The sequence below is a fragment of the Manis javanica genome, chromosome 9 (assembly GCF_040802235.1).
Source record: "Manis javanica isolate MJ-LG chromosome 9, MJ_LKY, whole genome shotgun sequence".
NCBI classification, from domain to species: domain Eukaryota; kingdom Metazoa; phylum Chordata; class Mammalia; order Pholidota; family Manidae; genus Manis; species Manis javanica.
Window position 1 is genome coordinate 120,383,730 of NC_133164.1, and position 144,179 is coordinate 120,527,908.

The window sequence follows — 144,179 nt, forward strand, 5'->3', positions numbered from 1 at the left end:
TTCCTTCCCACTTATTAAAACTAGTAAGTAAGTAAACAATGAGCAGCAGTAGGATGCATGATTAAGACTATAGATTCTGTGTCCAAACTTTCAAAATTGCAGTCCAGACCTTGTAATTTATGAGTCACATGATCTTGGGGATGATATTTAACTTCTTAGGACCTCACTTTCTCACCTGTAAAATACAGTTAATAATAACTACCTTACAAGGTGGTTGTGAGGCCTAACTGGGTAAATGCCTGAAAAATACTTAGATCAGTGTCTCACACAAACTGAATTTGCAACAATGGTTACTTGTTTTAACACCAGTGCAGAGCCATGATTTTGCTGGTTTTCTTGTGAGATGAAACCCATTCCTTTTGTCCCTTCAGCAATGGCTGAATTTTCTAGATTAACTAAGAAAACAGAAAAACATACATGTGAGTGTTCTGGTAAAAATGCAAATTTAAGTAATGACAAGAGTAGTTTTGTGTATGAATTGAGTTTATCACAACAAGATATGGTTTCATCTCATTAAGCCAGAAAAATGGAACTTTCTCCTGTTTAATCACAAACTGCAGGAAATCACAATTTAAACAGACCACAGAGTCTAAATGACTCCATTAGCCTATCAGCTACATTTAGTTGTCTCCTGTTCCCTGGAGATGAGAGTTTGATGGTGGGTGACTTAAGAAAGATTAAAATTCTTATCACCAGTTGATTAGGTTTGAAATTATTCCCTGTAAAAAAAATGAAGTTATAAAATTTTAATTTTCCAAGCTCTGTGACTGATTAATTAGAATTTAAGTTATTAGCTCATACAGGAAAAATCTGAAACTTCTAATAGACCAGGGCAGCATCTGTTGATCTATCTAGTATGTTCCCTGTATTTACTAATCAGGAGGCTATGATGGATTTTAACTAGAATTGTTTCCTTGTTAAGGACAATTAACATTGTACCCTGGAGATATAAGGAGACCCATGTTGGCCAACCATTTTGAAAAGGACTTTATCTTCCTAGAGAAAAAAGTAACATTTAGAGATCCACAAGAATCGATTATGGCCCATGTAATTGAATTAAAAAATTAGAGTTGGCTAGGTCAGGAATATAAATTAGAAAGAGGCCCCCTGATGCTTCATTTCAATGTCATTTCAGTCTAAATCATAGTCCCTCTTTTAAGTCCCATGAGAATTGAGAAATACCCACCCTGTGAAAGGCAATTCTTGCTCTTTCTAACATGATGTATTCTAGGCATAAAACACTATCCCTGTAGAAGGAATGTTCCAGAAATAACTTAGCCAAATACTTCTTTGTCGTGTGAAATTTCATTAGGCAAAGTTTCACAAGCAGAAGAATCTAAGGGAAGAATGTTAATTGTCCTTAACAAGGAAACAATTCCAGTTAAAATCCATCATAGCCTAGTGATCAGTAATACAGGGAACATACTAGATAGATCAACCGAGGGATTGTGGTAAAAGGGAATCTACACAGGCTAGAACAACACAAAGAGAACAGGGAGGTAACACACAGGTAATAAACCAGGCAGCCCTGAGGAAACGAGGGGATTAATGGGGTTTTCAGAATCTAGGACCCAGAAGGCATCCTGCCGAGATGGGGGAGGGCAGGCTGGCTGGTGTCGACACCTCTGAGGGGCGCTGGGGCGCTAGGTCTCAATGGGCCGAAAGAAGCTGGAGGCAGCCCTTGAATCCAAGGGCCCTTTCTTGGGCGATGCTGACAGGAACAGGGCACAAAAATGCAATTCTGTTATGTTGTCTTGCCGTCTTCCCCTACAGCCCATTAGATCTGACGGTCAGCCGGCAAAGGAAACGTTGGTGTCCAGATGCCTGGTGAGGTGGCTCAGAGCACAGGCCATACCAAGGGAAGGGGTACCACCTGGCCAACTAACATCATCCTTACAAAGAATAAGCATCTGGCCAGAAAATACCTACATATTTTATAAAAGTCTCAGTGTAATTGGGAGAAAACTCCTGGTGTAGAAAAGAAGTAAAGGGAGAAAACATTTTCTCCAAGGGCACAAACATTGTATACAATAATTTAATACTATCAGTTAATGAGTTAATTAACCTTTTTTAACAGATTAAGATTGTCCTTTCAGAAAATTGGGCAAATACATAAAAATGTCATAGGACACATCTGAATAATAATGAACCACCTGGAAAAGCTAGAGTGCTACTTAGAAAAAGGCACTTATATTCATAAAGTTAGCATATGTGAGAAGTAAAAGTTTTTTAGTTTAAAATTTAAATGGTTTCTAAGTATACTGAACTGATAATATACTTCAAGCAATTATATTTCAATGTTATTCTAAGATTTTGGACTTTAAAACTTACCATGTTTTTCTCTTTTGAGTTTGTTTGAAAATACATCCTGTAGATTAAATTTTTTAAAAAAGGAGAAAGATAGTGTGCCCATAACAATAGTTATTAAATAGTACTCCTGTATGCTTACTCTAGAATTTGGCTTTGTTCTGTATCTTCTAGAAGGAAGGGCCAATAAATAAAAGCTAAGGATCAGGTCAGGGCGGTGCTTCTGAGAAAAAGGAATTATTAACTTATTTAAATGTAATTTCTCTACTCATTTGCTCATGCAGCAGACACATGTCTGACTATGCACTGAACAGTTATTTGGCAGGAAAGCCACACTGCTAAGATGGATGCTTGCCATCAAATACTTACATTCTAGAAATGAGCAACCCTCAATTACCCATTAGTAATGTCTGTGTTGGTGTCTCGTTCAGTATCATTCCCACTTACGCCAAGTGGGGGCACATTAGGAGCTAATGGGCAATGTCTGACCCTTGTTCTTTCCCACCTGACTAACTCCTGTGCTCCTTCTATTTGGCGCCATTGTAATAATCCCTCAGAAACTGATGTCAGCTGATCAGTGCCTTTGAAGGGTGAGATCTTTCCCTGAGTCACCTAATTTCATGGAGATACAGACACGGAGCGCTCTGTGTTTGCCCACACTGCCTGGTTCACAGACTCATAAAAGGACTGCATGTATCTCTCCCACTCTGGAGCACAAATAGGTTAGACACACATGTAAAAGCTGCACCCCCACGCTGGTATCACCAATTTCGAGTTCAGGCACCCATTTCACTGGGGACACGTGGAGGCTGGAAGTCATTCTTCACGACCTCGCTTCACAGATGATGCATTCGTGCCGTGTCAATTATAGAATGAATTGTATGGAGAGAACAGCCAATGGCTCTGTGACATCTTCCTGGGCAGGCAGAGAGTAATGGCACTAGTTGGGGTGAGGATTTAGTAATATGTGTAACTGCTGAAGCACTAGTTGGGGTGAGGATTTAGTAATGTGTGTAACTGCTGAATCACTGTGTTGTACACTTGAAACCAATATTGTATATCAACTATATTTCAATAGAAAAAAAATTAAAAATTAAAAAAAAAATTGCACACATGACTTGGAAAAATGATTTATTTGTCATGTATTATAATGTATAAAAATATCTTTCAACACACTGTCATTTCATCCTCAAATGCTGTGGGGTAAAGCTACTATTACACATATTTTTACAGATAAAGAGACACAAATCTATGGGGTTACCATGAATAAGATCAGCTTCTTTCAGTGAAACATCAAAGCTGAACATTAAAGGTTCATATCGCACATCGGTGAGGACTGCTGGCTGAGCAGCCTGGGTTTACAGTAATCACCTCCTGTTGTGCAATCTTTGAAAAATCACTCAAAGGCTCTTCTGTTTCCTCAGCTGCACAATGGAAAAACGACTACTGTAACAACGAGCATTATTGTCATTAGTTGTAGAATTGCTGAGCTAAGGGAGTAGTTACATGGAAGACACTCGGAACAGTGTCCAGCACACAGCACTCAATATGTGGGCTAGTGAACCAACCACGATCTCGAAAAAAGAAACAGAGTAGAAAATAAATGGAAAAGCAAGATGAACATCTAACAACACCAGTGATTCTTTTTTAACGTGTTGTTTCTATATTGGTTTGATTTTCTTTACTCCCGTCACATTCAATTTGCAAACACACTGCTGTCAAAGCATTCTATTTAAAGTACAGTTCTTAAGCCAAATTATGCTAAGAAACACTAAAATATTCTCCTTTGAATAAAATGTGAACTCCTTTGGATGGCATCATATGAACTCTCAAAAATCACGATGCACATGTCAACCTATTCTTGCAACTGTATCTGCTATCACTCCTGTGTCTTCTCCTGGGCTCCAGCCAATTCAAACACATGGCTTCCAAGACTACTCCCTGCTCGTTTCTCTAGGTGGAAATCGCTCCCTGATCCACGATTTGACAATGGTCTCCATCCTTCAAGACCCGCTTAGAAAGATAACTATTCACTCAGCCTCTCTTGACCCCCTTGAGAAGGTATCTGTATCCCCGTAGCTGTGCTACAACTTCTTCATTATAAAACATCACCTTCGTCGTATTCTCTTGACAGTTGAATATATTTTTACCTCCCGTACAAGATGACTAAGGAGGTAACTAATTAGTTTTTCAAGATGAAAACCTAGCAAATCACTTTAGGCTTCTTTTTCCTTATCTAGCTTCTCTAAGAGCTCTCCCTTGTATAAGACAGCATAATTCTGTTCCCCACGAGATAGTTGCCTTTTTCCCACCATTCCCAAAACACTTAGGAAAAAGCCTGCATTGCAGAGGCTCAAAGAAGGCTGGCTATGCTGATGTTAAATTTAATGCATGAGAAAGTGAATAAAGAGTATAAATTTTATAGTGTGATATAATAGAAATGTTTTCTTTTAAATAATTTGTACATTAGGTTTTCTGGACACTTTATATTTTGTACCTGTATCTGTGACTATTAAAAGGAGGGCAAATAAATAACTTTTCAAAGAATGAATCAATGTAAAACAACGTGCCTCAGGGTTTGGAGAGGTGCTAGAGGTTAGGGACAAGCAAGAACATGTGCCCTACACAACTGTCACAGATACAACAATGTGGCTCAACTATATGATCACACTGGTGCAGGAATAAGAACCTCCTGGAAACCAATCTCAGTGAATGCTTGAAGGCTGAAGCAGGCTGAGTTTATTATTCCTCTGAGGAATTAAGGGCGTATTAAGAGGGCATTTACTTCTTGAAGGACACATAAGGAAGTGTAGAACCAGATGACAGGATAAAATATGATGAATGTTATGAGTGGCTGACATCAGCCACCTATATTTGTTATTTTTATTAAGCTATTGGATTTATTTGAATAATATCATTCAGTTAAAGAACTTTGTAGTAGCCTTTAAACAAGCTCATTAATACAATTTATCAGCATAATTCTACACTAACTGAAGGCCTCAGATCTACTGAACAGATCATTCAACAGGCTATTTTAACAGTGTATTTTTTTTGGTATCATTAATCTATAATTACATGAGGAACATTATGTTTACTAGACTCCCCCCTTCACTTAACAGTGTGTTTTATTTTGCTACTTTATTCAACCCTTAAGGGAGAAATGGGAAGTATTGATTAAATAAATGGCTAAGAGATTAATAATTAATTCAAATCCTATTTCTTTTATTCTTTTGTGTGTTTAACAATTTTTCGTCAGGATCTTCTGTGTCAGGAGCATGATAGGCAGAAATGAGCAAATGGAGGGAAAAATGCACAGGTCAACGTGCTAAAGGAGCGGAGCTGGACAAAATGGAAACTCGCTTTTCAAACCATGTACATTTAGGGTTCAGACAACTTTAAAGGTTTTTATTTATTTAACCTCCCTTCAGAGCTGGAAGCTGACAGGACTCATCTTCATCACTTAAATATACAAACTGCAAAGTAAGATAAAATGGTATTATTTATTTTTCCACCAAAACATTAGTAAATTATGCGCCATTACTTTAATTAAGGTAACAGGAACCAGTATTCTATTTTGCAGTTTATTATGATTTTCTGAAGTCGAAAGAAATCCATTCATGGAGTTTTTTAAGAAGCTACCAAATTTAAGGAAAATTTGAATTCCTAAGGGAAAAATATTGAAAAGGTGAATGCAAGAGCTTCAGTGAGTAGGCAGGTAATGTCAAAGACCTACTTTTATTAAACAACAAGAATAAGTTTGTGGTGTCAGACCCGTTGAAATATCTTTAGTGGAAAAAAGAAAAAACACAACCACATGAAACAAAACCCAGAATCGCCACCATGTGGGTTGTTCTCCTTTAAAAGTCCAAAGCCACTGATCCCCAAATATGCTTATCACCACACTTTAATTGTCTAATCAACTGGGAGTTAATTATGGCAAACCAAACATTACATAGGTCTACTTTGCAATATGATGCATAAAAATGCCATGTCTATAAAAGTAGGTACAAAAAGATGGTATTTCCAAACTGGCACACCAACCTTAAACAATGAATATGCTCTTGGGAAAAAAGAAAACCCTGAATTCAGGGCTTCATAGGTCGCACAGACTCATGACAGGCCGCCCAGGTTGTGGAAGTGCACTCACACAGAGGCAGAAAATGAAAAGAGCTATTTCCAGGTAACTAATGTAGTGTATAAGTAGGCGATTGGAAAACATTTTATTGATTTAAAAAAACCACTTGTGAAGGTAATAGTTGAATTCATGTTATCAAAAAATTATCTGTTGAAACAGCTTGAAAGCCTTGAAACATCTCATTCCTTACCTGCATATGTCTCCCCATAAATGTAAATCCATGATTGATATTCAGAGCATATGGTCTGGTATCACCAGGACACTAGAGTTTTTAATACATTGACAGATTTCAATACTGGCTTTAAGAGCCTCCTTTTTCATGGAAGCCACTCTCTGAAGACCCAGTACCTCGAGTTATTACTAGGAAACAACCTGGATGCCTCCAGGTGCCTGACCCAGCTTTATCTCCACCTCTTTTCTGATTAGTCAATTCCTACTGTTAAATATTTTTAGTATTACTGTGGAGGAGGCCCATTCTTCATTTGGAATAGTTCTGTTTTCTCATGGAGCTGTTATGGATTAAGCATGTGCAAGCGGTCCATCTTTATCATTAAACTCAGAATAGTTTGATTTTCAAAAAATGTCTCTATTAGTGGATTCGTGATGCTGATCTGGGGTGAACCAGCAGATCAGAAACATTCTGTGTATTTAGGAAGAACTGGAGGGAATGCCTATGGGCAGCTGCAAGATAAGTAAATGGTAAATGGTTCACCTAATTTATTTTCCTGTCTCTTTTGGTTTATAAGTAAAAAGTCTTGACATGCATATCATACTTTTTTGAGATTATACGTTCAAAGTGTAAAGGACCTATAAGGATTTCTTAATAGAGAAAAAATACAAAATATGGCTAGTCACCTCAAAAAATAATCCCTGGATGCATTAACTTTGAATTAAAGGGCATAAACATTGACCTGAAAATAAATAAATCAGTCAAAACAAATAAAAAAGGCTAAATTCTAACATAAGCCATGTGTATAAAAATATGTATAAAACAATAAAAAATAATCTTTCTTTGTCATGTTCAATGTACATTTTTCCTATTCCCCAGTTTATGAAATTCATGATAGCAATTACTTCTGTATATTGACGTTTTTTCACTATAGGCTGTTCAGAATGGCCATGATAATTCTTTAATTTTTCTGTCAGAAAATTTTATTTTCTTTCCCATTTATTTGTTGTTGTAGCATATATGAATTTGAACCCCTAATAGAGATGTATGCAAGTAATTCATATGCTGGATTTGTAAAGCTTTCTTGAGTTGCAAGGTTTGAATTGTGATAGACCAGACTGCTTTGTTATTTGAAGGACAGGATTCCATAGAATTCAGCAGTTTTGGAAATGTTGGTAAGCAGATGTATAGTAATTCTGCTTTTTAAATTTTATTTTCTAAGAATACATAATAAATATTTAGAAAGTGAACCACTCACTAAATCAAACTTTATAGTATATGTAATTCAAAAGCAATTAAATATATGATTTCCTTTATTTATATTAAACACATCATAATTAGTAAGCGTTCAGGTATCATATGTGTGTCTACTTAGAACAACTCCGAATGGTGTAATCTGGGTCATCAAAGTGTCTGTGATTTTAAGAGCATTTTTAAAAGATTTTCCTATTCTAAAAGGAGAACATATTCCATAAAAGAAATCAAATTTTAGAGAAGTAAGCCTTGATACTAAAAGACATTGTATAGCCAAACAAGTGGAAAGAATTGATATAAAGCATGTACTTACGTAAGTCAGTTTTTTACCACTCTGATAGAAGAAAACATTTCTCTTAACTCAAGATAGGAAATTATTATACAATTTTATGTATCTTTATGTAAAAAGTTAACAAGTAGCAAGCATATGACATAAAGAAATGGAAGAGTGACAGCAGTACTCCAGAATGCATGCTTTTTACAATGTGTCTAATACAAAAGATATTTTTCCAACTCAAATATCCAGGACTGACATGCAGGGTATTTTCTCAAACTGTCAATTCAGTCATATTGCTAAGTGCTTAATCAAAACACATTTCTATTGAAGGGTGTAAATGGTAAAATACCCGATTTCAAAAACTATTTCTGAAACTTGGTATTTTCCTTTAATATAAAACACAAAAGATATTGGAGGTATAGGGGGAAGACCAAAAAATGAGATTTGTCTTATTGCAATCTAATAATTTTACTGCATTTAATCATGATACAACAACAGATGTTTATAGTCCATAAAATCTCTAACTGGTGTTTCCATGGTCCATGTTTTCACTTTCCACTGTAGCATGTTCAAAATCACTCAGGAACCCACTATTCTCAAGCAGTCTATATAATGAAAACAATGTACATGTAACACAAAATTCATCCAAAATCATGTTTTTCTTTTCACATATCACACAACGTATAATTATATAACAAAGACATAAAACAACACAGAAACAAGGTCAAACCAACAGTAAAAGTAAAAGTTGGGACAGTCTTAAACAGGAACTAATTTCTTCTTCAAGTTTCCAGTAAATCTCAAAATGTATTTAAAAACTAAGGAGCACTTGGTGGCCAGCAACCAAATTACGAAATGAACATATCATTGTGCAGCAGGGATGTCTTGCTGAAGGAGTGACAAATGTCTGTAATTCTTAAGTTTGGATAAAGGCAGTGGAATGAATTTAGAAATATGTCCACTTTTCACAATTCACTATAGAATTTTCTTTTCAAAGTCCCCATGTTTGTATAAATAGTTCTTCTCTGAAAATAAAACACAGTTAAAACATTTTCTCCCAATGAAAAATGCATACAAATACACCAATATATCAAGGTCATATACAACATGGAAATGCATTCACCTAATTCAAGAATAGTTGATAGGCGTGGAGAATTTGAAGAGTTTAGCTGTCAAGCAAATTTAATTGGAGACGAATTAGTCTAATATAGACATAGACTATCAGTGCTAAAAGTAAAGCCATTGTATCTGATGACAAAGTAGATTCACACATGGACAACTAGCATTTATGGAACATTTTACATTGTCAAACATTCAAATTTTATACTGTAAAATTTGACAGAACATGCTACATTTAATTTTGATGAACTAAGCTACATATTCATGCAAAAATAAAAGTGCAAAAATTATCTAAGTATCACCAAATACTTCTGTATTAGTTTTGAGTAGAATATTGCCAAATGAAATCAATAAAATAATTACCAATTTTATATATATTGACTTCAGTTATACTGTGACAATATTCTAGTTTTTTAATTACAAAAAAACTTGGATTTCTTCTGGTATTTTTTTGAAGAGTTCACTAATTTTTGTATCCTAACCTTAAAATATGTAAAATTTAACTAATTAATTTAATGTCCTTCTTAATAGCGTAGTACAATGCTTGAGGGTAAGAATATTAACATTGGTTTTAAAGATATATACTGAGACTCATCTCCCCCACCAGCACTGGAGCCATTATATTCATTAATTATGAAATGTTACGAAACACATATTCTCGAGAAGTAATAAATAGCACATTGCCTAGAAAACTACAAGACAATTGTAACAAAACAAAACAAAACAGGATTCAACAAAGTGGGAAAAGGAACCAAGGGCATTTGCTTACCTTGACTTTTCTTTTTAGACCCTAGTTGTGTTGTATTCAGATTCATGTTTGCTTAGAGACCCAATGAGGCAGAACCTGGAATGTTACGGCTATTTCACTCAACAAAGTAATGTTTGCACAAAAATAAATATGCACACAAATATTCACTTAAAAGCATTCCTAAAAATTCATAAAACTGTGGAAATAGATTCCTTTTCCATCAGCATGCAAAAATATTAAATCGCCTAAAAATATTTTTGGTTTTGAAGATGTATAATGAATTGAGAAAGTATGTAAATTTAAAAAACAATCTAAATGCTATGATATACATGCAAAACAGAATGTAAATAGATTGGACGTGGGGCTTTACATTTTTCTAAATTTAAATTTTCTTTCCTCAAAACTTTTACTATTTTTAAGGCTAATAATAATAATACATATTTAATAACATTCAACGGAAAATGAATCAAATGTTTCTACTAATCCTTGCTACATTTAAATATAAATGTTCAGTATTTTAGCATACCATACTAACATATGCAACTTGTAAAATAAGTAGGTGATATGTGGAAAAAAGTATTTTAATTTTTATACCAAAAATATAATGCATTTCAAAATGTGTTATTTTTACATTAAAATTATTCAACAAGATGGGCTAGCCACCTTGGTAAGGCATTTATTTCCAATATCGTTTCATATCTTAAAATGTTTAAATATCGATGGGAGCAACATTCACGACCATGTGGAAGCAAACTAGCCATATACCTTGTAATATAAATAAAACCATAATTTTTGCAGAACTAAATATGATGTACGTGTAGAAATAATGGAATGTCTTTGGTCTGCGTGTGCACGCGCACATACGCATGTAGATGGGACCTAGGAAGAGTCGGGATAGCTCCGAAAAGGGAAAACGTTGAGACACTAGGGTTTAAATCATTAATAAAAAGAGGAACTGAAATGTGAAGACAAAAAGAGAACACAACATTCTGGCAGCATTTCGGTCCTCAGGTTATAGCTGTCATCAAAAAATCGATTGATACTGACCGCTGGACGGCTTTCTCGTGTCGGGACAGCCTGTGGCTCGTGGTCGGCAGCTCCTCGATCTCGTCGATGTCACAGGCTTCGGCGGCGTCCCGGGAGTAGCTGTGTTTCATGACGAGGATGTTCCTCCTGTTCGTGGGCGGGGCGAGGGGTTTGCCAGGCTGCGGGGGCATCTCCGCCAGGGCCGAGGCCTCTCTCGCGCTGAGGTTGCTGCGGCTGCCTTTCGCGCTGGACAGCTGGGATCCACAGTGATGGTCGTGAACGCACTTGGAAGAGGACCTCCGCAGTTTATGGTAGTTCTCAAAGTCATCGGCCACGTCCGCGAAGTCCGCGGTGGCTCCTGTCCCTCTGAGGGTGCATAACTCATAGTGAGGAGGCTCAAAGACCTCCTGGAAAACTGTCTGGTCAAAGTCCGATTTCCTTTGGACATACTTTTTACGAGGCTGTTTGATCTGCACAATGACAGAAATGATAATAAGGATGATCACAATGCAGGAAGTCACGCCGATGACAGTCCCGCTGGTGTTGGTCAGCTGGTCCAGCAGGCTGGCTTTCCGCTTCTCTACAGGTCGAGGAGGGTGAAGACAAAAAACAGACAAAAAAAAAAAAAAAAAAAGCCCACCACGCATTAATATGGTCGTCAAGGTAGATTTCTTAATCTTTAAAATGAAACACGTTGAGCACAGACTCCTTACAGGCCTAAGGTAGCATCAACAGATCTTCAAATATAAGTTTCACTTCTCACAAGGGCCCTATGTTTCCAGCCTTAGAAGCAGCTTTTCCACTGCCCAACGTCCCTACTTTAAGGGTAAATAGAGGCTTGGAGAAGGTCTTACAAGGCTTCAGCATGGCAGGGCATTCTTTGTCTTCTCATAGGTGTAAGCAAACCTCCAAACTCCACTATTGGAAACGTGCATCTATATTGTTCTAAATTTATTCCTGATGTGGATAACTCCAGTCAAAGTAACAACAATACTCTGATACCAAAAGGTGATGAAACTTCATCTTCTAGGGGTCTTTTCCTCAACGAAAGAACCAAAACTGGTAAAAACTATTTTTAAAAGAATCCAACCATTTAAAGGTTTTGGAAATTGTCTTAATGGCACACAGCCAACATAAGTGCATTAACCCAAAGTATTAAATTTCTTTAAGAAGAGGGGCATCTGGCCGTTGAGCTCCCAGCCCCAGTGCCTGATGACGGAACTGTACTCGGGGAAGTTCCAGACCATACATGGCTCCCTCTCTTCTGCAGCTCCCAGGCTAGCGCTGTAGCACTTTCCCAAGAGGAGCAAACCACTAGCATTTCTCATCCCCGACCCCAGATCCATGATGCAGGTGCTCTCCTCCAGGCAGGAGGGGCTGAGATGGGGACTCCTTTCCTCCTCCAGGCTCTCTCCGGCGAGACAGAAGCGCTCGGGAGGGGCAGCAGACTGGACTGAGAAGGTGTGGCCCCAGGCACACTCGGCCCAGCTTACTCTTAGAGTGGGAGCCTGGGGAGGCAAGCTGAGACAGCCAGAAGTTAACCATCATCACCCATCCTCTACTCATAAAGCAGGGGCGCTACTCTGAGAGAAGGAGGTCCCTGTCCCTGAGGCCCCCTCATCCAGAGCAGTAATGCAGAAATTCTACTTACGAAGAGAGGCAGGCTACAAGAACAGAGAACATGAGCTTTCCTTTAAAAAAGTTATATATATATATATTTTTTGAACAGAGTAAAGAGAAATTCAAGCCTAGGGAAATCTCTAAAACAATGGAAATGTTCTGGTAAGCAATTAAGAGGAGGCTGCTAGCTCCTCAGCAGCAACAAGCTAAACATTTTAATATAACATTTAATATAACATTTTAATATAAAAAACCAGGAGAGTAACTGCTCAGCGCCCTCCTGGTCTGGAACAAACCTCAAAGGCTTGACTCAAGGTCTAGTCCTGCAGTGGAACTGAATATAGTTGGATCAGACCTTGGGACAATTTATGCTCCTGGGCATTGTCAAAAATGATAGAACAATCATCTGACAATTAGTGGAGACTGAAAGCTAGGTGTGATAGCAGCAGAGGCAGACAGACAGACAGGGACAAGAAGAAAGGACAGTCAGGAGAGCCTTGCTAGCCTACGGTCATCTGAGGCTGGGGTACGCATGCCCAGGGCTTCAGTCCCCAGGGAACCTTGCCAGGGATGAACTCCCTGAAACAGGGCGTCAAGCCTACACTTACAAACGAGGGAACAACGAATCACAGGACCAGCCCTGGGGAGGAGGATCCTGTATCCAGAGTTGCTACAAAATATAATCTTAACGTAGTTTTCGACAAAATACCACAAGGTTTGTAAAAAAAAGACAGGAAAATGCAATTCATACAGAGAAAAGAAAAAAAGAGGCAAAGAAAATGCCTTTGAGAGACCAGATATCACACTTAACAAAGATTTCAAAACAGCCATTATAAATATATCAACAAAACTAAAATAAATGATTAAAGAAGTAAAGGAATATACGAGGATAATACATTATCAGGTAGACAATATCCATAAACAGAAATTGGAAAAAAGGAAAAAATCGAAAACTGAAATGATATAGTCACTGAAATGAAAACTTCACTCGAGTGAGTAGGCAGTGCCTCTCAGCTAGAAGTGACAGCAAACCTGAAGACAGAGGAAGGAAACGAAGTCATCTGGAAAAGCCTAAGAATGCAGAAAAATGACCAGAGCCTCAGAAAAATGAGGCAAACCTTCCAATGCACCAACATAATGTAATGAGACTCTAAGGAAGGAGAGAAAGGGACAGGACAAATACTTCTGTAAAAGAAACAAGTAAATACGAGGTGAAAATGTCCCAAATTTGAGGAGCAAATTCACATCCAAGAATTTCAGCAAACTCCCTGTAAATGCAATGGGATTCACACTCTGACATATAATATTAAAAGTGTTGAAATGCAAAGAGAAAACCCTGAAACAGCAAGGGAAAAATCGCTCATCACAAAGAAGGAAAGCCCAGTGAGATAAACAGCTGATTTATTGTCATAAATCACGGAGGCTCTCAGGCAGAGAAGGACATATTCAAAATGCTGCAGGCAAAAACGGAACCTTGAAAACCAAACATCTTGCACTGCTACTTTCAAAAGTGACGATGAGAAAAAGACATTTCCAGATAAACAAAAACAAAGGGAATTTAGTGCTGAAAGATCTACCTTAATACTGAAGGAAATTCTTAGGATTGAAAGCAAGTGACCCCAGACAGTAATTCAAATCCATACAAACAATTAAACAGGCAAGTAAATATTGCCAATAAAGGCAATTATTAAATAATTATGAGAATACAGTTACAGGTTTCTTCTGCATGTTTCCCTTAACTTTTTTAAAGCGCAATATTATATGTATAAAACTATATTGTTGGGCCTGTAATTTGCAGAAATGTAATCTTTTTGTTATTAACCGTACAAAGGAGATGGATGGGAGCAGAACTCCTGGAGAAAGGAAGTGACATCAGATGGTAATGGGAATCCACAAACACAAATGAGGAGAACAGAATGATAGATAAGAGGGTTACAGTAATGAACTACATTATTATATGCTTGCTTTAGAATTATGGAAAGTAGCAATTATAACAATGTGTTCTTGCATCTGTAACATGCACAGATGTGATATGTATGAAATAGGTACAAAGGAAGACAGAAGGAGAGCTATGTAGGGATAATGTTTCTGTATTTCACTGGAATTAAATTGGTAAACATCTGAAATATATTTTGAGAAGTTAGGCTGTATATTGTAAGCCGTAAAGCAACCACTAAGAAAATAATTCAGAAGAATACACTGAAAGCAACTAAACAAATTAACATGTGTGCTAGGATGTGTTTATCCAAAGCAGCAGAGTCCAATAAAATGAAGAGGGACGAGACATACAAGAGCCACATAGGAAACAAAAGGTAAAATGGCAGATGTAAATCCAACTACATAGCAACGCCAGCATTAAATATGAATGAAATCCAGTGAAAAGGCAGAGACTGTCAGATTGGTTCAAAAAAAAATAAGCAGCAGCTCTATCCTGTTATAGAAGAGATGCTCTACAGTCAAAGATACAGATAGTGTAAAAAGGATGAAAAAGATAGAGCACACAACCCACAATCATAAGAAATCTGGGGTGGATATGCTGACGTCAGACAGAATACTTAATGGCAAAAAAAAAGTTAGTAAAAATAAGAGCATAGTTTTATTAAGGTCAATAAAAGGATTGATCCATCAGGGAACTACAATTTTAAATATATATGGACCTAACAACCAAGCTCAAAAATACATGAAACAAAAGCTTACAGAACCAGACAAGTTAACAATTCAACCATAATAGTAGAGAATTCAATAGGCACTTTTTAGTAATGGATAAAACATGGTAGAAAATTAAAAAACAGAAATAAAAGACTTGGAACAATGGTCTAAGCCTACTTCTATACAACAATCCAATTAACAACAGCAAAATGCATTTGTTTTAAGGGCACGTGGAATATTTTTTAAGACACACCGTATGTTACGCCATGAAACTAACTCCAAAATAATTGTAGGCACACCTCATTTTATTGCACTTCACTTTATTGTGCTTCAGAGGTACTGAGTTTTTTACTAATTGAAGATTTGTGGCAACCCTGCATTGAACAAGTCTATCAGTGCCATTCTTCCAACAGTATTTGCTCACTTTTTAATAGATAATATTGGACTTGAAGCCTGAAAGAGTTAATTGCCTGTTTCTTTTCCTTTGCAAATTGGTTATTATTGGATCTGAATAAAAGGTTGTATCTGGCACTTTCAACTTAACTAAAACACACAGCATTCATTATCAAGCCAAGGATTGCTGTCTATGCAAACCACCCTTTGTGCACGAGCTAGAAAAGGGAGTGGGGCATTAGATGCTATTTTCATTAGGAAGTAAAGCATTTTTAGCAAAATGGAAGTCAAGTTGAGTCGCTGGGAGTACTTGAAAGCACATATGGTCCTTAACTACACTGTGGGGCATGCGCCCCAAGTCCAGGGAAGACAAACCGAAATAAGTGAGCAGTGCAGCCACCGAGTGAGGGGCACGAGGTCTGATGAGAAAGGACGCCTGCATTCAGAGCTCCGGTCCCCTTCCGGGAGCTCTGCAGGCCCTCACAGGGGGACGGGCATTCAAGTGCTACGGACAGTCCGCTGTGCATTCGTGGACGAGGAAACTTCCAGTTATACCACAAGTAAAAGTTAAAAAAAAAAATCTTACAAATCGATTACAAAACTACCTGTTCATAAAAGTCACTATACAGTATGTCTTTTTAAAACTGTCTGATATATATAAACATTGGAATAAACTTCTTCCCACTCTATAGGAAGAGAGATTTTGCAAGCTTCAAGGACTAATCATTACCTTTACAGTGACTTTCGTCCCAAGGATACACACAATTCTGGAGTCCATTGCAGACCAATGTGTTGTTAATACACATGTTGCTGTGGCAGAAGAATGTATTGCCTTCACAGGGGGCTAAAAACAAGAAGAAAAAGACAACAAAAAAAGTTGTAACTTTTTATAGTAGTAAATCACTCACATTACCAATCTAAAAACAAAAAGATGAGAATAATAATTTGCCATCAGACTGAGATGAATGATCTGACATTCCGTTCTCAGATGTGTGGCTGTGCTGGAAATTATTTCTTGTGTTACTAACAGAGCAGAATTCCTCTAGATGTGCTGTTTACAAAATGGGCACGAGGATTTTCTGTCCTAAAAATGAAAGTACATCATCTATACAGGTTTTTTTTTTTACTTGGCTCATTCATTTAGCAAAACTTAAGTGCCTACAACATGCATAAAATAATGCTCTGCACTGCAATTCTGTATATTTAAATTTAGTTGTACTGCGCAAAAGAATCAAACAGTAAAATTATTTTGAAAAGTATATGCTTCTAGAATGCTAAGCATTCTGCATTTTAAGCATATAAAAAATAACAGTGAATGTCATGGAAATTCAGAACAGGGAAAAATTAATCCAGCATAATATAAAACTATTATTCTCATCATTTAACATATATATATGGTGATGAAATTAGCCTCCTCTGTATGCATTTTACACATTCTAGTAACTTCGGAGACATGGTCCATGATCTCCAGATGACAATGCACATTTTGGGCACTGGGAGGTAAAATAAGAACTCTAAGAAGGTATACAGTTTGGCTATGTAAATATGAGAAATAGTGAAGAGTTATAGCAAAGTATAATGTTGGATATGAATTCAGTATTAGGCAAAATACATTTTTTTCTTTATCAGTGATAGGATATTGAAAATAATCAGTCTCTAGACTAGTGCAGACTTAGGGGTTCCAGCTCACAGACAGCGCTTCGAAGCTGACTTTTGCTTCTAGTTTGCAACCATCTAACATATCCCTTAACATGTCCCGTAATGTAGTGTTCACTGCCAGTAATAGTCCTGTGGCCCTTTAAAGGATAGGTGCTCTGGAAACATATTCGGAACAAAACACACAATTTAAAGTGGTTAAATCAGGAAAGATTTATTAATGATCAACATTATCTAAATACTGCAGTCACATCATAATGAATTTTGCACCTTCAAAACTGTATACTGCAGATAGTTTGGAAAGCTATATTTGCTATATTAATCAAAAGTTTCAGGAAAATGCTTTGCATATGGTGACTTAGTATATTTTAACACTCTTAGAGGAATCCTTAAAAAACAAACACTAAAACACTTTAGACTTGCAAATAAAAAATAGAGCAAAGATAATAGAGCAAAAAAAAAATAGAGCAAAAATAATAATGATTTAACTTTCTGACACTTAAGATACTCTCCAAAGTCCATCACTTTCTTTGCCTGAGAGATGGAAATAAAGCTGTTATTTATTATAAATATATAAATGAATTCATATTGATATTATATATTTAGGTACGAATCATAATGAAGAGCAAATTCAAGCAAAGTGATTCCTACCGACTCCTGAATAGAGTTTCTTCTTCCCTGTACTTGGTTTGATTTTAGGTTCCCAGTTAAAGAGTAAACAAAAGATGTAAATTTCATTAAAAAGAAAAAAAAGGTCTTAAAGAGTAGAAAATACATAGCTGTTGTTTGAAAAATATCGTACCCAATATTTTATTGTCAGTGACTTGTTAAACATCATATAAACCTTTGATCATGTAAAATTTAATGATCTGATATATTATTGCACAAATCTGCAGGTCTGGTTTTGGAAGGTTAAGGCAGGCAGTGTGTAGAAGAGAAAAGGTTTTGGTGTTCGGGTTCCAATATAAAGTCCAGGAGTGTCTCTCTGAAGTTTTTAGTGAGCCTATAAAATGGAGGTTTGTTTCCCAAAACAACATTGTCTTACAACGGTAGGAGCAGCATTATGAGAACACAGAAGCACAGGACACAGATGCAGATTTTGAGATTAGTTACACACTCGAAGTCCAATTTTCAGATTCCAATTTAAAATATGTTCAGTGTTAAGTAAAATATTTCACAACACGTGTTTTAGAAACATTAAGATCTAATGCAACATTTTGCTTTAGCAACGAAGAGGTGTACTATGGACTCTAAGGCGGAGAAATACGGCATGCTCCTGGGCCCGCACCCTCTTCGTGAGTCTCAATGACGTGTTCAGGGAAGTCACGTGCCAAAGAAGCTTGTTTAACTTTGTTCGATCCAAACACCTCTGCTTTCATGAGTTCACCACTTAGAGAACATAACATCAAAAATAAAAGCTTGGGAAATGTTGCCTCAGGGTTTAAGAATCATTACAGCAGTAGAATACTTAATTTGGATGGGTTTATAGAGTAGTATGAGAAATTACTAAGGTGTAAAGTCAGGTGAAAACGGAGAATGCAAATAGTTTTAAACTATAAGCCTTACACAAAAGTACACATGTGGAAAACCTCACTAGAAACACTGAACCAAAATGTTAGAAATGACTATTTCTAGGACATTCAAAAGTTATATTTAGCTTTTATTGAGAATTTTTCCATGTGTACATATAAAAGTATGTATATATACCTCTGTGTGCATATACATATATATATATATGTATATGCACACATATATATATATATATATATACATACATACCTATGGCTACTTTTTATAATTGGGGGAAATTGGTAACTTTTCATGAAATAAATGCCAGATAGTAATATAAAAGGTGTATTTCTCTTTCACATTTTAGCTAGTAGAATAATTTTTACATAACATTTATACTTTACTATATTCAAAGATAATCAGTGAACTTAATATTTCACTGAACTCCATCCACTCTGCTGGGTTCTATTTTTAAAATCCTTGAATATTCCCACGCTGACCACTAGGTGGTGAGCTTGTACCATACTTTGTGCAAGAGGCAGTATGATGCTCACACCATGGACGCATCCGGGATAAACAACCCTTATGACGACATATTGCTGATGTAAGAAAATAAAAACTTTAGGAGATAAACAAAATAATTGTTAGCATTATTTAAGTTACGGAATGGCAGGCAAGAGAAAGAAGAGTAGCCACAACACTAAACATGAAGTTTCATTTAAAGTTTTAATAGAGAATTGTAAAACATACGTGCTACAATGTTAAAGGTTTAATGTTGGATGTATCATTGCTTTTTAGTATTGTGTCATGTTTTTATATTTGCTCAACGTTGTAATTAAAAGGTTTTAAATTTATACTTTCTATTTTAATGTAAAACCACTAATGTTCGTTCTATCAGAGTTCCTTGCCACCCCCCACCCCACCCCCACCTTTCTTTTTAAATCCGGAAATCCACTAGAAACTACTAGGGAGATACCAAGACAAAATGGAAATGAAAACTGACATTTTCTTTCTGGAACACTGATATTTCAAATAACATATGCTTTATGGTTAATAAAACTATCAGTGGTAGATTAGTTCACACAACACCATACTTCATGAAAATTTGGGAATAGAAGTGAAGCTTGATCCTAGCCATTTCCCTTTAAAAATCATTGTATCCCCTAAATAACAGGTGGGGCTGAAAGGCAGGTGCTCTGCCCAAGTCACCCACCCCACACACCTGAATTTCTTCTCTCTTCACACATTCTTCTTGCTTCTTACTCCCCTCAAATTCTTTTCTTTCAACTTGTTTAATTTGAGGTTTGTCAAAAGCTCATCCCCACTGCGCTGGCCTGTGCGGCTGCACACAAGGGCGCACACACACACACACACACACACATAGACACACACTCCCATGTTTGAGTCTTTTCTGCTTTTGCTGTTTATTCTTCATTATTTCCCCAGTCTTACATAGGAAAGGAACTGGGCACAGAAATGTGTGCGGAAGCAGCGGGCGGAGGAAATGGATTGCACGTACACGCCCTTGTTTCATTTCTTGAATTCAGCCTCTCTCAGCCCTGAAGACATTGATTTATTAACTTTCTGACACTTAAGATACTCTCTAAAGTCCATCACTTTCTTTGCCTGAGAGATGGAAATAAAGCTGTTATTTATTATAAATATATAAATGAATTCATATTGATATTATATATTTAGGTACGAATCATAATGAAGAGCAAAATCTAGCATACTTGAAAATTCAATTAGTTTTATTCAGTAATAACTTTGAACAATTCAGGGAAGAAAGATACTTTTCTTCCTGCCTTTCCCAGACCCCCCCAGTCAGGCCCCCAGGGCCAGACGCAGTGCCTTTACACTGTTTTCTCCCAGGCTTATGCTTCCAGCTCTGACTCGTGAGGCTCATGTTTATACACCTTCAAATTCTGACACAACATTTCCACTTGGAGTTCAAATCAAGCGGGACATGGGCTTACAGAGAACGGCTGCACTCTACTCTGAAACCATCCCCTCTTCCTCACCCCGTGCTGCCCCCACTCTGCCCCCTGACATCACCTGGCGCGTGACCAACCCCCATCCCCGCCGCTAGTCAGGCTAAAGGCTCAAGGTCATCCCTGAGCCCTTCGTTCCGACACTCACGTCAAACTGGACTTTAGTTGTATCCACTTTATCTATCAGTTGTCTGTCTGTCTACTAATTATCTATCTACCTATCATCTCTCTCTCTCTTCTTATCTGTCATCTATCTATCATCTATCTATCATGTATCTATCATCTTTATCTATCTATATCTATCATCTGTCATCTATTTATCATCTATCATCTATCAATCATATCTATCATCTATGTGATCTATCACATCTATCAATCATATCTATCATCTATCTATCATATCTATCTATCATCTATCATCTATCTATCATCTATCTATCTATCATCTATCATTCTACCATCTATCATCTATCATATCTATCTATCATCTATCTATCATCTATTCTATCAATCATCTATCTCTATCTGTCTATCATCTAGCTATCATCTATCATCTATCATCTATCTATCATCTATCATCTATCTATCTATCATCTATCTATCATCTATCATTTATCTATATCTATCATCTATCTATCTATATCTATCTATCTATCTATCATCTATCTATCATCTATCATCTATCTATATCTATCATCTATCTATCTATATCTATCTATCTGTCTATCTATCATCTATCTATCTATCATCTATCTATCTATATCTATCTATCTATCTATCTATCATCTATCTATCTATCATCTATCTATCTATCATCTATTATCTATCTATCTATCTGTCATCTATCTACCCACCTACCTACCTAAAGTTATTGTGATGGTCTCCACTGATACACGTGAGCCATGCCACCTTCCACTGACTGGTCTCCTACATCAGAACCATGTACATGGCAGCCAGAGGAACTGTGTTCATTTCAAAGTATAAATCAGACCACTTTTACCCCTCTTAAAAGCACTCGAAAACCACCCCAATAAAACTAGATTGAACCCCAAACTCCTTTGTACCCCTTCTGCTTTCTCAAAATTCTGACACAGCTTCCTCCTGAACTCCAGGGTCACCCACTCAGAGCAGCACACTCACGTCCTCATCCTTCCACACGACGTTACCCCATGTGGGGTTTTGCCCCACAACCCTCATTAGGACTTGAGTTTATCTTCTTTATTCACCCTCCTGTGCATCACCTACCGCCTCTTATAACAACCTAAGCTTAGCGAGAGAGTTGTTTTGTCTCCTGCTTTATCGCTGGGGTCGAGAGCAGCGATGCCGTTTTGGAGAGGCGTAAGAAACACTTGTCCACCAACAGGATCAGAACAAAAATTCTTGAGGCAGTAACATGGATATACATGGATATGAGGTGTCATTTTCTCATTCAATACTGGCAGTGATTAATTTCTAAGGAGTAGCTAATCTTTTCTTAATGAACTTGATGGAAGAAAGTATCTAAAATCAGAGATATTGATTATGAGTAAACATCTGAATAAGTATCCAAAGATTTCAAAACTGGGTTCAAAAATGTATAGCTTGTTGTGAAGCATCACTTTTAATGATGGCATTCTAATTACAGATAAAGAAAATGTATAAAAAATAAATACTTTGGCCATCAGAATTGCCCCCAAAACATATGTTTTGTTTTTTCCAAAATACATGGAAAAACTTTCCCTGCCACCATACTTTAAAGTTAAAATGGCCCTCGGGTTAAGCAATTAGAGAAAATGACATTTATTTGAAAAATGCTGAGAAGATTTGAGCCCAGAAATAGATTTGTGCCTCTTCTCGTCATCTCCTTTATCATCTTAATATATTTTATCAAAAGATCAATATCTGTTTCCAAAACTTTATGCTCTGCTGTGACTTAGTTATTGTTCAAAATACCCAGTATTATTAGGATATATTTTCATCTTTTTTAACACAAGAAATCCTATTTGCAAGCTTCCATTTAATCTCACTCATGTTTATTAGATTTCCCATCTTTCTACTAGAATTGCATATCCCTACAGTTCCAAAATATTATAATAAGAAAAGAGAAATATCTTAGTGAAAAAAGCATTTTTCATAGGCAGAGACCAAGTCTTTCCTCACATAGGGCATGAACTTCGCTGTGTTCTATCCATTCTACTTGATTCTAATAAATTACTATACATTTTTATACTATGATTGTGTGTGCCTTAGGTCAGCTACATGATTATTTATTTATCACGTGCAATTAGACATGCTACAATTACAATAAAGAGGACATTATATTTCTTTGGGGTTTGCACTCTGATTATTATTAGGACTTGGCCATGTGGCCCCGGGTTTGTTTTCATGACTGGTGTCTGCATATCGGAATGGTTGGTTAATTTAGACAAGCTGTTGCATGAAAATTACTATATTTGGTTTCATGGTTGAACATGCCAAGTTCCAAAAAGGGACTTGTAGTAAGTAAAGATTAGAATCCAGAATAAATGGAACAACAACCTCAAATTTGTGACTCAGTAGTTCAAAGGCTAACAGTTCAGAATAATAATTTTATGTCCCCATACAGCAAGTATAGGCTCTTTTCAGTGACAGATTAAAAAAAGTAGCCATAAAGGCAGAATCAAAGTGATCAATATATATTATCCCCAAGGATCCTACCAAAAAGTACAAGGAATTTTCTGCCGTTATTTTTGTCCACAGGATTCCTGGCAGACCCACACTTTAACTCTAGACAATGTTGATCTAAAAAGTTCAGTGAAAGTTCTGCAACCTTTTCTAAGTGATTCAAAAAACCCACATGGAAGCCAAAATTAAAGAGAATTGTTTTAGTGAAGAAAACTACTTGAAATGAATTCTAAATTTTAACTATTCCCCTAAACTGTGTATCTGTATGCATAAAGTTTTTTCAATGATTTGAATTAAATGTCCAAACCAGCAATAAATGTCTTTCACTGATTAAAATATTAAGATATTTTTGACAGCTGTTTTCTTTATGGCACAACTGGACTCAACCACATGTTTAAGAAGAAAGGAAGGAAGGGTGAGTCCTTGGAATATTACACAATTTTATGTCATTGTTTTTTGCTCAAAGCCTCAGTATATTCAAAAGTAAGAAACTACTGACTGTAAAAGTTTCCGTGTGTTAGTGTTCCGTTAATGGACACAATAGGAGCTACCACCCATTTGTCATTTGCACTGTTGGAACACATACATTTAAAACTTACAGCTAGAGTGTAATGTTTCCTTCATTTTCTAGAAAAGAAACAGACAAAGTCAAGGTGTTACAGGTAAGCTAGAAGCAGAATTAACCGAATGGCACCAAATACATCATCTTACACATTTTCTTATCCTACTAATGATTTCTTTTTGCCAGTGAAACAATGCTTTTCAAAAGGGCTGATGTATGATTTTTGTTTCTGAAAATGTCTAACATTAATTTAAGAAGTCTAAACACAAATATACTTGCCAAAAACTATATATTTACAGTTTTGTGATACATCTTCTTTGTTTTTTCATAGTAAGACAATATTTAATTTTAAATACTTCTTTTATGTAGAATACTTATTCAATAGTAGGATATGGAAAGGACATGTATTTAGATACACCGTTACCACTTGGCATTATATGCCTTTGATCTTCTAGTCAGCTAAGTTATTTGTTCATAATTTCAGATGCAGAGTTTATGTTTAATAAAAACCAACAAGAAAAAAAACCAAAGAAGAAATATTAAAGCTATGGTAAACTGAATCATAGTTCCCCAAGATTCCCATGCCCAATTCCCAGAGGTAGTGAATATTACCTTATATGGCAAAACAGGTTTCACAGATGGGCTTAAAGTAAGCATTTCAAGATGGGGAGATTATTCTGGATTATCCAGGAGGTGCCAGTGGAGTCACAGGTGCACTTAGAAGCGAAAAGTAGAAGGTCCAAGGGACAGGATGGGATACACAGTGAAGCAGAGGAAGGTGAGATGGCTCCTTGCTGGCCCGGAAGGAGGAGCTCTGAGCCAAGGAACGCAGCTCTAGCTACCGGGACAGGTGAGGGACGCATTCTCCCCTAGAGCCTCTCACAGGCGATCAGCCCCGGGGACACCATGGCTGCAGCCCAGGGACCCCTACTTCAGATGAGCATGTGTGCTGCTTGAAGGACTGAGTCACAGGAGCAACACGAGACTAATACATTTACTTACACCTACAGTTGATTTCGCAGAGTGATCAGTACCTTAGCCCACGAGGCTCTGCACGTGTAGCTTTGGGACTCACCTGCTTTGGTTTATTGAGGTGATATGACAATTTTACTTCAAAATGAGGAGTTTTCACTATCTAGTACAGAATCCAAATTGTATACACAAGAGGCAGCAGGCCAAACCACATTCTAGGCAAGAAAGTAATAAAACTGAAAGTGCAAGCAATCAATCAATCACTAATAATCAATCACTGTGGCAGAAGAGTAAGAATGGTACCAATATAAAAATGCTAGAGAAAAATATCTACAAGAAGAAAATTAGCCTTTTTAGAACACAGTGTTTCTGTGGATAATTTACTAAAGTAAAAGGGAAAGTATGTGGTGGGAGTGTGGAACAGCACAAATACAAATGAGCATTTTCTGAAGTGAGTCACACACTCAAATTTAATTTGAATGAATGTGGAAGCACCTTAAAAGGAGCAACCATCTCATTCATTGTTGTGCCATCAATGAGTGGGCACTGGCATGTCTCCTGAAGGAGCAAAAGGGTGAATGGAGGATTGTAAATAAGTATCAAAATGGAAACATTCTGGTAATGAGGTTAATTAAACAGCAGTAGTTGCTCAACTTTTGGAGTCAACCTGAGGTTGGTGATGTTTGTGAATGATTTTTTTTTATATTGCCTGTAATTATTTCTTGTCATATCTCTTGAACTACCAAATTTAGGAATAGTAATAAATAATCAATGAATAGTATTATATTTGTTAATACATTTAAGAAATACATTAAGCAACATATACACATTGACATTTGGATTATCCATTGTGCTAAAAATTGTACATCTTAACAATAAAGATATGCTTCCATTTTCTACGGATGAGTCACAAATTACTATAAACTTACTGGTTTAAAACAACAGCATTTATTATCTCATAGTTGTATAGGTCAGAAGTCTGGGTCAGGTGGGGTCTTCCTTAGGGTCTCACAAGGCTAAAAACAAGGAGGCAGCTGGTTGGGCTCTCACTTGGAGCATGGAGGTCTCTTCTACTTTTTCAGTTTGTTGGAACAATTCAAGTGCCTGGGGTTGGAGGACTGAGGTTTCTGCTTTCTTGCTGGCTGTCAACTGGGGGACATTCTCAGCTCCTAAAGAGCACCCACCTTTCTCTGCACATGCCCCTCTCTCTAACATGGCAGAGTGTTCCTTCAGGGCCAGCAGGAGTATTTGCCAGTTTAGAATGTCTCCAATTTCTTCCATCCCTGACCTTTAGACTTTCTTTCAAAACAGCATAAAGATTTGTGTGTGTGTGTGTGTGTGTGTGTGTGTGTATGTGTACAGTCAGACCTACCAGGAAAGTCTCCCTTTTGAAATTCAAAGTCAGCTGATTAAGGACTTTAACTACTTTTGCAGAATCCCTTTTAACATACAATGTAACACGATATCCCATGATATTTTCAGATTCTTTCTCTGCTCAAGGGGAGGGGTACATACAAGGTTTCTACACCAGAAAGAGGCAATACTGGGATCATCACAAAATTCTGCCTACCACAGTCCACTCTCTGGTCTATTTGCAGATGCAAAACACATTTCTCTTTCCTAAGGCTCCCAAGCCTATCATCCCATCTCAGCTTTGACTCAGAGCCCAAAACCTCACAATCTAAATCATGTAAATGTGCTGCAGATAAGGTCCTGAGTGACACCCTTGAAGGAGTCTGAACTAAGTCCCGGGAGTACAGTCCCTATGAATGTGTAGACCCCCTGAAACCAAAAAGACAAGCTGCCTGCCCATAGCTTCCAACCCAACAGCCAGGTAGGCATAAGTTAGTATTTACAGAGATTCTGATACAGAACGGAGAAAACAGAGTGAATAAGAGTGACTGGTCCATAACAGTTTTGAAATCCAGCAGTGTGACCATTGGATTTTTCTTGACCATGTTTTCATTCTGGGGTAATCCCCTGTAGCTGTGGGCTTTACCCCCAGGCTCTGGTTCTTCCCCAAGTCATCCTTTCCCAGGAAAGGTGACATACATTTGCAGCTGAGTAGTTTTATCTGATTGCTTCATGCCACAGGCCTTGGAGTTCTGAGGACCTCTTTTCATTGGAGCTCTATCCTTCTCAGGCCCAGCTCACAGTGCTTCCTCTGAAATGATTTTCTCAATAACGTCGTAACCTTTGCTTAAAATTCACGGGGTTTCTCCCTCTTAGACAAATGCTCACCCGTAAGTCTCTTTGCGATAATCCTTCCTCCCTGGCTCCTCCTGAGATGACTGAGGGTCCTGGAGACTCTCCGGTTTGACTCAGTGGATCTTTGAGGCACAAGTTTAATCTCGGGAAAGGGCCTTTTAGTTCCTGTCACTGGTGATCTTTCTGTTTGATGGCTTAGCAATGATTGTACAGTCATACATCAGCCTTTTTTCTGCCACAATTTTGGCCATCATTTCTGACTTTTAACATCTTTTTCACCTGGAGAACCTGGAAGTTTTCAAACTAATCTGGCCCTAAATTTTTTTTTTATGCCCTCCTCAAATTATCTCCCCCTCTCACATGTCACTGTGAGCAAGGAGAGACACAGCAGCCCTCCACGCCCAGACTTAGTCTAATCATCCTTCTAAGGCAATTTAGGCTTTTTCCTAGATTCTCAAAATTCAGTCAACCTATGACCACTGCCAGGCCCCAAAGCTGCTTCCACATTCCAGCCATTTGTTACAGCAACATCTCCCGTTCACTACCAAATGCACAGCACAGTCTAAAAAACTACCACCCATTTAGTATCTTACATCGACACCCATTTCTAATCACCTGACTTCAGAAGCGGGGGGTACTGGATCCTCTGCCAGGGTCTCACAGGCACAGCAAGGTTTTGGCCAGGCCTGTGGTCCACACCTTGTTCTCAAGATTCTCCTAGCAGCTCCCTTAGGCTCTTGGCAGAATTCACTCCCTTGCAGTTGCACAACTGCGGTTCCCATTTCCCTGTGAGCTGTTAGCCAGGGATGCTCTGAGCTCCTGGAATCCGCCATCTAACAGGCGGGCAGTTGAGAACATACTAATTTGCCCTAGGCCAGCAGTCTTTCTGCCTCTTGCATCACCTTATTTTAGAGAGCTCACCTGATTAGGTCAGGTCTCTCTTCCGATGAAGTCAAAGGCAATTGATCAAGGACCTATTTACATCTGCAAAAAAACTTTTGCCATAAGATGAAACTTAATCACCAAATAACACCCCAAATCATTTGCAGGTTCTGTGTATCTGAATGAGAGGGGGACATAAGGGGCTTCTACACCAAGAGGTGTGAACCTTTGGCTCACATCAGAACACTGCCTTCCACAGAGTCCTTCAGCTCTACTCCTCTTTGCATTTAAGTGTTAGCATATGTATATGTCTTTGTGAATAAATCTATAGTTTACAATTGACAGTCTTTGTCACCAATGAATGACACTAAATAGATGATCTTGTTTTAGCAAATTATTATACATAATATCTCATAATACTGTAAATAATAAAGTGGACAATTTGCTTTTCATCTCTTTTTAGTTACATGTCTGTTTTTAGCAGAAACATGCTACTCATAGTCAAGTGTTAAGTGATTGAGATTTTATCATGTAAGAGCTCCAGATGAAAGCAGAGGAGCCGCTGAAAGTGGAATTTGAAAAGTCAAAACTAGATATTGCTTATGTTTTTCATTCATTCTAGTTACTGCAGATTCATGTCACACAGAAAGAGACTGGCTCGGAAGGTTTGGCACGTCACTCAATTTGAAGAGTCACATTCACTAATCTCTCCGTTATGTATGTTCCACACCTAAATACAGAGCCCCATCATGACTGGCTATGAATTTTCCTATTTATGTAGACTCAAAATTGAAACTATACTAACTATAGTCAAATGATTTAAAGTTGGTGATTCTCTAGAGCAAAATCAATGACTTTATAAAATGCTATGCATATATGTAAAAACATTACAGTAAGCACTCTTAAATTGAGTAGTTAAAATAAAATATAGCTCACATTCAATAATCAATGGTAAGAATTATTCAACATATTGCCTATTTATCTCAAACTAGATTTACTCTTCTATATCCACAAGTATGTTTAGAACCCGAGTCTCCATAATATTTGCTGATTTTTGACCTAAGAAAGCAAATGAGTTGTAGTTGTTAATAAATTTTGCTATTTGTTTCAGAATACATTTAAATATTAAATAAGTCGTTTTTCTTAAGGAATATAAGCCAAAATTAATATGTAAAATTTTTGAGGTCTTTCTTTGGGTGCCTATATATGTGCTCATCCCCACTGGATACCTCACCTGAGAGTAGACTGAGCATTTTGAGTAATAAAAGTGCAAAGTGCATTGAAGTGCTTTTAGGGTATTGAAAGCATTATAACAAACTTTTTTCAGCAGCTGCCACCAGCAGGGCGATGCCATTAATGAGGCAGCAATCTCTGGCGGAGCTCAAAACAGATAGAAGTGAGGAGTTAGTGAGGTGGCAGAGGCACAGGTATGATATTTGTGGGAAAAATCCAGGGAGGAGGTATTTCTCCAGCCTCAGTTGAAGACAGACATTTCTTCTATTCAGTGGTCTTACATGCTCATTACGAACATTAGAAAATACCTTTTGTTTCTGCAAACGTTGGCATTTAACTCAGACTTTATAAAATGCTTCCAATGTTCCTATGAAACCTAAGTTTGATGACTTTTGTAATAAGTATTCTTCAGCCTCTGTGTTACACAGACTCTTCCCTTTTTCTATAATTTATCATATACAAATGTAAAAATATGATGATCTGAAAATATATTCCTATGTGCATCCATCAGTCCCCAGAGGCGGAAGCCTCTCATTGTAATTTTACTTTAGTCTAATGCTTATAGTTATGTGAAAATGGTGTACTGTGAGTATAGCGTGTAAGTGTAATATGTAGATATCATGTGCAATAGATTAGAGGAGTCACATTCAGTTTGTAAAGCACGTAAAACAGGGCAGACCAGTATGAGCTATATAAGGGATGCATAAATCGTCATTTTTACCACCACCACCATCTTTAGAAAATTGGAGATTTGTCCATCCCCTAAAAGTGGCAGAGAATCCATAAGAGGATTTGTGACATTCTCTAACAGAGCTGTTAAATCACTGGCACGGGGATGAGGGTGTATAGGGAGAGCCAGTTATTCTGCTTGAATTCCCAAAAGGTGGACTGAAATAATACATGGTCTAAATTTACTCTCCTTTAACCCCTAAAAATACCCTATGGTCTTCACCTAAGACACTTGACTGATATCAGAATATTGTTGAATATGCTCTAAGCACTCTCTCAACATTGGGCTGGGAATACCATCTTACAAATGTAGGAACCAAGAAAAATACCAAGTTGGTCTCATTATTTGACTAAGACAAAGCTGGTCATTGATTTCACATTTCTTATCTTTACTCCATTTGAGTTTGGTGTTCATGGAGTAGAGACTGGAGAAATTAATATAACATAACATAATATAACATACATAACATAACATAACATAATATATAACACAGCAATATAATTTGATTATCTATTGCCTTCAAAAACAACAGAAATATAATGCAAAAACTCTCTTAGCCAGTAATATCAACTAAAACAATACAATGTAGGGAACCTGAAACTCCCTGAATATAGTCCCCTTATTTCCTCATTGAAGCCTCATAAGATGATCAGAACCACCCATTTCTGAGTAGCAGCATTGATGAAGTCTACTCCCTATTGTTTTGAAACTTCAATCTCTTATCCAGAAAACATTAATTTCAATATAAAAAGCCTTAGTCTGTACGCACACATTCCATCTGTCTATGACTTTCATCTTAGGCATATAATAGAAGAATTCTGTATAGTTTCCACCAAAGCAGAAAAAATGAAACATCATAACAAAACTACATAGGCAACATGGCACAGGGTAAATTTGCTCCAACCGAAGCTTTGGTACACGTCATGACAGAAGCCATTGAAACATACTCGTCATGCAAATGAAAGTGGTCATCCACCCTCCCTGTAGGTGAGATGCTTCCTAGCTATGGAGGAAGAATGCCCTGACTGTTCTGATTAGTCACTGAAAAGCCCGCCCACTCGAATGATTTCCGGAGATCATTTACATGCACGAAAACTTTTATCTCAAATAGAAATGTTTCTAATGATATATGCATGTTATCATCTACTTCACCATTTCCTGCATGAGCAGAATTTTAAAGACTCATAAAACTCAATCAACCTTAAAATCAAAAGGGACTTCAGAGTCGCCAGCCCTCTCCCCTGCAAAAACATAGACCTCTCCCCTACACCATTCATACCGGGTGATTATCCATTTTCAGACTGAATCACCCTCTGTCCGGAGTCTATATCCTCTATGGGAATCCACTCAGTTTTGGAATATCACAGTTCCTATGAGCTAGACATTCTTTCCTGAATAACATGCAAATGTTTCTCTACAATTAATTTGATGACCATTAATCTTACTTTTCAGATATTAATCCGTATCATCCAACGTAAGTCTCAAGTAGTTACCACATTGTGAGCCACAACAAATCTCTAAGGCAAACATTTCTTCTCCCTTGGCCCTTTCTCATGATTCTAGCTGCTTTTGCATCCTGGGCAGCCTCTTGAAATTGATTAATCTCCTCGTCAGTACCACCCAGAAAGGTCAGGCTGTGCAACCTGTATTGCACCAGAGTACATCCTGTGAGACTGCCTTCTTTGAGCTGTTTACTGCATTTTCCTTTAAAAAAAATCTAATAGTGCTTAAAAGAGTTTTTGTCAATTACTTTAAAAAAAAGTATTAGCTCATTTAAATGAAATAACACCCCAGTCAGGGTTGTCTTATACTATTGTGTAATTGATATTTAAATCATAAGAGCATCGTATTTTCATTTACCCCATTACATTGTACGGTACGGTTTGGATAAAAGTCAGAGCCTTTTTGTGATTTTTTAAAAAATAACTAGATCCGAGCATCTAACATTAGCTAGCCCTTCCATGTATGTGTCATTTTAATCAGATAGGAGTTCTTACGGTGCTACCATGACGCACAAGAACTCCGAACAAAGCGCTCTTCCACCAAAGGCACCATCTACTGGACGTGGTACAGAAATCAGCAGTGAAGACAACAAATGGGTTCCCTTGTAGCCTGAATTTCTTCATATTCTGTCAGGAAAATGACAAGAACTTTAAGGGAGCCAAAATAAATATCTTGCTGAAGTGAAGACCCACGACTTCTAACATTTTGATCAGCTACTGAAATGAAGACATAGCAAAGCCTGCTGTTTCAGCCCGCCGAAATGCTGGGAGAGATTTTTCATGTGCCCTCTGATGGTATCAAGACTTAGAAAGACTTGAGGGGCATTCAGCACTTCTGATAATATCCAACTGGGTAATTACAGGGGATTTTAAAGCCCAAACTATTTATTCACTATTTAAAGAATTGTCCAATGAATTTAGAATGCATGCATTTTTAGAAAATTGGCGGCTGTGCCTATCATTAAGAAATCCTTGACATTTCAAAAAATGTTTTATTATCTTTCTTTTAAGAATGGATAGTTTCAAAACACAAGGTGCTGATGTTTAAAGCTGAATTTTTCAGGATTATTTTTCTTTTGTATAAATGTATTAAACATGAATTATTCAGGGTTTCTAAAGAACATTCCAAATATATCTATTAATATGACTCATTACTTGTTAGAACATCGTTTTCTGAAATTGCTGTGCTTTGCACGAAGCTCCGGGTATCACCCATTGTTCCATTTTAAATAGTTTCTAAAACTTTTTCTATTTACTCTCTTCCCAAGCACTTCTCTCTCTCTTTGCCTGCTTTCACTGGGACTCTGCAGTCTTGGACCTATTTGCAAAAAATGGGACTTCAAGAGAAGCTTACTAAAGCGAACCTACCAAATGTTTTTATGCAGGTTTTTAAGATTTAAACTCAAACTTCATGAGAAGCTGCTGCACCAGGTCCATACGCTCCGTAAGAGCTAAACCAAAGACAGACAATATCCATCATTTCCCAGTTGAGTAGCATGAACTGTCTTAAGCAAGGCTGTCATCCACATGTAATGTGTAGCTCTCTCCTGTCACAGGGTCAAAACGAAGGGAAGCGGGTCTCAGGGACTGTAATACCTTGTTCAGGCAAGCCCGGCTGTGCTCAAATGGCATGAACTAAACACCATCAACAGCTTATGAGACTCGCATCATATGACACATTAGACGGACAAGTCAAGTGCAGAGAATCTTACGTTCTTGAAAGGATGTGAAGAGCATCTGAAATCGGCTGTTCCGACTGCCCTCGTCGGCCCACATGCGGATCACCCCGAGACCTGTGCGGAGCATGACATCGTTCGCCACTGTGCTACAGAACTTAGCTTTCAGATCCTCCACGGAACTGCTTCCATCATACACGGCCACAAAGTTCCTTTTGCATTCATTTGAATTCTGCATCTCGTAGTCCAAGAATCTTAAGTAGATCTATAAAACAACAACAAAGATACAATCATTTCCCTGAATCAAAATATGAAAGTGTCCAGTAAGGACCAGAACTTTCTCTTTCTCAGTCTGGAAAGAGAGGCTTGACTGCAATCAGTCTTATGATTTCTCCCCTGTACACAGAGACCAGGGAGTAAAGGTACATGGCTAAGATAAAATTGCGTTGAATATTTTTCTCAAATATTACTATCCTTTCTTTACATAAATGTACCATGTCCCATGGCTGAGTATTTTTATCTAAGTGATCCTCATTTCTTTTCATAACTTATCTGGAATCTGTTATTAGTTTTCATACTTATACATTGTTTTATTTTCATCAACACAAATGTGTTTTAAATATTCTTGATATAGTCCTGTTAAGGTTCCATGGCTTTCATTTACTTCTAAAATTTATGGAAATAAATACTGTGAATTAACATCAAAGGAAAACAGAAATGGTATCAAAAGATAGACTCTGATTTCATTTTGTTTAAATTATTTCACATAACACAGTGCTTCATTTTTGAGGGAGAGTATGTTTTCTTAAAAATGCAGCTAATTTAGGATTATTTTCACCTTAACAATGAGTCGAACTATTTAGTTGAGTCCACATGCGTAAAAATTAAGTTAAGGTTTAATGAGTGGAAACTTCTCTGCAATCTACTTACTAGGTTATTCTTAAATACCCCCAACAACTCTATAAAGTTTTATTGTCATACTCGGATGATGAAACTCAGATGGGGATGGTAGAAATCAGAAACGAGACACAAGGCCCCTCTAACTCCCAGACCATGATCCTTCCAAGTTATGAAGTTGCTTCAGACCTACTGTTTTATGATCAGCAGATATTATTTGACTCTGTTCCAATGTGCATTAAAAAATCACATGCAATTAATTCAACCAAAGATAAGTCTGAGAAGAAGTCATGTGTCCACTCATCCATCAGTTCAGCAGTATCTACACTGTAGCCTTAACCTTTGTCCCAGCCACGATTAAAGGTGCTGGATGGAGGTACAATGGCAAACCAAACCCTGAGGACCAGTGCTGGAAATGTGTCCTGTAAAATCAGGGCACAAAGATGCCATGCTCAACTGTGAGGGGTGATACAGAGAAAGAATCCATGCACTCTGAAGGATTATCTGGAATGTTTCTGGAGTAAAGAAGGCATTCTTGACACAGATCTCTCCTGTTTATATTTTTTTTAACACGAGTGCCTGTAGGTGATTTCCTCTTAAACACCTTTCTACTAACATAGCACGAATAGTAACTAAAGACATGACATGCATTCAATTAAAAATCCATCTCTTTCTTCATTCTATATTCATTTTTTTATCTGTTTCATAATATCCAGGATGCCTGCCCTAAATTTAAAACTTTTCCTATTTCAAATTAAAATAAATTTCTCTTTTGCCTTCACTGATTTTAGTGAATGGGGCACTGGTCCTTGTTAAATTTCACCTTCACCCAGTTGGCTGTGTGTCTCCACTGACACCTCCGCAGTATTGCAACACTTTCCCAGCTGGCCCGGCTGTTCCCAAGATGCTAATGTTCCAGCCCAGGTCAGTCAAAGTTACTATTTCTAAGAAACAAATCTGATAATCATACTGAAATCTTTAACTAGCTTCCAAATGGTTACAGTAAAAAATGTTTAAAACCCATAAACTGGCAAATTTTCCTTCTTACCCAAACATTACACCCTTATTTTTAAAGATAGCATCCTTTACATACATGACATTAATTCTACATGAAGTGTCCAGTCTGCATTTTCTGCCTACTGACTTCCTGATTTTTCAAGGTCTAGTTAAATGTTACCTACCCAGGGAAGAATGCTCACAGCCCTACCCCCAACCATGGCAGAATTATTCTCTACAACCTCTATACTACTATACTATTTTGAGTATATGTTAAGCTTTAGTTACAGCTTATATATACCTTTTGCTAAGTTATATGCATGCATTTTTGTATTCTAAGCATTAAGCCATGTGTTGCATATATTAAGCACTCCATACAAGTTTGTGAGTGGATGTACCTGTGAATGAGTGACAGACTGGAAAATTCTATTTTCTTTATTGATTTCATTTGTTCAGTACCCATCAAATATTGATTGGGCCCCTATAATATGCTGGGCTTTGTGTTAAGTGCCATAAATAATCATGATACAGAATAAATGACATTGTATTATTTTTAGTGGGAAATCTTATACAATAATTCCCAAAACAATGTGCTCATGATATAATCCTAAACCATGATGTAAAACCATTAAGACAGTATGTTTCAGACTTAAAAGGAACTGACTGAAAATAAAATGGGAGCCCTACGTCAGATAATCCTCATATTTTGAGGACAAACAAAAACAGACAAAACATGGGAAATGGAACCAAACTGAGAAACAGTAGGAAGCACGTGAGTTTATTATTAAGCTTTGCTCGGTGAGAAGGTTGTCATATTAGGCAAACTCTCCCATTACAGTTGGCAAATATCCCCAACTTTCCAACTACTTTCATGCTGACTTTAACTGCATTGCTACAGCCTATAAAACACGTGCCTTGAGAAAGCCGGCATGGTCTTCATTTCCAGTGCTTTACTTGAACGTAACAGACGTCCAATATCACTCACCTACTCCATCTGGAATCTACTCTTCCCAACCAAATATTACATTCCTGAAAAATATCCAGAAAATTCCCAAAATGTCCACTTCAAGAAGGCATAGATAAAAATGTTCAAACTTTCAAGTTTTTACCAAATAGTATTGTTTTCCAAATTTTCACATGGAGTTATAAAAAGGGGTGGAATATTTCAGATGATGACCTTTACCAAGAAGCTAGAGCAAAGGAGAAAAAATAGCTTCTTAAGGAGAATCATCCAATCAAATAAGGGAGCCTCAACTAGAATGAAAATCCCTAATTCTTGTTTTAAAGCTCTTTTGACTATACCACATTGCCCCATCCTAAAAGTAAACAACCTGAAAATATGATAAAAATATAAATCTCTATAAAATCTAGGCATTCTTATAAGGTCATAAACTTGTTAAATGCGACAAAAATAAAATATATATTTATATTCCCAAATACTATAAATAAATCCAACATAGTTTATTAACCATCAAAAGAATATGTAAATATGCATGGTTGTCAACAGGAGAGATCACTGAGTAGAGGACATGGAAAGATGCCTCGAGTGTGATGCAAAGTAGGTCCTCCTTTCCAACGTTCTCAGAGTCATAGAAACCAATACTATGCCCACAGGAAAGGAAATAATTGATTCTTTGGCTAATTCGAGAAAGAAGATAATTCATAGCCCGATGTTTCCAGGTTGAGTGATTCATTGTCCTACTATGTCTGAACAATTACTGCAAGTTTCTGTCTTACACTGCATGTACAAACACAAGTTAATATGCTAATTTATTATTGGCATTGTCTTTTGGTAATAACTTCAGACATTATGCTAATGTTATTTCACTCTAATCTCTCAAGCCCAAGACACTTGTTATAACCATTTAAAAATGAAAAGAACTAAGGCCTAGAAAAACTAAGTAATGTTCTCCAAGTGCCTTGATCCCTTAAGTAATGGATAACAGAACTCAGACCTTCCTGACAGCTTGCTGTGCGGTATCCAGCAGACTGCACAGCTTCGTATAATTTGTTTTAATGCCTACAGAATTATAGCCCAGGAAGAACATTATAGTCTTAGAGAAATTAAATGACAACAAAATAAATAAATAAGCAAGCAAAGTTAAATTATTTCCATTTTCCTAAAGAGTTGGCAAACACATTGAAAATCCAGATATAAATGAGATATTAGAAAATAAACATGTATTGCTGAAATAAAAGGCCATTTTAAGTTTTCTTAAAAAAAGATTATTTTGAAGAAGAGTATTGCTATAGCTAGAAAGGCAACTGGCAGGTTGGGCCCTTATCTTCTCATTTGACAGGTCTAGGAAGTGCCCCTATTTCCGTGGGATGAGACTGATCGGCGGTTTTACATGAAGTCTAAGTACCTTCTATATTTAAAGGCCATTCTTAAAATAATATTTATAGAGGAAGTGAACAACTACAGTCACTAGATTTTTACATATTCATTTCAGAAGCATTCAATTATTTTTATCTTCTTTTTTATCATTTCAGAAAAGAAATAAAACATACTAAAGCATATTAGCTTTATTGGGTGCAGAGCTGTGAATGCAAAAGCCAAATGCCATTAGCTAGGAAAGTGACCAAGCCTCCCTATAGTAGCTCTCATATATGTCATATAAAAGGTCCTTTCTATATTATGATTTCAATGATTTCTAGTCAGCTTAAAGCTTGCGCCATAAAAATCACCAAGGGGAAGATGCCATATATATGACAATGTTTTTATTTAAGGCAGAAAACTACAGAAAGCTCTTCAGTCTCTCTGCTGAAGAGAAAAGAAAATGATAAACAGAATCATATATAACTCCAGCAAAATAGTCAGATTACAATCTCCTCTCTGTGAATCATTTTGATGCATTCTTTTTTCTTATCAATCACCAAAGAGTTTGAGCTGACAGAGTGATTTATTGAACAGGACGTGGGAAGCTTCAGAACATATAAGCAATTTCAAGTAATATCTGTCTTCCAAATCAGACTAATATGGAAAGCAGGATCCCTTTTGTATACTTATAAGCAAGTAAATCTAGCTAACACTTTATTAAATAACATATTTACAAACAAACATTTAATACCAGCATTCAACCTGGCCTCTCTCCTCGTGTCACAATGATATGCAGAAAAACAGACATTGTTTGGAGCAATTATTTGAGACGTGCCAGACAGTTTTCTCCATGATAAATACAAATTAAAAACACCACACAGTCTGAGAAACGTGTTTGTGGTTTCAATGCTACACTACCCTTGATAAATACAGGCACATTCTAAAAAGTAGGTAGCCCTCGACTTCTGGGGTTGCCATTTTATTCCTGCCTGGGCACGGCAGGCCTTACAATTTCAGGTACCTCATCCCATGAATCTGGAGGTAGCAGCATCTCCTGCATTTGGAGAACACCAGAGCATCACACTCTCTCTCTTTCTGACATGTTGGAAAAACACACAACCTACAACGAGCCCTGATGTAACAATATTAAAATGACTTTCTGGAATGCATAGACAAGGACCAAAATATTTCAAGTCCAAACTCTGATAGTACACAACTGATTTCATTTAAAAACAAAGCCGAACCCTAACATTTTCACTGGTAGTTATTCAGAGTTAAGATTTTCATTTTTCTATCCCAGTTTTTATTTTTATTTATTTATTTATTCATTCATTCATTTTTGGAGCTATTAAGGGCAGACTCCATCTTTAGATCCCTAAAATGAATTGTTGTAATCAATGATAGTTGCTGCCCTTCCTCTATGGCATTAGTTTTCTCCTTGCTCTGAACAAATTACCACACACTGAGCAGCTTTAAACAATGGCCAAGTACTGTCTCTGAGTTCTGCAGGTCGGAAGTGTGCGTGGGCTGGACTGTGTTTTCTGCAGACATATGAGACGTACCTCTACATCCTTTTGTTAACCCATTCAGAGCTTCACTATCCTGACTCAACTTACTCATCTGTGAAATGTGCTCATCAGTAACTGATTGCCAGTGTTCATTCTAGCTCTTGTATTCCAAATTCTAAGACGTCTGGACTAATCACATTTCAATTAAAGGTGACGTCTGTATTACTATTCCCAAAGGAGATATCAGATACTTTTCTATTTGCTAAAAGGCTGAGAAGCTATATATCCTTAATATACATCTTTATGGACCTCAAGTAAGCTATTAAGCATTTTCATTGTGCAATATGTCTCAATCACCAGTTATCATTCAAATATTCTTCAGGAGCCCTTTCAAGTTTAACTTGGGCTTTGATAGTCTATTGTCATAAGCTGCTATGAGCTCCAGAAAAATAGAAAGCCCACATAAGGCAGTCACCTCCGGTTCAGGCTTTTCTCCAGTCATTCAAAGCCACTCTCTATCTTCTAACCTTTAATTTAACAGAGGAAGCCTGTCACAATAGAGCCTGCTTTGTCCAGCTCTGCAGGTGGCTTCCCCTTTGGATCACAGAATGCCAAATTCTGTAACAGACAGAATGGTACAAAAGACAGCCTATTTCCCAGCTGGAAGACAACGGTGTGTGTTTATACTGCTGCAAAACCCTCTTAAACGCTGTGGCAAGAAAGACGCTCGTACGGCAGTGAGGTGTGACTGGAATGTTTCCTGTCGAAAAAAATCTAAAAAAGACTTTCATTCATGGAGTTTAAGGAAAATGAACAGCACTTGCAGGTGAAGCCACAGATTATGTAAGAGAGCCTAATAAACTGCAGTTAGGCTCGGTGTCATCTGTGTGCTGGCTGGGATTTATGTCGCCAATAGTCTTTTTTTTTTTTTTTAAAGAGGGGATCATTGCCTTTCTTCATAATGCAATTAATTTTTCCAAAAATCTATTCAGATGCAAGGAGACCTCCACTTAGCAAAGCTGGAGCCTTGACCACAGCCTCCGAATCCCATGACCGGAAGTCTGGGGCCAGTGGGGCACACTTCCAAACAGTATGCAGTGCCGGGCATGGTCTTGGGAAAATCAAGTGAAGAAAGGCAAAAATATTTCCCGAAATACCAACTCCTCAAATATGACTCTTATTTTTCCCTCATTCTGAATATCCAGCCACCAAATTCCACTGTATCTACTTAAGTATTCCCTCCATCCATCTCCCACCACAAATCGGTGTCAGCCACTGGGATTATTGGGACAGCTTCCCACTGAGTCTTCTGCTTTACTGTTAACCCCTCTATGCTTACGTCACAGGGAAAAACAGTTTTCCCGAATGCAAAACTGATCACGTCACTTACCTGCCTCCCACTCTTCCGGGTGTGAATTAATTACCTCAGGATGAATCCCTGCTCCTCCCCTACAGAGCCCTTTCACTTAATGACTGACCTTTACTCCATCCTCCTGCTTTATTTGGTCACAAGCAATTTCTTTACTTCTTGAAGGAGCATCTCTGTTATGAGGTCACTCTACCTGGAGCCCCCCATCCATCGTGACTACCTGACACCCACCATTTCTCATTAAGCTCCCGGGGACGCTCTGGCTGCTGTCTTATCCCACCGTTGACTTACGTTACCAGGTATAAGGCTGTCTCCCTCACTCTACTGTACCTTTTAAGCACCCCAATCATCTTGGCTTGTACCTTGGGTTGCTCTCTTACATTTTTGTCTAAGAATTAAACTGAAAACATGAGGACAGGACTGGCATGTTTTTCTCATTTCTCCAGCATGATGCTTAAGACTTCATAGCGTCGCTAAATCAATTAATTGAACAACGAACTATTTCAACTTCAATAGTCAACTACAAATCTAATAAGTCAGTAATGTTTGGTTGTAATTATACTTTATAACTGAGGGATGACCGTAAGGGAAGCAGATGAGCAAATAATTGGCATTCTATCCCTGTGATAGCCACTGGCACAAAACTATCCATCCCAGTATTTCTTACAATATATCCATAACAGGAGAATATGCTTGTTCTAAAGAACTGTTTCCAAAATCATATTCTGGGTCTGATTTTTGGTCGATAATATACTTAATTTAATATATATAGTATTTTCAGGTTGTAAAATTCATGGCTAGCATTGAAAAATCAAGGTAATCAACAAAATCTAGATTTCTGGCATGTTATGGACAAAAATGGAGGGCTTGGTGATGCTGGACTGATACCTTCTCGTAACGACAGTCAGGGAGCTTGACAGGCAGTTGAGTACCATATTCCCCACTGTCCCCCTGCCCACTCACAGGTGCATTTATGCCAGAGATAAACGATCTCTCCAGTCCTGGGCAATTTCCCCCACAGATAGGGGGCTGCGTGAGTTTGGTCGCTCTTAGAACCACAGCTTACGTGTACCAAGCCAATGCATCTTTCAGAGGGGCAGTTACATCAAAGCCTCTTGTTCCGGTTTATCAAATGGTCTCTTTGGCAGCCTCTCTATATTATTTATGACACTGAGAGTTACACAGGAGCAGGGAATACATGTTGCACTTCAGAACCAAAATAGAAAGACAGCTTAGGATGGCACTCTGAAACGTACTAAGCAGGTCCAGCTGGTTCAAGGCGATGGACTACAGACACTTCTCAGGTCAACCCACAAGTCTGTGTTTCACCTTAAGACTGACCTTGGATCGTGGGGGTGCTCGGATGTACCACTTGCAGTCAACGGCCTCGCTAGCAGAAGCTTTGCCTTCCTTCATAATCTGTATAGACTCCACGATTCCTTCAGGACCGCCCATCTCAAACTCACATGCTAAATAAAATGCCAACAAACATACAAAAATGGAGCTTGAATAATAAACCAAAAGTATATTTCACAGCAGAAAACAAAGGCTTCTGAACATTACTAAATTTCTATTTTACCAACCTGGTAATGGCTTCAAAACACCAAGGTCCTTAAAGTCAGGATCTTAAAAATTGAGAAAAAAAGACAATTAGCTGTATTCTTCATTTCTTACTGAAAATGAGGTTGAGTAATAGACCATTAAATTATTCACGAATCTGCCTTAAAAAACACATTAAGAAAAATTAAGTTGTTAAATAAAAACTGCATGATAAATGTTCAGGCTGAAATGTTAATTTATGAAACATAGTATTATGACTATAGGGTTTTATCAGTACAGAAGCCTCCATTTCTGAAAACCTCCCAAATGCTATTCTTTTGTCTAATCCTCAAACATAAATCTTGCTCATCTCTAACTCCACAGCTGAATTTGAGATGTTTTTATAAAATGTATCCATAGGTAATTCCAGGTTTGGGTGAACTTCCATCCATTCTAAATATAACAATTTGTCTGATTTAACAGATTCTGTAGTTGTTGGAATTTAAAATTCTTTTCATTTTGAAATAATTTCAAACCTACAGAAGAATCATAAGATGAAGAACTTTCATATGCCCTTCACCCAGATCCACCAATCGTCACACACTGTGGAAACGCAAATTTTCAATGGAAATCCCGGAAGCACGAAGATGTGAAACCTTGGCCGTTCTGAGCCAGCTTCCAGAGGATTCCTCAGTGCGCTGTGGGTCTTCCTCTCGACCCAGGTCCAGACGTCTCTGTCCTCCACTCACATGTGCACCTCAGGGGGTGCTTGACCAACCATGAGCCTCAGAAGTGTCCTAATAGTTCTAAGCCAAAAATAGGATTTTGTTTCCACTTTCTGGAACTGATTGTGAGGTGGGTGTGAAGCCAGGGACCATGCAGGTGAGGCTGGTGGAGGGCTTCTGAGAAAGTTTCCCTTGGTGATACACACTAACAAGGCCTGGGCAGCTTCCCAGCTCGTGGTGTGGTTGTGTTTGTGTCGGGCCCTTTGGGGTTGTGCACAGTGGCCCGTCTGTGATGATGACAGGTGCTCATCTGAGAAAATACTGCCTTACCATGAGCAGCGGGAACACAGAGAGCCACGAATCCCTACAGAGAGAGCTGGGGCGCTCCTTGACTCTCCGGGACTCCCACTTCTCTTGGCTTCTTGCTTTTTGAAAAAAGCATATGTCCCTACAGGCTCAGTTACTTTGAATTGGGTTTTCTTTTATTTATGGGTGAAGGCATCAATAGCTATGATTTATACTTGGAGACACACTGTTTCCAATTTAAAAGATGACTGTGAAATTCAGTTTCTTTTTCCTACTATGGAATTGGCTATAAATTAAAAATAAAGTTAGAAATATTTTGTGAGCTATACTGCTCAACAACGATCTAAGACTGAAATAGGAAAGGGCCGTGTTCTTTCTGGAGCAAGTAGTTCTGGATATTAAGACTGTGTGTGCTTATGTCCGTGTGAGTATCCATGTGCTTAATATATAAGGTGACTCTAAGCATGCATCTTTCTGTGTCTGCTTGCTTGGTCACACTAGCCCACATGTGCAAGCTATTGGGTCAGTGTACCTATCATCATTACGTTTGTTTCCGTTTTAATTCTATTCAACAGGGATGTGTCCTTCTGTTGAAACTGAAAGGCCTGGGTCACCCTGTTGCAATGCAATGATACCAGCTACTTACACTCACTTTATTACAGGACATGATTAGAATGTGCTAATACATTTTGAATCTAGATGCACATTCATTTGCATAATTGTTTTGTAACCAGTTTTACCTTCTTGGAAAAAGAAAGAGGTGCCTATGTGCAATTTCCATGAAAAAAGCAGAGACGAAGGCAACAGAGTTAATTTGGATCCAGATACCATTGGAAAGGGTACTTTCCTTCATCTAAATCACTGGCTATATTGAATACTAGTGCATATGAGGAAGGATGTATGTTCTGTGCAGATGTGCTCAGATCGGTTTCCGCACATAAGCAGTTTTATTGGGACCCAAGAGACCTGTCTGTGGTTCTCCTTGCTTTCATCAAGCTTGCCCACCTTGGTTATCCAGATTCTTTACTATCCATTCATTATATCCTCTTCACTATTTTGCATGATGCTTTAGTAACAGTCATTATTACTACTCACTATCTCCTTTGTGATTAGAATGTTGCAGCCTTGTGTAGCTGTTCCTATGACTCTTGTGGAAATGTAGTCGGTATTCTATTTTCTAGTTTGAAGGCTAACATTTATCATTTTTATAGCTCATGCCAGACAACCCTGAAAGAAATGCCAGTTCTTGGAATTGAAAATTTATTTTTGTCTTTGTATTAATGCTGAAAGCACTGATGGTTTAAAAAAAAAAAAACTTCAGGAAAAAACTGTTTCTCTAATTCCAGTTGAATTAGACATCAGTTATACCACAATCCCAATAATAGATGGCCCCTATGACTTGCAAAAACAGAAAATAAACCCAATAATTCAAAAACAAGACATCGAATTTAAGAATATTAAGATTGATTGCCATCCCGGGTTGTCTGGGGCAATGCCATAAATCATTACGCAGAGGCACAATGAACTTAATAAGCTGTCTCCCACTTAGATCTCCCCACTCTGTCCCCCACTAAGCAACCTGGATACACTGTTGAAATATAAATCAAATCATGATACTCACCTGCCTTCCCACTGCCCTTGGGATAAAAACAGGCCTTTTTAATGGATGGCAATGCCCTCCGTGTCCCTGCCCTGACCACATGGCCTGAAATACCCACGCTGGTGGTCTCTGCTCTCCTCTCAAGTCCCAGGGACCCTTTCTGTCCCCACAGCGCTCCTGTCTGCAGACTCTGAACTTGCTCTGCTGTCTGGGTCTTAGGCCTCATCTCTCCCGTTCTTCAGCTCAGGGCTCGGTCGTCTTCTCCGAAAGGCCTTCCTGGTGACCGTCTCCATCGGAGGAGCATCGTCTCCCACTGTCTCCCTTTCCAGTTTCTTTCCTTGCAATTCATGACTGGGTTGCTACTGTTTACCTTTGACTGGCCACGCCTCCTGCTAGACTGTAACAAAGCCCGCTCTGTAAGGGACCGGATGTCTGCTGCTCCTCTCTCCCCAGGACCCAGGATCCTGCGGGCACATAGTGGGTCCAAGCCCACTATCACCATCAGTCGTACTGGATTTAACATATTTCTCTGTATATGTAAGAAACACAGTTGTACACCAAGTTGATTTTCCTGTATTGTTGGTGTATTTACAATACTTTATACCTACAGACCTTTCCGATGCAGACGTTCTCACAGGAAATTACCTAATGAGGTGCGCCGTTTACCACAGGAGGGCTTCCTCCGCAGGGGTGCATGGCGGACTGTTGCCCACTGCCCCCTGTGACTGTGGACAGCCGTGTAACTGCGTTCTGCCCAGTGTAATGTGGACAAAATGGGTGAACTTCATTTGAAGCCTGAGTTCATAGAAACTTCTTGAAGAATACTCCACTCCCTCATTCCCTCCTGGGGTCAGCCTGGGGGGCACACAGTGATAATGTGGAATTCCATCGGTTTGGGTTCCCAAATGAATCCCTGTCTCACACAGCTCTCCCTTGACACTGATTAGACTCCACAAGCAAGAAACAAACTTCCATTGTGCAAAATTACTTAGGTTTAATTTTTTTTTTAATGTTACTACAACTATCATTGCTCCAACCCAGAGGTGTTCACAGTTCAAGGTAGTGTCAGGGACCCCTCCTGAAAAGGCCACGTGACCCCTATGGCTGGGGCCCTGAGATGCACAGGTCAAACTACCTTTAGGATATTACTAAAATATTGTCCTTCCATATTCTCACTTTCTCGAGAATGTATGGCAGAGTTTCCAGACCCTACATGACATTTGATGACATCACTACTATGCCTAATAAAATTTTGCTTGTGTTTCACGAATATTCCAAGGTAGTGGGTAAAAAGGACACATACTTTCAGAGACTAACCCAGTTTATTCTCAATGGTTGTATTGGACATTTACTGGCTATCTTTAATTTTCCCTCCTACAATCCCTGTAACCCAACTTTTATCCAATAAACCTGGCCTTCTGTCTTGAGCCTATGTGGAGAGCACAACTACAATTAAGGACATTTTCTGTCTTATTTTATAATTACATATATATATATTTCATTTGTTTATTGAAGTATAGTTAATGTACAATATTATTTTGGTTTCAGGTGTACAACACAGTGATTCAACAATTGCGTACATTACAAAATTTTCACCCACAGTAAATGCAGTTACCATCTGTCACCAGGCAAAGTCATTATAATATTGTTGACTATATTCCCTGTGCTGTAGTTTTCATCCCCATGACTTATTTATTTCATAATTAGAAGTTTATACCTCTTCATCCCTTTCTCTTATTTCCCGTATTTCTGATTTTTAGAGTTATATTGAAAAAGCATAAGTATTATGAAATTTAATAGTTCCCCTGAACTAAAAGAAACCTATTTATGTTTTCCTTACTGTGAAGGATGGGTATCTGTCAGAGACTAAAGGAGACAAAGCCTCATTTTCTCCATTACAGAGTCACGTCTAACGCTGGAGAAAAGGACGAAGTGTCCCGAAGAGGTCTCTTGGGAAAAGGAGAAGTTGGTTCCAGGTCAACAGGGCAGCTGCCCGTAAGAAATGAGAATCGGACAAAAGCTATTTTTCCTTCAGCTTTATAGATGTTGATCATTTTCCCTATGGTGATTTAGGCAGAGAAATGTCATCTAGTAATTGTATTGTGACAGTTGGATTGCAATATTATTTGATTATAACAATTACTTAAAAAGTATTGGCTATTTTACATAAAAGAATAGTTAGCTCTTTAAAAGCTAAAAGTCCTTTGTTAATGCATTCCAAACTAAAATGGCAAAGTCCCTGAAGGCAGGGTTAATGTCTTGTCTTACACAACTTTACTTTTCTCAAGCAAATGGATATACAGACATGGATGAGATGCTTAATTTGCTTGAATTCGTCCAGTGACAGCATGAACCAATCATCAAAGACTTTTTTATGTGCATGCTTGGCGACAAATGCAAGTAGTGCTGCAATATTCAAGTTGTTGGATAACTTGTGAATCTTGTGATTTATCCTGGAACATCTGTTGTTGACATTTGCATTATTGGTGCAAAAGCAGTGGTGAGTAGAATCGCTGATGTCTTAGCTCAATTCAAGGCAATGGCATCACACCTTAGCCCTTAGTGTTCACTGTGTAATTCGTCCACATGCATTTGTGGGGGTAAAAAACTATTTTACTTAAAAATCTCTGTGACGAGGCACTAAAAATTACTAATTTTTGAAAATCTCAAGTTTCAAGTACATGTCTTTTCTGCAGAATGAGCATAATGAATCTGCTGACTTCAAGGAAAGCAACTGACAGTATTTGCTGCCAATGGAAAAAACGCAAGGTTCAGTCAAAGGAAAATGTGTTTATCACTGTGTATTTGACAGCTTCTCAGTACTTAAAGCATTTGTAAGTGTGATTGTTGACGATATAAACAAGTATGATTTTTGATACTGTGTAATGAAATGTATCAACATTTGTAAGATTTGCGTAACAGTGATCCAGTAACTGTCAAATAGTAATGTGAGATGTTCAACAATCATGTATTGGAAAAGAGCAATTGAAGAGCAAAATGCATTGATAAATGTTAATGTAACAGAAAGTATAAAATTCACTGATGGTTTCACATTCCCCACTGCAACTAGCTTTTGGGAAACTATCACATATTTTGAGGTTTCCTCGAGTACCATTCTGGAAAAGGCTATGAAAATACCCCTCCCGTTCCTACATGTCTCTATAGGGATACGTTTTCTTCATATACCTCAGTGATAAGAACACACTGCAACTCATTTAATGCAGAAGCAGATATAAGAATCTAGTTGTTTTCTGATAAGCCCGACATTAAATGGATTTCCAAAAAAAATGAAACAATGTAATTCTTCCAGTTGTTTTAATATTTATTAATATTTTAATATTAATGTTAATTTTTATGTTGACACATAATTGGTTTATTAGTGTAACTGTTCTATGAATTAGTAATTATTTAAATTTATATTAGTTTAAATGTCTAATATAATAAGTAATGAATGATACAGCCATATAAGCCAAAACACTTCGACATCTTCCATATTATTTAAGAGAAGATTGGGATTTTGAGACCAAAATAGTTTAAAACTTCTGCCCTAACCAACCCCATCTTTGTATCATGGGTCAATGTCTTCTTCCAATAAAACTCTGTTATAGTTTATTAACTCAGGACTGTGCAAAAACATTTATTTCACATTCCAAAGAAATTTCCACAATGTTAGCCATATTGTAGATGGGCTTCCAGTAAATTTTCATTTGTCTGATTAGATGATGATGGAATCAAATCATAGGTATCTTCATTTTCTAAATAAACAAAATGGGGGTTCAGCAACCTTAGAAAAATATTCTATTTGTTTTGTCCTAAAACTTTAACAACTTTACAGTTATCTCTATAACTTTAAACAAATCATTAAGCATTACTGAACCCTATTTTTCCTTAGCTAAAATGAGGGTTTTGAACAAATCATTAAAAATTTCTGAAACTTATTTTTCCTTATGTACAATGAGGATGCTGTTGGTCTAGGCTTTTACAGATGGAGTATATGCCATCATTCCACAGAACACAGTGGCTTTCTGAGAACAACAGTTTACGGGAAAATGAAATTGCATGGCCTGGCCATGTAACTATATCTATAGAACCTTCTGATCACAGAAATCAACTTTGACACTTTGATACATTTGTGATGCACAGCTCACCTACCTGACAGGCTACTCTCAGAAAGAGTTAGTATTTTCCTCAAATTTCTATAATCTTACACACTCTGAATTATGTCACACACTCCATGATTTTCTCCACTTTTTGAATGTCTCATCTCCACTTCTGAAAGCCCTGTAATATCTCTGGACATATCTTTCTGAAATCAGCTCTTACTTCCAAATTAACCATCCATATCAATGTCCACTTTCCTATTTCCATCCTTCTTTACCTGTCTGTAGCCCATCACCATGCTGACTCCCTGCTTCCTACTAAAGGGTGAAACCCACTGCATTTATGGTTTTTGAAATCAGTTAACTGAATTTAAGATGCTGTTTCAAAATTCCATTGCAAAAATATGTTGACAGCCCAGTACTAAAACAGCTTGCATGGTCATCTTATTTAATAACCTGAATAATTCCACTCTTGTGTAGAAGCAGTGTCATTCTAGTATAAAATTCATAGCATAACATTTCATACACCCTTTTTAAGGTTTACTGTTATAAGTCTGGGATGGCCAATTACAGCTTCACATTGAGTTTGTCTTCCTAAGGGTCTTAATGTTGACACAGACTACATATCATTTCTTTTTTCTAGTTAAACATAAAAGTTACTCATCTATGAATTTTAGAAATCAAAACTCAGCAATCATTTCAGGAAGGAAGTTTTCAAGCCCTCTAAAATATTATTGATAAATGCATGGCTTGTTGAGACATTTTAGTTCCTTACATTTTTTATTTTACTAAAACAGAAAGTCTCCTCGTGATGTTTGTACTCATATTTTTTAAGCAAATTGAGAAAGCATAGCTCTTTCTCATAAAATGAATGCATAGAAGCTGGATTTCCCTGTGTTCACATTAAATAGGTTTTTATGATGTTTATTTTTGATAGTCACAAGGCCATAGTATCGTTCTATGGGGAAAGCACACAATTACTATGTAGTAGTTTATTTTTGATAGTCACAACTACATAGTATTGTTCTATGGAAGAAAGAAGAAATCATCAAAAAGACTGATAAAGACAATAAAAAAAAACAAAAACCCTAGATTGTCAAAACCGGTGTTTGGTGGTGTGTGTGTGAATTAGCTATCATAGAACATACATGTTTTCTGTCCAGGGGACCCCAGGGAAGTCCTGGTTTGATTATTAACAATCTCCCAACCCCTGATTCTCTCAGAATGCCTTCATTCACTCATGCAGTAAATACAGCCTATGTCCCTTGAAAAGTCTTGCGAGTCCCTCTCCTGAACCTTCTTTCTCACTGGAACTGGTTAATGGAGCATTTCTTGCTGGTAGCACTGTGGGGCCCACATTGTCAGTGAATAAAGTCTCCAATGCCCCCCTCTTTCCCTCAATTACTCTACATTCAATGCTTCCCCATATGCACTGATGTTTATTAACGTGGGCAAAAAACGATATTTATTTAGTACGGCAGGGAGAAGAGCAGACTTGCTGACACAGAAGGGCTTAGAAATATTACGGCAGCGAGTATGGGGCGGGTTCTGAGGTTTTATGCCTAGAAGAGTGGGAGCTAGGAATGCACCGGAGGGTCCACGCGCCCGGCTGGCCACGTGGCGGCGGAACCGAAAGTGCGATGGCACCCCAGGTTGTGGGGGGTGTGGTAGGGGCTGGCATCATTCTCACATCAGCCTCTTTTATCCCATTATGTCACTGCATGCTAAGTAAGTTATGTCACTGAAAATGAAAAAAAAAATTATAAAGAAAACACGTTTTCTCAATTTTACTGAAAACTATAAACACAGGTAGGAGGAAGCATTATAAAATACAGGTAAATAAATATGCTATGGGCACAATAAAGCTGTCCAAGCCATGCCGATGCAGCTTTTCAAGAAAAGATCTTTTGTGCCCCTGGCAATCTGATGAGCCTTCGCCCTTCTAAATAGAGCTGCAACCACCACTAACAGGAGACTATGGGAGCGCCCACTGCTGGTGGCCTTGGCAAGGACACCAGAGTGTTTATGGGACAGTGGAGCTGTGATGGGACTGAAAAAAAGAAGCAAACATTTTGCAAGATGCCAGTTGCTGCCACGGCCAACAGACGAGTGCGACAGCGTGCATGAGGTGCCTTCTGATAAATTCCGTAGCAGCCAAGGAAGGCTCTGAATGGGATGCATTTCCACCAGTCTGGCCAAGGGCCGAAGGTACCATATTCCGTCTTTAAAGTAAATGTGTCACTATTTTAAGTCAGAGCACCTTCTCTCAGCAAGTCCGTGAGTTCTAGCTACCCTTCTGCACCTCAAACCCACAAAATCCAGCCACATGCATGTGATAAAAACCATGTGCGATGCATAATGATGTAGAAAGATTGAGATTAAAAGGACTAAAAAGTACGAAAGTACGGGCCAGTCAAGAATTAAAAAATCATAAAAACTTATGGAGTGATGTTATGTTAAACAAAATGGCCATAAAAGCAAAAACAAAATACACAACCAACAAGTAGTTCAAATACTAATGTCATAAAGAAGAATTCATCAGAAAGATTTAATGATGCTGAGCCTATATTATGTAACAACAATTAATGATAGAATTCTACATTTTAAGGTATCGATCACCTCCTTTCTAAAAGATTAGGAAAACAACATCAGCTGGGTCTGGTACAAAGCAGAGGACTTGGAAATACCAACTGGATAATCAATAGGGTATAGATTTCCTAAAGTATGAAGTGCTGATGTAAATATAAGTTATGCCATCCATGTACACTTCAGAATATTAATTTCTGGATGATAAATGGATAAAAGTACCTAAAATATCATTTTAAAAACATACCTAAAATATCACTTTTGCTCTAAAACCATTATTTAGAAATCAAATACATTGTTGTAACCTCACTGGCTATCCTTCCTATTGCACTTACTTCCATTTGAAAACATTTAATTTAGGGGTTAATGAGGAGTTGCCCTCACTTCCTCTAGTGCCTGAGATTGGCTTGAGCATTCCTACAGAACTCCTGACACTAGAAATGCCACTGAACAAGACATCAGTAAGTCACTGCTTGCCATTTGATCACCACACCACAGGGACAAGTCAAAGGAACTAGGAAAAAATTTAAAGAAAGTATAAAAAGGAAAAAGAAGCAAGAATGGGAAGGTTTCTTTATGAAGAGGAAAATTTGAGTTTGAGAAAAATCATGAACATAAAAGGATTTCTTGCAAAAGTTAATAGCAAAATTAATATCACAAAGATGATAAATATATTCTTAACAACTCTCAGGATGTAAGAACTAGAGCAGGTGTTGGAAACAGAGGCTGGATATCACTGGTGAACTTACCATTGTTTAATAATGTGTAGAAAACCCAAGAAAACAGATTCATATTGGATTGGTAGGCAAACCCATCATGTTAATTTATAACCCATCTTGTTCTCCACCCTATAAAAAAGAAGTTTGAGGTTCCTATAAAAGGAAACAAGAAATTGGACTAGAAAGATCATAGTGCCCAAGGGAGTCTATCTTCTGATTTAAACCTTCTTCCCAAAGCATTGCAGTAAATATAAAAGTTGATTTTATATATTCAAAAGTGTTTAATTCAAAACCCACCCTATGATATTTTCCTCCAAGTATTATCATTGCATATCCTTTATTAAAAACCTTACTTTTGTCTTGCCACAGTCATGTTCATTGGTGACGTGTGTATGTCCAGATGTAAGGGAAAGTGAGCTAAGAACTACAGTTTTGAAGCACTGACTGGAATTTGTAACTTCTAAAAACAACATCTGATCTGAGGACATAAGAAGAGCAAAAGTTAACTATCTTGTCTCCTAATTAAGATACCGGGAAGAGCTAGATTTTTGAAATGGGAAAATCAAAACAGAAATACAAGTAGTTTAAACTTCTAACTCCAGGTAAGAGGCAAAAACATGGGCAAATCATAATATGCATGGAAAGTAAAGACTTATCTTTTTTCATATATGAAGCATTATATGTGCTACCAATAAATAAAAACTTCAACTGAATAATAAGCAAATGGTATAAAAGGTGATATAAATTACCAAAAACCTGGAATATTTTATACCCTCATGTGGGGTCTATTCAGTGAAAGTCAATAAAGTAATTCATACCTTTTGTTGTTATCTTAAATTAGCAATTGAGAAAAAACAGCAAAACGTACACATAGAAAAATGCACCATCATATAAAGCTTGGTGTCATACAGAACAATTGGTATTTCATTTCCACAAAACTACTGGCAACAAAGGTATCAGAATGTGTATAAACACTGTTCTACCAACTCAGTCCCTGAGGATTTACCTTAAAGTAATGAACTAAAAACACAGAGAAACTGTTAGGTAGGATTTTTGTAATCATTGTTATTGGTGTCTCACATATCATGTGGCAGAAGACAAAGCCCCGAGTCTATCTTAGGATGGTAGTCGGACGAGCAACCCGCTGTCAAACTCTGTGAAGCTGCAGCTGGGCAAGATGCCGCCATTGATGTCAGATGAACCAGCTCGTCCTGACTTTCCAACCCACCCTGAGACAAGGACAGGCAAAGAGAGAGAGAAAGGAATATGCCCTGCTGCTGAGCAGAGTGAAGGAGAAAAATATGCATGAGATGTTTTCACCAAAACTTGTCATTCTGGTAGATTTGCAGCCCAAATACAAATTACCTAGATTACTCATTTACCTTAAACCATACATTTAATTGCAAGGAATATGAATGGGTAGAGTGTTCTGGTGGAAGCAAATACATTGCTTTCTGTAAGAACATAAGTCCAAACCATTTTCACAAATAATTTCCCAAGAAAAATAAGATATATATAGTAAAAAGTTTAGTAATATTGAGGGTAAGAACTGAGTGAGAAACACTGCAAAGAAAGATTAAAAAATAGACCTTCAAAGACTCTAGATCTGGAACCACAATACGTAGATACATACACTGTAAAGGAACTAGAAACAAGACTGAAAAGATCTGCAAGGAATAAGCAGCTATCAAAAAGAACTCAATATTTTTGAAAAATAACCAAATAGATTTAAAAATGAAAATCACCGTGACTGAAGTTAAAAACTCAATACAGACAGATTTAAAAGCAGATTAAAATCAATGCAATGAAAGATATCAGAAGAAATTCTCCCATGTGAGAACAGAGACAAAATATGAGAAAAGTTAAAGACAGGACAAAGAGACAGATGCAAATCGCATCAGATTTCTAGAAAAGGAGAACAAGATGGAGGGCATGCAATATTTAGAGAGACAACTACTCAGTTTTAAGAGCTGTTGAGAGAAGGAAAATACTTAAAACATCCAGAGAAAAAGAAAAACAATTTCCTCAAAGGAGCAGTAATGAGATTGGTACTTGTGTTCAATGTCCTCATCCAGAAGACACTGGATTGATGTATTCAGCAGGCTGGAAGAAAGTGAGTGCCAACCGAGTCCCACCTGCAGAAGACATTGTCAATACATGTAACTGCCACATACTAATTCCCAGAACAGCTGCAGATGATGGCATGTGAGAGACAACAAAGTACAAACTGGGCAAAGGGTTTGAACAGGCATTTCACACAAGAAGAAATCCAAGTGTTGATAATACAAGCTATTCAATCTTACTAATAATCAATCAACCAAAGGTAATTAAAACAACATGATGCCATAACACAGTTAGTTAACTGACTGGGAAAAAAGAAACTAAGATTGCCAACATCAAGTTCCGTGAAGGTGTGGAACAATGAGAAACCCATCCACCACTGATGGTGGGGAACATCGCCACCACTCTATTTAGAAAGAAGTTCACACTGTGCTCCGGGACCGGCTAGCAGCCGGAGCTCAGAAGCCCTTGAGCAAACTATTGGTGGTGTCTGGGAGAAAAGGTGGGGAACTCTGATCAGGTTTAAGACAGGCGGCTGGGTTCTTCAGTGGTGGAATGTCTGGCCAAGCTAGTGCCTGGTTAACCTGGAAGACAGGAAATGCACTCAATGAGCTTGGGGATTTTACCCAAGAGACTTACAGGCAGAATGTTGTAAACACCAAATGGATTCTCATAGGTACACACGATAACGTACAGATAGAGATCAACCTAAGAGGAGCTTAAAATCAGAATCAAAGGGAAATGTTTCCAACTCAGGACTCTTACTGTCTATTTCCTTTTACTCCAGCCTGAAAATGATTCCAAATGTAGAATACAATCTAAGGGAAAAGATAAAATCCTGGCAGTGCTGGCAGTGACCTTGTGGGAAACCAGAACAACCGCATGATTCCTGGTTAGCACTGCAGAAAGATGTCGACACTTCAGACCAGTCCTCATATGGAATAATCTGAGGAGGACTCTCCCCAAGCATGTGGGAAGGTGCCTGACGGGATGACCCTATTATGTTGCACAGTAAGCCACAAAGCTTTGATGACTCGTATACCAGCTCTGATTCTAAGGACAGAGAAATCTCAAACTGAAAATAGGCCTGGAGGGTGCTAACCCCCTGTTGTCAGGAAGAATGGCTAAGAAAGCTGCTCACTGCAAACACGGACCATTTGGAGGAGCAAGGAAAGGTGACTCAGAGCAGAGCTGAGTCCAGAGGGCAGAGCCATGGCAGTGGAGAATAACTTTGGGCAGTAGCAATGGCCCAAAATGAGGACAAGTCTCTGCTGCCAGTTACAGGAAACAGGAACTGATGTCAGGCTGGACTTGAGAGTTACCACCGATGGTGTCTACTGGAACCTCTGCTCTTCCCCTTTGTCTGGGGTGTGCATTATGGTTACCCTGCCCTGCCTTATCCGTCCCTGTTGGGAGGGTGGGCAGGCAATGTGCCTATTTAACTCACAGGCTTTGCCGTCCAGGAACCACACTTGAAGAGCTGCCCCAGTGGACCTCCAATTGTGCCATAATGCATGACCCTTTGGAGGGTTCTAGAAGGGGGTGAGCCCTCGTAGCTCGTGGGAGGTATATGGGGGTTCTTGTGGCCAGAGGGCACCTGAGGTAGCCAGCTCCCCGATGAGAGGGGGGATTATGTGCACACCCTTTGATCCTCAGCTGGCCCCAGGACTGCTGTGACCAGAACAAAGGGGTACCATCCTGGGGGGGAGGCTTGACATAAAGGGATCCGGCAGTGTCTGCTCCTTCCTTTTGGACCACACACACACTTGGTACACCCCGCTTCTAGAGCCCAGCACACTTAGTGTGAGGAAATTCAATTGACCACATGGAGAAGCCAAGGGGAAGGGAACCCAGTGTCCCAGCCAACAGTCGCCGCCGAATTCCCAGCGTTAGGCCAACTCTACCATGCCGTGGAGGGAGGACACTGGACCAGCTCAGTGCCCAGACCATCATCACTGGAAGCAGGAAACCAACACATCAGCCAACACACACACACGAGAAATACACACTGGTGGTGTCTCGGCCCACTGAATGTTAGGCATGTTCATCTGGGTATTTCACCCAGCCATGCTTGATACAAATACCAAAAGATTATTGTTATTTGCAAACCTACATACAGAGGTTGAAATGCCATGCAGAGAGCGCACCTAAGAAGGCTGCAGTGTGCCCACTTGTTAATACTCCCTCTGTGTAATCGCATCCCCTGCAGTGTGAGCCAGTGACTCACTTCCGGCAGCAGTGACGGACATCACGCCCCATGTTTGCTAATGAGACAGTGGCTTCCATCTTGTACCCTGCTTCTCCCTCTCTCTCTCTCTCTCTCTCTCTCTCTCTCTCTCTCTCTCTCTCTCTCTCCTTCATCTGCTCTAAAGGAAGTCAGTTCTTATATTGTGAACTCCAGAGAAACCCACGTATTGAAGAAAAATACTGTCTCAGACCAATGGCCAGTGAGAACTGGTCCAGGATGGTAGCCACGTGAGTGAGGTGAGCCAGGAAGTGTGTCCTCACCGGGAAGTGCAGTCGGGACTAAACAAGATCTTGCACACTGAGCTGGCCATCTTTCGTGTGTATTTTACATAATATCAGCCTTTGGTAAGTCACAGTAAGAAAAGCTGACCTTGGCATTGCTTGACTTTTAGTAGGAGATATTAATAAAAAATACCAATGATCAGGAACAAAACTAAAAGGATACCTGCACATTAATAAGTTTGGAAATTAGCTGGAACACTATGTAAAATGGATCTGACCATCCATCTACTCATTTTTAGAAGACTCCTGAAGTCAATAAAAATTTCAAGTGCAACTGTAAAATTCCCTTGTGCCATTTCAGGATATGAAGTAAAATATTGACAATAGTGTATGTGATGGATTCTGCCTCTGGCAATATGCTTCTCCACATCTAAGGGACCCTATCAGGGCACAGTGAGCCACTTGGGACATTCCTCCATGGGATGTTGGAGTCCGTGTGGCACGTAAGCCTGGGGGGAAAGCGGGGAGGTTCCTCATATACGTCCTCCCCGAAATACAAACCTGTGCTTTGATTTTTCAGAACAAAGCATTCCTTCTACCATTTTAATCCTATTCTTTAGTAAACAAAGATTTTATTCAGCCTAGTATTCTCAGATTTTAAAATTAAACATGAGGCATTTTTTTTATCTTAGATGATCCATTATTGAGATGTTATGATTAACTTGATAAAAAAATATTTCTATTATAATATTTCTTTGTGAAAAAATCTTATACCACAAAATATCATACTTTATGTAACTTTTTAAAAACATTTTTCTGATTTATCTAGTAGTTAAATAAAGCAAATGAGCAATACATTCTTTTAAAACTCCCATGGTAGTCATTGCGATTATATGAATAATTTTCCAATATTAACAGCACAGAAAATTAAAAATTAGTTAAAATGTAAAAATGGAAGTATAGTTATGTATATGTATGTGTATAAGTGTGCATATTGTGTATATATATATATATATATATTTTTTTCCTATTCTTAAAACACACACATCTGCCTCTTGTGATTCTGTTTTTCCTTTAGTGTAGATGAAAATGTTTTTGCATAAACTCCATAGTTATCTTGTCTTCCTTCCATTTATTCCCTTACCTGCCTTTGACTTACGCGCGCGGAGAGTCTAACTCACGGCTCCCTCCTGCCCTCTCCTTTTCTTCCTTTCTCCTTTTTTTTTTCTGGTCTGTCAACTTTCTTTCCAACTTCTGTTGAGAATTGTTCTTGATTTACAAAATTTGTATGTACTTTATATATTTATAGAGAGAGATAATGAGAGAGGATAAAGGATTTCTACCTCTCGCATTTCATGGAACACCAATGAATGTGTGGGGCCCTAATTTTACACACTCCTGTTCCTAAAGTTTCAACTCATTACGATGTACCTCGGAGTAGAGCAATTAAAGAAGGACGTTAACATGTTGGAAGCAGGCAGACCGGAAAGCGACATCAACTGCAGATGTGCAGAATAATATATACATTATAAATACACGCATATATATAATTGACTGTTCCCCTGAAGACCCTGCCTGACGCAGCGGCACTGAGGCCCTTCCCGACCTGCTGCCGCATCGTCCCCACCTGTCTCCTGCGTAGGTAGTGGCCGTAAAGTCCCTTTTGCTTCCCGACCCTGAAACAGCTTCCCTTGGCTGACACACTCCACCTGGCTGATTCCTTGGCTCCCTTTGCTGTGTTCCGGAGCTGAGCTTTCTTGCCCTTTCTGTTCTCCTTTCATGTAAATAACAGAAGTGCAGGAATCATCTCAGGAGAATCATGCATATTTAGCCAGCCCTCACTACACGCCAGGCCCTGTGTACAAACTCTAACATTCATGATCTCATTATCCTCAGTGACACCTGTCTCCTAAGGTGGCATGCATCCTAATTTCTAAAGTTGGGGAGAGTGAGACTCCAGGTGATGGAGAAGACTGGTGACCGTCACGCTGCAACCAGTGGCAAAGCTGGGACGGAAGGCAGGCAGCCTTCCTCGGGAGCCCCCCCTCCCAACCGCTGCATGATTACGTGTCCCCCTCAGACTTAATATAGAGGAATAGGAACAGGAAAGGCATGAGGCATTAATCGGTCATGTCACTCACCGCTCACCTAGAACCTTCCCCAGCTCGTCTTCTAAGTTGTCACCGAAGGTGGGGCAGGAGCTGGTGAGGAGCAGAGGAGCTGACGGCACACCCCTCTGCGGGGCCTCAGCGGGGGGAGGCGTTCCCTAGACACGCCTGTTGTCGTAGTTGCTGGGACTAGAAGCAGGGAGGGATGCTTTTGCGAGAAGAGAGAAGCAAGGGTCATGTGCCCATCCTTGGCTTTCCTCCCAGCTCTGGAGACTCTGTGTGTGACCCACCGAGACTGAGGGGATGGCTGAAGTTTCTGGGGCCACACCGGAGAGCTGCAGGACGGGGAGAGGTGGGCAGCAGGCAGACACCTGGCCACGAGGCAGGCAGGTGGGCTGGGAGAGGACTGGCTCCTGCAGAAGCTGCAGAGCATCCAATATGCCATGCAGGTGGGTGAGCACAGGGCCCAAGCCAGGCAGCGGGAGTACCGCCAGGGCACGGGTAACAGGAAACGGGGTCAGGGCCACCGCAGCCCCCTCAGCCCTTGCAGGACTTGGGCAAGGGGAGCAGAAAGCAGGAGCCACTTGCAGAGGGGACCTCAGGAAGAACTGAATAGGCCTTAAAAAAAATTCACTGGCTAAGACTAGGTTGTCCACTGCCAAGCAAAACCTTGAACTCAGAGTCAAAAACATCATTTCAGTTATGAAATAGAGCATCGTTTTTCTATTTCGGAGTTATACGCATCTTGTAAAATAGAGAGTTTTTTTTAAATAGTAACTGCATTACTATTATCAAAACAACATGGATTGGCACAAGAATGAAAGCTGAAGACTTAATTCATGAAAGACACTGTTCTGTAATCTTTTTTCTAAATTATTAAACATGCACATACAATCGAACAGTAGCAATTAACTCTCCAACCTCTCTTCTTCCAAGAAAAAGAGATTCAAAAAAATGTATTTCCATCTGTAAATTTAATCGGGACAAATCCATGCCCACCTATTTGTGCATGTCTTGGGCTGCTTTCCTGGCACAAAGCAGAGCTGAGCAAATGCCACAGAGGTGGTGGGTGCCCTGAGTGTTTACCCTCTTGCCCTTTACCTCAGAGAGGCTGGCAGTGGAAGGGTCCTGATCGAAAAGAAGAACTAGAGGGTGGCTGTGTGGGAGAGTGACCTTGATGGTATTTTTAAAAGATCACTCGGGCTGCCATGTGGAAAATATTCTGTTGGGAACAAGGGCTTTATTATACAAATGTTAAGTTTGCATGACAGCATTTTGATCTACAGTAGTGTTTCCTCATCCAGAACTCCTGATGGATTGGATCTGTATGTTGAAAATAGGTAGAGCTTTTTAGTTTGTTTTAACCTCAGTAGATACAGATCTCAGAATTCCTAACATTGAGCAGATCCCCAGGTAATAACTGTCAGCGGGCTAATGCCCGCAAATCATATGCTGGGACTTGGCAGAAGGTAACTTTATTCCTAATTCTATACCCATGGCATTCTATATTAATGCATCTCTTCTCATAAATTTCTGTGGGCTTCAATCTTGGAAATATAATCTCAAATTGAGTTTATAATTATCTGGCTCTGCATACTTGCTACAGATGAATTAGGTGTCTCATTTGAAAAACAGAAACTCTTCTGAGAAATGCTCATTAACTACTGAAGGCATCATAGGCGACAATTTCCCAAATGTTTATTGCATTTCTTGAGACTAGAAAGGCTACTTAAATTACCCTAAAACAGATTTAGAATTAAATATAAAATTGCATCTAGATTTCAGACCAATAGAACAAGAGAAGTTGTCAAATATTCTTGTGAAAATTCTAAGAAAGAAAAAAATCTGCAGCCATGGACTTATAAGTCAACCAAGTAGACATGAAAAGAGAACAGAAGTGCATGGCTGTTTTTCAGTTAATCGCTCTCTCTTTAATATTCCTTCATTTTCAACCTTCATGTGTGTATGGATATTTTAATTTCAGGTGTGTTTCTTAAAAACATTATGTTGCTGATATTTTTCTTTGGTCTAATCTGCTTTTCACCACTTTCTTAATGGGTGAATTTACTCTAGTTATACATACATTAATTAGCAACATATCTGGGTTCATTTTTACCACCATATTTTGTGTTTTCTTATCCCTCCTTTTCTTCACATTTCCTTTTTCTTATTTCCCTGCCTTCCATTTGATTTAAAAGATTTCTGGTTTCCCTTTTTCTTCTCTGATGGCTTGGAAACCATGGACTGTATTTTTTATCTCTCTAGCGGTTATCATTTTGTTCTCAGATTTGTTGATACCTATTTAATAATCCCTTTCCAATATTCATCAAGGTTCGGTAGTGGTTCTGCAGAATTTTATATGTAGTCCCTGTATTTCTACTTGGTATTTAATATATTCCTAGTAAGAAATTATTTGAAAATGACTCTGAAGACTTCCGTATATGCGCGCGCGCGCACACACACACACACACACACACTAGTCCCTTCACAATCACCCACAGAGACATCCCTGCTCACCAGCCATAGGACACGCCTCAGGCCCACACAGTCCTCTGTGTTGTGCTCTTGAACCCCAGGCAGGAGTGACCAACAGTAGCTGGGAAAGAAACATCTGGAATCTAGGGCAAACAAACAGGCCCAGAGGAGGAGGAAATTTGGGGAGCAAGAGCACAGGAAACTGGTCTGAATGCTAGGCGTCCTGAAAGGGGGGGGGTCTGTAATGCATGATTCCTAGAGCAACACTCAGGTGGGGATTGTGAGCTTTGGAGGGGAAGCTGGCCCAGGGGATCTTTTCTGCTGCCACCTCTGGGGGTGCTGACGCTGTACAGCCAGGTGGGAGCCTTTGCTACTTGCAAAAACAAAGCAGAAAGATAATGGTCATCTTTGGAGGCAAATTTCCCCAGATTAGTCCATGTAATGGGATTAGACTGAAAAAACAAAGTGCTCACAGAGAGGAGAAGGGAAAGCCCTCCACCCAAGAGCCGGTGGAATCATCTCACAGTAGATCCTGGAGTTTGGGGTCATCAAACATAGAATATACTTTTGATGGGCATATGTGGAACATTTTGAAAAAAAGGCAATTGCAAAAATAAGTAGAGCATAAGAATGTTAAGAAACATAAGAGAGTTTCCAAGACCCTCTTTGTTTAGAAACAAAGAGATTGAAAGTAGAATCTCCATATGTAAATTGGTTAAAGAACATGATTGAAATCTGACAACATTTAAAGGTAACAGGTACAAATTTTAGAGCTGATGAAAATATGAGGCCACTGACCTATAAGGTAAAGTATCTTCCATGAAGAAAATAAATAAAAGAAAATCCATGCCAAGACACATGGCAATGGAATCGTGAAACAGAGATGATGAAGATAAAGCCTTGAAGGGGCAGAAAGAAAGGACACGTCAACGAAAGAAAATGACAGAATGATTGCAGACACTTCAATAGCAAAAACACAAGGCAACAGACAAATAATATCTACGAAGAGTTGGGAGAAAATACCTATCAACCTAGAATTGTCAGTCAGCAAAAGGATCCTTCAAGGATGAAGGGAAAATGAAGACATTTAAAGAGAAAGTAAACATGAGAGGGTTTTCTCTCTGAGAGACTTGTTCTAAAGTAAATTTTGAGGACGTAGTTCCAAAAGAAAAATGATCGAGCACAGTCTCAAATGCAGGCAACATCAATAAACACATGAAATGGTAACAAGGAACACGCCACGCTTTCTGATTACAATACAACTTAAATTAGAAATAAACAGCAAAAAATAAATTAATTTCACTTAGAAATTGAAAATCACAATCATTGCAGAAAAAAGAATGGGTCATTGAAGAAATTCTGAAAGATTTAGAACTGAACAGTAGTGAAAGGCTCTTGATACAATTTAAATAAGGAGAGAAATGCCATGCACCATACATGAAGTATAACACACAACACATCAAAAAGGTTAGCGCTCCTCAAGTTACCTACAGACCAACCAAAATCCCAACAGTGATTTTCTTTAATGAAGCATGACAAACTGATTCTTCTTTTTTCAGTAGGAGAATAAAGGGGATCAAAAATATCCAAGACATTCAAATCAGTTCTTAAATCTTATCATGATGCCAGTTATTATTATTGGCATGGTTGTATGTTCATAGTCCTGGCACTTCCCTAGCCTACCTAACATGGTCCAAACCTGTGAAATCTAAATATGCATTTTAGCATCCACCTTCTATTTTAGGTGTTAAAATAGGTCTATGTTTGTTTTACGCTAGCATGGGTTTACTTTTTGGAATGCAAGCAAATTATTTGCTCCTTTGCCAAAAAGTAGACTGAAAAATAAATGGAACAATAAGGACAGAATAGGAATCCTAGGGAACAGAACAGCATTTGGCCCACTCCTCTCCAACCAGGCAGCGTGCACCATGGCGCTATACGGACCTATCGCGTCCGTGCAGCTCTACGGGCGGCACGCCGGGATGTGGGGATGAGCATTGCCTTGCTCTAGTTTGACATGAAACTACATCACCCTGGGACTAAGCTAGATGGACACAGACACCTCTGAACATACGGGGAGGTGTAAATAAACCTGCACAGGGGAAAAAGTAAATCTCCCTCTGAGAAAAGAGAGACATCTAGCTGTATAAATAAAGAAGAAGGGGATTTGTAAGCAGTCACTGTGTATGTGTCTGAGATTGCCTCCGTCCAGTCCCCATGGTACACATGTGGCTGAAATCAGAGGAAGTACTGAGAGATCAATTGCTTTGTCATGCCATGGCATGGTGTATGTGAGTCACTTCAGAACTGGGACAGCGGTGCACTGGTGGTGCTCCAAGAGTGGAGCCCCGCAGCCAGACCTGGAAAAAGCGCTGGCTTCTGCATTCACATGCTCTGTACCCTGGACAGTAGCCAACCCCAGAAATGGTGGGCAGCTGGGTGTGAACTTCAGCAACATCAGTACCACCATACGTGTCTTCAGAAAACCACTCTTACCACCTACATTGGGCACTGGGAGGGACCAGGACGTCTCACAGGGGACCCACAAAGTGGCAAATGACAAACTGACCAAAGTCATCCAGGCTGAGGGCTGGCTTGCAGTTCCTCAATGAGCAGATGCAATAATCACCAAAGCTTTTGGAGGGCAGACATTTAGGGACTGGATGGGTGGGGAGTGGGTGGGTGTCACCAGGTAGAAGCAAAGCATTAAGAAAATCCTCTTAAGGCAAATTCCAAGTCTTGCACAAAAGCACCAAAGATGAACTTTAAAAACACCCCTGTGCATTGACCCTCAAAGTCAGCCATCTGCTCCTTCTCCTTCATCTCATCACACACAGGGTCCCTGCAGGAGGAGTCTGCACTGACAGGCTTCAGCCACTCAGTTTTATTCACTATTTAGCTCTCTGCAGTCTGAACTCTATTTGACCTGCATTTGATAGGACTATCACTTCTGATCGCACAGTCTGATTGATCATTTTATTCCATTTTATGCATCACAAACACATTGGACTTGACTAGGGCTGTATCCCTTGGTTTCCAAGACCCCAACACCACTGCTTGAAGCCCACTATCCACCCCTTTGAGTATTTATTTTTGGCTTCTCCTCCAACAGGAGCCTGTCTCTTCCCTTGCCAGTATACCTACTCAAATGTCCTGTCTTTATCTTTCTTGAAATTTATTTGCTGAGCAACGCCATCCACACCATGACTTCTACTACCACCCTCATGCCAATGACTGACATATTTGATTCCACCAACCAGATCTCCCTTATAATTTAAAATTCTGTTCAGCAGTTGGAGCAACAACAATGAATTAAAAATGACCTATTTCTTCAAAGAATTGCAGTCTGGGGATTTCTAGAACTAAAGACACTGGGCTACTTCACTTCTATATTTCAAGGGCACCTCAAAGTGAAGGTATGACAACATAATTTAGTATCTTTTCTCCTCACATATAATCAGAGAACATGTGTCATAAATTTTAACATCTCCGTAACTCTTGAAGCTTTATCTTCCTGTTCATCTCCAGTGTGACACTAGAACATGTACTAATTCACCCGGACATCTTTTACAGGTTCCTGATTCATAAACAATTCCACCCTCTTCCAGTTTACTGTCTCATGATCCCCTGGTGTTTCTATGCTTCAACTATGATCACATCCATACATCAAATCTTTTGGTGGCTTCGGCTGTTTCAAGACGAAACCCAAATAAGTTAGCTGTAAATACTGACTTCCATTGTGAATAACTCTTTCACATACACCACTCACTATGTCTCTGCAGAGCTGTCACCTCAGCTAAGCCGAATCACTCACAATGCCATTGGCGGGAAAGCAATAGTAGCGTCCCTGTCTTTAGGCGCTGTGACCCTACGGCCTGGGAGGCCCTCTCATCCCTCGTCCTAGCTGGCTCTCCTGCGTGCTTTGAGATCAGACTGAGCTTTACCTCAGGAGCGTTTCTCAACTGCCTCATCTCATTTAAGTTCCTTATAACCGTATGTTACCTTTATCACGACAGATGTCATAGTGCGGCCCCTGTCTCCCCAGGTAGGATGTGAGCGGGGTCTGAATTCTATTTGTTATCTCCAGTGCCTCGCACATGAATAAATAAGTAACAGGTAGATGAACGAGGTGATATCTTTAAAATTCCTGCTGGCTACAACATGCTTATTCTTAAATTTTGATGCAATGTTTTATAATTCTTAGAAAATAAAATAAAAACGGAGTCCCTAAGATTGATTTTAAAAGTATTTCACAACAGCAGAGAAATTTCAGTATGATGCAATACATTTTCAGGAATAACATTATTCTTTACAACAGTTAATATGCCTCAGGACTGAAACTGGAGTGATTTGCATTACTGTCACAAAGATCAAATTTCTTTTAGGGCAATATAAACACTTCAGATTTTACATACTTACAGTTATTCTTCAGGAAAAGCCACTTCTAAATTATATTGTAGGAGAATTAACAAATAGCCAAGCGGTCTTTAGGCTTTTATTCACCCACGCACTGCGATAAGCAGATGTGCGGCTCTGTCTCTGGCAAACATCTGGTCACTGATGTTTGTAAGCGCTATTACACAACACCTTCCAGTGTTTTAGTGTCATGTGAGGGATTGATATGTGACTAGACTAACCTAATATTCTCTGTCTGCTGCTCTCACTAATACAGGCTGGTAGCAATGGACAGGCTGAAACATGGTCATTATCGTAATGCCGTTTTCCACTTAAAACTGTAGTTTGGGTGTTTATGTGCATGTTTGTATTTACGTAGTAGATCCGTAAAAGCTGTTTTACATATTGCTCTATTTTTACTAGCAAGTGATACTATTTTATTCTGTTTTTTAAGACATAATTTGTAATATAATGCTAGTAACTCGAAACAAAATGAGCAGAAGTTGGAAATCCTCTTGGATAGTTCGAACATTGTTTAATGGATATATTGTTATTAATTTAAAGACTTTTAAATCATTTACTCCACTTTTTCTTTTGGTCTGGTCACAAACCTATCATCATTATGTTTAAATTGATTCTAAAAGACCCACAGCAGGCATGGGATAAGATGCAGCCTTGGATGAGGACAAGTGAAACCTACCTAGGAATATTTAACACATCAACATGAGACTGTGCAGAATAATATAAAACAACAGATGGTAACTACTGCCAAGTCTGCAGGTATAGTCTAGGGGGGAATGTTATGGGAACTTAAGGAAAAGAAAGGCCACCAAAGTAGGAAGAACATTTTATCTCAACAAGTTGAAATGCAGGGAGACTGGGACAAGATTAGGGCACTTCTCAGAGAAAATGGAAGTTACTGCCTAATCAATTCCCTTCCCCTAGTCTTGTCTCCTCAGTAGCCATGACAACTACCAGGTAAATTTTGATATATAGAATCAAAAGAGAGAAAAATAAGATGAAATAATAATTTAATTAATCACTCAATCAAAACGGAATTTGTAGGTTGCATTTAACTTACGACCAAAGTGACCACAAGAAATACTATTTTCCTGCCCCGGAGACACACCTACCCATGCTTCTTGCTCAGATGTTCACTAAAGATTCAGGTGTTTACTTTGATAGAGAAGAATGTTTGCAATAAGCACTTATTAAGCAATATGCCATGCTATGTACTAAGAACTTTGCACACCTTGTGTTTTAAATTGTCACATAACTCAGTGAGTTTGATAATATTGTTCCTAATTTATAGGTGAGAAAAAGTCACCAAGGGGCACAGGGCTACAAAGCCAAAGAACAGGATCTTCACCAAACTCTCTGAGAAGAGATACCTCCCTCTGAACCACAGGTTATATTTTGCTATAGCAAAACCTTTAAATCATCAGTTAAGAGGATCTGAATATGTGTGACTTCACGTTGAATCTTTGGTATTAAATACTAACTATTTCTGCATAAATACAGTCTATGCTAGACAGCAAAACCAGAGAAAAAATTTGGCACAAGCCCCAATTCTGTTTTTAAGTTATATGACATTTTTAAAGTCGATCAACTATTCTGAACACTGTCTTTTGAGTAATGCAAAAGTAATGAAAATAATTCAGCTGTCCATTTCCTAACATTGTTGCTCACATCATTATGAGGATGGAGCTAGAGAGCATTCATCCTGTGTGATTTATGAACTTATGAAATCACCTCTAAGTTTCTTAACTACTACAGAAATAACACACTATCTTGAGTTTCTACTGGCATATAGTTTGGGCAAAAATATGTTAAGATATGGGAATTCCAGGCACTGGTATAAAAAAATCAAGGCAAAATTTCTAGGCTGAAACATCAAAATATGCTGGGGGTGGGGTGGATGGAGGTCTTTCTACTAACATTGCAATAGGAAGGTCATGATGCCAGAGCAGGAATAAGCACAAGGAGTACCTCACAGAGGAGGTCAGACTGCCTCTGAGCTTTAAGCAAGATGGAATTTGCTAGATGGAATGCAGCTAGATTGGAATTTGCTAAGTGGAAGAACTTCCCACATGCAGAAAACAGCATCTGCAATGGCATAAACAGTGGTGACCTGAATGTGGTCCAAGATGTTTTAGATCAAAGTTCTGGATGTGGGAGCATCCCATGGGAGGCTGGACAGGCGGGAGATCACGGAACGCTCTGCAGCTCCTGATAGGGAGTTTGGAGCTCTTTCTCGGGGTGAACCACCACCAGTAACGGAGCTCAGTTAGGCCAGCATCGTGGTCAGGTATGAATATTAGGAAGGCCGCTCGCTAAACGCTTGGGTTTATGGGAGGGGTAACTCTGAAGTCGCAACACCCATTCAGTATCTGTTCTAGGAACTGACGTAAGAAATAAGGAGGGCCTGGAATCAGCGCTGGCGCAGAAGGGTAAGGAAGAGTCAGGATACACCAGGACACATTTCTGTAGGCTTGTGGCGGGTGACGAGGGAGAACAGTGGATAATTTAGGTTATTGCTTGGCGGACTAGGGATCAACTGTGCCATTGCCCCAGATGTGAAGGACAGAAGGAAGGTATAATTTTCTGGAAGGATACATTGATATTCTTGAATTTGAAGAGGAACTGGGCAGGCCTGTAAAAACGGCAGTGTGTTAAAAAATAAATGAGTAAGAAAGAAGTAAGAGTTAAGTATATTCTTCCATATGTTGACACTATGGCTAATGTTTGGAACACAAATATGACTCACAGGTACTTCCTTATGAATCTCACAGTTCAGCAGGAGAAAAAATCATGTAAATAGATAATTATAGTGCAATGTGAAAGAGCAACACAAGAGAGATATACACACTACAGCACTTAGAGAGGATTCTTCTCTGCCTGGAGACAGGAAGAGGGACGTTCTAAGTGGAAAGAAATGGCCAAGGGGGCAGTATTTAGAAATGATTCATCAGTGGTCTCACCGCAGAAAACAAACGGTATCATATGAGGTGATGGAGTATTTGCTGACACCACGTGCCAATCATTTCTCGATATGTAAGTGTATCACGTCAACATGCTGTACTTCTTAAACTTACCCAAGGTTATATGGCAATATCAATCAATCAATCAATCCCTAAAATTGTGACACTCCATATTTCTAACCTTTCAACCCTTACCCATTTTCTTAAGATTCAAATTAAAATTGTTATTACGTCATGCAAAGCTACACGTGGTTGGTTCTTTCCCCCTCACTGTCATCTCTCACTTCATCTGAGCGCTGTCGGTGCCCTTGCCACACCTGCCTTCATAGATCCTAAATGTGTTGTGCTGCTTTCCACCTCTGGACCTTTGCATGGAATCTTGCCATCGTTCATAGTGTGCCTGTGTTCTTAGCCAGCCCACAGTCCTCCGTTCTTCTGCATGGATGACATCCACTGACCTATCCATCTCAACTCAAGTGTCTTCCCAGGAAAGTCTTATCCTGTCTCATAAACTGGGGTAGGTCCCCTTGTCATATTCTTCATAACACTCTCTTCTTCTCTTTTATCCCACTTACTGGTTCTAACAAATTCATCATTTCAAAACCCTTACATAATATCCATAGCTAGATATTTAAGGCCTTTAAGACTAACATCCATAACTGTCTGGATTATCACTGGATTCCCCGAGCCAAGGAGGAGAAGCTGACTCAGAGCAAGTGTACAATACTTGCTTGATTACTAAATGCAAAAATGAACGAGTAAGTTGAGAAATATCATCGTCTTAGGCAAGAGAAACATATGCAGAAGCACAGATGAGTGTAATGGCAAAGTTTTTTTATGCATGGAAGACTTGTGTGACAGGAGAATGGTGGAGGACATCTGGATAAATAGACAGACAGGGATCAGCTTGTTAGGGCCTGTGATCGTCATGGTAAAAGATGGAATACTAAGTTACAGAATGGTTTTCATTGGGGGGTGGATACAATTTGGTTTTTGCTTGATGTAACCCTGGCAGTTATATGGGGAAAACATATCTGAATCAAAGAAATCCGACGATTACACTTGGCCAGATGAGACATGCCACGGCCTGAACAAGCAGCCTCAGAACGGAGAAGAGAAGCACCTGAGAAGTCTGAAGGCACAGACTGATGAGGACTTGGTGACTGATGGGACGTAGTGAGGAGGAAAGAGAAAAGCCAGTATTTCCATATGACTTGAACTTGAATTAATGGTGCTACTGAGCAGTAACAGAGACACAGGAAAAGAGGCTCAGGGAACTCTTCGGGATGCGGTGCCCACTGGGTATGGAATAAGTGAGCATATCTGGGGGATTCCTACCAAGCACCCCTGAATGCAGGATTGGACCTCCCGAGAGTGCAGTAACATACTCCAAGAATACCAAGGGGCTTGGGTTTAAAACTAAACAATCCTTGCCTCAGTCAGCAAAGCAAAAACTGACTCAAGGTATTGTTGTTCTTTACTGTGAAGATATCTATCACTAAGTTTAATTTATCATTTATTTCACCAGAAGTACTTCACAGGAGTTAAGACAAGTGTTAGGAGCAAAGGCATAGGATTTTACTTTTTGCAAGCTGGGTGACCCTGTATAAGTTTTTAAACTTTTCCAGGTTTCTCTTTTCTTCTTTCTGATATAGGAAAATAGTTATATACCTAACCGAATGACTAGGCTCCTCTCTGTGGAGTTCAAAGAAGAATAAGCTTACTTTATTTTATTTCCAGCTGATGGAGAATGAACTGATGTTGACATTTCTTTCCCTGCCAGTGGATCAGAGCAGGGGAGGATCCTACAGCTTTTTAACTCCAAAGAAATGTCTTGTTATGATCAGTAAGACTCACTTCCGGGTACTTCAGCCATGTAAAATCCCATAGTTGCACACCATCGAATCCCCCTCCCTCCATCTCCAGCCCTGAGACAAGGGTGAGCCCCACTGCTGGTCAAGGGCCTCACCCTGCTTTCTGCTTCCGAGGTCCCTTACCCCTCCCATCCAGGCAGCTGGGGAGGAGGTTAAAGGAAAAGGAGCCGAAGTCTGCTGTATGTTCAGTGAATGAAACTGGTAGTTGCTCCTTGACTATCGATGCACCCCTGTGAGTGGCAGGCATGTAAATAACAGTTCGCACGTTGAAGTCACAGTTATGTGAGCAGGTGGGACTCTCCTTCCCTGACTCAGTCTCTTTGGCTGACTTCTTAAGAATTCTTGTTACACTGCTAGGTTTTCCCTCCCTGTTAGCCCGCCCGACTGGGTAATGACCACGTGGCCCCCAGGGAATTTACACATTCTTGCCACACCAAGATGTGCGAGGGCAGGCCTGGCCCTTTCCGCCCTATGCCTCTGCTTCCGCAGGCGGCTCCATCCACACTCTACCCTAAGGAGTTTGAGTAAGAAGCAGGCGCCATGCTGTTGCTCTCCTGTGCTTCCAACTCCCAGGCCACAGGGGTCCTAGGGCACGCCCGCGGCACTGCTGGGGCTCACCTGGGCAGGCGGCATTCCTAGCTCTACCTTTCGTGGGAAACCACAATTCTCAGACCGGTTTTCTTAGAGAATCCATAACCAGGATAAAAATTCTCCTATTCTCAGATTCTGTGGATTTTCCATTTCTTATTAAATAAAGGCTGATGGGAAGCTGGGGATGAAATATGAAGCACGGCCTTGGTCACCCGGGTTCCAGACGGCAATCTGTAACACTCATGTTCAGAATTTCAGGAGTACTTTTTACCTATTTTTTTCAACTATGAAGTTTTGACCTAAAATTTCCTAGCAACAGGAAAAATTACATCCTGTTATAGTCATAATAATGTTTACATTTTTAGGGCTGTGGGTAATAATGCATAAAGGACTGAGTAGCTTCTGTGTATGGTTATTATTTTTGCTACTGTCCCAAGAAGCACTGACAGTCCCATGCCCTTTAACAAATGTAAACTTCTGTTACTATAAATGCCAAAAGAAAGTAAATAAAATGATCGTTTTCTATTGCTAAGAACTGATTATCAAGGGGAAGGCCTGATGATACACAGTGTAAACAGCCTGAATCTGTTTTCTCCCAATTTGAAGAAAAAGAAACAACTGGAGCAGATGGAGTCAGAAAGAGTGCATGGAATGATCAGCTCCTTCAGTTACTAGTCACATCATTGTATGCAAGGCACTTAGAGCTCTGCCACAGGCGGAATGCAGTTTGTATCCCCACCAAGTTCACATGCTGAGAACTGAATCCCCAAGGTAATGGTGCTAGGAGACAGCACCTCTGAGTCGCCAGGGCCGAGGTCTGAGGAATGGTATTAGTGTCCTTATAAAAGGGACCCCAGAAAACCCCCTTTCACATGTGAGAACGCAGTGAGGAGGCTCCGTCTGTGAACCGAGAGGCAGGTTCTCACCAGACACAGAGTCTGCCAGTGCCGTGACCTTGGACTTCCAGCCCCAGAACCAGAGAAGTAAATTTCTGCTGTCTAAAAACCACTTGGATTAAAGTATTTTCATTACAGCAGCTGAACAAAGACATGTTCCAAAGTTCAAATTACTTTTCTATAAAGCAGGGGAGCAGGGAAAACAATACAAATTTGTTTTGAAAAATCAAAAGATCCACGTTTCTAAAAACAGTTTTTATGGAATAGTGGATGATTCTACAATTTTAGAATGTTGGAGCTGGAACGTTAGCATGCTGGATGACATCCGGTTCCACACTCGCTTTTCGTAAATGAGCAAATGGAGGTGAAAATGAGTGAAGGACTTGCCCAAGGTCACATGGTCCATTCTTACTCCAGGGCCCACTGGACCATGGTGTTATGCAAGTGCTTCACAGGTGAGACAGCTTTCTCTCATTTTAGTACGATGCCTCTAATGCCTTTAAAAATGCCTATTTCTTTTATTTCTTGTCACAAAAAAAGCATAGATTCTCCCTAAGGTATAGACAGAGTATAAATAGAGAGGGTAAATATCCACATTAAAGCAACAGAAAAGGGGAAAAAGGCTAATTTTTTTCTGAGGTTCCACTATTTCAACATATTTAGGAAAGGTTACTGTTACGTTGTTTGTGGTTTTGATTCAGCCCTAGCCCTTTGTGTTTACTGTGATTACGTTTGTCCATCTGCTCATGGAGGACGGTGCAGTCTCTGTACCTATCATTCCAAGTGCCTAACACATAGCAGGTGCACTGGGGAAATGACTGTATTATTCTATTTGTGGCTTAGGAATGGGGGACAAAATGGTTTCAACAGTCTATAAATAGGGCCACAGTGAGAGAAGAAACTGCAAAGGATCCTATCAAACAGGGTATACCCATATTATCTTACTTAATCTTGCAAAATTGGATCAAACATGAAAACAAGTACTTGGCAGATAAGAAATCTCAAGCTCAGGAAGGCTGATTGTCTCATTTTAATTAAAAACTACACAGTGTCCTAAGTGTAGCTTGGATACAGGCTCACTGACTTCCCAAATGTGTTCTTTTAGCCACTCAGTTGCCTGACTCCCTAGATCCCAAGTCTTAGTTGCAGCCTGGCTGGCTCTAAATCTCTTCTTACTGGTGAGTCATGTCACCTTCTTACTGGTCATCTCGTCACCGCCAGCTAAAAACAAGGGTCTACCACTTTGACATTCATGGTCAAGAAAACACAATGAAGAGAAAAAACATGGCATTATCCACATAGTTAATGGAAAGGTAAAGCTGACTGATGCTATTTTTCCACTTAGTAAACCAAATACAATGTATATAGAAAAGATTTAGAGGAGGGAGTGAAGGGAAGTATTTTCACCATGCTTGCAACTTTTAAGTCTGAAATCGTTTCAAAATTGTTATTTTAAAAAGTACACAGAAATATACATAGCACCTGAGAGGGGGTTCAAAATGAAGACAGCTAAAGTCCATTATTGTTTCAGCATTTGAAATTGTTATTCAGGAATTGTTTTACTAGTTGACATCATATAGATTGAGTGAATGAATTATTTTCTATGGCAAATATATATTGTAATATACTTGACAGATATGCCCATTATGGGTTTGAAATTACTTCATAGGACATAACTTATAAGTTGATGGCTTTATAACTGATGCCTAATATGATAATGATGATAATATGTAAATGATGAAAGTAAAATTTTATAAGATTTTAAAAATCCAGGAGACATTTTTTGCTTAATTTTGTTAATAAGGGACAAACGTTGTTACTGGAAAAGATGTCAGAATATAAAGAGAAGATAAATTCTAGGATCACTGAAAATATCTCAAGGCTCTGCAATAAAATCACAAAAAGTGAAAAAAAATCAATGTTTTTGAGAAGTTAAGCCCTAAAGCAAATACATATTTGCGGATACTGGGACACAACACACAAATATATACACACATGTGTTCAAACTTCAGCTTTGCTAAGGAGATGACCTTGAGCACAGTATTTAAACATTTCTGAACTTTTTTCCAAAACCCTAAACCAAGAATGGCAGTGATGAAATACCTCACAGATGGGTTATAAAAATCAAATGAGATAAAGCATACAAAATGCTTAGAACGGTGCCTGGCATATAATCAGAACTCAATGATTTATTATTTTTATTAAGATGAACATCTTATAATGAGACTGCAGAGAGCAGGAATCAGTGTCTTACTGTATCATTATTTCATTTGAATTAATATTGAATGACTGCATATACTACACACTCTTCCGCTGGACAATCTAATTTGTTTAGATTGGGGGAGAAGATGTTTTATCTGATAAATCCAAACACTTTTGATAAGAAAGAAATTAATTGTTTTATGAATATGTCCAATATATGTATCAGAATATTTTCCAAAATAATTTCCCCTTTCTTAGCTCAACCATGTAAACTATGACCAACAGCAAACACACTGCTATTTCACAATGTTCTAGCTTAGCTTACAAGTACAATTAGTGAAAATCCCAATGGAGAGAATCAAGCAACAGATAAAATAGTACAGTAGATATTGTCCAAATGACAAGGTAATAACTGAATGAATTGAGAAAAGTAACTCTTTTCTTTTTCTCCTTTTCTTCCCTGTTTTTGATTAAGTTAGACCAAAAATGCATTTCTTAAAACCCTGCAGGACACCTGAAGTCATCTTGATAACAGAGATTCTGTATTTTCAAAAGTACAAACAAATGAGGCCATTTCTAAAAGGAAGTATGGCAAAGTCATACAGAAAGAAAAAACAAATGTTATTAAACAAAATTTTATTAAGTGACCTGGTCATTTAATATGCACCACAGCTCCTTAGCCAGGAGACTGTCTCAGATTCCTGTGCCTTTCAGAAACATCCCTGGGATCTCATTTATTTGTAACCAGTCTGAATGGAAGTAGTTCTTTCCATAATTCAGGAAAAGGCTGAATACTCATGGAAAGGCTCCAAGGGGAAGAAATACTCTACCCTTACCTCAAAAAATAAGGTGCCCTGACAAAGTCTACCTGCACCTAGAGAAAACCAGATGTCAATTGATAATCTGCTAGAAGTGTCCATAAGGAAGAGGCCAAGACTGAATAAATGTAAAATTCCAAAATCCACAATTCCATACTCTGATTTACTTAGATAAGAGTATAGGCTCAAATCCATATGAAGTTCTATTTTAATATGTGGACATCATAATTTGTTGGGTTTTGTGCTTGGTTTTCTAATTAGCTCACTGCTCCACCTTCCCCGGCGGCCCTTCTGTGCTTCAGCAACAAATTACTAGCAGTCTGTGCAACCTGCCCACAAGGATATTATATTTGTACCTCTCTTTCGACATCCCTAAAAGCAACATAACATTTTCTGTTCTTTTCTTCTCCAACATAATTTGTGACATAGCCAAACACCAAATCAGTAATGAAGCCAACCTCTGTCATTTCTTCTCTTTGTCAACTTGCTCACCTAATGTGTCACTAAATCTCATTCCCAAACTTGTCCTTTGAGTACACTGAGTGCATTGCTACAGACGCTACTCCCACCTCGATTCTTGAAACTTCTTATCTGCATTATTTTACTGGTTTTACTTTGGTTTTCTGTGTCTTTCACTACTCAATCCATCCTCAACATTTTGATAAATCACACACCTGCAACAGAGGTCTCAAACATTGCAATTCAATTAAAAACATTAGTATATTTCCTGCTTCTCCTGAACTTATGTTCTATCACTTACATGGCTTACAGGGACATTCATTATCTGAGTCAGATTATTCTTTCGTCTTATTGCAAGTCTCCTTTCAAAGTCACACCCTTACTTTCCAAAAGGTCTTGACCACCTGCTATATATTTTACCAACACTGTCATTCCTAGTGTCTCAACTCATTCCTTTACCTTCTATGATTATGTAACTCCCCTCATTCATTAATTTACTCATTTAGGTATTCATTCAATTAATTTCAACGGACAGCAGCTAATGCTAGATACTAATGAGGCACTGGCACTGGAAAAGTAAAGGTGTAAAACAAGGTTCTTCCCTGTTAAGATGTTTGGTGTGGGTGGAGAGAGCTATTTTTTTGCAATGCACTTTACAAGGGCGTGCCGGAGTGACGGCTGATGAGCACAGGAGGACACTACCTGTCGAGATTGTCGAGGATGCCACTGAGGTACGGGTCTCATGTCACATCCGGGAACACCCCAGCTTACCCTCTGGGTGCGAGGACTTTGTGCACTCACCACTGCACTCACTGTGCTGGGTATAAATATTTATTTCCTTAAATACACTGTAAGCTCCTCGAGAGCAGTTTCTGCACCTTAAAGCATTTTCAAATCTCAGCATTTAGTGTAGAATCTGGACCAATTATGAGTCATAATCTTTTATTGTTGTTAAATGAATTTATGAAATAATGCATCAGAGGTTTAGATCTGACCTCAGAGAGTATCATCTCACACGTGAAGTAATGTCAGCATTTTGACTGTATCATTAGGTAGCAAAATCCATAATACGTCAAGTGCTGGTCTCATGAGGAATCTGAAACTTAAGAGATTAAGTAAATGACTGTTGCCAAAAGTCACACAATAAGAAAGTTTCCAAGCCAGAATTTGAATTTAGACAATCTAGAACTATTGTCTATGTTTGACCATGTTTCATGAAACTAAATGTAATATACACATATTTATTATATGTAACTATGAAAAAACTATGAAGTTAAGAAAAATAGGTTTATGCAGATGACAAAATGAAGACTTATGCAAATAGACCATAGCAGCGTTCTCGCATGTTGCCAATATTTTCTGAAAGGAATGAGCATCCTTCAGTATATTTTAAAGGAAAGATCTAAAATAAACTCTTTTAGTTGAGTATGTATACTAAGTGGTGACCTCAAATCATTAGTGTTTTTCCCCTGGTAAGTAAATATAGATTACATTGAAAATGACTTGAAACCACTGAAGCATTTTTCTAGAACATGGTTATCTCATAGGCATAAAAGATTACATCATCCACAGCTACAAATATATCAAATTACATTCTCAGAACCACTTTACCTTAAGTTACTAGAATGTTGGGCTTTATGGTAGATTATTCCTGATCTAGAGTAAAACATGTAAATTGTTGTTGAGAAATAAAAACTATACCCAATTCAAACTAGACAGTGAAAAGTTCATCACAATAAACATAAATGCCAACACTGACATTTGGGGCAGGAAACTACCTACCTGATTTATTCATATAATTGTTATTTCTCCAATATTAAGAGCTCATAAATAATTCAGATAGAAAAGGTATCTAGATTTCTTTTGCTAGAAATTGCGGAAGCAGACAACAAAAAATGGAGCTGGCGGAGTCAAGAGGGGCAACGCAGAGCTTAGAGACTCAGCAGCCTAAAGAAACAGCAAGTAGAAAGTAGCAGGAGGCGCAGCACCCAGGGGTTGCCAAGGAAGAGGTATGCACCGCTGCGCACGCAAGTGACGTGAGCTGAAAGGACGGGTGGCAGGCAGCCATGGAGCAAGAATCCGAGACGACCATGAATGGACGGACAGAATGGAAGTGATGTAAGATGTAAAAGAGTTGTCAATGAAAGAAGCACGGTTGTATTATTTTTAAATGATCATTTCCTTTTCATTTAAAGTTGAGATGTGAATATTATTTGAAAATGATCATTCAAAGATAGCAACACCCACATCTAAAAAAGCTAGGGATAATTTTCTCACCGGTTGACCAATTACCTACAACAGCTGATCTGAGCAAGGCTGATTCACGTTAATGTCCATGGAAACCCTCTCTTTCGGACTTTACGTATCATTGCCATGACAACTCTCACCTCTGCTTTCCTACTTCATCGGCACAGCCACTGACCATTCCACACATTCTGCGTGGTTGGCCTGCAAAATCTGCTGAAGGAAATACACTTCCCTTCCTGGCCACACCAGCAAGCATATGAGAGTCTGGGGAAAAGGTAGTACTACTTTCTGTATTGAGTTTCTCTGTGAATCACTTAGAGAAAGTCCTGAGGGCCTTTGAAGTGCAAATTTCAGAAGAAAACTTGCCAGGGAATAGAAGAGTCTTCTGATTTGGGTTATGATCAATAGTGAACAGGAGAGGGGTGACATATTTATGACCAATATGTCCTCCTGCTTAAAAAAGTCAAGCTTAGTTCTTTTGTGGGTGCAAGCCCTGCTGACCGTGGTAGTCCTACTGTGTTTTAATCATTCTCTAACTCTTACGGCAGTCTAGATGAAGTGAGGTCTCTGAAAGAAGCTGGAAAGGGACAATGCCGTAAAGAGGTAGCAAAGCAGCACTTCAACCAAGTCAGCGTAGCTGTGGGATGGTGGGGAAGCTGGCCGACTGAGCAAGAAAGAGGAGACAGCACAGCTCTTCTGAAGCAAAGGCATCAGGCAGATATGCCACGAAGAGACAGAGGCTTAAAGAGCACCAGGTTCTGCAAATAGCTATTATTACCACAAACAAAAATACCATGATCCCATGCACATCTTTGGAAAGGATTGAAAGTTGTTATTTTGTTGGGGTTTCAGCCAAATTTATGCATAGAGATGGCATTCACATAAAATCAGACATACAGACATAAGCATACGTTCATAGAAATAGTGTTACCAAATTATGTGCAGGCAAGGTTTGGGTATTCTGCATTTGGAGAGGAAGGATTTAAAAAATATTAACTGACAGACCCAAATTATTACACTCTCCACCCCACCGGTGAATTCTTACATCATTTGTTTGCTTTCTATATCACTTCCCAATTTCTAATACATATTTTAAAAGTTAGTTTTCTGCTGTATTAGCTTTCTTTTGCTTCTAGAACAAATTATCACAAATTTATTTCTTAAAACAGCACAAAGTTATTATCTTATAGTTTTGGATATCCAGTCTGAAATGGGTCTCACTGAGTTAAAGTCAAGGTGTTGGTATGGCAAAGTTCCTTTTCTGGAGGATCAGGAGAGAATCTATACCTTGCATTTTCCAGCTTCTAGAGGCACCCACATTCCTTGGCTAATGGGTGCTCCCCATCTTCAAAGCCAACAATGGCGATTTGTGTCTTTCTCACATCGCCTCATTCTGACACTGACTCTTCCGCCTCCGTTTTCCACACTGAAGGACCCCTGTGAGCACCTTGAGCCCATTCAGATCATCCCGGATAACCTCCCTGTCTTTGGATCAACCACCAAGAAAACTTAATTGCATCCACAACCTTAAGTTCCCTCTGTCATGTAGAATAACATACTCACAAGTTCCCAAGTTTTGGCTTTAGATACCTTTGTGGACAATTATTCTTCCCAACATGGTCCAACTTGTGGTCCACCAAGATTCAAGTCCATCCCACATGAAAAATACATCACACCACCCCAAGGTGGCCCACAAGTGTCAACACAGCACAGCATAAACCCAAGGTCTAAATCTCATCAGCTCAACAGTCTCACATCTTGACATCTACATCATCTAAAACAAGTATAGATGAGGCACTGGGTATATTCCATTCTGAGTCACACATCCTCTCCATCTGTGAACCTGTCTAACTCAAGAACCATCTTACCTGCTCCAAAAACACAATATGGAGCAGACAAAGGACAACATTTATAGACATTTCTGCTCAAAACTGGAGAAAGTGGGAGGAAAAAAAAAATCTACCAGCCCCAAGCGACTCTGAAATCCATCTGGGAAATCCCACTTGGTTTCAAGACCTGGGAAAGAACTGCTGTGATTCTTACCTCTAGCCTCTGCGCTCAAGCCCCCACTCTGTGGCCTTGGTGTTCTGCCCTCTGACTCAGTCTCCCGTGTTCATGAAAGGCCGACCGTGTCTGGGTAGTTTTGTCAGCATGCTACTTCCTTGTAGATAGTTTGGGTGATCTGACCATTTTCTTCCATTTCATCCTATCTGTCTCCTTCAATTTAAGATAGCAATGTTTCTGCTGATACAACATTCTCAACGACCTCATGTGTCTCATGTGTATGTCATGAGATCCACTCTATTAGCCAAGAGCCTCATCCACAGGTCTTTTCTACATAATACCATCCCTATTTTTGGCTTCTGCTGAGATGACTGAAGAAATTTGAGTCACACACTTACTTAATCATTTCAAAGAGCCTCCTGTGAGACTGATACTCTGATGTTTTATCTTTCTACAGGATCAGCAAAAGGTTATCTAACTATACCTTCATTCTTCTCTCCATAGCATGCTTTTCCAAGCCCATCCCAAGGTCCTCTAAATTTAAGAGAAAGTTAATGTCTTAATGTTAGAATTTTTGGTAATCTGGTAAATTGGTAAGCCTTGGGTCGTTTTGGTTTAAAAGTTCTTCCTTCAATCTGTCTCTTCCTTCTTGTGTTTTCCTATAAGCATGAAGAAGAAACCAGGTTGGAACTTTAACACTTTACTTGGAAATCTCTGCAGTTAGATATCTAAGTTCATTCTTTAAAATTCTGCTTTTCACACAACTCCAGGACACAATTCTGGTAAGACCTCTGACTCTATCTCAAGGCCTCTCTTTCGTGTAATTTCCAAACACATGTTCCTCACTTCCTCCTGAGCTTTAAAATCAGCACCTTTAATGTTCACATTTCTACCAACAATGCATTTATGGCAACTTTAATATTCTTTAAGGCATATATGTTTTCTGTACCATGCTTCTCATTTCCTCATAAATCCTCACAGGCAACATTGTTAACATCCTACTAACAGTCTGTTTTAGGCTTTTTCTATCATTTTCAAGATTCTTCCAGCTTTTGTCCACTGCCCAATTCCAAAAAACATTTCCACATTGTTTAAAGCAGCATTCTACTTCCAGGCACCAAAATCTACATTTGTTTCTATTTCTGATGTAACAAATTATTATGCACTTAAGTAGATTTAGACAAAACAAATTTATTATTTTACAGGATATCAGAGATATAAACTGGGACACACTAGATAAAAATCAAAGTGATGGGAAAGCTGTTTTTCTCTTCTGCAGGCTCTAGGGAAGAATCCACGTTTTGGATTCTTTACCGCTTCCACACTCCTTAGCTTCTGGGCCCTCCCTCTACCTTCAAAGCCAGAAATGACCATTGGAGCCTTTCTTCCATCACATCATTCTGACACTGACTTTTTAGCTCCTTCTTATACAGTGAAGAACTTCTTTGCTTACTTTGCACCCTCCCAGATCATCTAAATTAACCTCCCTGTAGTAAAGCAAACTAATTAGCATTCTTTATCCTATCTACTCTCTTAACTCCCCATTGCCATGCAACTAAATATATTCACAGATTCCAGGGATTAGGTCATAAAAATCTTTATTTTTTTTGGCATGAGGAGCACGTTACTCTGTGACACATGATTTTTACATTACTATAGACTATGAACTCCTTGTAGAGAGGATAATTCTTGTACACACTCTATGTCTACAGTGTTAGTACAATAGATCAATAAATATCTGTTAAATAAATGTAAGCAGCAAATACAGCCTAGTGGAAATTAAGTTATTCTGTGCATCCCCTCTGGGAATAGTTACATGAGCTATACTTAAATAGCTATAATGGCATACAAATTCTAAAACAGGGAAACATTTTTGGTGAAGAAAATAACATTGTGGGCTCTTTTCCTGATTGATTACCTCATTTATTTTGCTTATAAATAAAATAACAATATGCTTTGAACTATCTGTAAATGGTTATGAAAGGAAATGTTTTAAAAATGAAAAGCCTAGATAATATTATTTTCTGCAGCAAAATATATAGAGTATTTACAATTTAAAAAGACTTCCTAAATATGCAATGGTAAGTTAAATGTTAGAGTTTTCTAGGAGATTTTTACCAAGAAGTCTGGAAACTAGAGCCACCCCAAGAAAAACATGAGAATGGAAAATGGAGATAAAGCATATGCATTATTTCTCTCTTCCATTTTGTTCCTTGAATGTTTGTCTTGCTCAAAGGACGCAATCTCCCTTTAGGACAATTTAAGTGAAGGGTGGATGCTGGTCCTTTGACAATGAGACTATTGTGCTCTTGAGTGAGAGGTGATGTTATGACGAAGGAGGCATGGGTGCATCTGTTCCACAGACACCCTTGTGCAAGTTAGTAAACAGTACCTATTTCTGCGTATGGCTCTGCTCTGGAGCATCTGAATGGGAAGGACATCGGCCTTTCTCTCTGGCTTAACAGCATGCTCTTAGTGTGCACCACTGTACACAGAAGTCCTGGAGAGGTGGATGATGTTGGTAACTAGAGGCAACTGGCATCGTAAGAAAAAGTCAAACAGATGTGTGTTAGGAAGGAGGGTTAACTGGATCTATGAGAAAGAAATGAAAGTTTTCCCTTAAGTATTTAGCACCTAAGCCACAGGTTTCAAACCATGAAAGCATTATGCACACATGACAGCATTATGCACACAACTGACCATGTCAGTAATGTCAGCAGATATTTGAGAGGAAGCAGGAAATGAATCACACACTTCAGGCTCAGAGGGGTTGAAAGGCAGTTTTATACTATAGTTGGAGGGCGGGACGGCCAATCTGCCTCTTTGGTCACTGCGCACTGAAAGGCATTTCAGACAATGTGGGAAAGATGAATTTTTAAATTCATACACCAGCTAATGGTGAAATGTGGATGATATAGTATTATCCTTTAATTAAATTTCTTAATATAACTACACTAAAAGTACTTGCAATATGTGATGTAATTAAAGTCATAATCTCTACCCTTTGTAGGTGTACCAGCAAGTGGTCATGTAACTATAAACAAGCAGTAGGTTAACTTCTACACAAAGTTCATAAACCTGGACAACACATTTTTCTCTAGATCTTTGGTTTCTTTGTCTTTAAAATGAAAAGGCTAAATGAGAGGAACTCCACAGTGTCTTTCAGAACTAAAAAACAAAACCACCTCTATAGTAGAAATATATAGACTGAGACTCCATGTGGCATAGTCCCAAACATCTCATATTAAAAGCATGTAGTCCAGCAATTAACCGCTAAATAAACATAAACTAATAAATAGAGCCTAAACACTTCTCTGCCTCTCCTGGAAACAAGAAGGCAAGGAAGGCATTCTTTCTGCACAGGACACTTCTTAAAAATCTGCCTTCTCCTTTGTTATTGCCTTCAATATTCTCTGCACAGATGGGAGCTAATCCTGGAAATTTTCTCTCCCACTCTCAACTTCTCTCCTGAACACCCACCTAGACCAAACATCATCTTTCTCTCTCTCTTTATTCCTCATCTTGCCTCTAAACCCTCTTTAGTATAGATCAGATCAAATCACAGGCTGGGTCAGAGTAAGGGATAAATAAAATTGTCTTCACATGAATATCATTGGTACCTATTACATGTTGATGATTGTGTCCATTCTGTGATTCTCTAAGTTTTTTTACTTCATTTCTTTAAAAAACATGTCTCAAGAAGAAATATGAGAGGGTGGTTCAAGATCCTGAACTCACCTCCATCCACAGACACGCCAAATGTACAGCGACAGAAAACAATTCTCTGAGAAAAACACCTGAAAACTAGCTGAACATCTCCTCCACAACAAAGGACAGAAAGTCCTCATTGAAAGGATAGAAAAGGCACATGCACAGGCTGATACACGTGAGCCTTGTGGTGACCACAAAGTGAAAACCTATTGCAGGTACACAAAAAGTAATGAAAGTGGGATCTAAATGTAACATTAAAGCAAGGTGTCAAATTACAAGGAGAAAGATCAGGAGAAGAAATAAACAGAGAGAAACTACAAAACAGCCAGAAAACAATTAATAAAATGGCAGTAAGTACACACTTATCTCTAATTACTTTAAGCATAAATGGACTAAATTCTTTAATCAGACATATTTAGTACAAAATAGAAAACAAAGAACAACAACAAAAAAAGAAAAACAAGACCCATCTATATTCTGCTTTAAGAGATTCACCTCAGATGTAAGGATACACAAAGTCTGAAAGTAAAGGGAGAGAAAAGATGATTCATGCAAATGAGAACCAGAAGAAAGCTGGGGTAGCTGTTCTCATGTCACACAAAATAGAATTTTAAACAAAAACTGTAATAAAAGAAAAAGACGAGAATTACATAATGATAAAGCGGTCAATCCAGCAAAATACAATATTTGTAAATATTTATGCCCCCAACACAGGAATATCTAAATATATAAAGCAAATATTATCAGATCTAAAGAAGTCAACAGCAAATAATAATAGTAGGGAAGCTTAATATCCCACTTTTTCGCAATGGATAGATCATCCAGACAGAAAATCAATAAGAAACATCGACCTTAAATGACACTTTAGACCACATGAACTTAAGAGAATATACAAAATATTCCACCCAAAAGCAGCAGAAGATACATTTTTCTCAGGCACATGGATTATTTTCCATAGTAGATCATAAGTTAGGCCACAAAGCAAGTCTCATATACTTTAAGAAGACTGTTATTATATCAAGCATCTTTTTGGACTATAATGGTGCGAAGCTGAAAATTAAACCAAAAAGGAAACTGGAAAAACCACAAATATGTGGAGATTAAACACCCTGGTACTGAATAACCAATGGATCAAGGAAGAAATCTAAAAGAAAATTTTTAAAAATTCCTTGAGATAAATGGAAATAAAAATACAATATACCAAAATCTATGGGTACAGCAAAATCAGTTGTAAGAGAGAAGTTATAGTTCATAGCTACACAGACCTACCTCAAGCTCAAGAAACAAGAAAAATCTCAAAGAATTTAGCTTTACACCTAATGAAAAAGAGGAACAAATGAAGCCCAAAGGTAGCTGAAGGAAGGAAATAATAAAGACCAGAGCAGAAATATATGAAATAGACACTAACAGACAATACAAAGATCAATGACACTAAGAGGTATTTCTTTGAAATGATAAAAATAATTGATAGGCTTTTAGCTGGAACTCACTAAATAAAAGAGAGAGGGCTCAAAAAAAAAATCTGAAGTGAGAGGGGAAGTTACAACTGACTTGATACTGAAGAAATACAGAGGACCATAAAAGACTATGATGAACAATTATACACCAACAAATATGACAATCTAGAAGAAATAGATAAATTCCCAGAAACATAAAATCTTCCAAGATGGAATCATGAAGTAGAAAATCTACCAATTAATAGCAAGGAGACTCAATCAGTAATGAAAACCTCCCAGCAAACCAAAGTCTTGAACCAGATGTTTACACTGGTGAATTCTACCATTCAAAGAAGATTCAATACCTATTCTCAAACTTTCAAAAACAGGAAGACAAGTGAAGACTTCCAAATTCATTTTATGAGGCCAGCATTACCCTAATACCAAAACCAGAGAAAGACACAGCAAAAAAAGAAAATTAAGGCCAAATTCTCAGATAAATGTAGATGCAAAAATCCTCAAAAAAAAAATATTAGTGAACTGAATTCACCAATCCATTAAAAGGATTATACACCATGATCAAGTTGGATTTATTCCAGGGATGTAGAGATTGTTTTAACATACATAAATCAATCAATGTGATAACCACATTAACAAAATGAAGGATAAAAATCATATCATCATCTCAATAGATGCAGAAAAAGCATTGGACAAAATTCAACATCCATTTATGATAAAAATTCTTAAAAGATTGGAGGGTATATATCCCAACATAAAAAAAGGCCATATAAGACAAACCCATAGGTAACATCATACTAAATGGTGAAAAGCTGAGATCAGAAACAAGACAGGGATGTCCACGCTCACCCTTTTTATTCCAGATAGTATTGGAAGTCCCAGTTGAAAAATAAATAAATGAAAGGCATCCCAATTGGAAAGGAAGAAGCAAAACTGTCACTATTTATGGACAACATGATTTTATATATAGAAAACCCTAAAAACTCCACCAAAAAAACTGTAGAACTCATAGGTAACTCAGTAAAGTTGTTGGATACAAAATCATACACAACAGACAAAAATATGTTGTGTTTTTACATACTAACAATGAACTATAAGGAGGAGACATTAAGAAAACAATCCTATTAACAATTGAATCTGAAAGAAGTAAATACGTAGGAATAAATTTAACAAAGAAAATGAAAGAGCCTGTACACTGAAAACTGTTAAGACACTGATGAAAGAAACTGAAGAAGACACAAATTAACAGAAAGAATTCCCACGCTCATGGAATAGAATAATATTGTTAAAACGTTCATATTACCCAAAGCAATCTATAGATTCAATGCAACCCCAATAGCATTTTTCACCGCAATAAAACGAATGACCCTAAAATTTGCATGGAACCACAAAAAATCCCAAATAGCCAAACTAATCTTGATAAAGAAGAACAAATTTGGAGGTATTGCCTTCCTTGATTTCAAAGAGTATTGCAAAGGTATAGCAATCAAAACAGTAGAGTATTGATACAAAATCAGATACGTAGATCAGTGGAACAGAATAGAGAGCCCAGAAATAAACTCATGCATATATGGTCAATTAATTTATGGCAAAGGAAACAAGAATATACAATGGGGAAAGGATAGTCTTGTCAATAAAACGGTATTGGAAAAACTGGACAGTCACAAGCAAAAGAATGAAACTGGACCACTATTTAATACCATGCACAAAATTTGACTCAAAATTGATTAAAGATAAATGTAAGAATAGAAATCCTAAAACTCCTAGAAGAAACCACAGATGTGTTTCTTAGTATCCTTAGTATGACTCTTGGTGATAATTTTTTGACTCTGACTCCAAAAGCAATGGAAACAAAAGCAAAAATATGCAAATGGGATGACATCACACCAAAAGCCTTCTGCACAGCAAAATGCAAAGGCAGCCTCCTGAGTATGAGGAAGTATTTGCAAGTCATATATCCAATAAGGGGTTAATATCCACAATATATAAAGAACTCATACAACTCATTAACAAAATAACAAACAATCCAATTTAAAAGGTGGCAGAGGATCTGAATAGACATTTTTCTGAAGAAGACACACAGATGGCCAACAGGCACAATCCCAATGGCATTTTTGAAAAGATGTTCAACACCACTAGTCATCAGGGAAGTGAAAATCAAAGCCAAAATGAGATATTATCTCACACCTGTAAGAACGGCTATTATCAAAAAAGAAGAAATAACCAGTGTTGGCAATGATGTGGAGAAAAGGGAATTCTCATGCACTGCTGATGGGAATGTAAATTGGTGGAGACCCTGTGGAACACAGTATGGAGGTTCCCCAAAATACAAGAACAGAACTGCCACATAATCCAGAGATTCCACTTCTGCTTATTATCTGAAGAAAACAAAAGCACTAATTCAAAAAGATCTATGTATCTCTATGTTCGTTGCAGCATTATTCACAACAGTCAAGATATGGAAACAATCAAAGTGTCCATTGATGGATGATTGGATAAAGATTGTGTGTGCATGCACGTGCACACGCACAAACACACACACACACACACACACATGAATATTATTCAGCTATAAAACAGAACAGAATCTTGCTATTTGTGACAGCATGGACAGGCCTTGTGGATATTATGCTAAGTGAAATAAGTAAGACAGAGAAAGATAAAAACTGTATCATTTCACTTACATGTAGAATCTAAAAAACAAAACAAAAGCAATCTAAATTCATAGATGCAAAGAACAAACTGGTGGTTGCCAGAAGGGAAGGGGTTTGGGAGGTAGACACAATGGCAAAAGGGAATCAAGAGTTACAAGCTCATAGTCAGAAATAAGTTATGGGGATATAATGTACAGTGTGGTGACTACAGTCAACTATATTGTGTGTGTATTATGTGATTTTATACGGTGACAGAAGGAAACCAGACTTAGTGTGGTGATCATTTTACAGTCTACACAATTACTGATTGTTAATGTTGAACAACTGAAATGAGAATAACGTGTCAATTAAGAAGAATAAATGTAAGTTTGTAGCATACATTTTCCATTTGACATCCTTTGCTGGGGCTGAAATTAGAATATTTTGAGCCTACAGTGTAAATATAATAGGAAGACAATATAATACTACCTGCCCTAAACTTATTCCATCTTTTATTTCTATGTGAAAAACAAAGTAATCAAGTAATGTCCTTTGAGCCTTTAAAACCTTGTATCTTTTCATCTTTTAGTGCAAAATTCAAATTAAACTTCAGTTGTTGAAAAATGATATAGACAGATAGATAGAAGTATGCATTTTTTCTTTCTTACCAGAGCATACATCAGAACTCTGATTATCTACACACAAAAAATTTAGAACCTTTCAATGTGGATAATACACACGCAACTACATTTCAGGTAAAAAAAGGAAAAGCATTGTGCTGGATAATTAAAATAACATTGAGTCCATTGCAATATTCTGCCAAAATACATTTCATTTAACATGCACAGAAATCTTTCTGAACACTCAATTTAAATCACTGCCCTACAGTGTATCTTTTCCATTACCTTTGAAGTCAATCAGCATGGAGTTTGAGAGAAGGCTAGGAATTGGAACGAATGTCCCTAGAACACTTTGAGCTCCTCAGATGAAAGGTGTTACTTAAGTACAAAGTATCATAATAATTTCAACATAGTTTTCAACTCCATTACTTCCATGCCACCACTGAAAGCGACTTCATCTGTTTGGTGCTTTGAGGCATATATAATCCTTAAATTGGATTTCTCTAATAGGGTGTAAATTTGTTTCATAAAACTAGTTCAGAAAAAATATCATCAAAAGAAGAATATTCCATAAACATAACATTCTGTGTTTATAAATAACAGAAAATCTCTCTATTTGGAAGAAAAGGACAAAGTTACCGAAAGGTATTTGCTCCTGAAGAAACTGAAAAGACTACTTTTCCCCATTGCAGAACATCCTCAATGCTTTTTTTCTCTTAATATGGAATCAAGTACCTGGTAATACCAGTGGACTGGGGGGTACAGCGAATACTGTGGCATGTTCGTCCCGTAGTTTACATGTTCAAATGGCAAAGAAAATTGAGGCATGGATGCAGCGCGAATTATTTTCTACTCAAAAGGCATTCTCGGTTTGAGTAATAAAATTTGTGGATTATAGAGAAATGTTATTCCCCCTTTTAAGAATTCATTTTAAAATGATCATTCTGTTGTTTTCTCTCTTCTTTTGATCTAAATAATTTTACAAAAGCAGTACCAAAAGTATAGTATCTTTTCAAAAATTGAATCATTACTGATAATACTGGTAAATTTCACTATATTCATCCCAAAATTTCCATATTGGTCCCTTTACCAAGGGTCCATTGGTCTCCTTTGCCCCCGCCTTGGGGTAATCATGGTCATTAGTTTGGTGAATATGATTTCAGCATCATTAAAGTACTTTTATTATAAAATATGTTCTCATTATTCATTTTTCTACATTTGGTTTCAATCTTTAAGAAACAAACTGTCTTATTAAGATGAGAAAACAATACTATTGTACTATAATGAGCACTTTTCTGTTTTCTTGTTAACTTATCTGCAGGTACCAAAGTTTCTATCATGTAACTTTAAACATTTTCAGTGATTCTGAACTCACCTCGCTTCTCAGAAGTGGGGGTGCTCTTGTGGGGGGACCCTCCTAACACAGCTCTGCTTGCACAGGATGAAAGGAGGTTCTCCCGATGGCATCACGCAGGAGCCTCCCCCAGGGCTCCTGGCCCTTCTTCAGCCCTCACCCTGGTGTCCGTCTTCTGCAGACCCCAGGCGGGGAGCCAGCTGACTTCCCTCGGCCTCTTGCTCAGCCGCACAACCCCCTTATGCATGCTAGACTCTAATCCTAGGTGATTCATCACTGCACCGTGGGCCTGGCTAATGAAGCAGTGTCCAAAAATAAACACGATCCATGAAATAAAAAGTGAGGAATCATCACAATGTATCAGGAGATACAGGAAAAAAACCCTTTACAAGTGCCCCAATGACATCTTGAACCCTCCATATCCACACACGACCTCTGGTTGGCTGGCCCCTATCTACCACCAGTGCTGAAGCATATCTACTATGAAAACAGAAGCCAGGGGTCAAAAGTCTCATTTTTACAGTGGAGTAGAAAAGAATGTCAAACAAACTCTGATATTAAGAAATACAAACAAGTTTTAAGCTAAAAGTTAATACAAATTAGCCTCCCAGTAAGGCAAGATGGAAGCTAAAACCTACACTGTGGAACTGACTACAGTAGCCTGAGACCTAGAACACCCCTGGAAATACAGACCTGGATGGCCAAGCTCCATAGCTGGATGCTACTAGACATGTGTGTTGTGTAACTAAGCTTTATTATCTGGATTCCATGCTCACTACACAATCTTCTGATTATAATCTGGACACCCATGTGTGCTTGCTTACAAGAAAAATCGAGCTATGTGATTCTAAGGATTCTTACTGAAAACGTATGTATCTTCCTATGTGTGTTATCTATGCACATGTATGTGGATAAATGTATAGATGTATGCTCAGTGTTTTAGCGTGTTTATGGTGATTCATTCCTAAGTGTGTGGACATCAAGTTTTTGAGGCTGCAAATTGAGATTGAAATTCCAGGTTGTGGTAAATTCACAAAAATAATAAAGACCTGCCCCTCCCACTGCTATTTCTGCTTTGACATATTTTTTGACTGCCATCAGAAATAACTATCACCACCACGTGAAAGCTCAGGCCCATTAAAACAAACTAACAAGGAAAATGGCATTGTGTAAATATTATTTTGCACATCCATCCCCAATATCAGGGAACAAGTGGTTGTAAACAAAAAAATCTAGGATACTTATTCTCCCAATAACCCATACCAAGCCTTCTTTGCTTTTAAGGAACACAGGATGAACTCAATACAAATGATAGCTACTGACAGTTGAGATCTTACAGCCAGTAAAAGTTTCATAAATATGCATTGGTTGGCAATCAGTTTTCAAACAATCCTCTGAATGGTCAATATTATCCTTATTTTACCAACAAAAATATTCAAGAGTAGAACATGAAGGAACATGTCCAAGGTTTACAGCAAGCAAGAAATGACAGCCAGGACCAGAAGCTGGCTCTGGTTGCCAGACCAGGGTTCCTCGTGGCAGTCCAGCTCACAAGGTGCCTGCGTGGGCAGGCTGTCCCCTACCGTGCACAGCGCACCTGGGGGTCCTGGTGAACTCAGCATTCACTGAGTCGACTTGAGGATCTCTAACTCCTCCATGTTCCCGGATCACCACTTGAAGCACGCTACCAAACAAAAACTAAGTCCAAATTAAACTGAAGCCTGCCTGCCTCCCTTCTCCTTAAATGCTGTCTAAATTATCACGAACCCCTGCCCCTTTCCCATTGCATTAACTAACTGGTTTCCTCTCCCGCCTCCTTAAGGAATGAGCTGCCACTCAGGCAATGGCCATGGACCATGGAGGTCACCTACAAGTGGCCTCTTTATAGTACCGCTTTTCCCTCATAGGCCAAGTGCAGGGTTCCCTGTGCTCTGTGCTCTAGCTCAGCTGAATGCAAACAGAAGCCTCAGCCCACCTACAATTCACCCTTAATTTCATGGGATCACTTCCTTGTGCTTCCTTCTAACTCAGTTGTTCCTAATAGTAAAAGCTTCTTCTATAGATGAAGTAAGACCACTCTCAAGAACCAAGGGATGAAGGACAACATGGAGAGAATAAGTGGATTTTAAAACTTAGGAGAGCAGATTAAGCTCCACCATGCATGCGATCTCCAAGAGAGCTAGCAACATGGATGGTGTTGCCGATGTTGAGAAAGTTGACCTTGACACTTGATGAAACCACAGTTTTAAACCCTAGACACTAATTCCATGATCATTAATCCCAGAATGAAAATATAACCTATTAGACCATACTATGGGCCACTATCTTTAAGTTCTGATTATACTCAAAATTACCAGTGAAGAAAAAATATATACACTTACAACTTTAGCACAGATGAAGTAATCCCAATGTTTACACTTTTGTGGAACACATCAAATTAGCTGGACTCCTACATGTGAGTAAACCATGATTTCTGTGAGCAAGGTGACCTCAGTAAATCTCTCAGTGAAATTCTGAAAATATTACTAATTCTTAAGGTTAATATGTATGGTACAGTTAATATCCGACTTATTTACCTCAAGCCATAATATCATAATCAACATCAACATTGATCTTATATTAATTATTTTTAAAAATTGTAGTGCTTGAATTGAGCATCACAGCCCTGCTCTGATGTTACCTCTGTACATTGGAATAGAAACTTCAACAAATTTTATATATATTACAATTTTATCCACTGCCTGTTATAACATAAGTAAAACAATCAATACATACAAACTCAAGAAGACGTGTAGTTATATATAAGTAATGGGTTTTATGTAATTTGAGTCATTTTACCATTAAAAAATGACTTCACTTCAACACATCTCAAACTGCTTCAGCCTGAGGTTCTTGCAGTATAAAAATGTCATAACCAATTTTTATTGTAGTAAATGACAACTCACCATAAAGTGAGCCAGTCAATATCACAGACTCTTTTTAATATTCGCAGGTTAAAAGGAAAATTGACATAGAACACATAATTATATAACTAAAGATAATGTCTGCCAGACCTTGCAAATGAATACTTGGCTGCTATGGCCTGTTTTCCTTTCATCACAACTCTTAGGAATTTGCATTTCTAAAAAGAGATTACACTGCTTTATACTAAGATCCATTTGCTTTAAAAATTATAATTTCCAGAACAAATAAATTTTTTATTCTACTTCTCCAAAGATCACTTTGATGGATACATTTTACAATTCTACATTTGCCTTTCAAGTTTATTGGGATTCCAGGTATACTGTAATTAGTTTCTTTATACTGATTGCCTCTTAAATTACCCATTTTAGCATACTGGAAGTTCATTTAATTAGCTGTACTGATGATGACCCTGCAGACCCCTGAGTCTACACTTTACTTCTACTGTAGGCTACATTTTAAATTTATGCTCCTTTCGAATTGATGAAATGGAAAGAGTATTGCAAGTTTGATTTGAAATAGAACTGGAAAACGCTTTGAAAAAGTATAAAGCTGTCTTTTAAAAGTTCTTGTACTATGACAATAGAAAACTAAAGAAGAAAAGGAAAATAACAAGCCCTTACTTACCAGGTGTGAAATTGTATCGAGCAGAAAATCCCATAGATTCCAGCTCTCCATCAGCAAAAAATTTAATCCATAGAAATCTTCCACTGGATTTTATTACAGGTGGATTTTGTTGTCCACAGAAACGTCCAATTATTGGAGAAAATCCAAAAGGTCCATCACGAACTTCAATATGATCAAATTTGCATTCCCAAGATGGTTCAATAGAGTAGTTGTCATCAAAGTAGAGTTCAATGCACTGTCTTGGGGCAGCTAAGAAAAAGAAAGATTATGTCTACAAGACCCTTTTTAAATATTTCATTTGATTTTTCTGATTCTACTTCAGATTTTATCTGTGGACCTTCTACCAAACTTTCGGTGTGACATGCATGGAGATGCAAAGCATGGATTCAGCATTCTAAGGGGTAATATTTCCATAGGACTGTCTAAGAATAAGCCTTAAAATTGATGATGTTGCACGAAATATTATTCTGATAGTAAATCTTGATGTCTAACACAGAACTAACAAATCCTAGTATTTCTATGAAAGGCTAACATCAGTTTTAGAAAGTGAAGAGGGGTTTTTCCACTACTGCTGTCGTATTTTCTGGAGCGCCCAGGTTAAAGGTCAGAAACCACTTGAGAATTGTGCAGCATAGTTATACAATCATTCAGAGTCCCAATCGGATGTCTGTATTAGATGGTGCTGCAAATACAAGGATATTAACAGTAGCGCTTCTAGAACACAGATTTTATGTCACTGTGAGCTTTAAACTTATTCAGCAACTCTCTTGTCAGTTACAGGAAAATGATCAATGCATTTAACATACAGGATCCATTAGGGTGTCCTACACCCCACACCTCCAGGGTCTTCTCACTTCACAGCCCAAGCTCAGGCCCCTGAAGACATGCCATGCTTTCTAAGAAACATGCCCTTTCAGGCCTTCATGGATTTTCCCACTTTCTTGAGTATCTAATACCTCCAAATTGTTAACTCCTATTTATGCAAGAAAATGTTGCTTAAAAGAAACCTCCTCTCTAAATCTACTAACTGAAGACAAAAACAGTATCTATTCACCTTTTTTAGCACTAAGCACAATATTTCTCATAAGGGTGACATTAACAATGTTCTCTTTAGGTTTCACTGAGTTGTGAGTGAAATTACCTTCTAAATGTTACTATAGCCCTTGAAAGAATCATGAAGAAAAGCCTTACAGAATGGATATTCTGTAAGCCTTCACATGGATGCGTTTGCCAGTACCTTTCCAGTCTTCCCTTGTTATGTCCAAAACAGTTCAAAATTCTGGCATTCCAGACTGACATTCAAGCAGGATATCCCAGCACAGCCGTAATGGTTGTGGAAATATCCACACACATCCATCCTAGTTAGTAAACAGCTGTTGCCTTGAGTCCTCGGAACGTCTGCCTGCCTCCTGGCCTTCTTCAGGGACCAACTGCCTCCAGAAACTCTAAAGTTAAGACTTCTGGCACATGGGGAGCCTCCCCATGTAGTTGATAATCATTTTAAATGACTGCTGTCCACACCACACCAGTTCTTAAATGTATAATGAATATCACCCTTGATGGCTTTAAAATTCAAGTCTTGTATGCAAGGATGTCAGACACTTATGTAGAATTGAGATGCATGATCACTTGGAAGTTAGAGACTTAAAGAATAAAATTTAATCCTGATGCTCTTTAAGAATAAAATTGAAGATCAATTGGTTAAAGGTCAATGCATGTTAATAGACTATTTTAAGGATTATTTTTAACCTCTAAAAATGTTTCTGGCTCTTTGGACATTTAAAAGACACATTGACTATTCTTATAAGAAAAATTAGGAACGGTTTTATCTAACTGATGTGTATGACAAAGATCAATAAATATAGTATGGACCATACCAATAGATTTGAGGGACTTTAAAGGTTTTAATTTAAATATGCAAGTTGGAAAATATTCTATGAAATAACCTGGAAAACCATGCTATCCTGTTAAAGTATTAGTCTAATAACAAAAGGCAAATGCTGAAGAAACTGGACCTATTTATGTATGAGCGCTAAGTATGTCATTTGTGTGTATTGCTGTCCTATAGAACATGTCTGCTTGTTGATCTGGCCTCTGATAAGCCAGTAGGATAAATTGTATGAAGAAACGAACTATTTCAGAATGGGGGGATATTTCTTTAGATGTAACTCATGTATCGCTAGAGAACAGTCATGTGCTAATTTACTTAATAGTCTATAAGCATCCATCATCTATCATTCCCTTTAGGAAGCACGTGGCCATCTCACATGGATTCATTAACTCACACCTCCATTTTCATCGTCACTGAGGTTCTGTCCAACGTGGACGAATGAACTTCTCAACGTTCCTTCCAGAAACAGGCTATCTTTCCGGCTTTTGCTGAGCCAGGTTATACGCTCACAGTTCATTTTCCTTTGGTCCAGCATGTTGAAGTAAATAAACTACACACCCCCATACTAAATTCCACCAACTGGATTTTAGATGGCAGCAAAGTGACTCTTTAAAATAAGTCAGTCATATAATTCTTGTCGTAGATTTTTAAAAATGAGTCCTTATGGTACAGGCAAACCACTGGAAGCTATTCAGGGCTAACTGCATAAGCACGTTTTCTTCCCCTTTAAACTTCTTCATTCTCCTGCTTTTCAACTTAACATTTTCTATAAGGTATCTTCACTCAAAGAGTGAGGTTCCTTTTCGAGAGGCCTACACCACTTTGAGAATCTTTGAGCACATTAAGAACTGAGCACTTCTGCCCGAACAGCGCACGTGTATACAGAATACCGCCTCCCGTGCAAGGGAATTTCAGGACAACCTGAAATACAGAAAATGGAACCTCCTTTCTGCGACTGAGACTCCACCTGTAATTATCACTATCTCAGCTCATAAACTTGACCGATTATTTATCCCTTTTTTCCTTGTACTTTAAATTTACCTTTGCCTACAGAGCAGGCTCTTCATTTCAGAATTAAATTCGACACTCTGTCCCATTGAAAGGTGAAAAGACAAAAAAAAAAAGAAAGTGCCTTTGTCCCACGAGTTCATCGATGCCGGCCCATCCTCTGCGAGCTGCTCGCACCTGCACAAGGTCAGGGCCGCCACACACCCTAGCGTTCTCTTCGTGGCCTCCTTCCACACACGCATTCGCGTTCGCCTTGTTTTTCTTTGCTGCACCAACTGTTTCTTTGGCTACTTCCTGCTTCCTGAAACACTGACCTCTCTTGCTGCTGTGAGGTCTTCTACCTGATTCTCCAGTCCATCTCTGGCTTTTTCTTCACAGTCCCTGTCCCTCTCCTTCTTTGCTCAGCCCTCCGATGTTGCTCTCTAGAAACATATCCTGTGTCTTCTTCCCCTCTTTCTAGGCTAGTCTCTGGGTGCCACTGGCCTCCGCGCGCAGAGCTATCCCAACAGCATGATGCCTGCAGCTCCATCTAGGACCGATTACATCACAATTCCTGGGGCACACCCAGGCATCTGCATGATCTGAAGAACTGTGTTCCACGTATCCTCTCCAAATTACTCTGTTCCTACTAACAGCCTCAACAGCAGTCTTAAACTCATGATCTGTGAATATATCATTTCAGCCCAGAACTGTCCACCGAGTGAAAGATCCATAGAGCTAGTCTCTTTACGAGACATCTCCATAAACACCAAGGTTGAACATGAATGCATTATTTTTCCTTTTAACTCTTTCTCCACCTATATTCCTTACGTGCCACAGTAATTCCATCTAACAAGTCACCAAGCCAGAAACTGCAGGGTAGTCCCAGGACCCCCATTTTCTCTTCCCTACAGCCAGTCATCCTTAAATTCCCCCCATATCTGCCTGTGATTACCACCACCAGGTCACTGCTATAGTCCAGGCTGTCCTGTGGTTCCCTCGCCCTTTTGCTCACATCCTTTGCCTTCTGCTACTCCACCCAAATCTCACCTTACTGTTTTCCCCTTCACTTACTTCACTGGCACCCCACAGTTGGTAACACAAAGTCCAAATTTGCATGACCAGAACAGTGGAGCAGCAAACTGCCCCTCTCAGACTGCCCACCACCATCCTCGCCCTTCCCTCCTTGCCCTCTAGAGAAGCCCCGTGCTAACACACGCGGGCTGGCCACAGCAAGCCTCCACACTTGTGCACACACTCTTCAATATCGAGAATGATTGTCTCCTAGATGGTTTCCAAAACTGAGCATAGCCCTCTCTTCCTTCTCCCTATTCTAAATACTGTGATAAACTGGGGGCCTATTTAGGTTGTTTACTGAAAGGGCAGAGTCCCCAGACGATTTTATAAGTTCCCATGTCTGCTTTGTTCAATACGCTCTAGTCTGTACCTAGAAGAATGGTCATTTCTTAGTAGTTGCTCAACAAATATTTGTTTAATAAGTGTACGGATGAAAAAAAGTGGCTAGTATGAAGTATTTCAAAAAGGGTATGAAAGAGTGATTAATAGAAACAGCAGGTTCTATTTGGTTTCCAACTTTAAGTTTTGCTTTTGACACAAAAGAATAAATGCAATTATGTGCATGATGTTAAAATCAAGTATCAGCAATGTTTCTTAATTTTATAATAATAAAAATGAAAGCAGAATGAATATGCAAAGATTTGTTCCTGAATTAATCCTTTAAATGAAAGAATTAGTTGGCTTTATTCTTTTTAATCATTTGACATTTTGAAAGACTATTACTTCAAAACATAAATTATGTGGATTTAAGCAACGTATATAACCCCCTGTGCTCAGTTTCCTTATCCATAAAGTGAGGACGACAAAAGTGCCTATTTCCTACAAGTAAGTGTCTTAGTATATGTTATCAAAAGTTCCAGACAGACAGACATACATATAATACATATGCAGTATTAACTTGATGTAAGGAACTATAAATCTGACCCAGAGCTTCTGTAATTCAATTTCCTATTCTATCAAAGTTAAGAGGAAAAAGAAATTCCAGAGTTCCATTTTCTCAGCTTTTCCTTTTATTATCAGAGCTTATTCTTTGTGCTTCTTGTAATGCAATGTGTCTTTGCTAAAAGTTCAACTTCAGGCTTAACAAGGACAGAGAGAGAAGACCCTTAACCCAAAAATTACAAAAGGAAAAAAAAAGATTTCTAAATAGGAATTTTTGAAATCTGTAAATAGAAAGCCCTTTTTTTTTGAAAGACCTATCAAGTGAACATGTTCCCTAATTTATTAGTAAATACTGGGCAGGCATATCTTTTTCACGAAGTTACTCCTTGGTGTGTCTGTGTGTGTGCGTGTCGTGGGGGGATTGCAGGCTCTGGGCCATTAGGTTCTAACACTTACAATATTGAAACTTTCTATCACTGGATGAAACAATCATGTATTGTAGAAAACTGTATTATCCAAGTGGTGTCTACAACGGTAATGGAAATGGAAAATGTCCAAAGAGAAGTGAATCTCTTTCTCAGCATTATTATCCCTCCAGTTGGAAAAAAATGATGAAAAGCAGCATCATACTTTGGAATCTTAACTTGGGCAATGAAGGATGATAATGCCTCTTGTGAGCATGAAGAAGGCAACTATCATTCAGACTGATGTTCAGAAAACATGACTGTAGATCTATTTCTGACATTAATATGTATTTTTGCATGTTATATTATTAAGGAAAAATAACAAATGTATAGGTTAGGCTAATAATTGTTAACTAAAAGAAAAAAAGTAGTTTCCAATAACAGTTGGAATATTTTGTAGTTGATTTAATTGACTTGGAATTCTAAATTAACTATTGTCCTTGTTTCCTAGAATTTGCTTGTTCATAACCCATTAATAATAATTTCTATAATGAGCTTGATTCCAGTTTACAATCTGGATTTGATTCGCTGAAAGATATTCATGTACACGGTCTCCAAAACCAGTCTTTGTAATGTCAATACATGCGCTGTCTGCCCGAAGCTGTGGAGAAGGCCATTGGCTTAGGGCTCTGCGGGGCTCTGGTTTCCTGCTCTCCGCTTACCTTCTATGATGTAGATGCACTCTCGGTCAGGGGGGTACTTGCTGGGATAGTTGGGAGAGGTGAAGATCCCTCCCTCTGCATGTTTTGTCCAAGTTCCGCACTGCACTGACTTCTGTGTTTCTGAGGTGGTTTGCTTTTCTGTGAAAACAATTGTAAAAGAGCCATCATCCAATTTTCTATAAAACCAAAACTAGAGAGGACATTCTTATAATGGCCATTAGTAAATTAATTTTTAAATGCTGTCTTAGTCAAAATCAATCAGTTATACACACTATAATATGTACAGATATTCCGGAATATAAAGAATATGGGGAAAAGAGGAAAATGCAAATCATTAAAAGTTTTCCTTTTTTTAAAGACACACACCTGCTCCTTTCTTGGTTGCCATAGACAAATGGAGGATGATTAAACTTGCTACAACTGAAAGAAGAAAGAAAAATTATTAAAAGATAATATTAATATACACTGAAATGATTAAATTCTATAACAACATAAAGATAAAATCATATCAAGCAGATGAATTTTATTATTGTCAACTGTTCCAACTTAATGCACAACTTGCAAAAACAGATTCCAAATGTACAAATCAGGAAAACTTATGAATCCTTTCAAGAAGTAATGCAAGTTAATGGATGAGACCCAAATCCCTAAGGTAAATGCATGCTACAAGATTCAAGAGGAAATTGTGTAACCTACTAATGTCATACTACAACAGGATGTCGGGAACCACTGTTCTAAGCTTCCCTTCATGCCTGGCTCTGCCAGCATCTCTGAAGAGACAGTGGGAGCAGGTAGCAGGATGAAAAGGAAAAGCAAACAGTGAAACAGGACTCTGGGGCTGCTCCTAGCACTAGCCAATGTTGTTAAACTTCAGAAAATAAATACTTAGGCAAATCCTATGGCGGGGGGCTGGGAGAGGGAAACAGGAGAAAAACAGATTAGTGTGGATTGGAGGTATTAGGCAGCAATATAAAAATGTACTGTACTCCCCCCTCCCAGGTAACCCCCCGGCTTTCTAAGCTACAAAATCAATCCCTTCTGGTCTTAACTTCATTATTTAGTACTCTCCAGAAATAATTATTTTGAGAAAGGTGATTTCCATAAGCATTTTATTGAGTCAGTTTTTCAGCATCAAGGAGGCCCTGTAGCAACAATAAATCTGGAAAGACTATTCTAACCTTATCTTCTGCCTTACTTTCATAGTCTTGATTTACTCAACAGTTTTATGAAATCTAAAACTAGAAAAGTAGTAAGGCAATCTAGGTTTGATAATTTCCGGTTTTGTCTCCCACTTTCTTTCTGTTATTTATTTTGTTGCCCAGTTACCTAAAAGCTCTAAGTGCCATTAAGTATGTAATATTTCCACTTAAAATTAATTTGTGAAAGGGGGGGGTATAATTCATAATGATTTCCTAAACTAAAGCGTACTACAGGAGCTTATCAATTTATGCATAGAGATTATTAGAAAAGTATGTGGACCTTGATATTAGTGTTTGAGAAATTACATGAATTCTATTAGTTTGTACACCAGCAGGCAACTGCTTTCAGATTGCAACATCAGTTGTTACTGTGTTTAAATAGAAGATACCTTTAACTTGCCATGATTTTGCACACTCACACAAAACACACAGGCCTACAGCCCTCAATATCACGGTGCAGGTGTGCTGGTGTCTTTACTCTGCTTTTCCTGTGCTGATGGAATCACAATCGTGGAACAAGCACTGTGATTAACGTATCGGGAAAGCCAGTCTTGTACCGGCGTGGCACAGGATTAACACTCTAGCCTTTGCTTTATTATGTGAAATTTCCACTGTCTAATTTCTCGTATTGCCATTTGCTTGATGCCTTCTGGTGCTATTTCCTCCAATGCGTGCCCCCGTCAACTGCACGCGTTTCTCTGCGCTCGCCACGCAACCTCGCGGTCTGCGGGCCGGGAAAGCAGACACCTGCCGTCTGCCCGGGCGCTGCGCTAAGGTGCACCCTGAGCTCCCCACTGTAGGGGGAATGGGCCCGGCCAGCTCCAGAGGCTCCCGAGAAAGGAATGGTCTTTCTCCCCCACCAAGGGTGGCCCCGCTCTCTCCCTCGGCTCACCTGCGCGCCCACTCGTGCCCACTCCCCGCACGTGCCCAGCCTCTTCCGCACGTGCCCAGCCCCGAACTCCTGGCTCCCCTCGGCCGCGCGAGATCCCCGCAGGCGGCCACAGGGCTCCCGGGCATCGGGGGGCCACCCGGCGACCCGCGAGCGCGCGCCGCAGTACAGAAAGTTTCCGTGCGCAGGGCTCGCGGGGACTGCGGGGCCCGGCGGGAGCGCGGCGGCCAGGCTTCCCCCGCGCGCCCGGCCACGAGGGAGGGAGTAGGCAGGCAGGGCAGGGCGGCGCGGGCGGCGGGAAAGGGACTCACTGTGAAACAAGCTGCGTCCATGGATCATGTCTGTGCGTTACTCCAGAGGCTCCGGGCTCCACTAATTCCATTTAGAGACGGGAAGGCGTGCAGTGCGGTGATGGGGGAGAGGAGGGAGCGGGGAGACGTTAAATATGCAATCCAAGAGCAGGAAGACGGGGGGCAGAGAGCGAGGAGGGAGCGATCGGAGCCCACACGGCGGCGGGAGCCGAGTCCGCGCGTCCCCCGCCCCTGGCTGCCTGGCGCTCGCGCTCGCCCGCTCGCTCACCGCCGCGCAGCCCGCATCCCCGCCGCGACGCTCGCATCACAGCCGGGCGCCGACCGCCGCCCTGGGCACCGCCGGCCGCGGCACCCTCCTCCTCTGCATCGCCGCGGCGGGCGCGGGGCGAGCCCGGGGCCGGGGCTGGGGCCGGTCCGCACCGACGGCAGCGGCTGGGGCTCTCAGGCCCCCGCTTCATGCGCGGCGCGCAGCAGGTCGGCGCAGCCCGGCGCGCGGGGAGCCCAGCGGCGGCCCTTCTGTCTCCAGCCCTCGGGGAGCTTCCGCTGAGGCATCGAAGCCCGGAGGAAGGGGCCCGTCATCGGCTCGCCGGGTCCGCGCAGCCTCTGCGATCTCGCGGAGAGAGGAGCGGGTGGGTGGGCGTCCGGGCGGCGGGGAGCGGGGGCGGCGGCGGGGGCGGGGAGGCGGGAGGGCGGGAGCGGCGGGCGGCGGAGCTGCCAGGCGGGCGCCTGAGTCACGGCCGTGCGCTGCGCGACCCTCCCGCGAGCTGGGCGCCGGCGCGGAGCGGGGCGGCCGGGCCCGGGGTTGGTGCGCGGGGAGCGGGGCACCGCCGCTGGGGCCGGGGGGCGGGGGTGAGCACCCGGCTGGGATCGTCACTCGGCCCGCGGCGGCCGAGGGCGCCCGAAGCCGGCGCGCGGATCCCGGGCCGGAGCGCCGTGCCGGCCGCGGGGCGAGCAGGGGGCCGGGGCCATCCGGGGGAACCCCTCTGGGGCGCGGCGCTCCGCTTCCCGCGGGTGGGAAGCGGCGGCCGGTCCGGCCCTTATATCCGCCGCTCCGAGGAGGCGGGCCTTCCCTTCCCGGGGGCGAGGGCTCCGCGGGCGCCCGCCTCGGGCTGGGGGACCAGCAGGCGCGCCTGGCGCACGGGCAGCACCCAAAGTTTCGCGGTTTCGCGCCCGGCCTGCTGCGGAGGTCGCCCCGGCAAACACACGGGTTCTCGCAATCCCCGTCACCCGCCCCAGGGTGCTAAGAACCCCCGGGGCGGACCCAGAAACCCCGCACCCCACCCGGCGTGGGCAGGCGCGCGCGCAGCGCGTTCAACTCAGGAGAGAGAGCGAGAGAGTTGCTGGGGAAACGGCCTCGGAAAAGCCCGGCTCGTAAAATGCGAATAAATGAATCCGAAAGGCTCTCTGGCGGGCGGCGCCCCCTTCCTCCCGGCGCTGCGGATCGGCCGCCCCGCCCGAGGCCCCGGCCGGCTCCGCGCAGCCCGCGCGCCCCGCAGCCTCAGCCGCCCGGCGCCCCGCCGCAGCGCCCCCTCCCTCCGCAGCGCGGCCCGGCTCCGGCGGGGGATGGCGGCGGGGAGTGGAGGGGACAGGAGGAGCTGGGGAGGCAGGAAGCCGCGGGACGCGCTGCTGCCCAGACTAGGGTCACCCCAAAGGGCCGAGGAGGTCGGGGTCCGGAGCGCGCCCTCCCGCCAGCCTCCCCCCCACCCCGACCTGCGGCCCCGGAGCGGGCCGCCCACGTGGGTGCGGGCGGGGGCGCCTCCGTCCTGCCCTCGCGTCCCCCAGCCAGGCGGCTGCGAGAGGGCGGAGGTCTCCTGCTAGAAACTGGAGGGATATTGAGGTGGCCCCCAAGTCCGGAGGGGACCCCCGAGCCCCAGTCGCAGCCTCCAGGACTAAGTCCACCGAGCTTTTGGCTCCTTGACTCAGGCAGCTGCACGTCGTCGACGGAGGGGTAAAGGGACCAAGCGGACAGGGGTGTGCGCGTGCCTGTTTGCAGCCTTCTATGAAAGGTGGGCAGGTGGGGCAGGAGGGAGTGGAGGCCGGGGGAGAGAGACGGCGCGCACGGGGGCGCCACCTCCCCCAGCGCTTGGCGCCCGCGAGAGGAGCAGAAGCTCCAGAAAGAGCAAGGGGTGCGCGCACGAAGGAGAGCCGAGGAGCGTGTGGGGACCCGGGGTGCATCAGCCGCGTACGTACTTGTGAAAGGATCCGGGTTGGGAGGCGGGGAGGAAACATTCAGGAGGTCCTCCTGCGGGGGTCCTGAGACCCACCGGCGGTTCTGTGCCCGCGCGGGGTCGGAGGGGACCCGAGGGAGGGCATGCAGTGGGGTTCAAGAACAAATGCCCCAGATGCGAAGCAGCAGCCTGCAAAGGGTGGTTTGTAGGCGGCGAAAGAGGTTGGAAGACGGGCGAACAAGTGACCGAGAGCGCTGGTCACCCGCAGGGGAGGAAGGGTCTTTGAAAAATGGGCAATAACACAAGTTGACAGCGGAATGTTGAAATCTTTGAGATTGGATGGTAATTTTTTTTGGACATCTAGAAATATGTCTTTACTAAAACGGTAAAATCCTTCAATGAAATGGTGACCATGTTAAAAAATTATGTTAAGGGAATTTGCTGCGTTTCTCAATTGTCATTTAAAGATAGACTAGAAACTTGGGCTTTGCTAAATCCATCCACTCAAATATGTCTAACGGGTTTCCTGCTCTTTGCCCAGGTCGTTTTCCCAGGACACACTTTTTGTTACCTGGCCAAGGAAGCGGGCCCCAGAACTTTGCTAGGCAAGTGGCCCTTGTAGGAAATACAGGAAGGAAGGTCCAGGGCAAGCAAGGTGGGGGGGGGGGGGATCCGAGCCTTTTGTCCATTCTGTCACCCCACCACCATAACCTGATGGCCAGTATACCTATGATTGAAATCAAATTCTCATAAATGGCGGCCTCTTTGACCTTTGGACCCCTGTGTTCTCCTGGGCACTGCTTGGGGCTGAGGGGTTGCTTTTCAGCTCAGGCTTCAGTGTTGAGGGAGTGAGTGTTCATGTCCTGGACCAGGTCCCTGGCAGAGGCACCCTTAGGTACTCTGTACACTCACCAGACCAAACATGCTAAGGCTTTTCCATCAATCCCCTGCTCCCCCACAGCTATGGCTGCAGATTTTCCTTGAAGCTTCTATTCACTTTCCTGAACAGGCATGCAGAAATACTTTGACCTATTCACCACATCCTGCTTGCTTGGCAAACTGGCTTTCCACTTTCGACTTCCACACCACCACATGCTGAGGACTGGTGCCTCCCTGATGAGGACCCACAAGATTTTTCTTTCTGAGAAAAACCAGCATATGGGGAAGGTTCAGCTTCTCCAAGGGAAGGTTATGCACACATATGGTCCAATTTCAAGCTGTGATCATTTTGAATGGGAGCGATTATAAACTGATAGTTTTTATAAATTAAATGTGCTGTCCTAGAGGATGGTGCTGTGCCACAGGTCTTCAAGGTTAGCATTAAAATGGAGGCAGCATTAATGCTTCTTGAACCCTATTAAAGTACCACTGGTTTCCTCTAGGCTTGCACTTCCTAACAATGAATGGTGAGAAAGACTTCCAAAACCCTAGAAAGAGTTGGCGTAGGACATTTGCTCTTCTGATCCCAAAGCAAGTAGTACTTTCTCTACAAAAAATAATAAAGCTCCTCGTCCACTGGGGCTCGTTCATTAATTCATCTGCTGTATTGGTGAGTTCTTCAAGGTCATTTGTTCTATGCTCCAAGGGGTAATGCTACCAAAAAAATAAATAAAATAGTGTTTCTGACATACTCTATATTACATCATTTTATTTTAAATACATTTGTTTACATAGCTGTGAGATGTAAAGTTCTGTTTTTCCATTTTATTAACTCAATACATGAGTTATAATATCAGATTATTAAAAACATTTACCAACAAATAATTTATTGCCAAATATTGGAATGTTGTTTAAAGTTACCCACAGTTCGCGAACATGACAACTGACTTTAACCAATACTGATGACGCCATTTCCGATCGACATTCTATAACTGTATCCTGACAAAGGAAACAATCCTCATAAAATAAAAGACAGTTAATCTTTGAAATCTTACATTTAAACCAGACAGGATCTTTTATGAACATGACTAAAGAAATAAAACATGGTTTTCTTAGCTGTTTGAATATACTGTATTGTTAGAGCACAGGAATATTAGCCTCTTGTGGGCAAGAATTATCATAGCACCAATTTTTATCAAAACTCAACAATATGTAGTCATCATCCATGTTTCATATTAAATGACAAGTTATTATCTCTGGGAAAATTTGAGGGAATAAAAATAATCAATCCCATGATCCATCAATCTCTGCTAACATTTTAGGGAAGCTTTATTTTCCTTCTGAGTAATAGTTAAATGACCCTGGCTTATAAAAATGACTACCAAGGTTTTTGTTAAAGAATCATCAGCCTAATTAATAACTAGTGATCAGTAAGTCAGCATAAAATGAAAGGAACTTTTATAAAGATGTCTCCTGAGACAGAAAGGTATACAATAGCCACTTTTGTCCCAAGCGATGTGTGACAACATTTACTCACTGTTATCTTAGGGAAAAAACAAGCTTCTATCCCTAGTTGAAAAAGGAATTAAACTACATTTGGAAAATATAAATTAAACAAAACTAAACCTATGTACTCCAAGTTAAGACATCTATTTAATGAATGTAAATAAAACTTAACTTAATTTCTCAGATAGGTGAATGTAAACCTATATAAATTTATTTCCATTTAACTATATACATGAATAGCATCACCTAAATGCACTTGCTTTGCCTATTTAGGACATACATAATGTCATTATTATTTATTGGGTGTTATATGGCTTATATTTTGGAAAATAATAAAGGCCAACATTTGCTTGTTGAAAATAACCTTGAATGTTAAGGTAAGACAGGACTTATACCTGACTCATGCAATAATTCTGAAGAGAGAAGCAAGCTCTGGTGCATGGCTTTTTTAAAAAGTAAAAACAAAGTCTATTCTTCTTTCTTTTCCCATTCTCTTATTTGCAATACGTGTAAAGAAATGTCCCAAATTTTTAAACTCTCTTTTTACAAGACAAGAAAATGAATATGAAGTAGCTCTTTCCCCATTTTAGGGCAGATTAGGTTGCAAAAAACTACAACTTCAGAAAGGAGTGATACTGCCGCAGAGTTTTTACCAAGCAGCCGTGGCTAGGGTAATTTTCAAAATCAAGGGAAAATGTCTACAATGCCATTTAGCACATGTATCATTTTAAATCAGTCTTCAGAATAGTTTTCTAATTGACATTCACAGTTCATTTTTCAATATATTTCTTTGTGAAATAAAAGGATCTATTATAGTTGTTCCTGGACTATGTACAATACATGACTCCCGTCACAACTGCATTCCCTTCTAAAATGAGGCTTTCTAACGGAGTGAAAAGAAAGAACAGGTTTGGGAGTGACGTAAAGCAGTAATATCCTGAGGGTCACGGAAAGCTGTCTGAACAATCCTCTGAGCAGAGTGGACTTTTGTCAAAGAAACAGGCAGGTAAATAATGGGAAGAGAGTTGTTATATATGCATGGGACACATATTTGAAGATTTTATTTTAAAAAATGTTCACTTTTAGAGTTTACTTGAAGACTGTAGGGTGGGAGAGATTCTTTGGTTCCAAGAGACTAGACATTCTCACCAGGTCAGAGCATAAGAACTAAGGAATATATGAGTTAAAATCAGAGAGGACTAGGTTAATCGTTTTTATTCGTAATTGAAATGCACAGCAGAGTTCTCATCCAACGGTTATAAATTGATGATTCTGAGTGATGTACTTTGTTAAGTCCAATTCTGGATAATCCTTGCTTCATTAAAAATCCTGATTGGACCACAATTAACCAACATTCCCAAATGTTAGCAGCCCTTTTAATCTTAATAAGTAATCGATAATTCATGACAATGTCCACCATCCTCAACAGCTCCAAGACATTGTATAAGAAATATTCACACCCCTTTACCACTTCATTTGCACCAACATAGTTTTACACCTCTGTCAACATTTTTATGATAGGGTAGACTTATGACTTGTTAGGGCTCATTTTGCCCTATATGGCCTCTCTATGCATTTGAGTTAGCAATCCTTGATCTTATGCCATTTTATCATTTTAAAAATAAGAAAATGAGGCCCAAAGAAGTGTAGTGATTTGCACAATGTCACTTTATTTGTAACGGATGGAATCTGAGATTTAATTCACAGGGGGAAAAACCCCCACAAAACTTGCTACTCAATTTGGATTGTTTCACCTGAGTTCAAAGGAAAGACTTAGTGTTTTCTGCCATTTTTCCACTTACTCACTTCCAGCCAGAGTGTGTGTGTCTCTGGAGCCACTGTTGAACATTATAAGTGTGCATGAGGGTTAGCATAAAAGCAAATAAAAATAAAGAATCCAAATAGCAATTAAATTAAATAGCAAGTGCATTGAAGGAGAAAGGTGTAAAAAGCAGAAATTCCTTGGTACACAGAAGGTAAAATGGGGCATGGCAGAGGTCACCATCTTGTGAAGACTTACTGGAATAAATGAGTAACTACATTCACGCATATACAGACACACGCATGCAACAAGAGGACAAAGCAGGTGGAGACACATTGCATATATCCAAGCTAAACAGCATTTGACCCACTAGAAGAAAGGGCAATTCATTAATAAGATTTTCACATGTTTAAATGTGATGTGTAAATGTTAAGAACATTGGAGTTAAGAACATTATGCTAGAATGCCAGGTCTGTCAATTAGTAAATGCATCAAAATTACTTAAACTTGATCAGCCCATATGCTGTCATCTGCAAAACAGGAATAGTGATCCATAGAGTTATTAAACAAAGATTGACATACAAAATACTGAGCACAATGATGGGCATCTATAAATGAACGTTGTTCTTTTTGATTAACACAATGATCAGAACTATTTAATTTTGTATCTTGCAGCTGGAAGCAATTCAATAAAAATCTAGGTACTTGGATAATATCTATACCTATACATATACCTATCCATTTACCTGCCCCTGAACCTATTTTTGCATCTGTATCTATCTCTACCAATAGCTAAAGTATAGCTTTATAATCAAGCCATATGTTTTTATGGTTAATATAACAATGTTGATAGATATCTAAGCTGGGAAAGGGTGGCATATATCGCAATCAAGCTCATTAACTTATATAAATAATGTGAGAAACTCTTCAGGAAATAGAAGATTGTTGTGTCCTGGGTTGAAAGACTGGAGCTTCCCACATAAACAGAGAAATCTAAGGGCTGTGAGTGGAGGCTTTCTGAAGGAGAGCTTTATAATAATGCATAGCTCTCCCTTTTATTGCTCTGGATGCCTCTGTTAGTACACTTTGATTAAAAACTTTGTGGGTTTCCTATAGATCTTATGGGGGGGGGTCTCTGTCCATTCAAAATTGCATTCATAAATCTTTTTCATAGAGCTCCTTCTCTGCCTTGGGCTAAAAGTTAGGTGCCCTGCAACAATGCCTCCAGGTCATTAGTTGCCCTGTTGTCTAGTTGAGAAGATCTTCCAGGTTACACATAAGATTCTTGCGGCCTTTTCTCCCAGACGAATTTTTAAATCAAGATTCTTAAAGCTGAAACTTTGATTTTAACTTACCCTGAAGCACCATTTCACTGGCCATTCCCCAGATGTGACATTGATTTTGAAGCCATTTCTTAACTGAGCATGTTTTGCCATTGGAAAGGCTGGGAATGAGAAAACATTTCATTTTTTTCAAACTTGGCAAATTTTGACCCCTTTATGTTTCCTCTAAATTCTGCTTGAAAGATGAACAGCCCTATCTGTACCTGTTCTTGCTCTATTTGCATCTCATGCACAGACAGAAGAAAACTTTTGGCATTTTCTCAGCAAAGCCCTGAACCAAATTCATCACATCCTTAGGTATATTTTCTGTATTTTACATTAATGCAGGGGACACCTTTGTTAAACTTTCCACCATATCACAACACATGCGGGCCTGTTGCCTGCTTCTGATTCAATGTCTCCTTGTCCTTTCTGCTCCCACTAAGTCTCCACAGGGTCCTTCAGGCCTCCAACTTCTGCACTGCCTGAAGCCAGTGCCACTTGTTTTAGATCTTTCTTATGGCAGCACCTTCTCCCTTCCAGGTACCGATTCTGACCCGTTAAGTACTGCTGTGTAACAAATTGTTCCAAGACTGTCTTAAAAAAAACCGTCAGGAAGAGTGGAGGGTGGCTTGCTTCTGCTCCTTTCGGGATTCGCTGATGTGGCCAGAACTGAGGGTCAGCTTGCAGGCTCACCCCCTCACTCACAGGGCTCATGGCTGGTCTCCCTGGTCTCTCTCTCTCCCCCACCCTTCACAAAGATGTCTCCTCCTCTGGTGCTCTCCACACAGCTGGGCTTCTCTGGATGCTCTGCCCTCAGATTGTCTCATCTTCTTACTGTGGTTTCTGGCTTACAAGGTTCACAGAATGGAAACTGCATGCTGCCAGCAGTGAAGGTGTGTCCCTCAGCTGGCACATAATCAGTTCTCCCATGTTCTGTTGATCAAAACAATCATAGGGCCCACTCAGGTTCCAGGAAATAGATGTATGTTACCTCTTGACAGAAGAATGACATGGTCCCATTGCAGAAGGAGATGAGCGGCTGGAGACTGTGGAGTCCATCTGTGAAAAATGCGATGTGCCATGCCCTCCCCATTGCCACCCCAGACCAGAAAGCATCAGGGCAAGTGTGAGGCAGTATCAGCGGAGACCAGGGGTGCGGCTATAGTGAAATGAAAGCTAGTGAAATATTCAGCATCACCAGTCATCCCTCAGTTACTTCCACATCCAATCCTTCCTGGGTTTGGCAATTACATAAGAAGTTGGGTGCCCTGGAACAAAAGTACACTTTGGGATGGGGTATTATGGGGTTGGGTGTAGTATGGGGAATGGCTGCATCAAGAGGAAAACATTTGTTTCTCTATCATAGGCACAATACAAACTCCCATCTCCTAAATTCAGGTGGAGGAGAGCAAGCTATGACTTGGTGGTTTGCTTTTTCTTCATATAAATGTCATACCAAGGCAGCTGCTAGTCTCCAGGAAACAGGGGATGGTGTAATAGCTGGGCAAGCACTCTGAAAAGAAAGCCCCCCCCCATAATAGCTGCATAAACAGGAGAAAAAGTACTCATTGTAAGGGAAAGTTACTGAAAACTTATGTCATACAGATGTGGTAGATTGTTCTCACACATGACTACAATTTCTTCTACCTCTGCGTACTCTTTTACAATATGACATTGATGCTGTCCCTATGAAGACATTGGGATCTACTTTCCCACAACCTGAATCTGGTGACTTGCTTTGGCCAATGAGACATTAGCAAACATGAGGCAAGCAGAGAGCTGGCAAGTCCTTAAAACTGGGGCTCGACTTCTTGCCGATGAGGAGGCTTCCATCATCATCGGAGAAATCTGACAGCCGCTCGGAGGATGATTCCACCTGGAGTACTGATGAGCCATCCCAGGGGACGCTGCTAGAAACAACACCCCCACGCGAGCCAACTGTCATCACCATCTGTAAGGCATCTACGTGGGGTGAACTTAGACCATGCAGAACTAGTTGAGCCACCAAATAACTGTCATCAAATGAATGACCTCAGGTAAAAGCAGCGGAAAAACCACCCGACTGAACCCAGGGCAAATTGCTGACCCTCAAAATCATGTGCAAATAAATTGATTACTGCTTTTTGGATTGGTTTATTTTATAGCAGTAGATAACTAACACAGAGGGAGAATACATTAGAAATATGGGTTATAACAATGATCATTGTTGATGTTTAAAAAAATGATGAGTGGATTCTAATGCTCAAAGTTGAAGTACTTTGCCAGGAGGCATAAGGAAAACAATTAATAGATATGGAGCATAAATGTAGGTTATGCACATGTCTCAGACTAAAAGAAAGATAAAGTAATAACTAGAAATGGAAAGAAATATTTCAAGTTTGTAATAATATAATTAAGGAATGTTATAGGACCTCAAACCAAAAACACTTATTGAACAGCATATTTTAGAGAAAAAAATACACAACTAGGATCATAATAACGTTTAATAATCAAATGCAAGAGAAAAATCTAAAAGATCATAAATGAAGGAAAAGGAAAATAGCAAACAGATGAGCAGAAACAAACAAGGGCCACTTCAGAAAAGAAGAATTATTTTGACAACAATCAGGAAAAGTAACACTGGGTGCAGAAAAGTCAAGAAAGCTGATTGCGAGTGTTAAAGAAAAACACTTCGAAACTAAAATGCAAACGCATGTAAACTATTATTTAAGAGTGAAAAGAAGGATATTTTTGGCATACCTAATTTTAAAGAAAGCTTAGATGATATATTAAGAAAAATACTGACTTAAGGAGGATATATTGCAAAATGGAAGTAAAATGAAGTAAAATCTTAGGAAAATGTATTGTTTCCTAAGGGAGCACATGACATATATTGTGTTTGGGGGAGGATGGTGAGAGGTGAGCATCTTCTAAGTTTCTTGTCTTGTTTAGATTAAAAGTATAGATACTGAATATTCCCAGACACTGGTAGGATACACAAACATAAAAATATAAATGAGGGAACCACTATATAAATAAAGCAACATAAAATGTTTGTCAGCTAAGGAATATTCAACCCATTGATCGACAAGTCGTCTTTAAAGGATATATTCCACATAGTTTGCAGACAGTGAGAATGAATGACTGGCAAAAGTCATCCCAGCCAAATATGCATATTGAGATGATAAATTTGATAGTAAGCAAAATAGAATCAAAGTAAAATAAACATCATGAGACAAAAATGCTGTTATATACATATGGAATGTGGGGTGTGAAGGAACTGTATGCTCTCCACAGCAGCATCTTGGGGGACTCCTTGCAAACCATTATTTTCTCAAGGCTTCAAGAAGCCCTTCCAGTCATTTATGGGTAATGCTTGCTTAAGGTGTCCTTGTGAAATCATTAAGTTCTGAGTCACTGGAAAGTTCCCCAGTATCAAAATTGTCTTATTGTTATTCATGTTTTGTCCCCAGCTTGGCACCAGCTCATTAATTCCCAGGTCCTGCTGAAATAGTTCTGCTTTTCTCAGAAAACCAACAGGATTTCCCCAGTTGATATATGATGATCCTTAAACCTAGTCAGTGGTCTAGACTCAACGAGGGGAGGAGAGGAAGTAAGTCACAAAGCATAAGTGATTAGGTTATCTTCAATTAAAAAATAACTTTTCCTGGATTTGAGCAAGTATTAGAGCTTGAGGATTAGATGGAGTTCAGAAATAAGAAAACAGAGCTGGTCACATTTTTGCACACTATGTGCCTAGTCTGTTAGATCGGCACCCATTTCTCTTATTTGTTTCACAAAACACATTTATTCCTGAATTTAGATGAGGCATTCCTTATGACATTCATGTAGCTATCATGGAGATTCCACCTGAAACCTTATACTCAATATGAAAATTTTTCTCATCTCTAAAAATGGGAAAAGAGATTAGTAATAGATGCTATAGCTAAAGAAGCCTACAACATATATTAGGGATAATTCCAGAAGATTCAGAGGCATAATCAAATTAATGCCAAATATATTATTTGTGCATTCTTGTGGTCATGACAATCATCGTGATGAGTAAACATTTATCTTTTTGCTGCTGCTTTTGGAGTTTCTCCCAAATTATTTTTCAAGTGACTGAAGTCCTCCAGGGAAGAACAAAGCTCTTGTGTAAAGCTTCTTTGAGCTTTTGTTTTCCTTCTCAAGAAGGTTCTTGACTAAACAGACAGTAGATCTGCAAAGAATTAAGAGAAGGTCAGATTGATTCATGAAGTCGATATGCTCTGCTTATTTAGTGACATTTCATACTTGGCCCCAGGATATGTTTTGCACAACCAAGGTCAGCCTAGTAAGCCGTAATACTAATAGTGCAGATTACTTTTAAAAAGAATGCAAGAGCTACAACTTTGATCCCCCCAAACAGGAAAAAAAACACAATCAAACATAAAAGCAGATTAGGTAGATAAGAAAATAAATATTCATATGTTGGAATTTAATACCTTATTTCTGTCTATCTAGGATTTATTTTCAAGGATCATCATATCCATCTTTGTGAAATGAATATTTGCCTTGCCTTAGAAAATCTATATATTATTTTAAAGATGAAACACATGGTTTTTGTTACCCTCAGGAATAAGAATTTTTTTATAATTTATTCTTAGTATATACCTTTGACTCATATTCTTTTATTTCAGGCACACAACTCAGGAATCATAACTACATACATATGGGTAGAGTGCTTGAAAAGAAAATCTGCTCTTCTGGTAAACCAATTGTAAATTAAAGCCCATCACTGCAAGAGGAATATGGAGACAAGAAATGAAAGATGGAACTTAGTTTTAGTTTTTACGGGGATTATTAAAATCTAACAAGTCTACACTTTGCTTAAACAATGTAAAATATGAAAATATATTGCCCCACTCCTGCCTCCAGGGTTGCAGAGTGATATAGGAGCAGCCAACTAATGCATTACAGTTTGAGGCCAAAGTGACTGGTCACGGATGAATCTGTGACCAAATCGAATGAGATATAATGACACTATTTCTGTCAAATACTCAGAGTCTCTGGGTCAAGGTATCTGTATATAATAGGAGTCAGCCAAATGGATGCTTGCCTCGGTGCTTATCAATGTGGCTGAATGGTCTGCTGACTATCATTGAACCTACTGGACTGCTCAGTGACGATCATTTTATAGTAATATACTGTATGTCTGTACCATATAGGATAACACAGATGTGCTGCAGAAGAAGCATGAATGCTTTCAGGGTAGGACAGCTGCCAGAGAGGACAGTGTGATCCTGGGGATGACAAGGAGCCTCAGAAAAAGTCAATAGAGAGTAAAGCAGAACAGAAACAAATTATTCCAAATCATTTGTGCTCCTGCATTAAATTGTGCCTAAAGTACTATTCCTGGGTTTTTTTTTTCAGTTTTATAAGTCAATAAGTGTAGTTTTGCAAAAGTCAGTTTGCATTGATTTATTGTCATGTGCACAGGAAAGGAGTCCAAATTGATAGAAAATGATTTAAAGTAATTCTCTCTGACACAGTCTTGCTCCAGTCAGCTTGGACAGTAGGTGCAGGAGTACAGAGCCCAAACTCTCCAGGTTTCATCTCATCAGGAGTAGAAGCTGAAAATGGAAAATGCGCATCTTCAGCTGATTGTAGGATTGTGTAGCATGTGCACCCAAAACAAACCCAGTTTTTCTGGGTTTGAATTGGTTGGAATGATTTTTTTTTAACAATGGTTAAAAACACTTAACATGAAATCTACCCTCTTAAAATGTTTTTTAAGAGTACATTATTATTATTTATATGCGCCTTGGCATGGAGTGAATCTCTAGAACTTTTTCGTCTTGTATGATGGAAACTCTACACTAACTGAACATTGCCCTTCCTTCCCCCAGGCCTGGGAACCACAGTTCTACTGTACATCTATGAGGTTGCATACTTCAGATATCAGTGGAATTATGCAGTATGTGTGCCTCTCTGACTGGTTTATTTCACTTAGCACAAAGTCCTGAAAGTTCGTCTATGTTGTCACATTTGGCAAGATTTACTTTTTTAAGGCTTCCTAATATACCAGGGCATGTACAAACCACACTTTCTTTATCTGCTCATCCACTGATGGACACTTAGCTATTGGGAATAATGCTGCGATGAGCAAGGGGGTGAGAATACCTCTTCAAGTTCCTAATTTCAGTTCTTTTGTATAAATACCCAGAAGTTGGGTAGTCAGATCATATTATTTTTCAATTTTTAATTTTTCAAGGAACCTCTGTAGTGTTTTCCATACAGACTGCACCATTCTACATTTCCCCTGATAAGGGCTCCATTCTTCACATCCTATTGATGTTGACCATTTTTTCATATATCTGTTGGCCATTTATGTGTATCTTCTTTGGAGAAATCTCTCTTCAAGTCCTTTGCCCATTTTTTAATTGGCTTTCTTTTTGGTTTTGTTTTTTTGCTCCTTAGTTGTAAGAGTTCCTTACATATTTTGGATATTAACCCCCATTCAGATACATGGTTTGCAAATATTTTCTCCCATCCCATTGGGTTGCCTTTTCTCTCCACTGATTGTTTCCTTTGCTGCACCGAAGCTTTTTAGTTTGATGTCATCCCCTTGCCTATTGTTGCTTATGTTGCCTGTGCTCTTTAGTCATACGGGAGCAGTTAAATGTGGCACTTATGAAAACAGTATATGTTTTTCTTCAGTAGTATGTATTTATTTGTTATTTGCATTTAACAATTATTTAGTAATTATTAGGAGCCATGCATTTTCCTAAGCAATTTAAAAATGCTAAATCATAAAAACCATTTGAGGTCTGGGCGTATCCCTTTTTTCCAAATAGCAAACCTTGGATGCTTGTGAGACTGAATGATGGACCCACGAGCGGATTCATAGGCAGTTTTGCTGCAGAATTCATATATTTAAACATCGGATCATGTTGCCTTTCCAAACTGCATGAATGTGTGTGTGAACTAATGGTTAAATGAATGAACAGAGTATTGACATGTTAATAAGATGTAAGACATAGAGTTGATATTTATCTCTTAAAATAATCAATTACTAGAAGTGCCACTTAGAAATATTTTCAGAGTAAGACATGATGTTGGGAAATTAAATTAACCAAAATATTCCTTAGATAAATAAGAAGCATTTCTATTATTTGCTCATTTTAAGAGAGGAAACACCATCTCTGTCTCTTAGTTATTGATATATAGTTACTTTGTTTATAGGAAAACCCAATATTGAGTAATAGGATTTGTGTAATCCATTTTTTTTTTATGATTTCAGCCTAGGGGCAGACTCACAGCAAACATACGCATTCTCATGTAAGTCTTTACTAAGACATGTTTCCTGAGGAGCTAAAAGAGGTGGTTCTATAGTCATTTTGACCAGGAGGGGACAAATTTAAGGCTCAAATCAATACACTGAAGATAACATTATGGGGAGATTGAAAGAAACTGGTTGGTGAAGTCTTTTGACTGTTGAAATCACTTCCACAGATTTCAGTAAATGAATAATCTGTGCTATTATTGTTCAAGCCAAGTTTTGCTTTTCAATAAAATAACACAGTGATGATTTCTCCGACACACACTAAAATTTAGATTCTGATTATACAGCTTTAAAAACTGTGTTTAGATTTGTCTGTATTGAAATTCAACATTTATACTAAACAAAATGAATATCAGTGCCTACACATGACACAGGAAAAAAACGACTAGATATTGGGGAAAAAAATCAAACGTATAATTTGCAGCTAGCATGCCAGAAGTCATATATTCTTCATCCTAAATCAGTTTCAAGAATTATCTAATAGCAAATATGTTGTTGTGAATAAAGTCATTGCCATAAGTTGTGGTTCAGAGTCGTTCTGGGAGAGCAACCACGTGCTGCAGAAACAGAGCAGGTGGAAGAGGGGGAGGTAGAACCCACCAGTCAAGCCTAAAACCGACTCGTGGTCTCAAAACACGTTCCTGAGAAGCAGGGGTGGGATAACAGAAGCGGCCAGACACTCCCTTCCCTCTCTCCCTTCTCTTACGTTCACTCACAAAAGCTGAATGCTGCTTTTTGTCACATGATGCGTTCCTATTTTCTCATTCAGAGTTACTGGTTTTGTCCCCTTAAAGTATACTTATACAAGGAAAATGGAAAGAAGCAGATAAACTGATTTTGATCTATTTTGTTTTCTTTCTCTGTCAGTGTTTCCTAAAGACAGTTTCCAATATTTGGTGAGAAGGTAAGACAGATGAGCATTTCATTTCATAGATGACAGGAAAGCCATGCATGGACTTGGACTGCATAGCTAATGCCTCAAACCCCTATTAATCCATTCCATCTTCTATGCTCAGTTGTGACCCATTATATCCAAACAGTCTATGCAAACTTTGGACCGGTGACACCAACCTATGGCAAGAACTTCGTGAAATGCAGCAAGGAAAGGGCTACTTTGTTTCCAAATTATTTCTTGGCCATATTTCCTTCGGAAAAAGCAAACCTAAGGAAAAAAAACATAATATAGAATTGGATAATTCTTAACTTGAAAAAATCTGTGGTTCTAGAGTTGACACTGGCCCAACAGAAACGCCCTGAGCTTATCTTGAAAACAGAAAGTTAATTTTGCCCAGATAATACATGAACACAGATAAAAATAGAACAATCCTGAAAGAGTTTGAATGGAAAACAACCACTTCATCTTCTTTTCCTCTTTGCCTCCTTTGCTCCAGGGCCATAGATCTTTCATCCGTTAGCTTTTATCTGGGTGGTAACACCCATATTTCTGAAGTTGCTTAGCCTGCTGTATCTTCAGTTCCCAGTGAGACACCGCCTGTTTACTTCTTGTTATGAGAGCTGAGGGGTTAGCTGTCTGTCACTGCACACTACCTTCCCTGCTTCATCCTTTGGTGAGATTTGTAGAATATTTACTTAAATACAAAAATGAGTTTTTTGCTTGAACAATATGATCTTGTAAATAGGATTCACTGCAAAGTCAGATAGTGTACCATGATTATATTTCTTTCACTTAGTTCATTTTTCATTGGAGTTTCTGACCTTTTTTCCTTGTAATGTCCCCTCTGTACTGAATTTTTTTTTTTAAGTCTAATCTAGCAAGTGTTCAAGGAGCTGCTGTGTAACAAAGAACCACTAGGGGGCTTAAACTGAAGAAATTCCCTGGTCCATAGACCGGAGGCTGTTAGTCTGAGATCAAGGTCTCAGTGGGTTGGCTCTTTCCGAGGTTGAGGGACAGTCTGTCTCATGCCTTCCCTGGCTTCTGGGGGCCTGCTGGCTTCTCTGGGGTTCCTCAGCTTCCTCAGCTTGAGACGCATCAGCTCGATCTCTGCATCTTCACATGACCTTCATTCTGTGTGTGTGTCTGTATCCAAATCTTCTTGCATTGTAAGGACGCCAGTCATATTAGATTAGCCAGACCCCGCCCCCACACTCCAGTGGGACCTCATATTAACTAATTACATATGCAGTGACCTTGCTTCCAAATAAGGTCATATTCAAGGTACTAAAGGTTAGAATTTCAACATATCAATTTTGGGAGGACACAATCAACCCATGACACTGAGGAAAGGGTGGTATCAAAATATTTGAACATAGGCTCCAAGTGGACATCAGCATCTGAGAACCCCAGGCATAACCACAGCCCCATTAGATGCAAGGGTCCTGCAGAACCTGAGAAACTGCCCCTCCGCCTTCAGCCAAGGGGGTGAATCTAAACTACACTATGATAGGGAAATAGGTGTGACAGAAATCAAAGCCACCTTTAAGAATCTAAATGAGGGGTATGTAAACTAGAGCCTGCGGGCCAAATCCAGACTGTGACCTGTTATTGTATGGCCCATAAGCTAGGAATGTTTTTTTGTATATTTGATGGATCTTAAAAATAAACAAAGAAGATCACAGAGATTATATGGGCTGGCAAAGCCTAACGTATTTGCTAACTGATCCTTTGCAGGAAAACTCTGCCACCCTGATCTAAATGGTTCAGAGCCCCAGTGCATTGCTGTTTAGTGACCACAGGCCATCTGGCCCCTGGAGAAGAAGGATGGATTCTGCAGAAATAACCCCAGTGGCTAAACCGATACACATGGCCTCAGTTACATGCCGTATGACCTCTGATTTATCGGCTCTAATGTTTTCTCTCCCATAAAGGGAGATGTAGTCAGGGGATAACATCCAGATCTCAGCTGCTTCAGGCTTTACCTCTGTTCCTGGCTCACTGCCTCACCTGGGAAGCCCACATCCACTGAAAACAAAGCCAGGTGGTACAGGCCCAGCCACTGAGCCCAGTTACCTCCAGGCTGCCCAGTGGGGTTGGCTGAGGCTTGCTTGGATCTGCCTTGCGATTGCTCTTCCTTCTAACCGATCCTGCTTATTGTTTCCTCTGCGGTACCCACAGTTTTTGATGTCCAATAAATAGCACTCATTCCACACGACATCTCAGCCTCTGCTTCCAGAAAAAGACAACTTAGGATACAGCAGAAAGCTTAACAGAAAGGCTTATAATGCATTAATTCAATGGAAGAATTGCAGAAATAAATGAAACCCAGGCCCACAAATGTCTTGCCCACTAAAGGCCAAGTGGTGAACACTCCTCCAGGCTGCAGAAGTCTGTCACATTCCCTGTCTTCCCTGTGTCCCAGGTCAAGCCGTGAGCTTCACTGAGCTGTTTCTCCTTTCCTACAAAGTGTCCTAATTCACCAGCTTGCCTGCGGTAAGATCAAGCGCTGACGTGAAGCCTCCAAAAATCCAAAATAGATGTTTCTATTCTTGCCGTTATAGTTTGAACAACATCAAACAAAACTCTTCACCTTACAAATCATGATTCTGTGAGCATGAAAAGTTTCCTAAGGCTAATTTATAAATATGAATTGATGACATAAATGTGGAATGTCCAAGCTGACATCGGGACATTCTAATTCCATATGTATATGTGGTTTTCATGAAAAGAAGCATGTTTTCAACTCAGGATGATATTCTTACATCATTATTGTCAACATTCTTGAAAATAATTACCTTGACCTTAAAGAGAAGTGCATATGACAGACCTTGACCATGTAGTTTTCCTAATGGCAGACTTTTTTTAATCTTTCTTTTATAAGACTGGGGTAAGATCTTATTGCATTGTTATTGAAAGCTAGTGCAGATTATTTTGTCTTTTTGAACTGAAGAAAATACAATTCATAAATCCTATGATTTACATGCCGGTTTTTTAATTTTTTTTATTTTTGTCTTCATCGTCTCCTTTCTCAACTCAGTGTCACGAGAACAGCGTGGGTCGCATCGGGTGGAGACACAAAGCTGCCTGGGTCTGACTTGTAGACATGGGGCTGCAAGGAGGCAGGCATTAGGCTGCATCTGACTAGAGTCGTAGGATTGCACTGCTGACAACAAACTATAAACAAGAATGAGAAGCTTTTTCCCTTTGTTGTGTCAGCCAGATAAGCACTTAATTGGAAAGAGGAGCATTTTGTCCTATTGATAGTCATTCCTTTTTTAATGTTGTCTTTATTTTGACCAACCCCAAACCTCTTTGATTAGGATAAGGTACCTAAGTAGATCTACTCCATATTACAGAGTTTTAATTAAATGCGGTTAATTGAAAACCCTAACTAAGTTTTTATTTGGCAAGTTTTATGACTAGAGCATTTTAATTAAGTAGAATTTCCAAGGGATATTGATAGTAGTATTTGGTCTTAAATTGAGAACGAAACCTCTTACCTCAAGAGAATGAAAGGAGTAAATAGAGGCTGTATTTCTTTTTCATTAGTGAACAGTCATGTTGAATCTGTTCATAGGGCTTTGCAGTGCCACAGGTGATGGGTGCACTTAAGCCATTAGCCTCTAAGGTGGGGGATGATTCCAGGCAGGCATAGGTAGTAGGTTTGTGAAGTAGTTTATGAAGAATTGGCTGATTCAGATATTCAACAAAACCCCAAATTGCTGCAAATGCTGTTGAAACTGCACGTGCAAGATGGAAATCAAACAATTCAAGAAAAACTCTTACCAATTGTTAGTTGAGCTAAGGTGTTTCTTTACGTCTGTGTGCAATTTTTTATATTTGTCTCTCTAATTGAAGAATTCATTAAAATAAACAGATAACCTGCAATATGCTAGAAGCATTCTTTTGAAAAGCTCAAAATTCTCTCATAAATTCAGTCATTCATTCTCAAGGTATTCCTGTCCTTGTCATTCAGATCTCTTTGCTGGGGAGAGGTCCAACATTCTTCTCTGCATGCGTGCAGTCTCAACGCTGAAAGTAAAGGCTGAAAAAACAAATGACTTAATCATAATAAACACAATGAGATGATTATGGGAGAGTGGAGGGCATTTCATCTTTACCCAGAGACTTGAGGTATGGGGGTGGTGGGAGGACTCTCATTCAAAGAGCTCCCGTCAATTGTTCGTTCTTTCAAAGTCACAAGTGGTCTCGATTGATGTAAGAAACACAAACTGTATTCTAATTTTCAAGCATCGATTTAAATGAACAAATGAGTACCTTGGAGTACCATGAAAAAAATGAAATGGAATAATACAACAAAATCAACTAAGCTAAAAATTATTTTTTCTTCCCTTCCTTTAGTTTGTTTTGATAAGAACCCCAAAAAATGAAGCATTGTAATTTACTTTCAGTATCGAAATTCCTGCTTATAATTTCATGTTTGATGAAACATATGGGGTCTGATGGTAAAATAAAAACTGTATTTATATGATATTATGTTCACTGAATGTTAAACTGTTTCAGAGTATTATAAAGGTATCCTTTAGCATAGTACAGAGAAGAGCATTTTTGAGCTTCATGCTGTAACTATGGGAACAGTACAGTCTTAAAAACAACAGCACACATTATCAGAATATGAAATGAATTTATTCTATACTCTTTATCTCTTCATATAATAGCCACTTAACAACTCTGAGCATTTGTCAAAAGCACCACTATACAAAGACTGATAATTCAATTCAATAACCTCCTAGGGTTCATGACATTACCTCACATGTCACATGGGACACTAACATGTATTCATGAAAATGATAATATAAATTTTGACAGGAATCAAAATTAATGAATTTGGTATTGCTATTTTAAATGTTTTTAAATGCATCGTGTATATGTAATAGCCAGTTCTCTTTAGAGAGGCTCGGTTCTACATATGTTTATTTTCTCTATCAATAAAAGTTTCAGTTGCCCGCAGGACAGGTTTCTAATGAAACTACTTATATCTACATTGTTATACATGGAAGGAACATTTAAAAGGATAGAATATCAGTAAAATCATTTAAAATGTTTAGTTATCATAGACCATATTTCACCCAATATAATAAAATGAAACATGCTGCTGTATATAATTTTTATAACACTGACTTGCACAAAATGAGGAATTGATATATTTCTTAAGATAAAGTAGAAAACATTTATATTAGTTTTAGACCTTTAACAAGATGATGTTAGCAAAACTGACCACATAATTACCATTTTTGGCACTTTTGTACATTGCATTTGTTCAGTACCCCAAATCAATATTTTTAACTATCTATGACTCTAATTCTTCAAAAATGTGGGAGATGGGAAAAAAGCACTATTTTTCTTAAGATTGAATACATCCTTTATATGCTTCTCATGTAACTTAAATAAGGAAGATTAGCTTCTTTGTTATTATACCCAGCATACATAATCACTCTTATATATGATTATCTATTGTCACATCTATTATCACTCCTGTTCCGTAAGCAGGTTAATGATCACCTTCTTCGTGACTTTCCCTAAAGTAATGTCTCTTTAGCTAATATACCTAAAACGTAGTGCCTAGCAGGAGACACACACCCCAGACTGGCTCCAGACGCTGCTCAGGTCCGCAGGCAGCCCCCCACGCTCACCACCCACACCGACGGAATCATCCGATGTCATAGAATCCCAAGGGGCTCCTGTGCATCTTGAGGTTTGAGAAGCCCTGGGCCACAAGCCAGCAGAGGCTGTTTACGTACCTGAGGTAGCTGTATTTTTTCTGATAATAGAGTATAAAATCAACTTTTCCTTTTAAGCAGTTTGATCATGTTATAGCTCATCTTGTGCTTGGGGTTGACTGTTAGTCCCAGGATTCCTTTTTTTCCAAATGCACTGTTTTTAATTTCCGTCTCTCCCATACAATGATAATGATGCTGTTAATATTTATAATGCAATATTTCTATTTACCTAGTGTTATGTACCATGCTAAGCACTTTACCCCTCTTATCTCATTTAATCCTCTCACATTTCCATTTGAGAAAGAGAAAACCAAGTTTCAGGAAATAAATAATTGACCAGAGTCACAAAAGAAATAGTGGCATTTTACTGATTTGATCCCTAGTTCTAATTTCAGAATCCACTTTCTTAAATCCTGCAATTCTTTGTCTTTACACACACATATATACACACACACACACCCTCCTGTATACAAAACTGGACGTTTTTCCCTATTTGTTTTTGCTGAAGATCAGCTTCTTATCACATTTCAAGTATTCAGTATAAATTGTTAACTACGCTCCTCATGCTGTACATCAGACGCCTGAGCTCATTCATCTTATAACTGAAAGCTTGTGTCCTTCGACCAGCATCTACCTGTTCCCACCCCCTCCCGGCCTCTGCACCCACCATTCTACCCGTTGCTCCTGTGACTTTGCCCTTTCGCTGTCCGAGTACAGGAGTGAGTCTGGGCCTCCTGGCCTCCAAGTGAACGCCAAGCTCGGAAGAGCGCACCGGTCACAGTCACTCACAGCCTTGCCTTCGGTTTATGGTCAGGGATGGAAAAACAAGTATTTCACTACCTTTCTTGGGTACTCAGACATGTGCAGTCCCAGCTGGGACTGTCATCAGTCTGGGGTTCTCTGATGCCTGCCTCTGCCCTCTAATCTCCTTAGAGTGGGGGACCTCCTGGGCAGGGACTGGGAGGAAAATGGTAGCCCCAGGGTGTGCCTTTCTCTCCATCCAGTCAGGATGCCGAAACATGGAAACCTATTCCCACTCCACACAGAGGAGTATCTTCCTAGCGGTGTGAGAGTAAGCTGATGGAATAAACCGTATCTCTTAATGACCTCATGGAGAAGAGCTGCACAATTACCCTGAAATGGGTGGACCTTGACATGACAGAGAAATAAACGTCTCTCTTTTTCGACCCACTGTGCTTTGTGGTCTTCTTTTAATTTTTTAAAATTATGCCTGAGTAACTAATATTGAAGATGAGGATGCCTCTTTCCTCACAATTTTGCCAACAGTTATCCAATTTTTTTATTTTTGTTAACTGCTAGATTAAAACTTATATCTTAGTGTCCTTTTCACCTTCTTTCTTATGAATGAAGTTAATAATGTTTTATGCTGATTAAATATCACTCCTATTTGCAGTGAACTCTGCCATTCTCTCATTTTGACACTGGATTATTTATTTCTTCTTTTTCTTCTTATTGCTGTTTAGGAACACAAGGCTTACAGTGAGTGCCATGTTTGTCACAAGTTATTTTCTTCATTTCTCTTTACTTCTCTTTATATTTGAAGCAATTTTTTGCTATGCAGAGTATTGCAAAATTTGAGGTAACAACCTTATCTGTCTATTTTAAATGGTTTTTTATTTCTGTGTCATGCTTGCAAAGATCTTCCATTCTCCAAATTTTTTCATAATCTGTATTTTCTTCTAGTAGTTCATGATTTATTTTGTTTTGTTTTGTTTTTTTCCATATATAAATCCTCTGGAATTTATTTCAGTAAAAGCTGTAAACTTGTGATTCATCATTATTCTTTTCTAACTGGTTGCTTGATTATCACCATATTTATTGAATAATCCATATTTCCCCCAAAGACTTAAAAGGGCATGTTACAGTATTAATATTGCAAATTAATATTCAAATAAATATGACCCTGTAGACCAAACATTGGAATATAATATTATTTCCACTAATCATAGACGATGCCAGTTTGGGTTTTATTCCCCTAGGAAATACTTTTCATTATTAGCTCAAACCTTATTGGGAATAAATGTTGGGATGGTGTGGAGGGAAATAAATACAGAACAATAAAGTCAACATTAAAATCCAGTATTAATAAAATTTTACTACAGAAGATATTTTGTGTTCTCACTTTTCTTCTCACTTTTTGGAAATACTTCTAAAATATCTGAAAGTTTCTTTGCATTTGTATTTCGCTAACAAAAATCTAAGGTTTATTTCTTCACTATTAATTACACATGTGAATTTACTGTGAATTATAGACCTGTAGTATGTGTAACACTTGATTTAAAATATATTTTTCTATTTTCATACAAATTAAAAAAAATTCATACAGGAATAAAAGATAATTGAAGGATTTCTACATGTTGATTAGTATTGATTTCCCCCCATGGACTCTGCATAAATGAGTGGCTTATACATAATAATCCACCTAAACAACCTTTACAAGTTTTTGAAAATTGTGTGAACTTTTCTTGTAAGAATCTACTTTATTCAGCATCATCAATGGAATCTGATTGCAACTTGCTTAGGAATGAAAGGATGTGACATCACATTCAAATTATTCTTTTTCAGACGAACAAGAATTCTCAAACCAGATGAAATTGGTGATAAATACTACTGTTAATCAAGCTTACTACATTAGAGGCATCTGCCAATCAAAACACTGCTTAAATTTAATTAAAGGATCCATCAATGAGAAGGCTGTATAAGTTTCCAACGAAAAATACAATTCATGGATGGAAGTGTGTATAATAGGTCTTTGCAGGCAAAGGATTATCCTGTGAAGTTCAGAGGTCATACTGTGGAAACCTAGATTGTGTTTCCTAAGTGAGGCAGTGCATTAGGATAATATATCCACATTGTAATCAAACATAAGATTTTGTCCAAGCAAAGTGATGGAGAAGGGCTTTCTATAAAAACTTTTAGATAATCACGCATAACATATAGTCTTGCCTATAAAGCTAGTGGTTCAGGAGTGGGTTGGATATTCCCATTCAGGAGGCCCCTGCCCCTAACCCCTGACCTTGACCTCCTGACCAGTCCTCCAAATTCCACAGGAGGGTGTTGCTGGTCATACAGGAATCTGTGAACCATGGCCTGGGAGACACATGCCCTTCTGCCCAGCATACCTCCCATACCTATCATTTCAGGGATACGGGCACTAGCAACATTCTTGGATAATAATAATAGAAACCAGGAAGAAGATAACTTACGCATCCAATTCTATAGAACTCATGTGAAGAAGAAATGAAAATGAGTCTCTGTTCTTTCCTTGACATAAAGTCAGAAAAGTCATGCCTTTATTTTCTCCTAATTTTTTCCTTTAAGATACTTTAACAGTTCTCAACTTGCAGACCCATGAATCTAATCCTCTATTTTCTTCTTCCTTCTTGAATTACTTGACACAGTGATAGGCTATGGTTATTTTTTACAAGAAATGTCATAACGGATGTGTTTCTAAGTGGGCCCATGACTGAAGCCTCCGCAGTGCCACCGGGAGGGCCATACCTCACAGTCCTCCTTTGGAAACTTCTGGTTCTTGGCAATTTCCTACCCTTTTTGGATTCTTCTTTTTTTTGCTGTCAGCATGCTTGACTGTCTTGTTAGAGGTTATAAAAGCAAGTTGATGGTTCACTCTTTCTAATTCAGTTTTTCCTAGTAATTTTTTTCTCCCTACAGATCTGTGGGTTGCTGACTTTCGATTTCTTTTATTATTTCAAATAGAGATTAAGTGTAGAAAGCTAAGCAATTCCCTTCTTTTTCATATTGCATCATGTCCTTTTATTTTCTATTTATTCAATATTGAATATGAAAAGGAGAGGATGATGAGGAAACAAAGGTTAATGCCTTAGGTTGCTATCCAGCAGTGCTTCAAACAAAAAGGAAAATAGGCCAAAGGGTAGAATTCTAATTAAGAAGAGACTCAGATTTGCAGTATACAGAAATGATAGGTCTCTGATTATGTAAAATTTTTGGAATCATTCCTGTTCAAAATAGAAAGAATATAAGTAGAATGATGTTTAGTTTTCAATGGAAATTATAAATTGAAAAATATGCTGATGATTATATATGACTAAAAAATAGCAAAAAGACTAATTTGTGCCTTCAACAAAAATTTTTGAGCAGCTGTTATGGTCAGGCATGCTTCCATGTGTGAGGAGAAAGCTGAACGAAAATGAAGAATCCTTTTCTTGTAGAGCTTAGGTATCTGGCAATACAACTTTGAAGGGTCAGATACTGATCAGTACTACAGAGAAAAACAAAGGAGAGAAGGGGATAGAAAGAGAAATCAGGCTTAAATATCAGCTAGAATTGTAGGGGAAGCTTTCCGACACGGCACTTCGTTCAGATTCCTAAAGCAAGTCCAGCTGTCAGGCTGACTCTGGGAAAGTCACCATCAGGACCAAAGACACATACCAACTCCTGAGTCTAGTCTCCAAAAATCTTGCCTGTTTGTTCCAAACAGGGGCTATGTTTTCTCTTGAAAGTATACAAATAACTGTTAGACTCCTCCACTAACTCACCAATCTTAAACAGCCACTAACTGAACTAAATTAGTGCTCATTTACAATGAGCATATGTGAAGAATAGTGAATATTAACTATTAACACATTAAACATCCATCCATCTGACAAGAGGGAGGCTCGTGCAAGTGCACTCAAAACCCATTCACACCAAAAAGTGAACGAAGTAATGTTCCTGGGGTGATGGAGACAACAGTGAAACCCACCCGCAGCCTCCGCAAAAAAACTGGATAGACTCTATTTCGCTCTTGGAGTCTTGCATGGGGTGCTCCCTAGGTCATCAGAGAGGGCAGCTGGCAGGTTGGGGGGACTCACCATGATCAATCTTAGGGAACTCATCACCCCTTTGGCTCGGGGGTTGGGTTGGTGGCTCTCTGCACAAACCCCCTCCAGGAGTGGTCGGCTTTCTGGGAGTCCGTGCGCACTCACAGCTCTGGCTCTGCTTAGGGTCTTCCGTGCTAAGGCTGGAAACGCATTCCGTTCTCTCTGTCGCGTTCTAGGCACTTGTGGATTCGTGAGTTAGGAGCAATCTTGCAAGCTCGGAGGTACTTTCCTGGCATCTTTATAAGAGCATCCTCTCAGTCGATACCATCTGTAATACATGCATAACAAAACTAAAGCAGGGAAGAGAGTAAATGAGCAGATGCCATATACACAGCGAGTGTCAGAGTGGGAATCACACCCAGCCCAACGGCTACACAGAGCATGGACATTACTCCAGGCTAGGGGCTCCCAAAATGTAGTGTGTTTCAGAATCAGCAGGAAGGCTTGTTAGAACAGGGACTTCCAGGTCCAACTCCAGAGATCAGGGCTCAGTAGGTCTGGCTTGCGGGACCCGATTCTGCTGCTTAGAGACCTCACTTTGAGAGCATTGATCTATTTTGTGCTGGTCCAGAGGCTCCCTTTTGCTTTTGGGAAGTTTAAAATTTGAACATTAAAGTTTTTTTCTTCATTTTTTTATTTTACCTGGAGTACCTGGTATGTGTGAGTGGGAAAGAAAAGACTTCAGCTCTGGGAACCATCTTCATCGGCTGGGCATTTGCCCCCTCCGTCTGCCATGAGGGTGGGTTGAAAGAACAATCATAGACAAAGTTTCCCACTGTTGGGAAGCAACAATTACTACTTTCAGAATTCAGGCATCAAAGGAATTAACCAGCTCTGTCATATTGATGGCGGCTTGTAGGGTGCACTTAACTCTCATGAACAAACAGTTTTGAATAATTAGCATTATTTCACTCTTGGTTAGCAAATTCTACATAATCTGTTTTCATGTGAATTTGGAATAGTGCTCTGGCAGCTTGCTGGGTCATAGTTTAGCCATCTTAGAAGGTTCTTTGCCAAACACTTTTTATACATGACTTGCAAATGTTGAACTGTTGAATGGAGAAGTAAAAAATGGAAAGGAGAACAAGTCTCCCAGATCTTTTTCTCCAAAGATTATTTGCTGAAATGTCCCATCAGTATAGCCACAGTAGAAATGTGGCCACGGCCAGTGAAGTGGACTGAAAGAGCTCTCACATTCCATTGGAGCAGGGAATGATATAAACCCAGAAGGACATTTCCAGTGACAGCCATGATTCTCTCATCATTCTGTGGCTACATGGACATCACCATCAGAAAAGAGCCCAGATTCTAAGTTGATTTCTATACTGTAGCACCCAAAATCAACCCAAATAAAATCTTTAATGATTGATTGAAATCTACATCTCAGTGAAACTACCCATTCACTTCCTTCTCCAAAGATAAAACTTGTTTATCTTTTTTATTACTAATACTTTTACACAAGACTATTATTAGGTCCACAAAACTACTCCCTTTTTTTAATTAGAAGAAGTGATAACTGACTCAGATCCTTCAACAAATATTTCAAGGATATAATTACAAAATACTGGGATGACCAAATAATATAGTTTCCAGGTATATTTGGTCTTTGTTCATAATTCCAGAAAACACTTCAGAGCCTTAAAGGTGAAATGGGTGTCTTGATATGTTAATAAGAGACTTTTGGACCCCATTCAAGGCTGAAGGCTGAATTAGCCAGTGGTCTGTGATTTAGTTCATCATGACTATGCAATGAAGCCCTCACCAAAACCCAAACACTTCGGCGTGCCATCCAGCCAGGCCCCGGGCTCAAGGATAGAAGCTCCTTTACTTAGGACCTTGACTTATGTATCTTTTCATCTGACCACTAACTTATATCCTTTACAGTATCCTTTATTAAACTGGTAAATGTGTTTTCTTGAGTTATATGAGCCACTGTAGCAAATTAACCGCACCTAAATGGGAGGTCATGGGAACCTCCCGTCTGTAGCCTGTAGGTCAGGAGCACAGGGAACTGTTGCCTGGGTTTGTGACTGGCATCTGGAGAGGGGAGTGGAGGACAATCTTTTAGGATGAAACCTTTAGCCTGGGGAACTGTGCTGTCTTTGGGAAGATAGGGTCAGAATTGAGTTAGTTCTTAGACACGCTACTGGTACTCTAGAATTGTTTGGTGTTGTGCATGGGAAATCCACTCCCACATACACACACAAATGCACACACACATTGGAATCAGGTCCTGGGACGTGAGAAGAGTTGCACTGAGGTAATTCAGTTCAAGACTTAGAACACACTGTGTCACATCTAGTCAAGAGTCTGTTGAATATTACTGTATATACTTGAGGATTTCCTTACCTTTTCACTATCAGTTTAAAATACGCAACTTGAAATATAATCCTGTTAGTTTCTTGAAAGCAGGACAATGTGGTTCATTCCTGTTAGAATTGACCCTGAATCATTTTGAATGGTTGTCTTCCATGTGGATATATATGTTACATTAAAATGTATGTTTAATTTCCTCAGAGTTCTTCCAAAATGAAAGTCAACCTAAAATAAATAAACCCATCAATAAATAAGTATAATAAATGTAAAATTGACTCTACAAATCACTAGAATTAGACTTTTATGAGCTAATGATAGTCATTTTAATGGTCTCTGTTCTTGCTGGGGCTGAAAAATAATATTTAGTCCTCTTAAATCTGTGGGAAAGAGAAAATATGTTTATGTGTAAGGGATAGTAATATGTATCAAGGCAAAATTCTTGCTAATTTTATGATTAAAGCAAGGCATGTAAAAATAAATTCTGCATGTTTTTTTCCATAAGTTGCTTTGACCTAGAGTCCCCAGATACACTAGAGGTACGCACTGGAGTTTTGAGAAGCAGTGGTCATATATATTACCTATCTGAATTTAGTGTAGATAAAGAATATGTCATTCCTCTTTTCTCTTTGTATAAAATCACATCACACACACACACACACACACACACACACACACACACACTCTTTTTCTATAGAGAATTTGAGATCTTTAACCAAAGGAGTAAGGATTAGTCTTGTCTTTATTGAAGTATACTTGATAGACAATATTATATTGGCAGCAAGTAGACAACATAGTGACTCAGCAGTAATTGACATAATTAAATGTTCATAGAATGTAGAGAATAGTCAATAGTTCTACATCTTACCATGTTGACCGTGAGGCAGCTACTTAGGGTGCACATGTAATGAAGTAAGGCAGTGGTTTTTAGAAATATTTGGGAAAAAGGAGGAAGGTGAGATTTTTTATTAAGGTCCCTGAATTTGTACAAGGAATGTTACCACCTGTTCGGTGTGATCAACAGATAAGCACAGGAAATATTTCCGCTCTCCTCTGGCAGTGCAGAAACCCGCCGCTCCTGCCATGTTCTCCAAGAGCTGCTGAGCAGTCTGGTTTAGGCCTTGAGCAGTCAGAGCAGGTCTGTGGGAGGCCTGCCTTTTATTTGATTGGGCCTCATCGTCTTTCACTTTCCTGGTTGTTTCTTTCAAAGCCTAGCAAAATATTGATGTCATATGAATGGAAAGCAGCATTTTATTCCTATTATAAGCAGTCAGAAATAACAGACAGTGAAGTGACACCACTAACAGACATTCACTGAATATCTATTAAAACTGGTTTCTGAGCATAAGGCCCTGGGCGTGATCACGCAAGCTCAATGTCAGCTGCGGCTTGAGCTCACCAGTCCCTCAAGGGCAAACGTCTGGCAAAGGTGGGCTCCCCTCACTGGGCCTCTTGTCCCTCTAGGGGTCTGGCCTTCCCTCACTTCTGCTTTGGCCATGCTCTGAAGCCTTTTAAAAGATTCCTAAGGTCACTTTAACAGCTCTTGTTGTTATTGGTGGGAATGCTGGTTGTCTGGAGCTAGAGGTAAACTTTTAAACTATTTATTTTATAAAACAATGTAAGATAGGTCAGTTGGCCAGTATTCTTATTCCTTTTTATTTTACTACATACAAAAGCTCACTTTTACATCAGAATATATTAGCAAGTAATAAAATAGGAAAAATAACAATCTAGTATTACATTAAATCCCCACTTGACTGAAGCCTTTGGTAGGATTTTGATCAATATGCCCAGAGAAATCATTGGCTCTTTCTGCTGAGTACTGATTATTATAAAAGGATGCCAAGGGCTTTGAACATTGTATTCAATTAGCATTAGGAACATAGGAATTGATAATCATTTCTAGAACAATTTATCCCAAACCATATAATGCATGGTAGTCTGGCAACATATTACAGACTATGATACAATACAAATTAGATATTATGTAATGAAATATGAGAAAATAAGAATGTTTTAGGAAATTAAATAACTGAGAACTACTATATTCTTTATTGAAACTATGGACACATAAGGACAAATAAGAATTTAGAAAACCTGAACTTCCGGCAATTGCTTTAATTATAAATTATTTTTCTTATTAAAAGAGAAATTCCTTTTATATAAAATTGCTTGGTATGTGTGAATGATTGCCCAAATATTGCTAATTACTTGGCTGAGTGAAGATTTAAAAGATGGAACTTAAGTTACTGACCTTATAATAGTAAATTGCTAATATTTATTCAGTGCTTCCTATGTGTTAAACAATTTATTTATTGGAACATAGAACAAGGTCACTTCTCACATTTAACAAATACGTACATTAATGCTCACAAGTGCATCTGATTTTGGAGTGTTGACATTTCTCTTTGACAGAAACGAGAATTTAAATTCAGTTCTTAAGGTTACAAAACCACATTTCTCTCCCATTCCACTAGGCTGCACTGAATTGAAGGTGTTGCTAATCATTGCTAATTGATTATTAATTAAATTAATTAAATGAAGGAATTCTAGTTGTTCAGTGATTTTTCTTTCTTAATGGATAGGATGTGTTATTACATGGTAATCATTGCCTTTTAAGTCTATGGAAAAAAATAATAATTATTCACAGTAATTACAAGATGAACAGGTAAACATATTTTTAACTGAAATAATTGTATATTTTGTATATTTGTATATCTAGAGGCCTTGTGAGATAGACTCAACTAGGAAAAAAGAAAAGAATGTGACACTATATTGTATTTTCAGAACTACAGTATTTCTTAGAAAATGTGTGGGGATATCATATCCAAAGAGAATAAATAATATTTCTCCCACAAAGAGATCTATGTATGTGATTCATTAATATATTTCATTTACTCACGTAAATTTTACTTTTTTCATATTCATTGAAATTCTAAGCATCTTATTTATTATTCACCTCCATTTTCTTTCCAGAATTAAAATTCCAGAGTTTTAAAAATAATTTCTGCAAGATTACCTGAAATTTTTGGTTTTAGGTAAAATTAAATTTTTCTGCAGTAGGAAATGAACTGTAACATCAACAGATGTATTCATATTTGACTCTATACAGTTTCCTCCTGCAGGAGCTAGACCTCTGACGCAGCTCACACTTCTTTCTCAGGCTAAGCGTGTTGCACCTGCACAAAGCGTTCAGGATCCTGCCGAAGTTCTAGGACTTTCACAACTCTGTGTTTGGATAGATAAATAACATTACTCTTTTTAATCTGTTGAGAACTAAATCCTAGGTTAATGAAAGAATGGTCACTTCTATTCTTACTGTTTTTGTTTACCAAGAAGATCAGAAAAATAATCCCTGATTTTAGTGAGTTCAGCTTCAAGCTGTATATAATTACTACACTTAAAAGACATTGTCAGGAGCACTTCCAGATGCACTTATAAAAGCATTTGAATAAGAACCACAAGAGGAGGCGGGAAGCGCTGTATTAAGCGCTTAGTAGGCACATTGCAGTTCTTACTCACTAGACATCTGTGATACCCATTTGTAGAAAGAAATAAATACCCATTTGAAGTATATTGAGGCTACAGTGCCTACTAAAAGCACACATCTAAGCTACAGGCTTAGAATGCAAACCCAAGTCATCTGAACCCCAGACTCCTTCCTGAAAGGTGTCCAGCTTCCGTACTGATTGTTCACATAATAATGCTCACCTTCACTGACCTCTTTTCATTCTTACCACAAACCTGAGAGGGAAGTGGTATGACCTGTATTTTTATGGGTGTATATGAGACCTAGATGTCTTAGGGACACCCACGTGGTGAGGCCAAAGTTAGAGCCAAGAGCCAGGCCTCTGGTGCCCATGCCAGGGCCCCACAGCTGCACACGTAATTGCATTTCCCAGTGCCGAAGCAGCTACTGCATGTGCGAAGATCTGCCTTTCTGTCTCTTCCTCTCCTAAAACACCAAGCTAATACACCATGCACACACTGTTGAAATAAAAGGAGCCCCTCAGAGCAGCGAAGTTGGTGATCCCCCTTCTATAAGTGCTCCTCGGGTGTGGCTGGACATCCCAGAAGCTGGCAAGGCTTTACAAACAGCTATGCCCAGGCCTCAGAATTGAATGAGAATGACTTGAGGTGCAGCTGGGCGTTGGGTTTAACAAAAATCTTCATGCAACTAGATGGAGTTCAGGACTGCTGTCTATCTGCTTCAGTCCCTGAGGCTACACAGGTCATAGGGTAAGTCCTGGAAAATCAAACCACATCCAGTCCAGGGTCTTGGTGAGACTCTGAAAATAACTGGAGCTGTGTCCAGAATGTTTTTTCTATTGGACAAGGGCCATGCTAAGATAGAATAGGGTAGTAGTTGCTAAAATGAAGTTCCCAGTCACTACAAGGGATAGATCAGTCATTAATTAAATGAAGAAAGCAGGGGACCTGCTGAAATGAAGATGTAAGAAATTTTCAAGAGTTTTATGGATTGGGTCTACCAACCAAAACCATTGCTTCCTTCTACCAACTCCACCCCAGATTAGTCAAGAGATTGTCATGCTCTGTAAGGCTGCACTCTTATTCTCATGAGGGGTATGTGTAGTCAAATGCATTATTTTGGTAATTTTGTTACTATTGGGGGGTCCTCAAGATGTTCCCTGCATTTGATGATTCCCTGGGAGGTAACACTGGACTCCTTAGCCTGTTCATGATTTTTTTTCTCCATGACAAGTTAGACAGCAGGTCTAATTTCTCAGGCCAACAATTATGATGTCCTTTGGAACATGTCATATGAGAGTTGCTACTAGAATAACAATCTAAAATATTATTTAAGTGTTACTAATTTAACTCAAAAGAGTATATCAAGGTTTTCCATTTAAGGAACTGGCCAGCTAAAATGCAAATAGAATGTAGATAACGTACAATTAAAAGTAACTAAGCAGTATAAAACTTGATAGTGTTAGGTTGGTTTAGAACAATCATAATTAGTCCGTACTCAGTACATTTTCCCTGAAAATATGGTTATGGAGACAAATTACAAGTAATACATTTTTGTTAATGCTTTTACAATATGATATTTCATCTCTTAATTACCCAATAGTCAAAGTTCAAATCTGCAGATTGTAGTTAAATAAGATCTGAAAAGATGCCACAGCACCTGATGTCAAAGTAAGATTTCCTTTGATTTAAAGGAATTTTTGGTACAGTCCATAGTTGATCAGGAAATGTGTCATGTAGGTTAAGAGATGGAGGGGGAAAAACAGAAGCCATAAATGGCCTGCGTACGTGAGGATATTTTGAAATGAGTTTGAAATCAGTCCTGTGCATATGTTCTTTTCAAAATATTTTTTTCAGTAGAATAAATGCTTATAGAATTATAAAACAAGTCGATATATAAAATAAAACATTCATGTTTATTTAGAAGACAGATTTCTCAGCTGAGTCCTAACCATGATCCCTATTCATTGTTTTATACATACCCTATTTTTTAAGAATCACATCAATTATGTTTCATTTTCCTGTAGAAAATCCATTGTCTATTCAAAGAGCTTCCATCTCTGCCCTAGTGAGCAAGTACATAAGAACTAACTCCGATGTGCTGTGTATGAAATTAGACTCAGACTGTAAGGTATGTGTAGTCAAATGCATCATTTTAGTAATTTTGTTACTATCAGAGGGTCCTCAAGACCATCCCTGCATTTGATGATTCCCTGGGAGGTGTCACTGGACTCCTTGGCCTGTGGTTGTACTCACGGTTATGATTTATTACAGGGAAAGGTCACGAGACCAAACCTGCAGAGGGGAAGGCACATGGGGCAAAATCTGGGAAACACCAGGGTCAAGGCCCCAAGAGTCCTCTCCAGGGAGTCCCGTCATCCCTCAACAATGAGATGGGGCAGCGCATGTGAAGTCTGAAGTCTGCAAGGGAAGCTCCTCAGAGACTCAGCATCCGCAGTTTTGATGCAGGGCTGGTCATGTAGGCACCCTCTTCTGGCATGTGCCCAAATTCCAGACTCTCAGAGGGAAAGTGCTTTCAGCATAAACCATATTGTTCACATAAAAGTTTAGGCACAGTGAGCTTCTCTTATCGAAGAATGATGGGAAGTCTCCTGAAATTCAAGTTCCCAGACAGCATCCAAGGGCCAGTCTTTTAAATAGGATCCTGTTTTAATAAGGGTCCTGTCTCAAACCAGCTGCATTAACTTCTTTCTGCACAGTGATTTTGTAGTCTTGTTCTGCTGTGACTTAAGGTCCATTCACATGGGATAGTGGGATACTCATACTTGGGGATTACAGTCACATCAATTAAAATAATGGCAGACAAACAATAGGAATTCCCTTATATCATTTTAAACAATTTCTTACTGTGCCCAGAGAACATGGTTGTTTTCACTTAGTTTGAGTAATTAGCAAAATATGGCATTAAAATTTTCCTTCACACATCACTAATCACTGAGCTTTTCTCAAAAGCAAGTCTTTTACTCAAAAGTAATTCAGCTGCATTGGTAAGACTCTTTGGGTTTAAGAAATTCCTTCTCTGTGTATGTTTGGGAGAACTATTCAAAGGGTCCCATTCAGATGTGATAGCTCTATTCAAGGGCTGTGGTAAAAAAAAAAAAGTAGTGATATGTATTATGAATAATGACTAAATTTATATCAACAAGAATATTTTGAGCACTCATAAAACAACTCAACTAGAATTGCTTTATAAATACATTTTTGAAGTACTAATGTATTTGTCCTTTACTTTGTGACATAACATTGTGGAGTATTAGACGCTGAAGATCTCAAATTATCCTTATGATATTGGCTGCACGTTCTTCATGTAAATGTCTCCTCAGGTGAGGATTTATTTTTTACCTTGACCTTTAAATTCAAGATGCCTTTAATTATAATGTTTCTCTTCCTGCAATTGAAGTTGAGGTGGTACTTGAAAATTTGGTATTAAATTTCTCCAGCAATATGGAATGTTAGCATACCATTCTTTGGTCCTAAACAAGCTTCTAAATATTCTGAAGAATGAAGCATGATTGACAAGCATCACACTGGTTAAAATGTATATATTCCACCAGAATAACTCGTGCTAGCCACGGTAACACCCCAGCAGCAAAATCTCACTGGCTGAACAAGAGTGCTAATTTCTCACTTGTACATCGTCTCATGTGGGTCCTGCAACTTTCATAGATATTTGGGTTCTTTTCATCTTGAGATTCATCACCACCTTGTCCTGAGTCCTCTTACAGGCACTGCTTAAAGACAAAGGGAAACCACGCAAGCACCCTGGACACCATGCATAACCCATTACCTAAATTGGTCCAATGACCCAAACCCAATTTCAAGGACGGCTGGGGAAAGTCAGGGAGCAAACGGAGGCTTTGTGAGCAGGGTCTTAGCCACATCTGTCCCACTTTTCCTTCCTCCTCTTTTCAGATCACTTAACATTTTGTAGTTTTCATGCAATAAATACCTAGGAAGAAACACCGACAAGGAAAAAGGTCCTGATTCATTACACGGGGGTAATTGTCTTGATAGCAGCTTTAACACATGCTTAGGAAGAGACGACTGTGTGGCCAACAGATGGAGAAGTTTACCCAGAGCAAATGTCCTTTGGACTAAAATCCCACAAAAATACCTCCTCTCTTCTGGCATCGGTACCTGGACTGGACCCCCAGCCCTGTCACATTACTATTGTTCTTTGCCCAACAGCTGCCTGTTATTTAATGAAAAAATAAGTGAAAAGGTGAGACCGGGGGATTGAGAGGCACAGTGCTTCATTTTAGTCTCCAAAATGACCTTGAGATTATGCAGAGAAATAGGCTGCTTTGTGTGATACCAGGAGAGTCTTCCTGTAATTAAACACAGCAGTAGATAATGATTTTCCAGCCCCATTGCTCTCTCTGTTGCTAAGTGAAATCTCTTTTCTGGCCATGTGAGTTTTCCAGATGTGCCAGACACAGCTACGGCCTCTTTTATATCCTGTTTTGCTCAAACCACCCCTCTGCCCTAGAATTTGCTTTCTCTCCCTCTTCTATCCAAATTTTAGTTTTTTTAAGATGTAATTCGAATTTCACATTCTCACATATGGTTTCCTCACTGCAATTTTTCTCATCTCTTATGACTTCTAAATATTACCTTTTAAATTTTCTTCCCAGCCTGGACTCTCTTTTCTCCATATTATATCTCATACTTTTGAAAATAGAGTATCAGAATATTAGACATAGTAACCCATCAATACTTACTGAATAAATATTCCAGTTTCAAAAATTCCACTTTGCACTTCAAACTCTGAGATCAAAGTTTAATTCTTGTCACAATATTTATATTACACTCTGTACAGAAAACTTTAAAATAAATAACCAATTCCATAATTTAGCACTTTAGTATTAATATCTTGATGCAATGATGTGAATGCTATTTTACTGATATATTAATTACTCTTCGAACAGTCATAAGAACTTATCAATAAGTTAATAGTTTTTGCAATTGTCAGCTTTACCCACTACACACAAAATTGTAAATCTAAGGGAGAAATATTAAAATCAGTAAAGTGGTACCAAAAAAACTAGAAAAAAAATGACAATCTGTGAAATTCAAGAAAGGATATCATTGAAATGCAAAGAAACCTGACATTTCAGTTTCCAGATGGAATTTTAGGCAATGGTAAATAATTAACTCAAGGACAAATAACTAATCAATCTCCATACTTTTAAATGATTTGATAGCTATTTCAAACTCCCTTTTATTCATACTTCTCAAGACCAAGCATGATGTCATAGAATTCAGAATAGGAATGGAGATTAAGAAATAGGGAAGAAAAGGTCATGTTTTTATTCTTATTTCTGCTCAATATTTGCAATCTGTGTTGCATAATAAATTTCCTACACTTATATAGCACTGTGGCATTTTTAATCTTTTAATATTTATTATTTAAATTGAATGTGTTTTAGAAAGAATAACTCCTTCACGTCTACATTAGTGAAGAACCCATGCAGATCTGCTCTTGTAACCTGTGTCCGGAGAATGCACCGACTCGTATCCCCATTCCACCCGTGGACACTTCTAGCCTCCCATTCAGTTTCTATGGGGCTGAGGCAGGGTGGGCAGCAATGGAATCTTCCAATGAATAGATGGATCTCCTCTCTGTTTCCTAATCCCTTTCCTGTTCTGAGTCATAATACAAATGAAACATCTTGCTTGGTCTGGAAAAATGTGAATAAAAAGCAGTTTGAAATGGGTATCAAATCACTTCTCTGTGTGGAGAGTGATAGGTTATTTGTACATTAAAATGCCATCTTCCCTTGCATTTCATTCAACTCAGATGCATAGATGCATATGGCCTTGCCTTTAGGGCTGCTTTTTTTCCTTTTGTAGGAGTTCAGAACAGAACGATGAGGCAAAAAGCTTTATATAGAGCTTGACTCAAGTGGGTGTGAACCACTCAGAGATTTAGTTTGTTGGAAATCTTCTTGGCCCACTGGTAGCAATGAGAAAATACCAGATGCAGATGCCTGAAGAGGCGAGGTGAGCTCAGGAGATGGGACTCTTGAATCATATGTCAGTTAGGCCTTTTGAGCAACTTCCAGTGATTTGTGATCATGGCCATCGCTTAGTTCTGTGACTGTGTATTTTGTACTCGGCCTGAGCAGACTCTGGCCCACTAATGGACCCTGGGAATGGTGATGCCTCCATGCTGGGCATCTTCTATTCTTCTGAACTCTTACTTCTCCTCTCTTAACTGTTTTTCTTCCCAAAAGAAAAGGTAAAAGGCCAAACATATATGGGGCTCAATAGAGGTGGTTGAATTAGATTTTCTGGTTCCAACCCACTCTGTACAAATAACTCATGTTGGCTGGACATGCAGAAGACTTGTTTTCTAGGTTGTAAATCATTGCAGAGGGAGGAATTCCACGAAGCAGGTCGTCCTCCTGCATCTGGTAGAGACTGGTTGACTCACGAGTTAATTAACAAGAATTCTGAGAAAGTATGATAGACAATGTGTTTTCAAAAATTTAAGGAAATAAGAGAACCATCAACTTCTTTAGGGTAGGAGCTTTTGATTAGAAATCTTTGCAGTTAAAGTATAATGTGTTGTCATTAATAGATGCTAGTCAATCTAACAGGCCCTGGGAAAACAGGGTGACCAGTCTAGTAATGTCAGTGAAGGTTGTGTGTGACCTTGAGAAGCCAGGTTGGTTTGAGGCCCCCACACTGTCTCCCAAGGCCTGCCTCTCACTGGCTTTATGATCTTGGGCAACTTACTTAAAATTTTAATACCTCATTTTCCTCATCTGTAGTAAACACACCTGCCTCTGAGTCATTGGCTGAAGTAAATGTGTTAAAGTTGTCATATGCTCCAAGCAGGGCTTTAAGTTTTGCTTGTATTATCATTTCAGACAAATCGGATGTTAGTTGCAGCTTAGGTGACTGTACCCACAGCTCTGAGCTCTGCCTACCCCCTGAATGCTTTTTATTCCAAACCGTACTTAAAATTGATTTCTAAGGCATCTCATTACATAGACTTATTGCCCGTAAGAAAGAATAGCTTCTGTCATTACCTGAAAACAATACTGAATATTTAAAAATAAACAAGGATGGCCAAGAGAATCATTTAAAAAACAGACAGGGGAATGTAAGTCTGATGCATGCATGCATAGCTGATCACATTTAGCTGGGGACAGACTGTGAGGCTGCCTGAGGAATCTGTTCAGGGTGATGGAAATACTCGGCGTCTTGATCACTGTGGAGGTTTGCTGGGTGAAAACCCCCTTCAGTCATTGAACCTGGTATTATAAATACCTGTTCTCCTTGTCCAGTACGCTTCTCTCCTGGATACAGGTGGCCATGGTGTCTAGCTGTGTCTCACTGTCCTTTGTATTTATATGCCTCTCTTCCTGGTAAGACTGAGCGAGAAGAAGGCTGCTGACCTTTCTTCATTAATGTTTCGTCCAGTATCTTACAAAACATCATCTCTGGGTGATGCTTGTTAAAGTAAACCAGATACTCAGGGATCACTGAGGCAAAACCCCTGTCAAAGGGGAACTCAGGGACTGATAGGAGGGGTAGCTGACATGGGTGAGTTGAGGGCTAACAGGTTCAGCAGAGGTGGTGAGAGCTGAGATCCTTGACTCTTCAAGGCTGAGCTCCAATTCCACCTCATTCTCGAAAGCATGAAGTAGAATTCTTCATTCCTTTGAGTCTCATAGGGAATTTCGTTCTCTCCTTTCAATTTCTACAGCACTTACAGTCAGAGCATATATTCACTTCTAATGAGATGCCGTGAGTAATGTAGTTTTCATGTGGGCATGACCTGCCTTCTACACAGAAGTGAGTTCATGATGAGCTGAGAGCTTCTTGTGTGCCTCCAGAAGAGCATTTAGGTGAAGTCTATTAAGAAGCCACTTCTACTGATGCCTGTGTCTTCTCGATGACAGTAATGATGACTCATTTTCCTAAATAGGCTCCTATACATTTGAAAGGCTAATCTGCCAAGATGCATTAAAAATAGCATGATACATAAAAAGATGTATGTGGCTTAAGGTCAGAGCAATTACACTGTGATTAACCCTCCTGTCTAGACTTCAGACAACTATGAAAACCTCCTAAAGGAGGCTGGCATTTGAACAGACTTCTGTAGCATAATTATGCTTAAGTAAATATTGTACATAAGTTTGCAGCAGAGGAACTATATTTAGTTGTGGGTCTCCGATAAAAATACCAACTAATTTTGAAACACAAATTAAGATGAAGTATCATTTTATATATAAAATTTAACATGAATTGTATAGCATATCAATTGAGTTCTGAATTCCTTTTGGTACCTTATAGCATTTTGAGAACAAAATACTTAACAGCAGTTCCTGAGTTTAATTAATTTAAGTAATGGTGGTGGCTGTCATGACTAGTCGTAGCTATGATGAGAATTTCTGAAAGTCGCCACAAAGGCCTCTGGGTTCCATACAGCCCTGGGGAGCTTGCTGGTTCTTGAACTACTGTCTCTCACCTTCAAACCCAGCCCGGTGCACTTTGCCTTGTGACACAAGAGCTCTTCAAACCACGTTACTCCTTCTACGGGTACACGGGGTCCCACTTTTGAGCTCCTGACCTAGGCAGAGAGGACCCTCCTTGGACATCTGTGTCCTAGCTCACAGGGCCTGGCTTCAAGCTTCTCAATTCTCATAATCCCAGTCCTTCCCCTTTATTTTTCAACCATTTAAGAAGTAGCTCCTCCCCATGCCGCCGGTGGTGCTTGCCTTGCTGTTTTCTCTGATCTCAAAAGCTGACTAAGGATTATACAGATTTTAACTTCTTTCTAAATTCTGTTAAAACTACTGGTATGGTTTCAGTGTCCTAAGTGGTCCCTGACTGATGAGGCAAGCATCCCGTGGGTGAACGCAGTGTGCGTTTCTTGGGCTCCTTGGACAGTCATGGTGGTCGCCAAGCATGATGGCTCAGTGACAAGGAACTCGACACTAGGGCCACCCAGACACGAGCTCAAATCCCTTTCCTTCCTGGCATGTGACCCTGGGAAAGTAATTTCTTGCACTTCAGACAGCCTTATTTCTCTTCCTGTGTAACAAGTGTGTTTGGTGGTAACCAGGTTGCAGAATTATTACAATAAGCAAATGTGGTGAAAGCTTTGAGCACACAGCACTCAGCAAGGAGCAGGCTGTGAGGTCATCTTCTGCAACTGAACATTATACTTTCTGAAATCTGCATATCATCCTCTGTATTTCTACAGGCAGTTACAATGCTTGTGTATCCCTGCTAATAAATCACAGATTTATTTTCTTATAAATTCACTTCTGTGTTGCTGAGACCTTAGAAGCCTCTTTTTAACCCTACTGTTGTCCACTTAATGCATTTCTTTATGCATTAGATGGTGAGGTCCCTGGGGTCACTGTCATGTGTCATTGGTATATCTATCATTTTGTAATCAGACTTTATCACAGTGGTAAGCTCCCACCCTAAATTAGCTGACATCCTAGGCCTTAAATTAAAAGCAAGCACTTGACTGTAATGCACGAATTTAATCTGAGCCGCATTCTCTGTTAGAAATGATAACGTGGGACTAATCTGAGCTGCCAGCTTGTTTCTCAGACTCGTTTCTGCCTTCAGCCTCTGCCGTGTCTTTGCCAGGCTGGCAAAAGCCACAGCCCTGTAGAACCCCTGGGTCAAGGCGCTCCTCCACCTTGCCCAGCAGGCTGAAGAGAGTAACAGGCAACGATAAAGCCGCCTTTCATATTTTCCATACTTAAGTAGTATACTTCTCCATGTAAATGAATACTCCTTCACAAAAAAAGCCCCACAAAACTATCTGACTTTGGAACTGGCAATAATTCAGTTTTGATTTGCCTAACATCTTTATTCTTTTTTTTTTAATTTCTCAGTTCTATATTGGGTACATAGTTGACAAAAAATATTGGAGTAAAGATAGGGTAGAAGGAAAATTGAACAGAAGGGAGAGAGCAGAGGAGCAGTCTGATATTTTTCCCCTGAAATGATGGGTGCTTTTTGTTTCCGCAGGAGCTGGCCTGGGCTAAATCAATGAGATCTGTATTTTCTCTACTAAGCAGCCCTAATGTTTATGCTCAGTTTCTTGTTATATGTTTGTGTGTGACACACACACACACACACACACATATATATGCACACACACTTACTTTAAATTGAATGACTGAAATTTTAAGAGTTAGACAATTACTGCTGAGAATGAGTGTTCACATGTGTCCAGCCAGGGAGGCGTCCGATCTCTGCTGATGGAATTGTTGGGAGTTGGGGGACATTCATTACTTGGGTGTGCTCACGTGTGCCCCATGTCTTACTTCCCTTATACATTCTTTTAATAAACTTTTTAGAGCAGTTTTGGGTTTAAAGAAACATTGCAAAGATAGTACAAGGGGTTCCTATATACTTTCCACCAAGTTTCCTATATTTAACATCTTAATATTAATACAGTGCATTTCTTGCCATTAGTAGACCACTACCAGCACATTATTTTAATGAAAGGACTTGCTTTATTAAAATTTCCTTAGTTGTTTCCTGTTTCAGGATCCTAGAGTCCATTTAATCATCCATGCTCCATGGCTTCTTTAAACAGTGAGAATTTCTCAGATTTTCCTTGTTTTTGATGACCGTGACAGTTTTGAGGACTGGTTCATAGAATATCCTGAAATTTTGGTTTGCTTGGTTAAGTACGGGTTACGGG

The 144,179-nt window shown here is 39.2% G+C and overlaps 1 protein-coding gene across 6 annotated transcripts; it reads right to left on the reverse strand.

The window, feature by feature from the left end:
• Positions 1-5,684: 5,684 nt before the first annotated feature.
• NETO1 (neuropilin and tolloid like 1) lies at positions 5,685-101,772 on the reverse strand. Of its 6 annotated transcripts, none has more exons than XM_073213212.1 (11): positions 101,229-101,760; positions 99,196-99,249; positions 98,830-98,967; positions 92,867-93,115; positions 41,935-41,976; positions 41,693-41,820; positions 33,298-33,526; positions 16,428-16,541; positions 11,057-11,615; positions 10,031-10,105; positions 5,685-8,747 (listed from the first exon to the last, which is right to left on the reverse strand). In XM_073213212.1, the coding sequence occupies exons 1-10, from the start codon at positions 101,254-101,256 to the stop codon at positions 10,045-10,047; spliced, it is 1,602 nt and encodes a 533-aa protein (XP_073069313.1). In that variant the 5' UTR covers positions 101,257-101,760; the 3' UTR covers positions 5,685-8,747; positions 10,031-10,044. The 6 variants fall into 6 exon arrangements, with proteins under 6 accessions (XP_073069313.1, XP_073069312.1, XP_073069315.1 ...); XM_073213211.1 differs by having other exon boundaries at positions 5,685-9,167; XM_073213214.1 differs by lacking the exon at positions 101,229-101,760 and adding an exon at positions 100,921-101,023 and having other exon boundaries at positions 5,685-9,167.
• Between the last annotated feature and the right edge of the window lie 42,407 nt (positions 101,773-144,179).

Bases quoted from the DNA above. Each gene is read 5' to 3' on its own strand.
- NETO1 (XM_073213212.1), bottom strand. From the start codon at position 101,256: ATGATCCATGGACGCAGCTTGTTTCACA. The intron at 93,116-98,829 runs GTAAGCGGAGAG...TCTTTTTCTTAG, and splicing joins GTGCATCTACATCATAGAAG to CTGCCCCAAGACAGTGCATT. The intron at 10,106-11,056 runs GTCAGTATCAAT...GTAACATTCCAG, and splicing joins CACGAGAAAGCCGTCCAGCG to GTTCTGCCTCATTGGGTCTC.